At 39.1% G+C, this 124,894-nt stretch overlaps 1 protein-coding gene across 3 annotated transcripts; it reads left to right on the forward strand.

Moving 5' to 3' along the window:
• The first annotated feature begins 1,312 nt into the window (after positions 1 to 1,312).
• On the forward strand, positions 1,313 to 90,832 carry DYRK1A (dual specificity tyrosine phosphorylation regulated kinase 1A). Of its 3 annotated transcripts, XM_068418110.1 has the most exons (12): positions 1,313 to 1,539; positions 30,457 to 30,536; positions 61,770 to 61,975; positions 74,668 to 74,778; positions 75,656 to 75,844; positions 76,616 to 76,763; positions 82,162 to 82,448; positions 84,539 to 84,685; positions 85,069 to 85,209; positions 85,454 to 85,760; positions 86,079 to 86,203; positions 87,481 to 90,832. In XM_068418110.1, the coding sequence occupies exons 2-12, from the start codon at positions 30,527 to 30,529 to the stop codon at positions 88,102 to 88,104; spliced, it is 2,295 nt and encodes a 764-aa protein (XP_068274211.1). In that variant the 5' UTR covers positions 1,313 to 1,539; positions 30,457 to 30,526; the 3' UTR covers positions 88,105 to 90,832. The 3 variants fall into 3 exon arrangements, with proteins under 3 accessions (XP_068274211.1, XP_068274194.1, XP_068274202.1); XM_068418093.1 differs by lacking the exons at positions 1,313 to 1,539; positions 30,457 to 30,536 and adding an exon at positions 47,636 to 47,861; XM_068418101.1 differs by lacking the exons at positions 1,313 to 1,539; positions 30,457 to 30,536 and adding an exon at positions 47,637 to 47,861 and having other exon boundaries at positions 74,686 to 74,778.
• Positions 90,833 to 124,894: the final 34,062 nt, after the last annotated feature.

Genomic DNA, 124,894 nt, shown 5'->3' on the forward strand with positions numbered 1-124,894 from the left:
AACACCCCTGCCCACGGCCTCCCCGCGCCGCGGGAAGCCCGGCCTGTTCGGCCCCGCCTTGCCTCGGGCGGCCGCAGGGCCCCGCTCCCCCCGCCCGCCTCCAGCACCGCCCGGCCCGGCCCGGCCCGGCCCGGCCGCCGTGCCGGCGCCCCCTGGCGAGCGGGGAAAGGCGCCGCCGCAGCCCTGTGCGGCGGCGGTGAGGGCGGGGCGGGCCCGGCCGCCCCCTCCCGGGCGCCCGCCGTGCGGCAGCGGCAAGGGCAGCCGCTCCCATCTCCCCACTCCCCAGCGCCGTTACCGGCCTCGCACCCCGCCCCGGCGCCTCCCCCTCCCCCACGCCCGGGCGCGCCGGGGCCATCCCGGCCCGCAGCAGCGCGGCCGCACGGATACCGTCACACGCCGGCGGGCGGGGGGGCAGCTGTTCCCTAGGCGACCAGGGCCCGCCCTTCACCCGTCGCTCTCTTCCCCGCCCTCCCCACGTCAGCGCCGTCTCCCGCCCGGCCGGGGTGGGGCAGCCGGGCCGCGTGATTGACAGTTACCATAGAAACAGGCTCGCCCCGTCGCCATTTTGTCAGTTAGCTTTTTTTTTTTTTTAAAAAAAGCCTCTTCCCGCCCGAATCGCGGGGTTTATTTTTTTTCCCCTTCTCCTCCTTCCCTGTCCCCCCCGAAAACCGTTATCGCAGAAGGAGACGAAGGAACACCCTCAAAAAAACTGTCCCCCGAGGGTCCGGCAGGGACACGCGAGAAGTTCGTCCCGCGCGGGCGGGAGGGAGGGAGGGAGGGCGGGCGGACGAGGACAGGCTCGATTCGGCAGCAGCCGGAGCAGCGGTGCGGTGCGGTACGGGCGGGGAACGGGGCGGCGCAGCGCCCTGGCGAAGCCGGTTCGCGAGGGAGGGGGAAGGAGGAGCGGGCGGGGAGAGAGGGAGGGGGAGGAGGTAGAGGCTGGCAGGCGGGGGAGGGAGGGAGCGAGGAGTTCCCGGGGGCTCGGTACGGCGCTGCGCTTCCCCCCTACCCCCTCCTCCTCCTCCCCCCGCCCGCTCGCGCCCGCCCGCTCGCCGCTGTCCCCGCGCTGCCTGGCCGGGGCTCAGGCCGCCGCCGCCGCCGCGCCGAGCCGAGGTGAGGCCGGGCCCTGCCGTTGCCGCCGCCGGGCGCTGCGCAGGTTTGGAACGCGCGCCATTTTGTGAGCGATAGAAAATCCAGCCCGGCCAGGAAGCGCCGCGGATCCGCCCGCCGGGCCGGGCCGGGCCCCCCCCCCCCTCCTCTTCGCCGCCCAGAGAGGAAGGCGCGTAGCGGACAGACCCCGCGGCCGGTGCCCTCCGCCCCCCGAGCGGCACCGGCACCGCCGCCAGCCGTGCGGGCCCGAGCGCGGCGGGGCGGCCGGACTGCGGAGCGCACAAGAGGGAGGCGCTGCCGCGCCGGGGCCCCGGGCCGAGGCCGGGGGAAGCGCTCGCTCATCGCCTTGCCTGCGCCCGCCGCCCGAGGGAAGAGGCCTCAACCGGGAGAAGCAGGGCCGGAGCGCAGGGCCCGCCGCCCCCCACACGGGTAAGTGAGACGCCTCAGCCGGTGGCGGGGAGCTGCGCAGCGGGACGAGCTGGTGCCACCTCCCGGCCCGGCGCGGTCGAGGGGGGCGCAGCGCAGGGGGCAGCTCCGCTGCCATCTTAGAGAGTGGAGGTGGGGAGAGCGCAAGGGGCCCGCCGAGCCCCGGGCCGCAGCTGGCAGGGCCGAGCCGCGTACCGGGCTTTGGACCTGGCCTTCTTCCCCGCCCTCCCTACCGCCGGCCGCCCCCTTCTGGGGCAGACCGGGCATGGCCGGGGGGCAGCGGCGGCGGCCGCGGCCTCTGCGGCGGCCCTTTTCCCCTCGGCGTCCGGGAGAGGCTGTCGCTGCCGGGTTGGGAAGCAGAGCGGCGAGAAGGGCCGCGGGACCGGCAGTGGAGGAAGGGAGCTCGCCTGGATCCGCTGGCTCTTATGCGCAACGCCCTGCGGTGGGCGGGTGCGAGGTCTCGCCCCGGTCTGGGAGCAGGGAGAGGGAGGCGAGGAGGGCGTCGAACCGTCAGCTGAGCCGGCACCTGTTGTGGTGGAGGCTTGAGGTGCCCCTGCCTGCACCCATGTGAGGGACTTGTGTGGTTGGGAGGTGGGGAAGTTGGAGGCCGCTGTAGAAGGAGTACCTGTGTGAGATGACTGTCAATCTGGGCGGGGGGAAGGGGTGGGGAAGAGCAGGGAGAAGCCGTTGGGAATAGGCGCAGGGACACACAGGCACTTCTGTATTTTAATAGCTGGCTGCAGTCTTTTAGGAATTTAGCTTTGTGTTGCTGAAGAAATTTGAGACCTCATCTGATACATAGGGTGCTCCTTCTCTGGCGTTCCCTCCCGTCGCCACAAAATCAGAAAACGCAATTAAAAGTACTGTAATTTGAAATTTCGAAATTGGTGCATTTTTGAATCTCAGTCAGCTTTGAAGTTTCCAGTTTAGTCTGTCCAAAGACTATGTAGGGGTTCTTTGATCATGTGTCTAGATTGCTGCTGTTACTTAGTTCTCCTATTACTCCACAGTCATTGGGGGAAATAAACATTCATTGTTCTTTAAAATTAACAAAGACAGAATATCTGACTACAGAATAAATCAACAAGCATGTTTTTGACAAGCTACTGTTATAATCCAAATGAGAGTGTGCTGTTAACTTTTGCCAGTAGATATATATAGTCACACTTACATGGGGGGTCTAGGTAAGTAGAAGTTAATAACTTGTCTTATTACCGTGTTGGTATTTCATTCTTCTTTCCTTAAGAAAAGGTGTGTAAAGCTGAAGAATACATCGATGGTATCTGGTAATAAATAAGCAAACATTTTGTTTGTAGTAGTATTTAATTATCTGTCTGTAACCAAGCAGAATTTAACTTACCTTATTGGAATAGTCTGTAGCCCTAAAAAGTTTTGGTAAACTTGTTTCTCTTTTTCTCTACACCCCTCTCACCCCAACCTCTGTAGGTTGGATATTTTTGGAAAATTAATTATACTTTATAGAATTAAAATAATAACACTGAAAATAACTCTGAGTATGAGCTAGTATTTGTTAACCATTATCTGTATATATTTGGTGAACTTGGCGTGTGTGTGTGTATATAGATTACTTTTGTAGGCTCCGCTTCATGGTTTTGGCTTATATGAATTATTTAGAGCTAGAGTGTTTTTATTTCCAGTCTGAAGTAGAATATGTGTGTGGTGTGTTAAATTTACATTTTCTGCTGTGAATTAAAAATTCTGTCAAAGTTTATGAGTTTCATTCGTGGGTTTTGAATATTCTTTCAGTAAAGCAAGTGTATCTTGTTCAAAATTGAATAAAGAGCACGGTCTTCTTAAATCAAGCAAAGAGGGCAGTTCCTTCTGTTAAATTGTGTATGCATTTATATATGACAATAGTTCAATATTGTTTCCAGGCAAATAGGTAAGAATGTTTGTTACATGAGCAGCAATGTTACAGTTCCTGAATCAATACTTGGGTGGATTTAGAACTTGTCGTTGGAATCTCCTCCCCCAAGCTGGACAGTGGCGGAGAAGCCTCAACAAGGATAATTTTACCTAATAGCAGCCAAGAGTTCTCTATTTCAGTGTCAATTTATGGGTAGTATTCTCTTACTTGTGTAAAATAATGAGGTAGTCATCAGGAATTTATCAGTTTTTAAAGTATGTGGGTTTTGCATAGACTGGGAATTAACACGTAATGACCATAAATGACTTATAACAAACTGGTGGATAGTTTAAACAAAGTAGAAAAACGTGACTGGTATCTAGTAAAAACTGTGTGCATTTAATTTGGACATATTAGCTAACATGTATACCACATTTTAAAATCTTAATTCTGATAGGGCCTTGCAAAGAAACATGTGTCTGGGTTAACTGTATTATTAGACTTTGCCTTAATGGACTTAATGTGATATTTTTGTCATTTTAGTTCAAATCAGTCAACACCTTAACATAAAGTGAAAAAGTCCCTTTTAGTTTATGCTAAAATGTTTGAAGCTGTACCACCTGGTCATATGGTAGTATGCGAAAAGACTAGTTAAACGCATGAAAAACTGTACCTTTATTTGCTATGATAGCATTGTACAGTTTCATCTGAACTGAAATGGGTGATGATTTGAAGACTAAAATGTACTCTTCCCAAAGAAGCAATTTTGTTGCTATAATTAGATTCTCTTTTCAGCATTCCTCTTAAAACCTCTTTATTTCGGGTGTTTTTAACCCCGGCTATGGGACTGTAGGTTGAAAGTTGTTGTTACAGCCTATGTTTTTGAGTAAGAATCGAAGACTGGTGTATGTTTAGTCTTTCTATGGTAATTTTTAACGCCATTTGGAGAACTATTCTCCAAAGTGAAGTAAAAAACTTTCTGATACCTTTGTTTTATGGGAGCACAGGAGACTTGTGTAACTTCTGAAATCCTTTTGTAAATAGATCTGTTGTTGTAGAATAGGATTATTTACAGAGAACTGCTGCTTTTGTCTTTATAACTGAGTACAATAGATTATTTGTTAAGTTTACAGTTTCATCTCATTTTTTTAGTAAGAGTTTGGTAAGAAGCATCTTTTTTAAAAAAATTATGTAATAACTTTTTTGCTGATCAGACTTTAAGAAGTCTAAAAGACTTGATATATTTATGCAGTGAGACTTCTTTTTTGCTCTAAGACTGTTTGAAATAATACAAAAAACCTTTCTAAGCAAACATGCCTTTCTTCTAAGCTTATGAGTGGAGAAAAAAGTAAACAAGACATTCTGACAAGGGGAATACTCTCCTTTTCCTTCCTCACCTTCATGGGTCCTTCAAGAGGAGAATTATGGGAGCTGTAGTCTATTCATGGTTTAAAACCACTGGAGAAACTTTTGATAATTAGAAACAATTGTTACTTCCAGAAAGACATATTCTATATGTACAGTTACCTAGTACTCTCTCTTCGAGGTGGCACGGTATACCAATAGAATGGCAGTGACCTGATCATTAGGTGCGTGTAACAATTAATGTAACAGTTTGTAATTGATATCCATTGGTTATCTTTTTCCGTTATGGGGAAGGAAGGTAAAATTCTGCATTTGGTTCTGTTTTATCCAAGCATGACTGAAAAAATAACTGCTTTTGCTAGTACAAATGTATTTCATTATTTTAGGTCTCTTATTTCATATTTACCCCAACTTTATTTGCAGTTTAGCTCCATTTGCCCTAATACTCACATGTATGAGTCTGGTCCAGTATCTGTGGGTGCTTAATTATGGCTTACTTGCCTGAGAGCACGGATCAAAAAAGGAGCTCCTCTTTGACTAGGAGGCACATAGTGATGAGACAGGCTAAGCCCCATTGTCTTTTTTTCCCCCTCTCTCGCTCCCCCCTCCCCATTTTTTCCTTCCCCTCCTCAGTCTCTGAAGGATCGGTGAGTTTGCCATAGTTGAAAAGGTTGGAGATGGGGTGGCTCAGTATGAAAGGTACTGACGTTGTCATAGCCTCGTTCATTCCAAAATATCCTGTCCATACGATTTACAGGGAGAATACCCACTGAAGGGCTCGGGAAGTGTGGAAGGGAGTTCCCAGTCAGCTCTGTTTACTGCCATGTAGTGTGAATACTCTGGAGCCTCTGAAGTCTACATAGTAGCTGTTTCAGCTACCCTGTATGAAGACATAATCAGTTTAATTTCAGCTCTGAATACAGCATTTCTTGAAAGCAGTGAAAATGTTTCTGTAATTAAAATACCATAAGCTAGTACTTACGTGTAAACATACTCCTTGCAAAGTTTCCAGGGTCTTAGTAGCACTAGATACCTGAAAGTGAAACCAAGTAAATGAAAGTGAAATTAACTCCATTAAGTGTCAGTTTTGTTCCAGCTGTGAGAAACTTTCAATTTATGTGTTACGTAAAGTTCCAAAACCTTCTATTTTTTCTTCCCTCCTTTTTCTTTTCCCCCAGAGGCAAATAAAAATAAACTGTGTTTTGAGTCAGTTAGAGGAATAGTTAATAAATATTAATACATGTGTACCTATGTGTTGAAAAGTTTCCTCTTTCTTTTTAATAACTGTTTGGATGGTGACATAAGAGAGGAATGGAAATATACAAATTAATTTCTGATGGCGAAGTTATTCTTTCAAAATATAATTGAAAAAATTTAGAGTGAATTTTGATGAATTACTGAAAAAATCAAACTAGTAGAATGTCTAGTTGGCACAATCATAGTTAAATACATTTTAATGATTAAATCAAACTTGCCAGTGAAACTTTTAAATCCTAGTGTCCCAAAAACCTATTGTTCACTGTTTTTTGGCTTCCTGGCTTCAAACACAGGTAGCTAACATTTTTTGTTCATTCAAAATCTTGCTTATGTGCTCAAATCTTAATTTGTGTTCCTGTGAACTACGTAAATTGCTAATAACTTCTCATTTACTTTGCCAGTGGACCTGTCACCGAGGAGCCAATCGGAGCATAGCGCATCCACTTTCGTTGTAGAGGAAATAGTTTTGTGTCCATGCTATCAGTTTACTGTTTAAATTGAAGGAAGGGGTAAAAAGAGGGAAAAAATATTGTCAGGTAGGGAAGTTAATGTGTTAGTACTTACTCAGTTCTGTATTTTCCTGAACACTGTGAATTTCCTTACACTGATCTCTGTTTGGTCTGTCCAGTTGTAACTACAGCTTTTTTCCTAATTATGAATGTATAACCGTATATATTCTTGGTTTTTAAATACAGTTTTAACAGGACTTACACATGAAATACATATAGGGTATGTGTGTGATTCCAGACAAGTCAGTTTCTAATACACTCTTTCAAAATCTGATTGATACTGGAAGCTCAGTAACTTTCCTGGATCATGTCTGATTTTGGCTTCTTTGTTGTTATTCTTTCTAACTTGTGGATAAGTAGGCATTAATTTAACGGTACGCCAAAAATTGCAAGTTAGTGTTTGAAACATATTAATGTCTCTGTTAATGTTACAAGAAGTGATTGTTGCATGAAGATCTTGGCAGTTTCCCTTTCTGTTGGAGTTACTCATAAATGCTACAAATACTGGGTCATAGTTATGGAATAACACAGCTGAATGTACATTTTTCACCACGATCAGGTGTTCATAAGCTTAGAATTCTGTGTTCTTGTATTTAGGGTGACTTTGCCATCAATGTCATACTGTGCCTTCAGAAGCTGAGATTTTTATGGCAGGCCATGTGCAGGAAAATGGGCATTACTGCACATGCGGAATGTGTACATGATTGCACATATCTGTCTACGTCTTCCCACTGAAATCAGATTTTTACTGAAGTAAAGTTCTTCATATGCTAAGGCTACAAACTTACATTACACTTTCCCCCAAAATCAGAAGCACTAGTAGGTGCAGTTCTGGGGAGAGGCAGTTAACTATGCAGTTACTACAGCTTCATTTTGAATGACCCTTGTATCTCCTCAAACTTTTCCTGATGGTTTATTATTTTTAATACACACTGCATTTTAGAAGCTTAGTTTCTAAGAGAATTAATGTCTTCTGTTAACTGTGTCTACTAGAGACAGCATCATAAATGATTCATTTATGTTGAAGGCTGAGTGGAAAGAGTATATATGATACTGTGTTATAAACTATAGTTGAAGTTTGTATTATAAGGGCATAGTTAAAAATTGCTTGGTTTTGCATTGTTGTACTACTTTGAGACCTTAGCTGGGATTTGATTTCCATTTTGTTTTGTACTGTACAACATGAAGAAAGTACTATTTCTTTCTCCATTTAATCAGGATTTCATTACTTTGAAATGCATACCCATTCATTCTTCATGTTCTCCTACGTAGCATTTTTGTTATGCCATTGTGTAAATGCATACGTGTTTGTGGTTTGTTTTTTTCTTCTGGTAAAAAAAAAAAGTTGTGAGTTATTGTAATTTGATAGTATGTTGTACGAAAGTGTAATGATAGAAGGTCTAAAAAATAATAATCTGGAGGCGTGAATGGAAATCATTAGTGAGATATGATGTGGTCCTTAGAAGAGGGTTTAACTCCTGTCTTTGTAGGATTTGTTTGGGGATATTTTCACCTTTGGATTTTACACAGTGTGCAATCATGATTTTCAGTTCACAGTGTCCATATGAGTCTACTTTCAGTCCTTTTACCCATCAAAACATTCATTTACGTATCTCTATGGAGTTAAATTAGCCAGAGTCATGTTCACAGCATGGACATTTTAAAACTTTATGAGCTTAGTTTTGAAACCTTGAGAAATCCAGTTGCACATGTGGAAACATATTGTTGGAGTACAAGTACTTGGCTGCCTTACCTTAGTGGTTAATGGTAACACTGACAACTTCTGTTGTCATTCTTAAATCAAGATTGGCTTTGCTTTGCGTGATGGGGACTTGAAACTTGTATCATGCTTTTCTGATGTAAGGAACCGTTAGAACTGGAGACAGTTTTTAAAAGTGGATTTGAAGGTTAATACCTAGTGCCCCCTTACTTAATTTGCATACCGCCAGACAATTGCAGTAAGCCAAAATACAAGTTTTTTCTAAAATGTTTCTGTTTTAATTCCTTATAGAAGTTAATAAAGCAAGGAAAACATGTTGGCCAAGTTACGTGTGTTATCTTGAGCTCTCTGTTTTAAATATAGTTTAAAAAAAATTCATTTTTTTCCTCTTCTTACAATGCAAAGAAATAGTTGTATACCTGCATAAAGCAGGTGTATCATTCTGGTTTTCTGCTAGATATTCTTGACCATCATCCAGTTATTTCAAGAAATGAGAAAAAAAACTTCTACCTATAGTTTACAAGGTTCAAGTGTCGTGTTTTGAAATCATTCTCTCTTCTGCACAGTTTGTAAAAATGCTACTTCTCTAATTGAATGTAGATATTTTAGAATGTGTTTATTTCAGTTTAGCTACTGTTCTAATGGAAGAGAAATATAAAAGTGAATGTAGTGATACACAGGGATATCCAGCTCAGTGTTTTGTATGTGAAGGAAAGGAATGTACACAAGTGACAAACTGACATTTTTAAGAGGTCTTCTGAAGCTCTGCCAGTGTATGCGTGTGGTGCTTTGCATTTTGAAACATTAGAGATGATCAGCGACCTATGATCAGTCTGTATCCATGATTTGTGTGCATATAGACTATCAGTGTTTGTAGGCTGTGGAGCTTTTATTTAATAGCAGAAAAAAATGTCAATAAGCTTTCTAAATGCTTATTAAAAAAAGTCTTAAGATAAAGAAAACGCCAAATTGGAGTAGTTCATGTCATTAAATATTTTCCTAGTACTGAGAGGTTCATGGTAGACTTACATTCTGAGGCATAGGAGTGTGGGTTTTTTTACTTTTTTTTCCCCATTCTGTCCAATGTAATAATTTCTAGTTCTTATTTTTTTTTTTCTCATAAGGGACGTGTTCTGATTGAGATCAGTAAATAATTTTTTGTGTGTGGAAAAGATTTCCTTGGCCTTAGTTTACATTTGTTACACTTTAGTGTGTATTTTCAAAGTCTGTTATCAGAGAGCGGGGACTTAATTGACCTTCCTTATGTCATTCATAATTTTGTGTGCCTTTATCTCTAATTTTTATTTTTTTTTACTTCAGAAGTATTATCTTAGGCCTACATAGCTAAAACAATATTTTGCATACTATTGACCTCACTCTTTTTTTGTTAAGATTTTGTGTCTTGTAGTTCCTACCTAATTTTATTGAAATATGAGAACATGCAATTATTTCTATAGAAGAGTTTGAATATGGGATGAAGAGTTTAATTTTTTTAGACTTCCATCTTTGAAAATTTTTCCCTTGGTATTTTCTGATATGGGATTCTTTATACACTTTGCTTTCATTCTCTTTCTTTGGAGTACTGCTACTTTAAAAAAAAAGTCTTTGCTTTAACATACAAAGATTAAAATTAAGTTTTGTTTGCATAAAATGAAGCGATCCGAGATCTGTGGTTTGAAGTGAGGCAGAAGCTTAAGTTACATTTTTAGCAAGCATACCGTGGGCCCAGAATACAATTTCTGTTACGTATTAGTCATTATGTATATTCTGAAACCTGTGAGCTCCCCACTTGACAGTACCAGTTTATTTATGTATTTGAGGGAACAGGTATGCATTATATTTCATATGTTGTAAGCACAGTCTTTCTCCTTATATTTTAATCTTGAGTACCTCTGTAAAGTTGCGTTTTACTCTATTAGTTATTACCATAAAAATTCCCAAACTAAGTCAAGCACTCAAACACTGACAAAAATGGTAAAATTATCTCTTGCTTTTGCTGATCTTCCTATCTTTCATCATGCAGTAAATATAGGTTGTTGGTTTTTTTTTAGGTACAAGTTGTTAATAATTGCACACTGTCCAGACCTTGCACGTAGTCTCAGGTTTGTGACTTTCTCACAGGCTTGTGCACAGATGTAACATTTTAGTATCTGAATCTAGCAAATACTGACGGATTCTTTCAGCATCTTCTGGAAATGTTTTTCAATGATTAGGATCTAATGTACAGAAAAAACCCTCCACCAAACCTAGAGATGTTTATGTATCTTATTGGCAGCCTAACCTAAGGCACCGAGTTCCTGTTTTTTGGGGTGGGGAGAGGGTTTTCAGTGATTTTAGGCATTTTGTGTACCCCTTAACTTCATGTTGCTTTCCATACACACAGCAGTTTTTACTTTGCTAACAGGAGATAAATAGATGTTACTAAGCTGCTTTTTAGCAAGGGGAATGAAAGCAAAATAGGTAAAGTGACTTGCCCAAAGTTACACAGTGACGCAATGGGCGGAGCTGAGGTTAAGGGTTTAGGCGTCTTGGGTCTTAATAGCAGGATGCTGTGTATTTGCAGTTGTATTTGACCTGAGTTTATATTCTGAGTGTTTTGTAACTCGGAGAAGCAATCTCTTAAGGTTGGAGAGTGACTCAGCATATCCAGATAGAGGTCTGCGCAAGGAACTTAGGATTTGTTTGGAAATTTGGGGGAATTAGAGTTTGAACTAATTTTTCCTAGAGGGAGTTTGCTTGTCTTTAAAAAAAAAAAGTCATTTTTTACTTGCAGTCTCTTTCTCCATTTCATACGCATACCTCAATTTCAAAAAGAACTGATGGAGTATTTCAGTAAATAGTCTTATTTATGGTAGAGCTGGCATTTACTGTATAGTTTTGTTTTCTATGTGCTATCCTTCTGATGTACATGATAAGCATCTGTTCAAGGGATAAAATAACATTTGACTCTGTAAGTAAAGATTGTGTTGCAAAATATATGAGACAGAATTGTGTATCAGGCCTGTCTTAAACATTTCTTAACTTAGTCTGTGATTTTATGACATTTATAAGGCTTTTTTTCACATGGAAGGAGAAAGAGTCATATATGGTATTTGCCCAGTTTGTATAATTGAAACATCTCCATCTTACTAGTACAGAAGCTCCCACCTCTCCTACCTGATCTGGCAGAGCTGAGTTCTCAATCTTATGGGTCAACCACTTGAGAGTGAACAGTTTGGGGAACAGTGAGTTACCTGTGCAAGCATATACTGGGTGTGTAAACCACACTTTTGTATGCTTGGGTTTGGTTGGCTTTCATGAGGGAAAATTAGCTAAACGTCTTAAATGTGACTCTTCTACGGTAATAATCTGTGTTCTAGTTTCAGCTGATCAGACTTGTCACGGAGTCTTGAGACATTGGTTGGTAGTAGTGGTGGTGAAGGGAAGCAAACTTGACAGAAGCTGATGAGTAAAGATTGAAACTACTGGTCTTCTGCTATTATGCCTTCTTAAATTTGGGGGAAATTTGAGAAGACTTCATTATCTTTTTTTCATCCAGATCAATTCCATCTTCTTGCATGAGATAAGACCGTAGGCTGGTACATAATTTCAGCCTGGAGAGAATGCTTGAAGGGCAGCACAGCAAGGAGCAGAATATTCAGAGAAAAACACAAGGAACATTGATTTTCTTCCCCCTTTCCTTCTACCCTAAACCACTTTCTCCTTCCACCCACACAAATCTGTGTATGTGTTCCTGGGGCTAGGGAAAATTACCTTGCTCTCCCCAAAACTGTACCTATGCCAAGTTTGAAATAATTGAGAAAAAAGAAGCAAAAAGATGAAAAGCAACATGTGTTTTCGTATCTCATCTGCGAGGGGTGTGGGACATGCACAATATTTAATTTAATGACGTTATGTGTGTTTGTTTTACAGCGTAAGTATTAGCGAACTGATGTGAAGTTCATGCTGCAAGATGTAGAGGCACTGAAGCACTTTGAGGGAAATTGTTGAAAGAGTCGTTCTAAGGCAAAGTGTGCAACAAGGAGTTCTTTGAAGGCAATTACCACTTAAGCAGCTCCCCTTCTCTCCAGATTCTGGCTGCTTGTTCCCACCTGCTTTGTGTTGGCACAGCTGTTTGTAAGACCAACCAGTGAATCAGACTTGGAAACTGAGTTGGCTGAAATATATAATTTTATATATATAACATTTGTGTGTGTGTGGGGGTGGAGAATCAGGTTACCTTTCAGTCAGATCGGTTCTCAGACCCGGTACACTGTGCTGCTGCTCAGACATTTGACAAGATAATGGAATGGGTTGTGTGGGTGGACAGGAACAGGGTGCCTAGAAGAGGCAGGGGTTGGTTAACTGGCTCTGATAGCACTGTTCCTTAATGGAGAACAGCATTCTGAGGAATTTTTGCCACCCCTCCTGTAGTAAAACACTCTCCTGTCAGTATCTCTCTCTTGTGTCTCCCCCCCTCCCCAACTTTTGCTTGCAATCTCAAACTTCCATGCCTGTTCCCTCTCCAGTGTTCCCACTCTGATGCTGTCCTGCTTGTATGCACTCTTAACACACACTGCCACAGTCTTACTTGATAACAAGTTCTCTAACTCTCCTGCTTGCTGTCTAACTCTCCTACTTACTCCTGATGCATGTTTACTTGTGCTCTTCCTCTAGTTCTTCCTCACTCTTCCTTTCCCTTTTTTACAATTTTCTAGCTTCTGCTCATGCCCTTTTTCTCCCATGTACTTTCTAGTGCTTGGTCTCTCAAGCACCTCTTTTTTGTCACTTGCTGTCTCTTGCTTGCTCAGTGTTTTCTCCTGCTTGATCATTCTCACTTGTTCTTAACTTTCTCTTCCCCCCGTAAGAACAGTGCTTTTGAGGGGAAAAAACAATCCATGTTTTAAAGCGTAAAACCTCTTAAGAACCCCAAAGTTTTTAATTTTCTGGGTTTTTTTCCCCGAAACATTACCACCAAACAATACCATATATAGATTTCTTCTCAATCTCGTGCACTTCTGAAATTTTTACTTGAATTCTGTATTGCCTTAAGGTAGATATGCTCACACAAAATATGTATTGTTCCTGTTTGGACAAACTGAAAGCTGTATTGAAATTTTTAAAGTTAATGTTCTAATGAAAGGTATTTTTCAGCTGTCTTTATAAAATGTGAGCTTTTTGATACCAGAAGCTAAATTGCAGAGTAAAAATGCTTGGTTTTCTTGTTCCTGCTGTACAAAGGAGACATGAAAAAATGTTTCTCTTGATAGCCTAGTTTTAATATAACCACCAGCTGGACCGGTTATGTTAACAAACAAACAACTCTTTTGGAAATTCCATGCTTGCTTGTCCATATCCTGACATGAATGTCTTCCATCTCCTTGAACCCTTCAGGAGAGGGAGGAAGACTGCTCAGTGTTCTCAGGCAGTGTCTGTGGCAGATATAACCTGTACAGGTTAACATGTCTCTTGCTTTTTCCTAAACACAGAGGCACCATGAAGAACGTCTCCATGCTTTCTAGTAATTCCTGTAAATCCAGTATGAAGCTAACTTGAAATATTTTGAATAAAAATATCTCTGAGCAAAAAAGGGAGCGTAGGCCTTGGCTACTAGAGCCATGTGGGGATCCATCTTCCCTCAGATAGATTCAGTGCAGCACCACTGAACTCCACAGTGGTCTCTTAAGCTCTGAAGCTATTAAGTCTCCTTTATGTTCAGTTCAAGTAAAGTCTCAAATTAGCAGTGTGGAGTTCTGGCTTATTTCCAAAGGTGGTGCTTTCTTGTTTTTTTTTTAAAAAAAAAGTGTTGGGAAGAGGGAGATTCCAGTTTTGAAGCCATTAAATGTGGCTTTGCGTTTTCTAACTTACGTTGAAAAGGAAGATGTCAGTGTAGTGTATGGTGTTATGAATTGGGAGAGTTCTCTGTTGTGACCATCTTGATAACTACATTGTCATGTTCAGTGTTTCCTTTCTGCCTTGCACTGGAAGCTGGTCGTATGAAGGGCTATAGAGATGAGTCTGTTAGGCTGCGATCAGTCTGTTTGGTGCACCTGGTATGAGCTCTCAGTCTGTCTTTTCTTACCCCTTTTGCTATGCCCCTGCGGTTTCATACATTGCTCTGCTGTTTCAGAAGGGTCTAGAAAAATTGTATTCTTCCTAAGGATACCTCTGCTGGCATCATCCACAGAATGTGTCAGATCACGCTCATGACCTTCTTGTTGAGCTCTCTCACAAAATGGGAAAAAGAGTAGGTCTATATCAAAAGTTACCTTTTCACAACAATCTTTCTTAAAAAGCTCAACACACCATTACATGAAATACACCTGTTCAGCAACATTAGTAGAGAATTAAAGAAAAAATCTGTTGAAAAAGTGGCTTTGTTTTGGAGTCTTTCCATCTGGTGAGCCAGTCTTGGTAGTCTGCAAGGACTTCAGTGGGACACTAAAGATTTTCTTGCCTTTTTATTTCCTGGGTACCTCAGACGTGGTGATCTTGAGTACTGTTTGGAGGTCTGTAAGGTCAGGATTTAAAAGCCTTTTTTTTTTTTTTTTTTTAATTTGTCCTTATTTTCTTCCTGCAACCTGCCTTATTAAAATAATGTTAGGAATTTTTATCAGGAAAAAAAAAGCTACAGGAAACCAAATTCCTCTGGTCAGAACCCTAGCAACTTCTGATGCTGGCAGAGATACTATTAAATAATCAGAAAGTTGTATAATCTTAGCAAGTCCTAGAATTACTTAAATGGATGATAATTTTGTCAAAGTTTTAGTGCAGTGTCTGCTTCTTGAACAAATGACAAATAACTCGGAGCGTTAGATTGTTCAGTTTATATCCAGTATTCGGCTGCTGGAATTGGTGAAGTTCATCTAAACTGTGCCAAAGGTTCAACTTTTTCTATATGGCCTCTTAAAAGTCTAGCTAGACAAAATTAATCTGAAAGGCCTCTGTTAGAATTTTCCTGGGCTTTTATCTTGATGAGAGATGTCTTTTAGACTTTTGTTTTGTGACTGTCATCAGAGAATATTCAAAAATGAATTCCATACATCTCCATAGTGACTGTACTCAAAAATGGATTCAAAACAACATTATCCCAAGTTGACAGACTAAGCTTGAGCTACACATTCAGGACCATAATATAACACAGTTATTTAAAAAAAAAAAAAATGTCCCAAGTTCTTTAAAACCTTTAGTACATCAAAAAAATGACATATTTATTCAAATAATTTGTCATTGTCTGTCAGTAAGCAAACCTGAAGAAAGTTGGTTTTCTTTTGGGTCAATTAGTGCTACAGCAGTGAGGAATGGGAAAGGGAGGAATGTGTACAGAACAGGCCCCCCCACCCCTTTTTTTTTTGTAGCAGCAAATGATTAGATTGGCTTAGCAATCATGTGCTACTTCATCCTTAGCCTTAACCTTAACCTTCTTTTTCTGTTGTCCGAGTGAAAGCAGTGTCTCTCACATTTGTTGTGGGCTGAAGGGGGGGGTGTGTAGGTAGGTAGGTATGTATGTGGTCGGTTACCGAGGGTAAGCTGACAAAAGGTAACTTCTTGTAAACAGGATTGTGAATTTGAACTCCTAGCTGTCAAATTCGGATTGAGTTACTTTATGGCAGGGTATCTGTAACCTCTTCTTGGATTCATAAAACCTTTTCTACACCAGAAAATCCTTGTCTTCTGTATTGGTAAGCAGGAAATGACACCGTTTTAATGGTGATTGGCAGTGTATTCCACTTGATGAATGAGCGTCATGGTTTCTTGGTCTCTGAAGGCTTTTAAATGGTTAGATCTTTTTGTGGAGTATTCCATACGTTGATGAACGCTTGGTGAGGAATTACTGGATGAAATTCTAAAAAAGTTGTGTAGAAGATCATATTAGATTATGATGAGTACATTCTGGGCTTAATGGTGTGTTTTTTTTTGTCCAGGTTTGGTGTTTGTTTTTTTTTTTTTGGTTTGGTTGTTTTTTTTTTGTTGTTTGTTTTTTACTTATAGCAGAAAAGGCAATGATTTTATCTGGCAGAACAAGTGTTCTAGAATCTCCAATAAGCTACCTGTAACTATATTTTGTAAAGGTATAGAGCTTCCATGAATGTCTGATGAAATCTCTATTCAATGTGATAATGAATATACCCCGGTAAAGCTTTTGTTGGTTGATGTGTACCCACTGTCTATACTAGCTCTTCTCCCTGTGTATGCGTGCATCCACATGCATATATGACTTGAATAGGGTGTTTGAATTATTCTTAATGGATTATAATACCATTTAAAAGTCAGCAAAGTTTTGCAGCCTACTACCTCAGCAGTACTATCTTGGTATATCTTGGGATATAGCAAGATTTACTTTAACAGTATGCTTAATGGCAGGGATGGAGGCTAATAAGATAATAAAACAAGACCTCAGAGTTCTAAATCTGAAAAAGAAAGTATTTTGACTTCATCATTAGATCATATGAAAATTTACTGAAGTTCGTTAATTTATCTCCTTCTTCAATGAGAATTTTCTAGGTCAGTGGTTCCTTAACCGGGGAATAAGGCCATGGTAAATGAGCTACAGATGGAACTCAAAACCATGTTGAATTATGTTAAGTTAAAAAATATTGTGTTAGGATGATTCATGTTTTGTTAAAAATTTTTGGAGCTGTCCGTGATTTCTCTTCTGAGAAATATGAGGGCTGCAGTTCTGGAGTGAACGATGTGAGGAAAATGTGGAGTCTTTATTTATTCATGTATTTATTTACTACGTTGAAGGAACAAAGAAGGGGAAAGCGCACTTGTGCGTTTTTTGTTGATCTACTTTGGAGACTTTATCATAGTTTTGGAGTGTCTTGTGATGTTATGTGCATTGGAGATTACCTCATGAGCATGATACAAGAGTTACAGTAGTTTCCTCCTTCAAAGATGGTTTACGAGACAGAGAGGAATTAAGCTAGGGCTGCAGATGGACTTGTAGCCCTCATCATTGCAGCCCTTGCCTCTTTGGTGCCTGGGTGTTGCAGGGGAATATGACATGGCTGTTTGACAGCAGCCTGAATTGGGTCACAGGAGACTGTCTCTGTCCACTTTCTTCCTTGGTTAAGCATACTTGCAAGTTCTCTTCGTTGGCATTTTTGCTTTACTTTTCCAGGTTGGGCCAGTTTAAGAACCTAAGCACAAAAACCTAATGATGTAAGTAAAGGTAAAAACTTTACTGCCAGTTTAGCTACCTAAACTGTTTCATCATGAGGTGGAAGAGTGCCAGGAAGATGAGCCTCGTCTGTGACTTGCTCTTTTCTTGTAAGTAGTGGCCGTAAGTTTGGTTGGATTGTGAAGGCATACGCTTGGTGGGAAGTTATGTTACGTGGCATAAACTGAGCTAGCATCTTTTTTTTTTGGGCACAAAAAGGCCTGTTAGCCTTTCTTTTTCTTCTGGCTTTAAGTTTTTCTTACCATTTGCTGAGCCAGTCCAGTTTACTAAACTGGCAGGAAATAAACCTGATGAATCTGTGAACAGTTTTTGATTGGGTTGATTTGTTTTACCGTATATTCAGTGTGAACACTGAAGGTTTCCAAGAGAGGGGATACAACTGTGCATGTAAGAGTTAGGAAGGATGAAGAGGGACTCCTGCCCTTCGTGGCAGTTTAGTATGTTCCTCAGATGGAGAGAATCCGAACTCACATTGTTCAATTCCAGTGAGATCACGTGGCTTTTCAGATGTTCTTGGCAACTGTCCTTGAGTCACATGTAATCTGTACTATTGTACAAAAAAGAACCAAAGAATCATGGGACAGAGGGATAGAAAAGGAAACATGACTCTCCAGTCCAGTGATTAGTGTGCTTACCTTAAGGGAAGAGGAAGAAGAAACTTTCTGGCATTTAATGAGTGATTACGCATTTTACAGGAAATGGCTCCTGGATAATGTTTTATATTCTCAGTGGAAAGATATGATATGAATTATGGACATATAGTACAACCAAGAAGTTAGGAATGATACGCAAATAAAGTGGAGAGAGTGTGGGAGAGTATAGATTGAACATAGAATACTTTGTATCGGTGGGATTATATTCTACTCACTCTTCAGTTATTTGTTAAGGGGCTTTAACACTAATTTTTTGTAGTGAAATTAAGGTAATTTTCTGAAGGACTTAATCTGATAAATTGTGTGTCTGCATTTGTTAATTCACATGTTGAAAAACAAATACTTTGTGATATTTTTTGACATGTATTTGAGTATGTAGTAAGTGCGGTTCATAAGAAATAGATGATATTGTGCTTATGCTAGAGGTGTCTTGAATTTTGAAAGCAGCACATTTCCTTAACTCCTCTAAACTGGGATCTCCTAAGATAATAGAAATAATATTTCCTATGTGATTGCTGCAGTAATCCAAAACAGAATTATTTTTACTTTAGAATTCAGGTTTCTCTCCTACTGTTACATGGGTCAACCTGAGCCTGAATTAGTACCTAAAGCATATTGTGGAAGCCTCTATATATACTTAGGCTGGGACATTGAGAGCTGAATGGTAAGGACGCTGGATTTTGCTGTGGTGAAAAGTTTTTTTTTGTTCCCTTTGCTTTCCAACATCAGAGAAAGTTTGTAGTCGGCATGCCTGATTAAATTTATTTCTTCAGATTTATTTATGTAGACTATTATGACAGCCACAAACTATATATAGAAAAGCTTGTAAACATATCACTTGTGTTCTTGAAGTAGAGGTGGGGTCTATTACCATCGATATCAAACCAGACGTTAGCTGTGGTCTTCAAGGTGCTCTGTGGCAGTTTGGCAAGAACTATTTGACATACTTTAGCTAGGTTGCTCTTTACGCCTCTTGCACTGTATTCTTAGCCTGTACAGTAAACCTTATTATAGATAACTAAAGTTTGTGAGCTCTCTACTTTTGTCTTTCTGTGGACAAATGTGGTCTGTTTAGATAGTGAGCTTTTTGGGCGACAGTCACTGTTTTATTGTATGACACAATGGCTAATGCAATGAGGTTCTCCCTCCATGAGCAGAATGCCCTGTTTATTACCCCAGCACAGTCCTAGAGCATGGCTGCTTCACTTCCAGTGTCAGTAAGTATGTGGACTCCTGGCCCTGACCTAGGAACTGTAGGTTTCAAAGGTCCAGAACATCAAAGACTGCACAAAAATGCAAATAAAGTTCTCTGTGATTGAGTAGTATTATGCAGAATATAAATGTGTTAGCTGTCTGCATGCGCTAAAAAGAACAATTAGGTTCTTATTTACTGTGTAGATTTTTAGGCTGAAAGTCAGACTTGGGCTCTGGAGCTGTGCAGAGTCAGCAGAAAACTGATCAAAAAAGGTGAATATTTTACGTCATGCTAAATTGCAGAACTGACTCAGCGAGACTGGGGCAGGTGCCAGACATGGTGCAAGAGATGGGCCTGCACTGAGTGGTTAAGGGCAAAGAGGAGTGTGGGTGGGAACACAGCAGCCAAATCTAAATCATCTTTGGCTTTTGGGAAACTGCAGCCTGAGAGTTCTTATTTTAATGAAATAACTCAATTTATTCACCATCAATTTTGAATGCATCTGGTTGTCATGGAGCCTGAACTTGACCACTGTCAATTTTCAAAGCTATTGAACTTCATATGAACTGCTATTTGAAAGCGTGTTGAACAAGATTTTTAAACATGGTGTTTCTGTACTGACATGTCTGGCAAAAGCTGAAGTTTGGTTTTTGGTTTCCAAGTTAAAAAGAGCTGGAAGAGCAGGTGTGGTATACATAGTTTTTGAAATAAGGGGTTCCTCCTCCTTTTCTTTAAACAACTTTTAACTTCTGTTTCCCATCTGTGAGCTTAGGCTCCCAGTTACTTTGTCGGTATCCTAAAATCCTAGAAGTAATCCTAAAATTCCCTTCAAGCACCTTTTAACATTGATAGATCTAATTAAAAGGCAAATCTGAGTTCTGTATGCAAACTTGAGTTGTGGTTATGTCCCCATTTACTACACTTTCATGGCTATTCCATACTCCATTTTAGTATTATGCTTGGGAGATGTAGAAAAAGAGAAATAATGCTCTGGGATTTTGAGTTGTGCAAATAGAGAAGAAGGATATCCTTCCACTTTGAAGAGTGTATTTAGAGTTACTTTTAGGAATAGCCATTTGTGAGCCAAAACTGCTTTGGTTGCTGCTGTCAACCTGCTAAATCAGTCTCTTCCCCTCACGTTTCTGGAGAGTCAGTGTGTACCCTATTTCTGAAGTACTAAGTTTGACTGTTTTCATATAAATGTGAAGCCTGTGAACTTGTCCTTCATAAAAATCGGATAAGACAGACTGTGTCTTGTCCATTTCCCCGAGAGAAGAAAAAAAAGGAGAAAGATTAGAGCTGAGGCCATCCTCCATGGCAGGCTGCTTAAATGATTGCACTCTATATCTAGTAATTTTAATATTTTTTCCTAGTGTCTGGTGAGTTTACTCAGAATGATGTTGTGGCTGAAGTCTTGTTGGAAGGACTTATGATTTGGCTAGCTTGTTGATTAATTTTTAAGGGCTAGAGATTTTTGTTTTAGAGAAGGTTTACATTGAGTTCTGCAGGTTTTCTAAGATGATAAAAGTATGTATTTGTAACAGAAGAAATTTCTTCCTTTTTCTGCTCCTATTAGATGCAGTGGCTCAGAAACATCTCTGAACAAGTGTCCCCAGAAAACCCATCTGACTGGGTGAAGTCTGATAGATGCATTAAGGAAAATTCTGATGTTTGAGAACTAAATGTTTTCATTTTGTTTCTTTGGATACAAGGTTTAAGTGGACAAGCTTCAGTTTTTCAGCTGAAACTGAACCTTGGGCAGTTAAATCTAATTTATCATGTTAAAGTCAAAAGGGTATGGGCAGTACTTCTCCATTATCACTTTTCATGTTAGAAGTATACCTGATTTGGCAGAAGGTATGGGGATTTATGAGGTGAAGTCTGGTTTAAGACCCAGATTTAACCACAAACCTAGCTATATGTATGCCTATCCAGTCTTAAGTCTCCTGAATAATGAAAGGCAAAGGTAGATTGTGGCATTGCAGTTGTCAATGGGAGCTGTCATGTGGGAATCAATTAAAAAGCAGTTAGTCCATGGTGTGTTTGAAAAGGTTGAAAAGTATTTAAAGAGGCCCACAGACCAATGTGTGGCTGAAACAAGCCTCTCACCCAAAGTCTTATCAATAAACACTCTCTTTTTACAGAGCTGGCCAGCAGTTTACAGTTACGTGTTTGGCTGTTCTGTTTTGTTTTGGTTTTGGTTTATTTGGAAGAGTATAGATGCTCACATCTCCATGTATTAAAATATTTTGGAAGCCTTCAAGATTAAAGGTACTACTGTATCAGGGCAATGAATATCTAGGTTGTTATAAATGTACTTGAAATATGTAACTTCAGATCATCTTTGAAAGTAACATTGGAACTATGTGCTGCCAAAGTTGAAATGGAGAAGTAGTCTTATTTCATTTAGACATATGATAGCAGCTCTACAGATAATTTCCCAGGAATCTGTATAAGTGTATGAAGTATTTTTGTAATGGAGTTTGTCGTGGTCCGAGTAAGGTTTTATATTATCTCTGTTTTTGATCAATTCTGTTACAGTAATGTTTGCTGAAACATGATGGTTACCTATAAGTTTATGATTTCTGGTTCCTGTTACATGTACGTTGCAGCATGACATGGAATTTGTCATGCTTAGGGCAGAATTAAAAGGGGAAAAGAAAAAAGCAAACAGTTAAGGAAACAATAATGATGTCAAGACCCAGTGACATCTGAATTTGATAAGGATGGGTCACTTAGAAAGCTGAACTTTCTTGAATGTGTCATAATATTTTGTTTAAAACCCTGGTAGCTGTGAAAATACTATACCATTCAGATGCTCATTTTATTGTCTTCCATTTCTTGGAACTCCTCTTTTTATTTTTAATAATAGCTGTTCTGGGAAACTTTTGGACAGAAACTGTTGTCTTCTCCTGTTGAAAAATAAGATTTTATGTTTTCATCAATATAAAGGCATTGCAGGTAAAATAGTCTGTATTTGCAGGGAAGAACAACTGCCCTTACCTCCTATGTATATGTAGTGTGCATGTGTGTGTGTGTGTATACCGATGTGTAATGTGGGTCTGAGCTCTTGCAGTTTTTGAGAGGTAAAACCATTTCAGTACACATTGCTCGTCTGGAGAGCACTACAAGTGCTGTCCCGACTCTAGGATTAAAACGTTGAAGTAGCTGCATCTGAGTGCCCTCTCTTGCCAGGTCTCTGAGAAGTAGAGAGTCCGTTTTGTAAATAAAGGGTACAATAAAGAGTGGAAGTAGTAGTTAGAGACCGCTAAATTGGAAGAATAGTAAGCTGTAGTTAATATCACGATTGCAGTGAAGACCTGTAAATTGAGTGACGTTTGGCCACTTTCTGTGGAAATTTTAGGTGTCCCTTTAATTCTTTGTTTGCTTTATGGCTGAAAAAAATGAGAGAGAAGTAAGAAGGTTATGCTCTCTTGAGACCTTTTCGGTCTAAAGTTCTAAACTGGCGAATGCAAATATATAGTGGCATATATTTTGCTTTGCATTTTTAAAAAGTTCTTTTCCCAACCACAAGGAACAGAAACAGCTTTTGTAAATGAAATGATCAATCTTTTTGAGGACATCTATAGAAAAATCTCAGCTCTGAAAAGCATTTCACAACTGTGAGAGCAAATTACTCTGGATAAACTAGTTTACAGGCCTCATGGATATTCTGCTTTGAAATATGACTTTATTTGCATGCTACTGTTTAGTTCATGTTTAACATATTAACTAAAATGGCTCTATTTCTTAAAAAAAATTAAAATTAAATAGTTGTTTATCAGATGTCACCTTTTATGGAAGTCACAGGTAGGGTGTGTGTGTTCACATGAAAAAGAATTAGATTTTTACATACATCTGATTTTGTAAGATGACATAGAGATAATTAAAAAATACCTGGATTTTATAAATACCCTTCCCTTTCCTGGAATTCTGTTGCCTTTATGCTTATGTAAATTTGAGGTGGAATTATTTTCAAGGATCATGTAAATGGGACTCCTTAGGAGTCGCATTTATACGCAGTGAGGCCATTAAACAGTACAGAACGAGGTGCTTGGTTATAAGAGTTCAGTGTCATCCAAGAGTTGTGAATGTTTTACATGATATCACAGGAGATAGGCAACTCATGCTGTAGCATCTCTTTGCTTCTTTTGGATGAGGGAGGGGAATGTAAATACAGTGGTGTGACTTTGCTGTTTCAAAACAGTTAAAATGTAACCACATCTGTTTTGCTTGACACTATTAAGTGGGTGGAAAAAATAACCACTCCCCCCTCTAATTTGTGGTTCCTTATATGGTCAGTATACTGAAAAATATTTTAAGTTTGTGCTTCTAAAATGAATATTTTTAGTCACTGAGTAAGAAAAGAAGCATATACTAATTATCTAAAAAATCTGAAGTATTTGAACTTTTATATTAGCATAAGTGCAGGTTTTTCTTTTCCTCTTCCCCCCGCCCCTCAATTGTGTCAGTTTAATAATTCTTCATAAAACCATAGGCTTTATTCTGGGGTTCACATGAACAAATATTTAAAAAACAAATCTCAAGTTGTCTGGCTGTATGGGTCAGGTGTGTTTTACACTGTTCAGTACCTTCATATACAAGCAAAGCAGTGCATTTTTTAGAAGTCATGCATTTCTTTTCATAAAAAGGATAGGTTTAAAAATTATTATAAATCTGGTATTTCAGAGATTCAGACTGCAGTCTGAAGTCTTACTGAATAAATACTCGTATGACACCATTGTGGTTCCTTCTATGATAAAATTAGGTGCACTTTGATGTTTAGTATTTTGACACCAATACTGGCCTAAGAAGCCCCTTTTTGTCCCAGCTGTTTGTTTCTGCTACCAGGCTGCTGTGCATCTGTAGCGGATCAGATTAGAGAACTGATATGGGATAAAAAATAGCGGTCTTTTTTTCCTCCTCCTCCCCATTTTTCCACCTGGGTCCGTTCCCCTGTGCAGTGTGCTGAGTGACCCCGTAATAGTAGCACTGTCTCTGTGGTTGAAAGGTTACAGGCTACTTAAGCAGTACTGCTGCTGCAAAGAAATTCTTGCTTAACTGCAACTGTGGTTCTGCCTTAGCCAGGTTTGAATTTGGGTGAGAAACTTTGTGATTTCAGTAAAGCTGCTTGTACATGCTTTTACACTTAAAGGATGGGTACTTGGATCGCATGTTGCAAATCTAGCGTAAGAGTGAAACTAGTCATTCACAGTGTATTCTTTTTAGAGGAACTAGTGCTTTTTGGAAGACTGAAAATAATTTTCCAGTATACAAGAAAAATGATGATATATGTTTTGTTTCAGATTCAGTTGTTTCATAAGCATCTCACAAATACTGATCTAGAAACTAGCATAGTCTTATAGTTTAGCAGTGCACATTTAGAACTCATTGGGAGTACAAAGTATAATACAGGCTCTTAGGATGAATGGTGTATTGGTGAAGTCTACTATAAACTCCATTTTGATAGTTGTCTTTTCACACTAACTTGAAAACCAGTCATGTACAAAAATGCCCTCTTCCCAAAATTTTAACATTCCCTTTCTTAAGCATGGGGTAAACTAACCTAAGAAGGTGACTGTGCTCGTAGTTCTGTTGAATACGGAAACTAAACTGAAATACATTATTTTTTCTTATTCAATTATGAATTTTAAAACCTAAAGATAGTCTTAATGTAGTTGCTGACTATTTCAGTGAAAACATTCAGCTAATAGGTTTTCCATAATACCAAAGCACTTACACCTGGAGACAGGGATCTGTGACTTCTTTGGGAACGTGCTAAATGTGATGCTGATCACGAATTACTCGTATTTTGCTTAGTACTCAGTATATTGGCTATCAGGTATAGAAACATGCAGGTGTCCATAGAAGTGGAGGGATATATTGGGTTTTCATGCTGAAGCCATATCTGCTTTTGATTTTATGTATGTGATTTTGTGGGTGAACCTGAGATGTTGTACTGAGTTCTGCTTTGTACATTGGATATAAAAGTAGTCTGATTTCTTTTTTTCCTTGTTATTCTCGTGAATTATTTCTTATATATAACATCATATCTGTTGGTCCTAAGTAGAACAGAAGCAGTAAGTATGCGTGTGTGTGTTTGGTTTTCAGATGTATGTTATTTTGTACATCTAAACACACAGGATTTTACCTAGTAACAAAAGACACTGTATGTGCTAGGTGCTGTTAAGAACAGTCATTTTAAAGTTCCTTAGTTATGTCTCTCTGGGAACTAGTCCTGGAAGTTGACAATCGCTAGTACCTCATGAGATTGATTTATTTATTTAAAATTCCAGTAGTATTGGTTGTACTTCATACTTCCTTATGCAGTATTTTAACTAATACACCAAATCTGGTCGATTTGGTAAATCTTTTGCCCTGTATGCCTTATGTCAAGCAACATCGTTAGTTGTCCCTGTGTAGTTTCAAGAGTAGGCTGTTGGGATGCATAATGACAACAGCTTAAGAAATTGCTATTGTATACATTTATATATGTCTAGATCCATTATATTCCAGTATGTTAATAATCTCAATTTGATGGTGTATACATCTGGATCATTTTCCTAGTAAATAAATAAATATTTTCCCTTCTAAGTAAATATTTATGTTTTATGTTGCTAGCAACAGGCCTGCTTGCGTTTACTGAAGGTCAGTGACCTGAATTATGTTCATCTCTGACAACAGTGTGTATAGTCATGAGATATGCGGAGATTTCTCTGGTACTTCATGAGTATGACTTTAGAAATTACAAAATAACCTTTCAATAGCGGAAAAACTTCCAGAACTTTGTTATGATTAGTTTGCAAAATCTTTCAAATTTTCACTAAGGGTGCCATATTGAATCTTATAATACAGTGATACTGAAAAAGGAAAATAAATCCGTATACAAAGTGTTTTAATTATTAGAATGTAAAAGGTAAAACCCTCCCCAGCAGACTTTTTTTTTAATTCAAGCTCTTGTGTGTGCGACTGTTGATATTCTGAAAACTCTTATTTAAATTTGTCATGGAAAGAATTCTTCATATATGCTTAAAATTAAAGCAAAATTGTAGTGAAGATGTGGCCTTTCTTTGAAGGTGTTTATGGTGGTTGCCTTTAACAATTTGCAAACTTGCATTGGATAGAATTAGATAGAGTCTTTTTAACTCTAGATGCTTTAAATTAATATCTATTATATAAACTAAATATGCAATGTATTATATGACTTATATACATTCTTAAGTTTATGAAATAATAGGTTTTAAAAAAAATTAGTCTTACTGCTCTGCTGCATTTAGATTCATCTGAACTGGCTTTCTACTGTGCTCATATGTAATAAAATTGTCCCCATTTGCAAAAGCTCATGATCTGATTGATATTCAGGCAAACACAAAAAAGAGCAATGGGGGAGGATGATGAAACTTCTTCAGAGAGATGTTAGTAATGGTTTTTTCACTTCAACTTTTAGGTTTTTAGAAGTATGATTACTCTGAAACCAACTTTGATTTACAGTAAACCTATTGACATAAGTTGGGTATTGAGTGTCTTGAAGGAAGGAGTGGATGCTCTTAAGGAATACAGTGGAATAAAACATTAGTCCTCAAAGAGGCTAACAGGCAAACTAGGCTTATGAAGGAAAAGTCAGAGACACATGAAAGCTTTATGTTTTTCACAGTCACCATCTTTATAATATGGTGGAATATAACCAGGGTTAAAATGTGCTCAGCATCTTTGGCTTATTTAACTAAACATTTTGTAGTAAAGCTGAACACTACACTTTAAATTATTCATGAATGTGGAGTGGATAGGTAATCCCATTATCTGTATTTTGAGGAGATCAGAGGAGCATTGTGTGGGTAGGAAAGATGAAGAGTAGAAAGCAACAGTAATTAAAATAGGAAATAAAAGCATGAAGTAAAGTTTTAGCATGGTAGCTTCGTACACAGTTGATTTCTAAGAACTGTTCTTTTTGTTTAAATGAAAGACTTCAGTTTTATTCTTTTGTTTGCAGTGCCACTTCCAATAATTTGCTTTTCAACACTTTTCTTGTCGTCTCTTCCTCCCTCTACTCCTTTATTTCCAATTCACTTCTGTTCTATGCCAGTAAGTAGATCAAACTGGGTGCTTGAAGCCCAGTAAATGTTATTACTAAGGGGATTCTTCTAGTAATGATCTTACAGACTGTGATGAGAGAGATTTGTTCTTGCCTTCTCTTATCAATTTATTATCTAAACCAGGAAGCCCTTGTACAGGCTGTGTAAAAGGCCTTTTGGTTTTAAGAACTTGGCAATGCAGAGGCACAACAGAAGACACTCAGTTATTGAGTTTAATGTGTTGCCCCTGCAGCTATTATATGTGATTTCGTTGTATCTATTTAAAAAAAAAGTTTAAAATGTTACCCTTTTATGTTGTGTGTCTGTGATACTGTTACCATCACAGCAACTCATTGTCTTTGTTCTCTGCTAATTTTTAAAATTACTTTTTCCGTTGTGAATCCCTTCTTGGAATACTGTGCTATAATAGACACTTGCCTTACCACTCTGGGTCTTAATTCCACGCTAGCTGTCCAGTTCTTCAGAATGTGGCAATTGTTGAAGAGTTGTAAGGAGACTAAAGAAATTCATTCGTTTGTGGTGGATATGTTTTACTGGTTAGCTCTGAAGTGGGTGCATGTATCGATTCCCAGTTAATAAACTGCTAATGACTTTATAGTTACATCAGCAACTCTTCCTTACTGCTGGTAGATCTAACCTCATCTTCTAAGTTCTAAAATAAATCAGGTCTCTGTGTGTTACCTTTCCAGTTTGTTTTTTTCCTTCCTTATACCTTTCTGAATTCTTTGCAAGATAAACACTTCTTCAGAGTTAGTATTATAAGTGATCTTAAAATATTCGAGATTAATTTCCAATCAGCAAAAAGCATAGCTTCCCATATGTATGAAGTTGCTTTACTGCTTTTACAAAATCAACTGTGTGATTTCAAGTTTTGTAGCTATAACTTGATAGTCTCTGTTCATTGGATAGTATGTTCTTATCAACTGATTTCCTTTTCTTATGGTTAGAATGGAGTTGGCAGTCTCTCGCCCACGACCGTGCTGTATGTTGCTAGCATTGCAGTCAGTTTGATACAACATTAGGCTGTTGCAAAGCACCGGAGATGTGCTAATGTGCTGCTTTTGGAGCTTACCATTCCCATTGTAGAACTGGCAGAAGACAATGTATGAATGCTCTACAATCTGTTTTGGCTGAAAATCAGCTAGCTTTGCTCAAACTATGTTTGTTGATAGTTTGAACTAAGCTGGCTTAGTATTGAAACTGCCTTTGTACTGATGCAAATGAGAGATGATCATTGCTGTATTTGAGCTGCAAGGTGGTAAAGACGAAAGAGTGATGCCTTCAGTCCTTGCAACTACTGCTGGAAAAGACTTTCTATAATCTTAGTGTCCATAGATACTTTTTTTTTTTTTCTTTTTTATTATTTGTAGTATCTTGGCCAGAGAGAGCTTCCAAAAATGTGACTAGAGCTCTGCAGCTTTAAGATACCCATGTAGGCTGGACATATCTGGTGCTCCAGGTCTTCTATTGTTATTACAAATCCAGGGACTATTTAGTGTAAAGAAGAGAAGAGTTTGCTCTTCCTTCCTTTTTTCTTGTTCTTGAACACAAGTGACTGCCTCTGCTAAGTTTAGTGGGACTAAGCTCAGTGCAAGACACTGTGTCTGTCTGTGTGATAGGCACTAGAATACGTACCAGACTCAATCTTTTATCCAAATTGAAGTGATTTAGGCATGAGAGCACCTAGTTTGTAGGATGTTGTGTATCCTTAGGCAGTATTCATCAGCCTTGCCAAGTTCATGGCTACTGTGGATGTGGCAGTGATATTCTAGGCTGCTGTGGAACTTCAGTAATGAAAAACTAAGGCTGTTGATTTGTGATGTGGGATGGCCAGTTTTTGTTTGCCCCCTCCATCTTTTGGAGGTGTGACAGCAAGAATTCACCTGCTTGTAAAATAACAATAGAACTACTGCAACATATTCTCCTACATGTATCACAGAAGTAATTCTTCCTTGTCTTCGCACCACCCCCTTTTGTGTGTGTGATGTGTGTGCGTGCCTTATCTCCATGGCACAACGAAGAAGCCAGTGCGGTGGCAGAAAAGGTACCTGGCCTTAAGGTATATGCAGTGCTTAAACATCATTGTTGATGAAGAAATGGAGTGAACGGCAACGTTTTCTGCTCAGATTGCAGTATCTCAGTGCATTTTAGGCTAGACACACTTTCTTGGGAGTTACATATATCAGGAGGTGTTTAAATAATAATAATCTAGACTCTACAATTTGAACTGTTAGGTAATTTGCAGAGGTTCTCTAAAATTCTCAGTAATTTGTAAGTGGTTTTGATAGTTTCTTAGGTTGTAGAGTACCAATGATATTTTGTTGGAGAACAAGTGAAAACCAAATACTTGAAAAATACTTTGACCAGGGTTGTTGGGTGTTGTGTTTTGAGTGTGGTGGTTGTTTTTGGGGTTTTTTTTTTTTGGCATAATCCCACCATTCTTTTTAACTTTTGTTAGAGATTTCTTCCTAGAAACTCATGTCTTTATATCTCTTTGTCTTGTAGAAAGTTATAATTTTAATTTTCTGAGCATATTTTAATTTGGTGTAAGGTGAACTTAATTCAATTTCATGGGAGATATGAGGAAAAAATGGACTTGTACATTTATGAATTTATGTGCATTTACAGTTCTATAGCTTGTTGATTTGATAAAATCCCACAGAAGTTCAGTCATGTTTTATAAATATTGTCCTGAGCTTCTGTAAAAATCCACATGTTTAAGGGCTTTGCAAAGATGGGTAACTATCAATAATTTCACTTTGGCAGGTCTGGGAAGAGCTTTTTTTGGATGACCGTGATTTTCAGAACTGTTCGATGATCAGTTGAAATTTAAGTTAATCCCTGAAATTTCGACACTTAGATATTTTTTTTCTAACAGTAGATGTCAGTGGAAGATAGTCATTGTAACGTCTGTCTCTACTTTTACTGTTGGAAACCTTTATTTTCTGTTGGAACTTCCTTGGTTTAGCTCTGTGGTTATACCTGAGAGCTAGGGTTGAACTAAGCACTATGTGGATCTAGTAGAATGGAGGTTGACATTTTTTTGGTAGCTTACTAATTTGTATTTACATTTACTTCTTTTTTTCTTCATTTTTCAGTGGTGTTTGCTGCTGGACTCCCCCTGTCCCCCACACCCCCGCAGGATGATATGAGACTTGAAAGAAGACGATGCATACAGGTGATCTTATTTTCAAGGGCTTTTAGAAGGGAAAATCTTTGATGTTCTTTATCTACTTTTTGTTTCTGTTCTGTGTACCCCCAAAATTATGTTGTTCCAACCTTAGTAGAATATTTAAGAACCTGTGGAATTTTGAAATCTTTCTTTGCCCTTTGAAACTCTTTTGCAACTGCCCAGGAAGAAAATGGTTTCCCTGAATGGAAATATTGTTTCCAAACTTTTATGCAGACAAAGGGTTTGCTTTTAAAGATGCTAACTAAATGCACTGCTTTTAGTCTTGTCTTGTTTGTTATTACCCCCTTTTAATGCCCCCCACTTGCCAACAAATGTGTGTCACCTGTTTAGTGACACACTATTTCAATCATTCATTAAGTTTCTTTTAAAGAAATGTTATGGATCCATCTGAAAAAGAGCATAACAAATTAATAGCTAAGAGTTCATTGTGCCTTATCACATGCTTATGTCCAGTTACTGTAAGATTTCTCAAGAACTGAGGATAGGATCTTTGAACATCTTTGAAAGTCACTAGCCATTCTTAAAATTGATGTTTTAGGAAGTTCTTCCATTTTTTGCTAATCAAAATACTGTAAGTGCCAAGTGTATTTGCAGATTAAATAGCTTATTTTTAGTGATACTGTTTTGCTGGAAATATGGTTAATATTTTGACATGAAAAATCATGATCAGCAGAAGTAGAATAAAATTTAGGTTGTACAGGAGGATTGACATAGTTCTTTATGCCCAAATGCCCTTATTTAGGCAATGAATAGTTCCGTGACCTATGTTTTGAGGCCTATAACAGTGAAGTACACATAAGACACACCTTTCGTTTGCTTCTTCAGCTTTAAAACCCATGAATCCTTGGGGCTGGGTAAAAAGCTGGATAGATTTATGTACGCATGCAGATCATCTCCTGATTGACAGTTTTCAGTTGCATCAGCTGTTCATGCATAAACAGCTTTAGAGGGTATATTTACACAGAGTATGTTGGATTAAGGCCAAGATGCTGTAAGTGGATATTTCATTCTGTGAAAACTAAACATTCGTTCGTTTCAGTTGAATGTTTGTAAGTTGTGTGTTGATAGCTCAAATAAAACTGGGTCTAAAGAATTCTAAAATTATGTGGGACAAAGAGGAGGAGAAAGGAAAAAACATTCTGAAGGGATATTTCATTTATTTCAAATATATAAATCTAGAGGAATAGCATTTAAAGTCTCAAAATTGAATCTTTCAATGTGCCATCAAATTTGTGGAGCTCTGTCTAGAAGGCAGTCGTTGCAGTTGATAACATTGTAGGTCATTTGCTTGTTGTGGTATAGGTTAAAATATAGCCCAATTTAAATATTGAGAACATGGTTTGAAAGCTTTAAAAGTATTCATCCTACAACTGAAAGGAGAGATATTATGAAATAGTACCTTATATATCTCACAGTGTTTGAGAGAATTAAGTTTCATATTGTAATACATTAATCTGATTTTAAACTTAGGCACTTTCAGTTTTGGTCAGGATTTCTGATGATGGTGAGCTTGTAGAATTACAAGCTTAAAGAATAGAAATGTATACAACATTTTGAATTTTAAGTGGCAATTCTATCTTCTAAAGCCCAATTTCTTTATTTAGAAGTCCCATGATAAATACAGAGTGAAAGACAGTGGTACCTTGACAAAGACTTTCAGGCTTCTGACATGTCATATAAGTTGGAAGTTAGACAAGTAAGATTTATTTGCAGTTTTGTGCTTATTAGGATAGCCAATATTAGCATGCTGAGGTTCTGAGAATAAACACTATTTGCATGCCTTAAAATGAAAAAATGTACTGTAATTATTTTGTAATGCAGTAACAGCAAGAGTCATATGATGACTCTGCTGATATCTTTCTCAAGTTCAAAGTAACTGGTGAGAGCTCAGGCCAGAAACTGAAAGGTTTTGTGGTTATTGAGGATGGTTCTTTTGCATTTTCAACAAGGCTTGGCTTCTGAGGGTGACTGATCTGGGTGACTGATCAGAGATGCCTGGTAGTGTCTAAGCTACCTTTGGCTAAATGATGAAAGCTTCTGTGAAGTTCTTTGTTATAATGGGCATCACTTCATTTGACTGGAAAATGACCTACTCTAAAACCCTAAAATTAACCACAGCATAACTGAAGGAAACTGAAGGAAACTGAAGGAAACAATCCACTTTCTCTGTCTTGGAATAGTTGAATTTTAGATTACTGCTTAAGCTGAAAACACAGAAATGTATTGAGGTCCACTGCTTTAAAAAAAAAGTGAAAATATGAATACATGAATACATGTCAGTAGTAAAAAACCAAACCAAAGCAAAAAAACCCACTGTTATTCTGTAGTGAGAAAAAACTGTGTCCAATATTGCTGCTCTGTATTTTGAAGTTCATCTGCATTATGTTATACCAGACCTGCTGATATGCCTTTGAACTAGTTTGTTGAGAGCTACTTTTAAGTTTTACCAGGGAATTCCACAAACTTACTGAGGTATCACCTTTCTGTCACTTACCTGTATCTTCTTGTGGAAGTGATGACTGTACTGCCTATGGTTCCACTTAAGTAATTGCATACCTGGAATGTCTTTTGTGAAATGTATGTTGTTGGCATAAAACCAGAACTGGGGCGTAAAGGAGCAAACGTTTGGCCCATGTGCTAATTCCATACTGAAGCACGGTGTGGGCTGACTCTGGTTTTGTTTCTGGTTGGTGACTTTCATTCCAATTAGACTGATTCTGTCCATCAGTAACTTGTTCACATATTTGACTCTGTCGTTACAGGCAGTTTTTGTTGGATATTCAGGTCTTGGCTGGGCAGATAAACAGAAGTTTAACATAAACAGAAGATACCAATAAAATATTGTAAGAGATGGAGTTGCTCATTAGTAGTGGAAGTTCTAAATACAGATAGCTAATGAGCACTTCGCATGAATAAGAATGCTTTTAGGGTTAACCAGTGTTTTTACATAGATAACTCCCTTTGCAGGAGTTGTTCGTGCTTTCTTTCTAGCTGTTGTTTTTTTGTCAGCTGTTGTGAGAAAGCAACCAGGAACATGTTGAACACAGTTGCTTACTGAAGGGCAACAGTTATCATATTGAAAGTGGAAGTTCTGCTTTTCAGAGATGGAGTCATTGACCTCAATGAATGATAACCTTGAAGTCAAGAGACTAGATTAATGCTCTACTTTCTGTATTTGAGATCAGAAATGTGAAAACCTGGACAGCTAAAGTTAGATTCATGCATCCATATTTAAAAAGAAGTTGCCTATTTAAAAGCAAAGGGATTTTTTTTTTCCACTCCTCCAGAATTGCTTGGTACCCGTGATATTGAAGATTTAAGGCCTCAGTCCTCATCTAAGAGGAAATAAATGACAAAAATCCTGTTCCAGGGTTTTGGCATGGAAGAATGGAATGAAGAAAGCTACTTTCCTTATTCAGGAACAGACTGAAGCATCTAAACCAGAAAATCTTGAGGCCTCTGTTTTTATTTAATTTGCTTCCTCTTAAGAGAGAGCAACTCTCTTCCTCTTAAGAGAGAGAGGTGTGAGTTCCTGTAGAAAGCCCTGTTAGTAGTTGTCTAGGTTTGTTACATGTCTGGAAGTTTCATTAGTGTTGTGCAGTGAAAGTAATTGAAATATTCTTTTTTAGATTGTTCATAAGAGTGCTCAGTGGGGCTCACAGGGGCATTGGGTGGCAGTAGTCAACAGCAGCTTGTTTCTTCAGGAGGGCAGGGAGAGGAGGGGGATGCAGAGCTCCAGCCGCTGCAGCCAGCCTCCCTCTCCTGTGTTGGCAGAGTTGAGATGTTGTCAGCTTAGGGGACCATCGAGATAGGAGATTCAGAGGAGCTTTGCGCTTTCCAAAAGCATTATGTTGCTGTGTAATGCTTGAAATAAATGTATCTTAAAGATACACACCTATAGTCTTAATATTTTGGAAAATAATTTCTATTCATTTTGTTTCCAGATTTATGTAGTCCTCTTTTAAAAAAACTTTTTTTGAGGTAACTTTCAACAAAGCATTAAGTGATGAGGACATTTCTTTTTAATGAACAGTAGAGCTCCAGAAGCTATGTTGCGACGCCGAAATTTATTTGTTACCCATTTCTAAGAGCGAAGACTCACTTAGAGTAGAGAATAATTTGATTTTGAAGAAAAAATTAAAATTCAGATTAAAAATTACAATCTTAACTATTACAAAAAATATTATACATTTACAGAACTATTGGTCAGTCCATTGAGAACACCCAAGGTCTACAATGAACATAACACTAAAAATATAAAGTCTTTCTTATAGCCCTTAAAGTCATCAAATGAGCAGCTGTAATGAAGAAGCCCCTGTGGTGTCAGGGTGTTCAGTCTGTGAATGAAAAGTAAAGGTTCTCTTGGGTAACAAAGTAACAGGATGGCTAAACTGCATTTAGAGCTGCTAATATAGTCTCGGCATTGTGCTATATCATGTTGACTTACTGGCTCAGGTGTTTGCTAGTGTGAGCATTCTTGTCTTATGCATCATATTGTATAGCAGATAGCTTTTTTTTGTCCTGTTCCATGTGCTTTTAGTAGCAAACTGCGTTCACAGAGTGATACTGTTTGCCTGGCTTGGGAGGTTTTTGAGTGAAGCTAGGAGTGGGGATGGGCTTTGAAGTGAATCATAGCCCTGTGCTTCTTGGGGGAAGGCCATTGGTTTGCGTCTAGAGGAAGCTTCTTCCCTTGAACTCTGCAACGGGCAACACTAGTTCAGGAGCTTGCCCTTTACAGCTTTCTGAGAATCACATCTGAAGTCTTGTATTCCTGAAGTACATCCTAGGGTGCAAATCTTTCATTGCACACAGCAATAGCTTTATTTGGATCTGCTATCTGTAGAGACGGAATGCCCTAATTTCATCAGTTTTGACTAGACCTAGCACTAAACAAGCTTAATAGTGGCTTAACTTAAACATGCACCACTTCAGTTCCTTAGTATATCCTATGTAGAATCCGTAAGCAGGGGAATAAATGTTTGTAGGAGGCATCCTATTATATAAATCATGCAGTCAGGTGTAAATGATCTCTCCCTCCATCCTTGAACAGTTATATTCTTTTGGGGTTAGGTTTTAAGATACAGAGAGAGGCCATAGGATGTCTCTCTTAACAGCCAGTCCTGAGTACATGATAGTTCTCGGTAGGAATTCTATTGATACTACTTCTTCAGGTAGGTGGGGTGCAAGAACTATGCAAATATTGTTCATAAATCTTGCTGAAATTGGACAGTATGATTTCTTAAAAACTGGTATTTCTCTGTGTCTAGTGAGCCTACTCTTTCCTGTTCAGTTCAATTCATCCCTTGATATGTGGTTTTTAATATGTTTGTATTAAATGCTATTCCAGACACTGGCGACCACATATTCTGTTAGCTTGATGCCTAACTGCTATGCCAAGACGGTATATTACCAGCTTGTCAAAGCAATATACGATACACTAAGACTTGATGACGGAGTTTTTTGACTAGTTATCCTGGCAACAGTGGGCAATACGCAGCACAACGTATATTCTGATCAACCAAAGTGATAGTCTGAAGCCTTGTTTCTGATGCCCAGCACTTCATTGATACTTATATCTAACTCCTGTTGACATTTTGTTAAGTACCTAAAAATCCTGGAAGATCTAGATTTTAGTATGTTGCAGATAGAGAGAGATGTTGAACATATTTGCTATAAGGGTGGAACAGGTGGCAGTAGTTTTGCTCCAGACGTAGAGAGAGATTTGTTCTTGATTTCTTCCTCCCCCATGGAAATCTATTGGTGCCTGTGTTTTCCTAACAAATTGGTTATTGAGGATCCTTTAAAAAACTGAGGATACAAGCATAGTATTAAGTTCTACTTGTACTGGTTAATTCTGGTTCTTCTAACTGGTTCCTTTTTTGCGTACTCCTGACTTCTGTTTCATTGTCTTATTGAATCCACTTTCTGTGTGAACAGAGAATCCAACCTAAAGTTTGGTACAGCACCCAACACTGTTGCCTTGTCTCACAGTGTCTTTACTGACATCACAGACAATTTTCGTATTCATGCATCTTGCCTATTTGAGGTCAGTATCTTGGAGTGAACTTACCACTTGTTTGCGCTACCTCTGAAATGTAGTGTAGAAGGATCGATAGATGTGCTCTGCCAGGAAATGAAGTAGAAGGATCATGTTCGCAAAGGTGGGTGAAGTTGTTTTCATTCTTACTGGGCTCGTGGACACAAGCAATGTTTTACCTGGTTGTGCAGGCAGTAAGGCATTTGAATAGAGAACCAGCATTGTAATACTGTGATTATAGTCCACGGTTCCTCACCATTCCAGAAGAATAAATAAGCGTTTCTGGCAATACATGAAGATCGCTGTACAGACAGCAGTGATTGTAGAAGCCCAAGTGGGATGAATACAACCATATTTTGATGGATTCTTTTTTAAATGCTAGCTTATCTGTAGTAGGACTTTCATCCATCTTCACGCTCCTCCAAGGTCACTGAATATGCCTAGATGGCTTGAACTGAGGCTGCCAGTTTTTATATATTAGTAAAAATATGTATGATTTCACCTGTCATATTAGTATGAGTTGTGACCTGCTAATAATGTCTCTCAGAAGTAGATCAGATCCATCTCTTGTGAGTTGGGTTGAATATAAAACCTGGTAAGTGATATTTTCATGTAGGTATGGAATATTGGTTTACATGTATTATACCAGCTTATTAAAAATATATAAAAAAAAGTACCTTCCAGTAATACAGAGGCTTTGTGCTAGCTTGGAATGAAAGGGTGAGTTTGACCTTTGAAATATTTCGTTTACTAAAAATCTATCAAAATATCTGTGAAAGGCAATGGATGTCCATCATACTTTCATTTACAACTTTGTTTTAGGTAGTGTTCTGTATTTTTATGTTAAGATGATGCTTTAAGTGGGCTACGTGTTAACTCCTTAAAGATAGTAAAAAAGCAGTAATCTATTAGTTTATTTACTCTTGTTTTTTAGTATTAAGTTATACATTTCTAAAACTTTCTGCTGTAAAATTAAGTAATCATTTTACAGTGCTGAGTAATTCTTGGAGACTTACATGAGTAAAATGATGTATCCATAGCATATAGTTTAAGTGTATTTCTGGTGCTTAGTCACAGAAGGTAGTGTACAAAAGCTAGTGTTTCTTTTAAGCTAAATGTTCAGGTCACTGGAGTTTTCTCCAAAATTCAGTTTTTCAAAATTGGCATGTTGAGGTGGTGAAGGAAAACTTTGATTCTAGCATTAAGATGATTCTGATAAATAAATAACTGAAAAAATACAAAGTAGTCTTGTGTACTTCAATTTAGACTGGGTTGTGAAGATCTTTGCATGTATATGTTTTGTACTTGGTGATCCTCAATATCAGCTAATTGTTCCTGTCCTTTGCTCTCACTGTGCAGTTGTCTGATTAGAGCACTAGCTTCTTTTAAACCAAGCACCTTGCGAAGAAACAGATTCACTGGGCCAAGATCTTCAAGCAAGCAGTGCAGTTCTTAGACAATAGCTTTTGACATGTCTTCCTTCCTCTTTCTTTGCACCCCAGTATTTTCCAAAAAATGTGTTCACAATTGAACCTTTTCTGTTTTGCCATTTCCACTATTTGGAAGGAGATTTTCTCAAGATAGGTAGAAGACACTGTTTGTAAAGTACGCCAAAAGAGAGCTGCAAGAGCAGATGTAGTCAGAAGAGATATAAGAATAAAATTTCACAGACAAAAAGGCCCAGTTCTCTGTTAGTAAATTGAATGTTCCCAGCCACTGAAGCCGATCACATGGAACGGCACACATCTGTGCTAGTTAACTGTCCTAGCCTGTGAAACTGGGTGGCTGCCTGAAAGCTGCCTATTGGGAAGGATTCCTGGAACATGCTGACTGCCACACATTCCCAGGAGTTACTGGGGAAGAGTGCTAGTTGGAACGGATGCTATGAATGCTCTAACATTTTACGAACACAGCGGATCATAGTTCTGTGTTTAGGAACCTTCCTCTGCCCAGCTGAATCTGTTGGTATAGATGTACACAGCTGCTAGTTCGGTGTTTACTGAACTATTAAGTGTGCTGTTGTCTACTAGTCCTTAAAGGAGGACTGATAGAATTCTTTTTCCTTTCCCTTTGGTCTTACTGTTGTTTTGGAAGAAGATTGCTTTTTTGTTTCCTGGTCAAAACAAAAACACTGTTGTTTTACCTTTTGTTATGTATACATTATGTATAAAAATATATATGTGTGTATATAACTTCTTTTACCTGACCTGGAGCTGCAGGAATATTCCTTTGCTTCCTTCTCACTTACAAAGCCCGAGAGAATTTTGTGTTGCTTTCCTGTAGGATTTCTTCGAAAGTTCTCTTTTCTTCCATCTTCTGGCAAATTGTATCTGTAAAGTGGTCCTTGTCCTCTAGCTTAGGCTGAGTTTATGGACTTTATGGGTCTTCATGACTTCTGAAGAAAAGATATTTTCCTCAGAAAAAGAGGCTGTTTCACACCCAAATCAATTGGTCAATTTTCAAGTGAGGATTCTGCAACTTCGATTTAGAATGCTCTATTCATTTGTATCTTTGTATTCCTACAAAGATACTGGTAGCGAAAGGCCCCAGGCAAGAACTGTTTGAATCTTGAGAAGGGCAGAAAGTAGTTGTTGTGTTTTTTTGTTTATTTGGTGTTTTCTTCTATGTCTGGAGGCATGTGGAGCTCCAGGGGAAGGCAAGAAGTGAAACTTCATTTTTTTTTTTTCTTGGGAGAAATCCAGACTCTATAGGCTGCCATCCAAATGCAAAAATTCTGACACTCTCTGTTCAGAAAAAGTGTCACCAAAACGTAGCTCACTGAATACTCCACTTTTTCAATAGAAGGCAGTTTCCTTAAATAGAATTTGGGAACTAACTTCGTCTAGAGCAATGATTTGGGTTAAAAACACTGCCAGATCTATAGTGACGTCTTGTTACTTGATGTCTTTCACTCTGGCTACAGGTGTTCAACTCAGATGCATGTAAACACTAAATGTATATTAAGACAGCTCAGGAATAATTTGTGTCCTGTAACTTTGTCATCTATAACCTATATAATATGAATGAAAAAATCTACTTCATCGTTTTTTTTGAGGAGGGGAAGGGGTTGGTAGAGACACGAAAGGAATTCTTGCTTTGCACAAATACACTTGCTCATGATTTACAGCTTGGTTATAGATTAAGAGTATTTTAATGCAGTATTTTATTGTTTTACTTTGTATCACACTTTTTTCAAAGATCTGAGTTTATTAGCAGTACCTCTTTGCCATCAAAAATCCACATTATCCTCGATAACAGATTAGCAGTATAGCTTCATTTTTGCAAGAAGCTGCAGTAAACCATTAGGAAGATGGTTAATCTCCCTCTTATCTAAGCCTTTTGATCAATTTAAAGAAAAGTGAATTGGTGTCTTATGAGCAAGTCTATGCAGCAGGCTACTTAAACAGAGTGATTTGGTCTCCTTTCAGGATTAGCTTCACGGTTATTTATCTAATGAATCAGCTGAATTTCATCAAAGACGGGGTAATTAGACAGGTACTGCACCTTTTGGCTTAATGGGACCTCTGACAGAGGTCTGTCTTTCCTTATTCAAAGACAGGAATTATCTACAAGAGCTGATCAGTTAAGAAATGCCTTAGTTATTGGAAGCATCTGTATAAGATGCTTCATGGAGAAGCATCAATATGCTCATTTTTGAAGAGTTGGCGAGTCTCTTTCTCCAGCTCATTCTGGGGTCCTCAGTACAGTTACAGAGGAAAGTACAAGCATGTTATGTGTAAGTATGAATCTGTATGCCTAACATGCATCTGGCCTTCAGTGATTGAATCCTGTCTGTCTAGTTTCTCATATGAGTAGACAGAATGACTAGTATCTAATCTACTTGATTACAGACAGGGTTGTATGCATGGTTCCACTGACACATTGATCTTTCTTGAAGTTATATTCCTTGATTCTCAACCTTATTCTTTGAGACTCTATGATCATTCCTTCAGAATTCAGAAATAAAGTAGTAGGCATGTGTGTGCATGCATGCGTACACACACACATACACACACACGTTTCTTCCAGGCAAATTGCCCCTTCTGCTGATGAACATGGAGAAGATAGTTTGGATGAATTGTTCCCAGTGGATGAGCTGAACTCAGATATCCGCCATTTTGGATACACGTAAACTGAAGAAGGATGGAAAGTCTTCTAGTGTTTCTCATAAAACTTTTCCTTATTTGTTTGAACAGAGTAGAGCAGAGTGGAGTATGAAGCAGCACCATTAAGAAATATTAGCTTCTTTTATCAGAGTTGTCAAAAACTAGCTGAATTTTGCTGGAGAAACTCAAGCTAACATATAAAATGAGAGAAGGTGGGAAGGCGTCTGTGTTTTCCCCAGTTTTGGAATTGAGTCTAGTTTTAAGAGTAGCTCTGCAAACTTTGTAGATTATATACATAGATAGCTATTAAAAATATTTGATAGTAGTAAATAGATTAACTCTTGGCAGCAAATTCAGTCACACCAAAGGCAAGTAGAAACAGATTGGGACATACATGCATAAATTTGTATTCTTATTTAAGAGCTTTTCAAAAGCTTTGTGTGCACAGTTATGCGTCTGTGATAACCAAATTATGAAGCTCCATGTTATCTCAGTAGGAATTTTTGTCAGTGTTGAGAACTAAAAATTCTGTTCCGTATGCAGAAACGTGTATGGATGGTTTCTTTAAAAATTATGATAGCTGTATTGTCCTTGATAAAGAAAGACAGGAGAATGTCCAGTGAGAGGTAAAAGTGCAAAAGGAAAAGTAGAAGTGTAACCATTTCTTTTCATTTGTGGGACTTTAGTTAGTCTATGATTTTTTGGGGTTCTTTTGGTTTTTTTTTGGTGTGTGGTTTTTTTTTTCTATTTCCTCATAATGGTATTTAATACAAAGTTTACATTCTTACTTGGCACACATTAGCCTAGACATATTCACTTACTTTGTTATTTTTTTAACATGTCAAGGTTAGATAGTTGAACATTTTTCCTTTGTCATCACTAAGCCAGTATACTGAAATTTTTTGATCGTGCATTTCTGTAAATAAAAGAATTGTAGCTTCCCACATCAGAGTTCTTTCTTATTCCCTCTTCAAACAGGATATTGGAAACTTTGAAGAGAAAATGTGAAGAGGAATGCTTCAACATAGACTAAACAAGGCTGTAGGAACCTATCAGGTCACATTCTTGCGTGGAAGGGTTCTCCTCATGACAGGAAGATACACTGTCTCTTTTTGGATGAGCACACTCTAGCTCAGTCTTCTATTTATTGGAGCTTTAAACTCTAGGCAAGACAGGAGCACCAGCAGGTTTCAAGATTCTCTCTACAGATAACTTGTTTCAGCCTCAGAAACAAGCAGACAGATAAGTGTCTTGAATCCTGTGCCTTTGGAGAAGGGGCAGTAGGCTCCTGATCGTTAGTCTGCAGTGTGCCCAGGTGCAGACCTCTGATTTGCTTTGTGGTCAGAAGACTAACCTCCCTTTCACCTGTGAGGTGTCTCCTGAGTTTTTCAGGCCTACTGAGAATTCAAGAGATGTTCACCATAATGTCATACTCATGAGTATGGTAGAGACAGACCGTTTAGAAAAGTTTCAAGAAAAACAGAGCATATGCAACCAAAAGCACAGTCTCTGGGCCAACCTTATGACAGTTTCCGTGTCTGTAGAAAAAGCAGTGCTATGGCCAAATATGAATGTGCTTAGTGGTTCACTACTGAGGACTTCACTTTCCTTGAAAATCTGTGGAGGTTAAAGTGCAGCCAATTGGGGACTTAATTGCTACTACAAACTTGTTTCTCATGCCCAAGAAGATGGTTTGGTTTGCTTTCTCTGTATGATACCATGAGCATTTTAGAGAAATCCCTCCATGGCCTTTGAGACATGCTTATGCAGGAAGACAGATCAGGTTACGTTATTCTCCATCTTCTCTACAGTTGTGGAAGCCACAATGAAATAATTATCAGCACATGAAGAAGGCTATCTCTGCCTTGAGTCCTTTTAATACTGTTTGTTCATCATTAGTCTCTGTGCAGCTCTACCTTTTCATATCATTCCCATTTTGTAGCATAAAGTTTAATCGTTGCTAAAGGTGGCCAGTACCACGGGACTCTCAAGAGTCTCCCATGCTTCCTTCTTGCAAATAATGGCAAAGGCAATTTTTCCATTTCTGTCCACTCCCTTTTGTTTCTAGAGATGTTAGGAAGTCTCTCCCCTTACCCTTTTGTGGGGCAGAGGAAGAGAAAAAGAGGGGAAGTCCTCTATGGCGCCTTCTGTTTGTACGTGATATGGCTCTCTGAAGTTGCTAAGAATTGTGGCATTTCTGCAAATTCCTATAGAAGTCTTGAAGAGCCTGCCTGAGATTGACTGACATTTTGAAACAGTTTTGTGCTAGCTTGTACAGCAGTGCCAGTGAACAACACCGTATTGCTTTCAACCCAGATGCTTTGGCAAATAGCAGCTTCATGTGTTGCCACTGCTTGGCATAATGACTGATACTACAAAGCAGTAGCAGGTGGTTTGGATTTTTTCTGCTCATTCTGCATCAAGTCCCTATTTTTTGCAGTGGCTTTGGAGCATGATAAACAATATTGCTCTTTTCTTTCTGGTAAGGATTTTAAATTCTTAGATGCACTTGATAAAAAGTTGGGCTCAATGGCAGTCTACTGGATGAGGATACTAAGTTACCCAGCTCTAGTTTTCTTTTACAAACACCTTACAGGTGGCAGATACTATGCTTGTTTTATACTTTCCTGACAAAATTCATCACTGTAGTAACAGAAAGTCCTATAACTTTGAAGATTGTTTTATAACCACTCTAGTTTATGTCCTGCTGTCAGTAACACTCCTTCTGTACACCTTTTCAAGCATCTTTTCCCACAATGGCTTAACATAGCCTTCGGTCTAATAAGTCTGCTTTTTCAGTCGTGGGGAGGAGGCCACTTCAAACTTTTTCTCTCTTATCTTAGCATTTACTTGCTAGAGAAGAGTCATGCTGTTAAAATGCACATCTTCAAGTGTATGTTTGCCAGAGTCCTCACTGTGGTAGCTGCCTGCCATGAGGCCCGGTGTTTCATAAGCATTGGCTATATATGCCCATTCATTCCATAGAGCTGAAGAGATAACGTGCCTTATTACAATAATTCTTGGATTAGAAAGTTTCCTGTTCTGGATATTGTGTTTGTTTTAAAAAATGTAATGAGAGATTTTGTTGTTTCTGAATCAGGTAAAATTATGTTTCATTCTCTTACTTCACTGAGGACACACTTTTAAAATTTACCATAATGCTGATGCTTTGAAATGCATTGGTACCTAGCCTTTTAAGATAATGAGATCATGTGTTGATTGTTTCACTTTTCCTGACTTGCAATGCCTAGACTCTTGGTAACGTGACATGTTAGGAGATTGTGGTTCTTCTGCATTACAGTACAGTTGTGTGTGGTGCCTATAAATGTAACATTCAGTATGTGCTTATGAACTGGAAGTATACTCTGACAAGACCACTGGCACAGTTGTGTTTGAAACTCTGTAAGAATTAAAAGCCTGCAGGGGTTAGAACTTCGTTAGCATTTATGCTATGAACTGAACTTGTGATGATCTTTTCACAGAACAGAGTTAGCTGAACCTTGAAGAATTGCTTGTCTGTTTAGTGTTCGGATCCCATTAATATTTTTACATAATCCCCTTTCCTTAAAAACAATCAAGTCTCTTTCCTTAGGTGGAATGTTGTTCTCCCTCTGCACCTCTGTGGAGGCAAGAAACCCAAACCAAACCCAAAACCATGTCTAACCATCTGGTCAGAATTTCCTTGGTGTAGTTTATATATCCTTCAGGGAATAGTGGAATGATTTCTTCCCTCCCTGCCCCATTTCTGCACCCCCTTTGAAGTAACCTGTCTTTTCTGGTGGCCAGAGTGTACCTCGCTATCTCTGCGTTGTTCCCCGTATGGATGCTGCGGATGCATGTGACAGGCAGCTCTCTCAGTAGCTTGCTCTGAGAATTGGCCTGTAAAACTGGAGACTGATGGAAAGAGATGCTTAAATGTTACAGTTGAAGCATGGCAATTGGAACACGTTGTCTTTGGCTTATGCATCTTCCATAATTTCCCTAGAAGAGAGGGGGCACTTTTTGGAAAGGAGGAGCCCAGTCATGGCAAATGTGAACTCTAGTCTCTGCTTACAGAGTTTTTGTAACCTGGAAATAAGATTTATAGATGCATGAGGCTGAAGTTGTAGACAAAATTTACAGGTTTTAAATTTGCACAGCTTTGGTACTTGAATGGTGTTGCTCTGATCATTATTATTGGTATGAAAAAAAAAAACCCCAATTTTAATAGTTAGCTATAATTTTTTAATACATATTGCTTAGTTTGTACTAGAAATAGTAAAGCCTTTGAAGGAAATGTATGAGTTACACTTCAAAAATAATTTTCTTAGATCATAGTAGTATCCTAAAGGAATAGCAACACATTTTTTTTTTTGTTTTGTGGGTGTTTTTTGTTATTTTGCCTTTTAAATTTTTTTTCTGATTTAAAATTTGTGCTGCTTGAGAGAAGTGAATGCAATTTACAGTGAGCCCTGCTTTGGGGTCGTATTGTTGTTTGGATTAATGAAACGTGGCATCACTGTCTTTTGGTGGTTGCTAGTTGCAAGTATGTATTCAAGTATACTTAAGTTTTTTCTCATTGAAAGCTAGTACTTCAAAATGAGGAAAATCAAAAGAAGAAATTAATTAAACGTAAAAGTGTGTATACTAAATACAGAAATTATTACAAAGGCAGGAAATTGGTCTTCCAAATGCATGCTTTGGAATTGCGAGGTTTCACTGTACTTGTGAAAGCTTGGTTTTATTTCTGATTCTAGTTGGAGTTCCCTGTGATTAGCAGTAGCTAGATACTGAAATGTTGTTAACTTTTTATTGGGGAATGATTTGGTGTTTAATTACTTGAATTAGTCTGAATGTAGTTGTCAGGAAGTAAGGACTGGCTTGAAACAGCTATTGTAAAATGCTGCTGTCAGAATATCAGTTATCAAATCGTTGAGAACACAGCAGAAAAATTATTTGGTTACAATTTACAACTTGTGTATATTTTATAGAAGAAAATAGTTCTGGTGCTTCCAGTCAACTTTGGAGTTAGGAAAAAACCTTTTTGAATGTTATTATTTTTATGAACTATAATATAGGTTTATATGGACAGCATTCATAGGAGTTTCTAAGTATTCTGTTTTTAGAAACTATCAGAATATCTGTTTTTAGTACAGAGTATTAAAACAGTGTACTGTCTCCAAATGCAACATAACTGCTCTGTTAGTTGCCAAAACTGAGTATGTACTATAAACTTCTGTTTGAGTGAAATTAACTGTTGTAAGATCATATATGAAATCAGCCATTGAAGCCATTCCTTGGAATCATTACACCAGCAGATTTCCTCATGATCGAGGTGTAATTTTTAATGGTAGATTTTTTTGTTGTTCAATTTGTCACTTAAAAAGCCTTCTGTGTATCTATGTCTAGAAAAGACTTCTGTTCAACATGAATTAAGTGTATGATATATTAATTTTTTGCCAGCATAGCAATCTCAAATAAAGTGTTCTATAGCCAGTTTGAAATTAGTAAAGCAAAAGGACTTGCAATATCAATAGGTCTATGCATAATCCAAATCCTGCAAGTGGAAGGGAGGGGACATAGCATAAATTCTGAAAATGCTTGCCTGTGTACCAAGTAGTTTAATTTTTGCAGTTGGTTTTATTTTAAAATTTTCAGCAGCATCTCAGATGAAATCTACCTTTATGATGAAAATCAGAATACAAGTTGGATTGACATAACATAGTGAAATAGTTTGAAAATACATGTGATTCTTTAACCGTGGTATAGAGTTAGAAAGATTCGGCATCATTTCATAATACTGTATTTATTCAAACTACAAAAGTACTTTCAGATCCTCCCCCTCTCTCCTGAAAGCTGTTTTCTTTGGTCAGGTATTGAATAATTTATATCATGTGAGACTATTGCACATGATGTATTCATCCTTGTTTAGCTCTTACATTAATGGTTTGGCATGCTAGCTGTACATTGATATGGTAGATGCTTTCCATTTTTTCTGTACCAACTGTTTAAATATATCTTGTGCCTCAGTAACTGCAAATGGGAAATGACTTGAATTATTCTATTTCCCTTGATGGTTTTTATGCGTAGGAAAAGATTCCTTTTTAATATATATGTATTTAGTACAATAGATTAAAGGAGAGCTTTAAAAATGATTCAGATATTTATGCTAAATGATCAGCTGAAAATGCACGTGCAATCTGAAAAGTGAAGTTTAGACATTAGGCTAGCTGTTAGCCACGGGTATTGATTAGGTACAAAATATTTGGTGTTTTTCACTTCTTGAGTGGATAGTATGGTTTGATATGTTGCCACGTAGCAGGTAATTTGTATTCAGTCTTTATTTTGCACTGTAAACTGGAAATTGTAAGTATTGTTATTTATATCCTCTTTGGAGGTGGGGAAAAGAGAAGACACTGCAGCAATACAAGAAACTCTTACTTAACTGCTGATAAAAGTATTACTTTGAAAGGACAGTTGAGCAGACTAGAAGGATTAGTGCTGCAAAGTACTGGCCCAGGCTGGATCGCTTGGAAAATCTTGTAAGCGTATAGTCAGATAACACTCTGCTGCTGCTTACTGCTGTTGCTGGTGTGCTCTTACAGGGTTTGCTAGATGAGCATAAATCAAAAAGCAGTAGTTTAGTTTAAAAAGCTAACATGAGGTAAAGAATGGATGGAATTGATTTTTGTATGTGTCAGAGAGGTTGGTGCAAATACTAGGATAACTGTATGTATTTTAGGACATATAAGGAAATATTTTAGTAGTTTTACTATTGATAAAATTTCCAAAATTAAGTTGTTAAATCTTCTAAATAAAGGAGCCAGTAAAACTTTAATTTCTCTTAGCATCAGGCTGTGGGCGCTTTTAAAAAGCAGATTCTGTGATTCAGATCTGAAAAGTTTTGAGCTTCATAGAGATTGATAAAGAAACACAGAGACTCTCTGCCTCCTCTTTAGCAATGACCCAGGTTAGTGGCTGACAGAAAGTCATAGCCCTCCTTTAGCTGAGCGGTGGTCAGAATAGTGTCACGATCCTTTGAGGGTTTGAGACACAGAGGCTGCTGCTGCTGCCGCCCAAGCTTTATATCCTGTACCTGGTATGTATCTGGACAGATGTTGGTTGCCGACGTTAGGCACCTTCCACAAGCACTGGGGAATGAGAAGCACACAAACCCCGATCTCCCAGGTGAGTGAATTGCAGTAGCACTTTCACATCACTGTCGGGCTGTGGAAAGTGAAGTAAAACATGCACAGGATCACTTGCATCCGCCGCGGTGTAGAGGGAAGCTGCGCAGCTGCGTTCTGCTTTTGAAGAGAGAGGCAGTTGCTTCCAGAGTAAGTCTGTCAGTCTTTGCATTTAGAGACTTCATTTGAAGGGGGCTGAGCGATGCCGGTTTTCAAAACGCGCATCTGTGTGTGTGGGAAGGGAACCTCCTGGGGAGCGTGATGGTCAGTAGCTGCTGTACTCCCCCATGTATTCACACTGTCATATGCAGAGACACTTAATGGCAAATATTTTCTTTTGGATAAGCTTAATTTTTGAAAAAAAAAATATTTTTGAAAAAAATTTGCTTATTTCTTGTGGGATACTGCAGTTTCTTATGTTCAGTCTCTTGGTGGTTCAGTTCGGTTAAATGAACTGCAGCTCATTTACTTAAAATCTGTCAGTGGGGTAAATAACGAAGGAGGCTCTTTCTTTAGTCTTTTTCCTTTTCCTTAAAAACAAACACATATAGTGCCTGTGAAAAAGGGGTGATACAAGTAGCACGTACGATCTGATACAGTATAGCAGCCTATATAATTGTATAAGGTGATCGAACTAAGGCAGTGAAAGGGCGCTTCCCTGCTCTTAACTGTTGTGCAAAAGCCCTCTGAAGAATTTTAGCCGAGAGACAGCAGACCTGAGAATGCGTACGGTCTTCTCGGGCTGCTTTACCCTCCGGGCCCTTCGGGGCGCGTTCCGCGGGCCGTCCCGCGGCGGGGCTGCTGTGCGGGAGGGGAAGTTCAAACCCTCACGCACCGCTGAGCTGTAATCCCCGCGTATCGTTACCGCATCACCCTGCCCTTGCTGTGGGGGTGAAATGTAGAACATGAGTCTAATCCTCGGTAGATGGAGCTAATTTTGCTTTAAACTGGAAAGTGTTAACACCAACTTGAAAATGTGACAAAGCTCAATTGCATTTCTTGTTTATTGCTTTGCTTTCCGATTGGACAATGGGCGGCAGCTCTGCCCTGGCAACTGCGGGCTGCGATTTGCATAGCCCCCTTTGATTGGCCGCTTGGCTGACGAGCTCGCCCAATCCGGCGGCGGGGTTTCGGTGGTAGGCTATGCTAATTACCCGCTGTTGCTGGGGTTCGGGGTGGTTTCCGCGCGCCGTGCTGCTGCATTGTGTTGCCCGGTGAGCGGCGTTGATAAATGAGCAGTTAATGATCTGCAGCAGCGCCCGCGTACTGCGGGCGGGCACGGCGCTCCGAACGGTAGCGAAGGGGGGATTTAATGGCTCTCCAGGCTCGCCCTCTCGCTGTACTGGCCGTGTGAATATATTTGTGTGCATGGACCTGTGTGTCTAGATGCATATTAAAAAATGTGTGTGCATGTATACACCACAAAAAAAAAATCTTCACTGGAATAGCTTGAAACCAGGGGAGAGTGCTGCCTGGATGGAAGAGGACTGTTCTCGCTCTTTCCCCACTTAATTGTCCTATTTTCTCTTAATCGAGGTGCCTTGTACTGAGGTAACCAGATTTATGCAGAAAGCACGGCTGTGAAACGTTAATAAAGTCAGCTTTAATATCAGTACTTCCTAAAATGCAATAACCCCTGTATCCGAGATAAGTATCTGTAGCTGGTGCGAATATAGAATAATCTATTTCTAGAACACACACTTGCCTTTTAAAAATGGTGTATTCACATGTCTTCCCTCCCCCTCCCCCCAAAAAAACACACCAAAAACCAAACCCCACCTCAGCTGTAACAGTTGAGTCTGGATTTTTTTCTGTCCTGCATGTCATTCCTGCCTAAGAATATTGGGAAATCTGATCTTAAAATATTTTTGTTGCTTAAATCTGCGTCTGTTTGGGTTGTGTTTTTTTTTTTTCTTTTTCCCTGCTTTCCAAACCTGCTTTTTCTCTTCTTCAATCGTGGATTAGTTTACCTTCTTCAGTCCTCTCCCCCAGTCCCTCCCTCTGTCTTCCTTAGCTGTCCAAATTGTGGGCTTTCTTTGCATAACTACTCACATCCTTTCTGTCCAACTCAGTAAAACTGACTGTAAGGTTAATGAATTATTTAACTGAGTAAATCCATCTATATAGGTTTCGTGTTCTTCCCCCCCCTTCACCTTAGCATAGGTATCAATATATGTCTGAGGTTTGATACCACCTAGCATTTACTAGTAATGGTGGAAATTACTTTCGCTGGCATATTTTTGGTTAGGTGTAACCCTGGTGTCAGCAGATTTGGAATCCATCGAGTTCAGTTGGAATTGGAATTTTGGTAAAAGTGGTTCCATTTGACAGCTATTTTTTGTGAAATATTTTTTGAGAAACATCTATGCAGAAAATAATTTTTAAATTTTTACAGATTTGGATTAATTGGTATTTTAATACCAAGAGAACAGACAGCATTTTCATTATTTAATGCTTATACCTAGGACTAAACAAGTTCTGTTTTTTAAACTAAACACTGGAGAGCATTAGTTCAGATGACTGATAGTCTGCAGCCATTTACAAGTTGCACTCATCATGAAGACCAAAGCTTACTGTTAAAAAGCAGCCTATGATTAAATCTGATTTTTATTTTGCTGAAATTTTAATTTTTCAACTTTTCTAAACCCTTCAGAAAACTTGACAGCAGATGTAAATCTGATTGCTCTTGAATAAAGCAAATGTTTCCTTTTAATAGGGAAACTTGGTGATTTCTAGTGCCTTTTAGAAGCTAAAAACTAAGATAAAATATAGTTTGTGTGTACTTGCAGTGGAGTTTGCTTGAAGCCTTCTGAAATGTGAGTATAGAGATTCTTTTAAAGCATGTTTAATGGAACGACTTTCATAAAATCATGTCAATTTAAACTTTATGTCACAAGTTCTGTTGTCTATTACGAGATTACCATTACTTATAAAATACTTTTCTCCTTTACGCTTTTTTACGTACTGAATTTGACAGAACTTTCTGTATAAAGTGTTTTCTATTTGCATTTGTGTTTTTCACAGGTTGCACTGGGAACTGAAGGACAGGTGTGGGCTATTCACCTAGATTAAATATGCTTACATAGTTGGAATTAAATAGTTGTTTTAAAACCTTTGTTTGGAATAATATTCACACTTCGTTCTTTGTTTCTATTTTAAGAGCTGTTATGAACTTTCACCACGATCTTAAAAAAAGTAGGTCTTAATTTTCCATTTCTCTTTATATTCCCTCTTTTTAAATGGCAGGCTTTCCATTAAATTAGAAAACTTATAAACTGCATAACCTTAGAATAATTGCATGAAATCATAAAATAAACATAAATTTGTAGGGGGAGAGAAAAAAGAAGTATCAGAACCCTCGCCTTGGCACATTTCCACCAGCACTGGTGTCCTCTGAAAAAATAAGTGTTTTATTCTTTTGAATATTTTAATAAAATTTTAATCTTTTTCAGTTTTAAAGCAAATGTTAGTCCTCTTCTTTAAATATAGTTTATTAAATATTCAATAATTAAGTGTTGATTGCTCAGCTGTTCGGTTTGACTTACTCATTTGCATAATATAAATACCATGTTGGGCTGAATCATCAGCCGAACCACTTCAATTTGACCAGTGTTTCTCAAGCAACAGGTTTATGAAGAGTTATGATGAAGAGTTGGACAGAGATACAATGTGGTAGGAAAACTTCTGAAGAATATTAAATGCGTATTAGAAAAAGATAAAACCTTCAGTAATAAATATCTTGGCGTGTATACAGTTGCGCAGTTGAGAATGCTGCTGCTTCTTGAAATACTAAAGTATCCTCTCTTGGAGTATCACATGAAGGCAGTGTGTCAGAAGGAAGCTTAAAAAAGAAATAAACCAATCCTCAACACTAGAATAAACAAAGTTGCTGATGTGTAGCCTCTCATTCATTTCTTCATGTCACTATCATTGCCTCTTTGCAGGAGGGCAGCCTTAATTTTTGTTACTATTCAGTAGAGGCCATCAGATGAAAAAGGCAAGTTCACAACAAACAAAAGGAGGTGGTGCTGAATGCTGCCTGTGAGTAAGCTGGGGAGTCTTTTGCCATGCAATCTTCTGGATGCTAAAAGCTGAAATGCAAAAAGTGGTTCAGAAAGTCCATGGAAGAAAAGGATGCATGATATATGTGTATATATACACGTTAATCACAAAGACTCTGCTTCATGTAATTCCTGGACTGGAGGCTAGATGAATATGCCAGGCACCTACTGCTGTATGCTTGCCCTGTTCTCCTTCAAGATGACTGCTGTTGGCCACTTTCAGAGACAGGACACTGATTTGAATGCTTCTTTGGTTTGATATATGAGTAATTCCTATGTTAGTGCCTCGTTGTTTGAAAGAACTATGTTACTTTTCAGTCCTTAGTCCAGCATGAATCAAGTACCCCTTTTTGTTTGGTTTTGTTTGCAAGCACAAATGGACATCCATTTCAGACCTCTCTCATTTGGTTTACTTTTCCCAAATTCTTGAAACCTAAACTGTAAAGCTGCTCCTCTGTGAGGCTCCATAAAACAGATTTACCTACTAATATGTGTTTCTTGTCTTTGTAAAGTCTTTCAAATTCTATATATACAAAATCAGAAATTTAAAATCATGGAATCCTTTTGTGTTTAACCTGTGTCTCCCTGTTTTTCTGCAGAACAGGATAAAATCCAGTTTCATAAGAATATTGCAGAAGGAAATCGTTGTTTGTGAATTACATGGATGCAAAAACAATGACTACTGTATAGAATATATTTGCAGACAGTAATAATTTCATTTGGAGCACAGTCTGAGGAGTGTCAAGGGATATCATGTTAAATACAATGAAAATAAAAGGATCTATTGTGTGGCAACCTATTCAGTGAGCACTACTTCCATTCTGTCCCTTAAAATAAATCAAGTATTCATGTAATTAAATAGTATCATAACTTATTTACATTTAGAGGCACTAAATTAAAACTGTGGAAGTATTGTGGTGTTTCTGAACTTCTGTGCACAGTACTCTTCAATTTTCATGTTCTTTCAGTCCAGTGTATACTTAGGTGGAGGCTTCTTGTATATGCGAAGGCCTGTACATAGGTTCGATTCTCACTGTTTACTTATGGGATTGTAGGTTGTTTTCAGACATGCCCTTAGGCAGTCTGCTTCTCAAGGATAGAAATGTGAAAGCAGAGTTCTCATAGAGCTTAAAATTTTGACTTTGAAAGTTAGAGTACTTGTGTTTCCTGTAGGTTACAGCTGAGAATTTTGGCAATCTTGGGCTTCATTTATAAAAGAAGTAGTTTCATGTCACAAAATTTTCTTAGTTCTAAGATTCTCCAGAGTATACTCAAAGTAATATTTATATGTTAATGAAATATAGATTTATATAGTGTTGCCAGTGGATTAAATCTTAAGTTGCTCATGAGTTTTAGAAATTTCCTTCTTTTGTGGGAGGATTATAGTGAGCAGTGGCATTTAGTCTTTCTGGTACCAGATTTTTGAAGTGGCTAGGGAGAGATACATACCACAATCTCTCCCTGTCACAGGTCTTAGTCACCGTATTTCTACAGTAGAGGAAACTAGTGTCCCCTGAGTGCAGGCCTTACTGCACAAAAGCAATAAAGCACATGCATGCAAGTCCTGTCCAAAGTCCACCTGAGCTGCAGCTCATCCAGGGAAGAGGATAGCCAAGACAGGCACAACAGTGTCAGAAAAGTTAACGAAGCCTCCTCTTGGCCTGTCTTTTCTCCAGGTTTCTTGCTCTGTCTCTGCCATATGACCAGACACATGACAGGCAAGTCATGTCAAAGGTCTGCAAACTATTGGGAAAGATGGCAACCAGAAGTAATTTTATGTCAACTACTAAGCACTTTGTCTTCTCTACAGCTCCGTCCGTTAGGAAGGAGCACAAGCAGAAGGATTCTGTGGGCTGGGTGGTGTTGGCCTAGTGCACAGGACTTGAGAGGGTGGTTGTTTCTAAGTTTAGGACTTAATTTTGCTTTGAGAGAAAGTAGCGTTTGGCATTTCTGTACAGGGAAGTTCACTGAATAGTTATTGTAGAATAGCTCCTGAAGTAGCCATTCTTAATAATATAATCCCCCCACAATAATATAGTTCCTCCAGAGGAGGGAACTAGTGTGGGATATTTATAACTGAGTTGTTTGTTCAGCAGTAGCTGATGCAGGTAATTTCCCTTTGTTCCCTGGGTTCATTCTCTCAGTTTTCCTCATTCCCGAGCAAACTGAGTGAAGTCCGTGTACCTTCACATTCTCATGCAGTCGTTTTAAATGCAATGCATGAGGACAATAGGCAAAGCAGTGTTTCAGTAGAGCAGTAGTTCACTTAGAGTTCAGGTTGGCGTATGCTTATTGCTTAAAAGGTGATTGTTCTAAACTCTAAAATCCCAAGTGCTTGACATTTATTATGCTTAGGCAGAACTCGGGTAGGTCTAACTTGTCTTAAACATGGGTTTATTTGAGCAGAGAGTTCTCAAGATACAAGTGTTTGTTGCTAATTGCTCACTGTCTGTTTTAGGATGTGCTAATACAGCGCAGAGGTGGTTGGGTATTAAAGCAATGCAGAGATCAGTCTTCTCGCTTTTCCAGGCTCGTTTCTTAGAGGTATACTCAACGTAATAGCTGAGGTATCATAATGCTCGTTGGTACTGAGAACTTTTCCAAGCATGGATTTTGAAAAACAAGGTTGACCAGAACTCTGCAAAACGATTAACTTTGCAAGAAAATGTGGATTGTGTGTGAAGGAAGAGGGCTGTACAGTTCCTCAACTAACAGAGGATTTTCTCTGAGGAGACATTTGTCTGTTTTCACATTCAGCTATTTGAATACAGAAAAAAAATTAACAAGAAGGTAGATACCTTCATCTGTGGTGGTATAGCAGGGATTGTCTGAAGCAGTCATATGCAGTACTAAGAACGACCATACTTGGTCTGTGGTGTAGGCCCACAAGCTCTTGAACTCTGAGTGTGGAAATGAGAATACCCATTGTGGTGAATGATACAGTTCACACTTCTATTCTCTGGTTGTGTTTTCTGGCAGGTTCTCATTCAGCTGTGAACGTATTACTGAGATGGATCACCTCTGCATGTTGCTGAATGACCCAAACTGTAGGTAGCAGAGATAGAATAGGGAAAGGGAGGATGGGACCAGGAGGGAGAGGAGGTGAAGGGAAGCTCAAAACATTTAGGGTCAAAGCAATGATCTTTGTAGGGAAAATGTTGAAGAGCAGGAAGAAAAGTACTAGCAATGCCAAGAGAATGAAAGAAGATGAGTTGTGCAGAGCAGAAAGTTTCATACTTCAAAATGAGATGACCCCACAGTCCAGGATAAACCCCCACCCCCAAGGAATATTGCCACTGATTCCAATTTAGTTCTGCATTATTTCTGCCAGTTAAATGCTATTGTGCCATACTTTACTGATCTTTAATTTATGGATCCAATAAGAAATTCTGCCTCTTCTTTGAGCTGAGTTGAAGAAAGAGGTGGGAAAATGGGGACAGTGACATTATTAGGAAAGAGCCAAAGTAGTGATCACTGCCTGGAAGCCAGATGCAGAGGAATTAGGTGCAGAAGAAGCTACAAAGTTGTTGCAACTTTAAAAGAAATCAGTTACCCAGACAGCAGGTTAGTGTAAGTTCTCAAACATGGGGAGTGACTACATTTAAACTTTTAGAAGTATGAAACAGAATGCTGGTGTGACTTTCACTGCTTTTACCTGCTTCATCTTGCACAACAGTCAATAGACAGTGAAGTATTTTTAAGGCTGTTGCAAAGGTTATGTTATCAAGTAGAGAAAACTCTTATCTCCTGGTGTCATGAAATCAAGATCAGCTGCTGCACTGAAAGATGCTTTTGACAGTCTTGAAGGCAAGCTTGTGTAACTCACAGGGTCAGAAGTGTTACAATGGTCTTTTTTTGGTTTTAATTTTTGATCGTGAGGTAAGTAGGTATGAAGAGATATTAAGGAAATGTCACTTCTTTTAATGTTCTAATGATTTTAATGTCTGAGTTTGTCTCCTTTTTTATCCTTCACTATGAGTATACCTAAACAGAATACTCTGGTAGAACTGTGACAGAGGGACAAAGAGAGTCACATACGTACATTGCGAAGCAGAGTATATATTTAATGAGTTGGGTGACAGAAATGCAAAGAAACTATCTAATTGCTATGGGGATTTTCAATATGCAGTCCCACATGACAGAGGAGCTGATCTAACAACTCCTTGATTCAAAGAGAGAAATCCTGTCACGTACTTTGTGCTGACATTGGTGGCACAGAATCACAGAACCGTTGAGGCTAGAAGGGACCTCTGGAGGTCACCTGGTCCAGCCTTCCCCTGCTCGTACCCGGCCACCTAGAACTGGTTGCCCAGGACTGTGTGCAGTTGGGTTTTGAGTATCTCCCAGGATGTGTTATCCGCAGCTTCTCTGGGCAAGCTGTGCCAGTGCCCAGTCAGTGACTGGGGGAAAGGCTGTAGCATGCCTTCCAGTTTTATTAGACATCAATCAGTCTTGTCCAGAGAACAGACTTTACAATGGCCCAGTTGTAGGGAAAACATCGGTTGAAGTTTTCATATTCTTAGATACCAAATTGAAATTACCACAATACACAATTTTTTTCAGAAACAGTGATCCAGTCTTTGGGGGGGCACACTGTCACCTGCAACTCTTTACAGTCGATCAGTGAATATTTGTGCATTGCCCTATGTTGAAAGGAGAAGGCCAGCAATGCCTTCTTGGTTACCTTATGGTACTTTTTTGGGGAGGAGGTAATGTTTAAATGAGTTATGTAGACTGATGTCAAAATAAGAACAACAGGATCTAAAATGGTGAGGTAGGAAATGGAATTGTGAAACTGCATTGTTTTTAAAAATCTATGCAAAGTTGTTCCAAAAATTTCCCTAAATTAAATCAACTGTATTTCATTTATAGACTGTTCAATAACTACCATCTCAAGTATTTTTCTACTTTGAGTTACTAATTTCTTTGATACTTGGAAAAGTCATTTAAAACAAACCTATTTGGAATGAGGGAAATATTTCCCATCCTCAACAAATAAAGAGATCTATTCTTGAACTCGTGCTTTTCCACTGTGTTAAGTTGATGCTTTAAAGAAATAAAGCCTGCCTTCTTCTGCATGATAGGGCAATCCATTTTTGCAGTATCTTTATTTTCAGATATTTCTGAGTTATGAACATCTTTTGAGATTATAATTTAAGTTTTCTCATCACATTTATACTATTGGTCCCCCTTTAAACATTTTCTTCCAGTTATAGTTACAATGGTTTGCTCGTACGATAGCGTAGTATTTTATTAATGCTCATTTCTTCCTCACTTGTTACTTTCCAGAGACAGTAAATTTACAAAAGTCAAGAAGTTAGTATTTTCATCATTTATATTTTGCTTATATTACGGTGTATGGGATGTCACTAATGAAATAGAGTGTTCTGAAGAGCTTCACTTCAAAAGAGCTGTTACATTCATGACTGTGGGAGAAAAGGGACATATCCTCTCAAGGCTGAAATAAGGGATACCTTCTGTAGCTGGACCTTCTTTATGACAAATTCTGATTTAATCTCATCACAGGCAAATAAATGTTTGTTGTAAACATACATAAAAATGTAAATTTTTATGCCCATAAGATAATTCTACCTACTCCCAATCTGTAATCTCTTCCCTTAATGTACTTCATGTATAGAGATTTTGGCATACTTTTTGTTTTCTGTCACTTTGTTTACTTCCCAAGGTACTTCACAACATGTAATCATTTGAACTTACAGGGGTTAGAAAGGAAAATTGATGATTGACTAGACCTTGTTCCTTAGATATTTCTATCGTGTCAAAGTTATGGATGTGGAGTGGTAACGAGCTCCTGTGGATTTTAGTACTCCCGTGGTGGTCAGTAGATCACTTACTTTTTTGAATGTCTGGAGCTCTCCAAATGAACTTCAGCTACCAAGGGTTTTGTGAACCTCAATTAACGGATGTACACAAACATTCCTATTTCTATAGCTGACTGACTCCTCGGCCTAAAACTAAAGGAGGTCAAGATTGCTGTTCTAGCCAATTCTTCTTTCTCCCCTCATTTCTTCCTTATGTGCCTTAATGGCACATCTTCCTTATGTGCCATTTCTTCTTGGCTCATAATAGTCAGTTATGAGTGTTCTCTTGGGATTAGTTGTACCGGGGTAGGACTGCAGGTATCATGGAACAAAGTCTGAAATGTGGCAAGGGCAGCTATTTCATCAGGGACCATATCCTTAGTGTTACTTGGTTTTGTTGATAGCTGAGACTGCTTTCAGCAAGAGAAGGCTGTGAACTCATGTGTCTCTGTTTCAGTGGCATTAGGAAATCGTAAAGATGAACATTACTTTGCTACTGATCTTTTGACCCAGGTAGTTCTTGCTTGTTGCTAACATAGTTAAGGGCAGATACCACCATCTTCACAGAGACTATTAAAATGACTTTCTATTTGGTATAAGAACATGCTGTGTGAGCTAGCCAATTTCAGTCCATCTGCTTGTAATAGACTTCAGGTCATGAGACTCTAGTCAGGCCCTTGTATTTAATTGTGTCCCTTTCTCTGAGATTCAGTGCTGCTTGGTGAAGTTGGTTTACATTTCTAACAAAGAACAATAGTTTATAAAAAGTTTCTTGTTGGATACAATTTTTATTCACGTATGTTGACATCACAGGTTGTGCATGACTGACTTCCAAGCAAACAGGTAAATGCTTGTTAATCACAAACATTGAATCTTCAAAGAAAATTTAAATGGAATGAATAAAATAAGTTATTTGTCAAACTGCGATTCTTAGAGAAACTTTATTTGTGATTCTGCAGTCCAGTCACCTTGTTATAAATCATGAAGCTCTCTTTTCTGGGGAGTTGCTGTTGACTTAACTGAGTTGGTCCAACTGACCGTCATCAGTTTGCAAGACCAGGAAAGCTACAGCCTTATTGTCCTGCTAGTGGACTCGGGAGAGAAAGGGTGTGCAAGCATCAAAAGTTTAAATCTGAATGCTTTAAAGTTTAAAGCTGAATGCTGAAGAGTTTAAAGCTCCATGCTGCCAGGATTGTTGTGTGTATACATGTGAGCTTTCTGCTTTTTTAGGGACACATGCAAGTGCAGGATTTTTTAAAATAAAATTTGTTTTTATTAAGTTATCTAATTTGCCAGATACCTAGTATGCTCTTGGGAAACTGTGGCCTGGGGTAAAAAAGTACAAGAAATAAAACTTTTAAAGTAATTGGCTCTACAGTTTAGAATTAATGGTATTTTTTGACTATCTGATTTAAATATTGTTTTGACTTTTAATTCAGTCACCATGATGTTGCTGAGTGAGGTTATTGTTTTTTCAGGTTAAGCATAAAATCAGCAGAAATTAAAAGAGCAGAAAGTAGACATACCAAGTAATGTCTTGCATGTGTTCACCCATTCTTACAGGAGTGTTCAGTATATCTTGAAATGTAAATGTACACTAAATTTACTGAATTGTGTAGATGGAAGATTAACTCTGATTCTTTAGTAAAAATGGAGTCTAGATATTAAAATATAGTAGTGAGAAAAAATATTTATATACATTTTTTACGTGATCTGACAGATGCATTAATATTTAAAGGAACAATGATATCTTTGAGAGAGGTCAGCTGATGCTTTAGAATCTTTGCACATATTTCCCCCTGTATTTAAATGTGAACTTGTGAAGTTCATAATACATAATATATTTAAAAAAGAAGTCAACCATCTGTTGCCCACTTCATAGGTGAACATAAGATGTTACTTGGAATGAAAACCGAAAAAGATGCAAGTATTTAAAAAAGTTTACACTCAGATATTTAACTAATGTTTTCACTGTATCTTTAGATGTTGGAGGACAGTTTCAGAGATTGTTAGGATCCGTATTTGTGTTAAAAATCACAAAGTAGTTTTTAATGCACCTTTTACAGAAGAGTTAGAGTGATTTTCTGTGCAATGTTAAGTTGACTTAGCTTATAATGGTTTTAGGTCAGGAATTTCTTTATTTTATTTCCATTTGTAAGATCATCTTGATACTTTATCATGTTACCAGAGGCACCACCATGCACACGAAAAAAAAGGAGTTTTCATATACCATAGTTATTTCGTGATAGTGATTTTTTTGGCGGGGGGAGTGGTGGTGTGGGGTTTTTTTTTTGTTGTTTTTTAAGTAAAATGTTTGAAGATTTAATGAAACATTGTGAAAGTATGCGGGTGTTTATGTGCAACTAGTTCATTTTCTGGAGCAGTTTGTTTGGTTAGTCTTTTTAGTACTACTCAATTGTAGCACTGGAGAAAAATACCAGTGGTCTGTCAGTGAGTATTTCACTGTACAATTTTACGTCACCCCTTTTAAAGTAATAGTGATTATACTATGTATAGGCTTTCTTATTTATAGCTGTTTGAATATTATTTTGTCTTTTTTATTGAATATATTTTTCTAAAATAATCTTAATGTAAAATGATGTTTGATTTCATCCCATGCAGTTCTACTACCCTAATAGGTGCAGAGTCAATGATGCAGTATAATTTTCAGTATTTTATTTTCTCTTAACTTAGAATAGGTGGCAAATTGAGCAGTCAGTTACTTTTAAGAAAGTCAGATCGATGGGTGATGTTCATGTACTGTTTTCTACTGATTTTATTTTCCTTACAAGGTTTTGATTGTAAAGGAAATGGGGATTTCCCTTGCTGGTTAAGGTGCTTTATTATTTCACATCTTGCTTCTAAATTTAATCTTTACCAATACTTGTGCTTCCAGATTTCAGCTTGCACACGTATTCCTTCAGTGGCAATATTGGCTTCAGTGTGCCTGGCTGCTTGTCCCATCCTGCTCTGTCTCTTATGTTGTGCCAACATGGCATCAATTTAGAGAATTTCCCCCTTCTGGCGTAGTCAGCAAAAAACAAAAGGATGGATGTTAAATGTGGAACATGCTAAACCTTCATTAGCAAACAAAGAAAACGAAATTGTACTTTAATCTGTCCTCCACTGTTAGAGGACAGTGGAGATACAAGTAGACTATGCATCAATTAAGTGCCATCTAATGGATGTCTGAAGCAAGAGCTGAGAGGTTGTGGGATCTGTCTTGGTTAGAAGCAGATTCTGTGCCTGTGGAATTGGGCATTTTTCAGAATGTTACAGAATCTAATACTTTGGCCGTAGGGTTTGCCGTTCTCCTGCAACTTGACACCAAGTGTTTTGTTTGTCTCTTGCTTAGCAGTTGCTTTGCAGTTGCATCTTGCAGTCTGATTTCACCTTCCCAAAATCAAATTAATTCCAGTTACAGTGCTTGCTACCTATAGCTTGATGAAGCTCAACAGTAGGAGTCAGGAAGCTGAGTTGAAGTACAGTGTGCGTTGGAAGTGGGGTGGAAGTTAAAAAAGTATGCTAGTGAGCTAGGTAGTTTGTAAGAAGGCATAAACATTGATGCCAGGGAATATGAGCTTCTGAGGCTGGGCACTAGCTTTGCTTTTCTTTTGCTACAGTCATTCCCAAAGTTGCTGTAAGCAACCCTGAGAGACAGAACTTATGTGTTTTTCTGGCTTTCATGGAATCCATAGACAAAATTCGTCTCTTTGAAAACAATCCCAGTCAAATTCCAATTGAGTTATGACACATAGGTGAAGATGTTAGAAAAAGGATGTTAAGGATAAATAGGAATAAACGATTAACGAATAATTTGTCACAATGAAATGCGAAGAAGCGCTTCAGCTAGGTAATCTTTACATGAGGATGATTTCTGGGTTCATTGTGTATGAAAACTCTTGTCTGTGTTAAAATGGTGAAATTGTTAGTATTTATAAGCTCTCTAAGCTAAGAGATGGAGATTAACTGAGGTGAATTTTTTCAAGCCATTAACTGCATTAAAAACTCACGTTGTCTTTGCAGGAGGAGAGACTTCAGCATGCAAACCTTCATCTGTTCGGCTTGCACCATCGTTTTCATTCCATGCTGCTGGCCTTCAGATGGCTGGACAGATGTCCCATTCGCATCAGCAGTACAGTGATCGTCGGCAGCAGAACATAAATGACCAACAGGTTTCTGCCTTATCATATGCTGACCAGATTCAGCAACCTCTAACATTAACAAACCAGGTAAGTGATTAAAAAAAAGTCATTTTAGATGTAATAATTCTTTCTCTAAATATGGAATCATAGAATGGTTTGGGTTGGAAGGGACCTTAAAAGACCATCTAGTTCCAGCCCCCCCTGCCGTGGGCAGGGACACCTTCCACTAGACCACGTTGCTCAAAGCCCCATCCAATCTGGCCCTGAACACTGCCAGGGAGGGGGCATCCACAACTTCTCTGGGCAACCTGTTCCAGTGTCTCACCACCCTCACAGGAAAGAATTTCTTCTTAAGATCTAATCTAAATCTACCCTCTTTCAGTTTAATACGATTACTCCATGCCTATCACTAGGTGCCCTTGTCAAAAGTCCCTCTCCAGTTTTCCTGTAGGCCTCCTTCAGGTACTCGAAGGCTGCTAGAAGGTTTCCCTGGAGCCTTCTCAGCCCCAATTCTTTGTCTGTCTTCATAGGAGAGATGCTCCAGCCCTCTGAGCATCTTTTGTGGCCCTCCTCTGGACTTGCTCCAACAGCTCCATGTCCTTCTTATGTTGGAGCCCCTAGAGCTGGACGCAGTACTCCAGGTGGGATCTTGTGAGAGTGGAGTAGAGGGGCAGAATCACCTCCCTCAGCCTGCTGGCCACACTGCTTTTGATGCAGCCCAGGATACAGTTGGCTTTCTGGGCTGCAAGTGCACATTGCCGGCTCATGTTGAGCTTCTGATCAACCATCACCCCCAAGTCCTTCTCCTCAGGGCTGCTCTCAATCCATCCTCCGATCAGCCTGTATTTGTGCTTGGGATTGCCCCGACCCATGTGCAGGACCTTGCACTTGGCCTTGTTGAACTTCATGCAGTTTGCATGGGCCCACTTCTCAAGCCTGTCAAGTTCCCTCTGGATGGCAGCCCTTCCCTCCAGCACGTCGACCGCACCACACAGCTGGTGTCATTGGCAAACTTGCTGAGGGCGCACTGAATCCCACTGTCCAGGTAGATGACGCTCTTCCTTTATCCATCAGCACTGTAACCCTGTCGTAGAAGGCCACCAAGTTTGTCAGGCACGGTTTGCCCTCGGTGAAGCCATGTTGGCTGTCACCAATCACCTCACTGTTTTCCATGTGCCTTAGCATAGTTTCCAGGAGGATCTGCTCCATGATCTTGGCGGGCACAGAGGTGAGACTGACTGGCCTGGAGTTCCCTGGGACTTCCTTTTTTCCCTTTTTGAAAATGGGGTTATGTTTCCCCTTTTCCAGTCCATGGGAACTTCACCAGACTGCCACGACTTCTCAAAAATAATGGATAGTGGCTTAGCAACTTCATCCACCAGTTCCCTTAGGACCCACAGATGCACCTCATCAGGTGCCATGGACTTGTGCACCTTCAGGTTCCTTAGATGGTCTCGAACCTGATCTTCTCCTACAGTGGGCGGTTCTTCATTCTCCCAGTCCCTGCCTTTGCCTTCTGCAACGTGGGCAGTGTGGCTTGAGCACTTGCTGGTGAAGACTGAGGCAAAAGAAGTCATTGCGTACCTCAGCCTTCTCCGTATCCTGGGTAACCAGGTCTTCTGTTTCCGTCCGGAGAGGGCCTACATTTTCCCTAGTCTTCCTTTTATCACTGATGTACCTGTAGAAGCTTTTCTTGTTGCCCTTGACTTCCCTGGCCAGATTTAACTCTATCAGGGCTTCAGCTTTCCTAACCTGATCGCTGGGTGCTTGGACAATTTCCCTGTATTCCTCCCAGGCTACCTGCCCTTGCTTCCACCCTCTGTAGGCTTCCTTTTTGTGTCTGAGTTTATCCAGGAGCTCCTTGTTCATCCATGCAGGCCTCCTGGCGTTTTTGCCTGCCTTCCTCTTTGTCGGGATGCATTGCTCCTGAGCCTGGAGGAGGTGGTCCTTGAATATTAACCAGCTTTCTTGGGCCCCTCTTCCCTCCAGGGCTTTATCCCAAGGGACCCTCCCAAGCAGGTCCCTGAAGAGGCCAGAGTCTGCTGTCCTGAAGTCCAGGGTAGTGAGCTGGCTGTGCACCCTCCTCGCTGCCCTAAGGATCTTGAACTCCACCATTTTATGGTCATTGCAGCCAAGGCTGCCCTTGAGCTTCACATTCCCCACCAGCCCCTCCTTGTTGGTGAGAACAAGGTCCAGCATAGCACATCTCTCTGTCACTTGGAGAAGGAAGTTATCATCCATGCATTCCAGGAACCTCCTGGATTGCTTATGCCCTGCTGGGTTGTCTTTCCAACAGATATCGGGGTGGTTGAAGTCCCCCATGAGGACCAGCGCTTGTGAACGTGAGGCTACATCTATTTGTCTGTAGAGGGCCTCATCCGCTCAGTCTTCCTGATCAGGTGGCCTGTAGCAGATGTCCACTATCATGTCACCTGTCCCTGCCCTCCCTTTAATCCTGACCCATTAGCTCTTGGTCAGCTCCTCCTTCATCCCCAGGCAGAGCTCCATGCACTCCAGCTGGTCATTGGCATATAAGGCAACTCCCCCTCCTCGTTTCCCCTGCCTGTCCGTCCTAAAGAGCCTCTATCCTTCCATTCCAACACTCCAGTCAAAGGAGCTGTCCCACCACGTCTCCATCATGGCAATAAGATCACAGCCCTGCAGGTGTGCGCACATCTCTAACTCCTCTTGTTTATTCCCTGTGCTCCATGCGTTTGCATAGAGGCATTTAAGTTGGGCCCCGAATGAAGCTGACTTACTGGCTGGAATTCCTTTGTGCTGCTCTTCAGGTGCTCTCCTGCTGACCTGCAATCCTTCTCCAGGCTCTGGGCATCTATTGCTGGTCCTGGCATCAAACTGGCAGGAGTGGGATGGACTGAGGTTCCCCTTCCCTGGCAACTTTAGTTTAAAGCCCTCTTCACCAGCTTGGCAAGCCTATGACCAAAGATGCTCTTCCCCTTCGCTGTCAGATGGACCCCATTGGCCCCCAGTAGACCAGGTTTCTCAAAGCAAGTCCCATGGTCTAAGTAGCCGAACCCCTGGCTGTGGCACCAGTCCTGTAACCATTTGTTGATTTGCCTGATTCGACTGGCCCTTTCAAACCCTTTCCCTTTGACTGGAAGGATATATTGTACTCCCAGGAATTACAAGATCAGGTCATATGTTTTTGTGTGTTGTGTTTTTTTTGTTTGTTTTGGTTTTTTTTTTTTTGTTTGTTGGTCTTTTTTAAGTAATTAACTCCTGACTATTCAAGGATGGGTGGACAAATAAGTTTCTGGAAGTTGTTTTTAAACATCTGGTACATATTTATTGTGATTGTTCTACTTATAACATTTTTTAGATGAGAAGAGAGAAAGATTGTCCAAGTGGAGAGTTGGAAAGCGAGTTTAATAATAGCTTTTTTTTTAGGGCTGTTTGATGTTAGGATGTGATTGCTTTATTACTTGTTCTAAGGGATGGTCTTTTCATGCAGAGTCACTGGTTAGTGTATTTGGAATGGAGGGGTTTGCACAAAAGACACTTTTTATTAAGGAAGATATACTTTTTTTTTAAAAAAAGCAAAATCTAAAGCTATACTATCATTAGGCTTTTACTGCTACTAATTTACTACTTACTATTGCAAGGAGGTATAATGAACACAGGGATTATGCTGATTATGGACACTTTTGAGCTGTCAAGATCAGTGTTTCTTCCTTACTGCTTTTGAGTTGCTGGAACTGCTGAAGTAGCTTCCTAACTAATAGTGCTAGTTTGCTAGCCGCAAGAGCTAGCATTGCCCTGCGTGTGAGAATTCTGTTGCTTTCTTCAAAATGGCACAGCCCAGTTGTGGCAACGTGAACGCAGATAGTTTTCAAAGCTTAAAATCCGGAAGTCTGTAAGTCAGCTTCAGAATGGGATGGAGGCTGATGAGGCATGTTCCACTTAAAGAGGATTGAGAGTGAAGTCTTTTGCTGCTGCCAGATTCAGCTCTGTTCTTGTGTTCAAGATGGCTTCAGTAGAAGAATCTACAGTACCATCAAGAGATGCTCTGTTGGTATTGCTCTGTAGGAAGGCACTTCGCAGAAAGAGGGAAGAATTAGAGAGGATGAACATGGTGAAACTAAGTGCCAGGATATTTGATACTAGGATTTTGAGGTCTATAATGACTAGGGCTCTGTGAAGAATGGCAAAGTGAATGGAGCTGGCAAAGAATGTTTCTGCTTTCATGAGAGCCACTCAGTAGGAAGAGTAAATCTGCTCATATATAGTAGTATTTAGCGTGAGAAATCTACAAAGGTATTTTATGTGACTTTTTTAGATTAAAGGTCCCCCAAAACCTCCACAATGAGGTTAGTGAATCAGGCTGCCAATTAAGAAAAGTTGCTGTGTTCCTTAAACCTTTCAAGGTATTTATTTAAGCGTTACAATCTGGCATCACATTTGTGGGCTTTAGTGTACATTAGTGCTTAGTTTTTCATGTTTTCAAACCAAAGAGCAAAATCAAGGACCTTCAGGATGTATCACCACCCAGTGCTGTTTGTGGTCACAATGGCTTTAAAATGGTAGCTGAATAATGGAAAGCTGAAGAGTAGTTTTCAGAGAATAGCCAAGAATTGTTGACCAAAGAATGCAGCCCACTGAGATGAGAATGAAAATGTAGGGAAAAAGCTGTGGTTGGCTCTGGGAAGTTATACATGCGAAGAAATGATCATCTGGCCACCTTGATAATGGTAATCAAGCTGTCTTTACACCACTAACACTGTTCTGTAGAATCAGTGTTTTTATTTTTCCCGTTCCATCTTGTTTTTTCTGCATTGTAGCTTCTGTCTTCCTATTTTACTGTAATTGCCTTGTTGAAGTCTTTCTAGTCCTCTGCCTAAGCAGCTCAGAATTGTTACTTCTTTATCCTTTCTGAGCTGCTTTCAGCACCCTTGACTTTGATGGTGGGCAACTTTTTGAAGTCTTCTGACTACTTGCCTTTCGTGACTCTTTTCTCCTTTGAGTTCTTGTGCTTCTCCCATCAACAAGTCCCATAAAGAGTTCTCCTCACCAGATTGCAGTTTGGTATGGAGGTTCTGTATGAGACTCCATTGGGGAGTCTCAATGGTTTTTTCCCTTTGCACTGCACTTCTGGTTAATCTTATCTGCAAAGCCAAATCCAGCTGACATCTTTATGCTAGTGAGTCAGATCATCTGCTCTAGACCTTGTCTCTGTGCAAAAAAATTTTGTCCTTTCTTTTTCAATACCCCTTTTGTCAGCTCTAGTTCGTCTCGATTAAAACATAACTCTTACTCTTTTTTTTTTTTCTTCTTACAAAAGCCATGACCCTCTGTTGTTGAAGGCTTTGTGCTGTCTTACATTTCTCCATTGCTGTGAACTACCATCTTGCCTTCTGCTCCAGATGTAATCTGCTCATCTAGGTTTTCATGTCTAAATGATACGTACATCTTACAGATTCTTTTTTTATGACATTTCTACAGGAATCCTTTTTATTCAAGGTATTACCTTGAATATGCTGCAACTTGTTTCTCTCTGTCCTTGATAAAAGCAGTTCTGTCCTGTATATGTCAATTCTGAAAAACTCTTGCAGAGATCATTTTCTGAACCATCCTTGAGTGGTTGTTTCATTCCTCTGTTGGAATCCCCCCACTAGTTCTTTCTGGTTTTATGTGCTTGTCTGTTATTAAAGCTTGTAACACCAGACTAACCTTTTGGTAACAGCAAACTCTCTTCAGTCACATTAGGTGACAAACTTCCATGTTTTCAAGTACACATGGTTAAGAAGATAGTGCTTTTAACTTGGGCAGCAAAAAGGAGGATAGGCTGAACGTCTGTTGTAGAAGGCTTGACAGTTTGATCTAATAGCCATAAAAACAGGAAGAAGAAAAAGGTGACTTTTGGCAGGTGACAGGAAGTGTAATTCTTAAAGGGTAGATCCTTTTAATGCGATGTCTTACATCCAGTCAAACAGATGAGCAGTTCGGTCTCTGAGCTTCGATTTCCCAGAATTTCCTGATGCAACGGTAGCCGTCAGCAGCCTGGACCATAGGGCCAGCTTTGGTGCTACTGGTTTCAGTAGCCTCAAAGTAGTCCATCTGGGTGCAAGCGGCCAACAGTTGATTAACAGCGAGTTGCCAGCCCCTTTGCTCCCCAGAGCGCTCCGTTACCTTGTTGATCCGGTAGCCAGAGGGGTCAGTGACGGCGGGAGTGACCCGGGGCCGGCGGTGGTGCCGGGCCGGCGGGCAGCGTTGTTTCCCGAGCTCCAGCCCCCCTCTGCTGTCCGGGCTGCCGCACTGCAGCGCCGGCCCTGCTGCAGGGCCCTGCTCTGCCCGGGCGAGCGGCCTTTCCCCAGGAACGTCTGCCCTCTCCAATATTCCATCGTTCCAATAAACTCGCTTCTGTGAAATAATTTGCGGAGCAGCTCAGTGTATCTTTGAGTGAATCTTTCGTTGAAGGAATGGAGAATACAGATGGTACAAAGGTTACTTTCTTGCTTGCTACATTTGCTGAACTTTGTAAACAGTATTTTGGCCAAATCCAGGCAGAATTGACTGGCTTGAAAACAAAACCCGGGATGAAGTCTCAGCTTTTGGGATGCTGAAGTTTTATAGAAATACTAGATAGCAAGTATTCCCTCTCTGAAAGTAAATTTCTTCAGGCTGCAGCAAGGTACGTAAGGATACTGCTTGTCAGTTGCCAAGAGTAGCTGTTAAGTTTTAGCATGTAGAACAGCAGCGTTTTCTGTAAACGATGTTGTTTTGATAAATAGAAAGATGATCTGCCTTATTATGTTTTTTCAGGTTATTTTTATGTCTTTCTTTTTACTGAGGACTGACTCCTTTTTTGGAGGAGTATTGTCTTGTTCAAGTTCCTGTAATGATTTTCATTCATAATCAAATAATGGGGAAGCTAGGCCTTGAATGTTAATTTATTGTTTTTATTCCCGCTCTGTCCTGCTTGTTTTTTGATTTGTAATGGCTTGCAGACCATATTCTGGTATTTTATGAATCATTTGCCATTGCGGATTAAAGATTAGGAAACAGTAATGACAATTTATATTAAAGTTATATAAATTATGTGCATTTATATTATACGTTACCCTTAAAATATTATTTACATAATCTTCTCTTGCACCTATGGCCTTACGCCTATGGTGGCCAAAACTTACTCATCTCATCATTGGCAAGGAACACATAACAGGAAGATACTTCAAAGCCAACCAGATTGCTTTGTTTTTCACTTATTTATGAGGTTTTAAATTACAGTTAAAAACTTCCAGCTCTGTTCTTTTTAATTTTTTTTTCTTCAGTAGTTAGGCTTAAGGCTTTTGTTTCCCGAAAACTGCTGGATCATAAGGGTTTACTTTAAATCTGTGATTCACCAAGTCCCAGGCCTGCTGGCAGGATGAGGTTCTACTCTTGGTTATGTGATCTTACCTCTCTGACTAGTGCCAGAGCCAGCTTCAGGAAAGCAGTGAGAGCATGTGGCCTAGAGTGAATAGCAAAGATGAGATCTGTGGGACTTTTCTCCTGTAGCAGTAACAAACAGTAGTATTTCTTTGTCCAGTTTCAACTGGTTGCATCTTGAGAGTTCAACATAGCCTGATGTGAATAGAAGAGCTTAAAAGTTCTCACAACTTCAAATAAGCATTTCTTTTGTGCTATGCTAATGTTTATCTTCATCATGGATACTCAGATTCAGTTAAGTACCAAAGATTAGAAAATTGATTTACCTGATAAGGAAGTTGAGGTGAGATTCCTGGGCAGATTTTGGTAAGAAATTCCAACAGTTTAGTTTTCACGAAGCACCTGGAATTCAAAGGTCAGGCTGACTGCTAAACATCTTCATGTATCTAACATCACTCATCACCTGCAAAATTCTAGGTTTTGCTGACCTGATGCTGGCCAGAGATTTTATTGATTACAACTAGCTCATTGCAAAGTTAATGTGTTCTACTAGGCAGTAGCAAATCCTTAGTTCAGTTACTTCAGCTACCTAATCAGCAACATTGTTACTAGTGATGGTCAGACTTCACCAGACTCTGTCATGAATGTGAGCATGCAATTCATTTCAGTAAAAGCGTTGCTCTCGCTTTGCATCTATCTCGGACATTTTTTAGAAAATTATGTTTATGCTCTGGCAACAAGAATTTCAGAGTGGGGTTTTTCATTCCCTTTCTCTTATTCCCCCTGCTCCCCACTGCTTTTTTTTTTTTTTTTTTTTTTCCAAATGGTTGGACTGAATCAGGCAGGATAAAATCTTGACAGATGACCTGTCTTTCCTTGCTTACCTGTTTCTTACTATTACTTTTATTCAGCAACCTTATTTATTTGGGGAAGGAAGTTAGGATAGGAGGGCAATACTCACAGAACAGAAATCAATGATTAAAGTAATTGGACTGAAATTCTGTCCCTACCTGCATTCAGTTCTGGCTCTGACTACAGTCAGTTTGAAGAACAGCCTTGGATTTCTCTTGTTTTGTTCTCTGGCACATACGCTTTTTTCTCTTTGATCATTTTTCTAAAAATCTCAAGTTTGCTATATTTTATGGGGAAGTGTTACTGTGGCTTGTGGTTATAGCAATTAAACATCTGGTTTGTTGACCCTCTGGAGACACCATCTATTGTGTGTCTGCCCACCACAATATGGGATTAGTGTTGACTTCCTCTCCTGTATTACTGTGATGCAAGAAGGGTTTTGAATAGCAGGTGGCATAGGAGGTGAAACTGGTCCATTCAGTTCTTTAATATGGGAGTCTATTAAATAGGTCATTACAATTGGAATTCTTGGTAAAAGTTAACCTTATAAAGTCTTTATTATTTATTCTGTAAAATGGAACATATATGCAAGCAGAATTTATCTTTTTTTTTTTTCTTAGTGAATGTGGATGGTGATGGAGCTTTCTTTTTTTAAAAAAATATGAATTAAAGCATTCCATTAACAGAATATATCTGTTCAGAATTTCCCATAATCAAAATAAAATGCATTTAGTAAGGAACAGTGCCATCTGTTTTATACATAACAAATCATATGTCCAAAGAGAGAGAAATGTGGTTTCTGTTCCTTCATTTGTTAAACCTCAAAGACTATGCTAGTTAAAATAACATACCTGAGTTAAAAGCCTATAGTTTCCTTAAAACATGGTTTGTCTCAAATGTGTTGAGTACACATAAGTGCGGCTCTTGGTTGCCTTTTTTGTGTTTATTTGATTCTTCTTTGTTCAGACTAGTGACAGGTTGCTTCTCAGCACTATTTCATGTGTTTGGCTAATAGGTAAGAAAATAAAATTTCAGTTCCTTACTTGTAATGTAATTTTCATCATGGTACCATCCCAGGTAGCTGTGCTGTTTTCATTGAGGTGTAAGTATGGACCAGTTGGAGCGTGATGGATATTTACTGACATATATAATTGTAATTAAACTAGTTTCTTGTCTCTCAGTCTTGAAATACAAGCATATATTTTGATTTGTGTTCTATCTTTAGGAAGATCTGAGGTTGCAGTGTTGCTGTCTGGCCACCAGATAGAGACTGAAGCTTGTGCAATAGGATTTTTCTTTTCCTTACTTACCCTTTTTTTTTTTTTTTGGTGTGTTTTTTTTTTTTTTTTTTCTTCGTTTTGTGGTTAAGCATTCTTTGAAGCCAAGAGGGAAATCAGTATTACCCCAGTGATAAAGAATTTGAGAGTGTTATTGTGTAAAATGGATAATGACTACTTTGTTCCATAGTCTCCCATCATCAGGAAGAAGGGAGCAAGAGTCTCTAAAAGGATCTTGGAAAAAGAGAATGTTAAAATTTTGCAGTATAACAGGGGGAGGAAGAAAAAGTCAATTCTTTCTCCTCTCCCTCCCAAAATTTTATGAACCCAGGATAGCAAAACAGTGCCTGTTAAAAAGTTCATACAGGTTAAAGTGCGTCCTCAGAAATGTGTGGCTGTCTAAATACACAATTAAAAGCACAATTTTCAAATAAGGTACTGGCTGCAAGTAACATAGGGGTAGCCTGCAGAATTTTAATTATTTATGATTAGGGAACAGCAACAAATTAGATCCTTTTTTCACCAGGCTGCTTATTTCAGAGTTGAAATTAAAAGATTTTTTTTTTTTAAGCAAGTGACCAAATTTGACTTATAAATTAGAAAAAAAAACATGAATGCTTGTCCTACAAATTCCCTTTCCAAATTAGAGCAACTTTATGTCTGAATAGTTGATCTGAACTATGGAGTTCTTCCGCACCGAGACTCTTTCCTCAAAACTCTAAACCTGTGTAACGGAGACCCTGTGCTGGTCATGTCAGCCTAGGACAGAGACCGGTCCCTGCCAGTATTCATGCACCACAGCATAATTTCTTTTACCAGCAAAATCTACAAGTGTTCCCATGTTCCAATAATCTCTTTAAGACAGAATAAGAAATTTAAAGGAAATACTTGCATTTGAAAAGCCTGTAACAGTGACAGCTGGGATTAGGACTAGATGCTATTTAGTTGTTTAATACTGCAGCGGGAGAGAACCAAAAGAGATCATATTTAGGTGTGATTTGTTTAATGGTTCACATTTGTTTGACAGATGAAGAAACAAAAATGTTTTGTAAATGTCAAATAGTTTGTTTAGGAAACTTTAAAACAAACTTTCCTGATGTTTACAAAACGGCCATGCATGTAATAAGAAAGAATTAAGGAACTAATTTGGTAAACCTGCTTAAGGGAAATTGATGGTAGTCGGCATATCCAAAACTGAATTGACTGGAACAAACACCTAGGGCATGACTTGAGTTAAAATTCCTTGAGGGAAGCTTAACTGTATTGCATCGTCTCTGAGAAACTTTCCCTAATCTAAAAGGCCACAAGTCAGCAGTCTTGCAGGGGTGTAAAAATGTTGAGTGGGTGTATTTGGAGTGGTGCACATCAAGGCTTTGAATTGCCGCTTCTCGGGAGCCTTGAGCTCCACTGAGTTTTGTACCTGTTGGGAGTCCCAGCCTCGCGCAGATGCAGTAAGATTACTGGAAGAGTCTTGACTCTCCCCCTTTTCTTCAACTTGTTCATGCTCTGTCTTGCTCTCTCGCTCTTGCTCACGCTCTCTTTTTTCCCCCACATGCGGTCTGCGCATCCGCTGGAGGAGAGCGTGAGCATGAGCATGGCTTTCTAGCGTGGTTGCTTGGGTGCCTGAGTTCGGGTCCAATTTCAGAAGCACAGACTCTCTTTATCGCTTCTGTTTGTGAGAACTTTTTTGGGTCACTTAAACGTGATTTTTTAAAATTTGTTCATCAAGCAAAAAAAATGAGCTGTTTGTGCAGCCACCATTACAAGTATTGAGTAATACCATAAAAGATAGAGGAGCAGTTACGCTTTTCCAGGTTGTTTATTAGTTCAGCAATACTGATATAAAAATCAGTTTCATTATTTTGTTGACGGCTTATGCTCTTTCCTCAGCTCTGCAGGAGGCTGCATATCAGTTTAGCTGTAATAGGAGGCAGCAGATGAGATTAAGCACTTGGAAGAGAAGAGAGTTATGAGCGTGAGCATATTTGATGGCATGAGATGAGATAATGGGAGATGAGAGTTGTGAGGATGAGTGTGGTGGTGCTTGGTCACCTAACCCTCTTAATAATGAGTAAGGAAGTAGAAGAAGCTTTAACATACCTGAAACAAGCTCTCCTCCAATGGAATTGCTTAAACTTGCCCTGTGATTTTCTGTCACTGGGAAGAGAGGGAATAGAGGCAGGCTAAGGGACCAGTCACACTAACCTCACCACTCTCTCTCCTAGCTCCCCATCTGACACTCTTACTGAGTGAGACAGAGAAGTTGCCAGAGCTTGTCTGGTGGTACAGTTGTGCTGTGAAGTGTCTGCTGAGCAGGTAGTCAGCTTTAGCCAAATTAAATGGTTTGGGACTTAGTTTTTTCTGCTTTCTCTTTACTGAGGGCACTACTCACCTCCAGCTTGCCACTTGGAACTTTATCTTTTCAGGAACTTTATCTTCTGAGATTTCAAACAAATCTGAAGGTGGAGTAGAATTTGATTGGTAGATCCAGAATTTACGTGGCGTACTTGTGCAAAGAAGAAAAAAGACACACTAATAATTTTATCACATATAAGTCTTGTTTCTTCAGGAAACCAATTTAAAAAATGGCCAGCTGTTGAAGATGGTTTTGCTCTAAATGTAGTCAGTTTTAGGAAACACAAATGAGGAACATAACTACCTTTTCAGGGACGTTGTTTTAAAATTTTGAAAGTAGGTATGGTGTTCATGTGCATGCTTTATATTTCTTCAGATTTTCTTTAGGATTTAGATTTAGGCCTCAATATTGCAAAGCATGATAGACCAGAGATTTTCTTATTTGGAATTTAATGCAGTTTAAATATGGCAAATTGCCACAGTTCTTCAGTAGTTATTACTGTTAGCTTCCGTTTGGGGTTTCAATGCAGCTATACATTAAATACAATTACAGTTCATTTATCAGTCATGAGGGAGAGGAATAATGTCAGCAAGAATCTCTGTTGTCAAAGAAGCTGTATTTTTAACTGAGGGAAAAACTGTTTATTGGGATTAAGCCTGTTAGGCATAATGGGAGGAGAGGTAGGAATCTTAGGATTTGTGTTGGGGGGGCAGGTCTTGATTAATTAAATATATTAAAAAGTAACTTAACTAAACTTTATTTCTTTTGATTCTTATATTTGTTTTTCTTTTTTAAATGTCTGCTTAAAGGAAAAAAATGTTGCAATGAAATAACTCATTTCTGTGAGGAATATCACAATTTGGTGTAGTGATTATATCATTAAAGTCCTAGCTTTTTTTCTAACTTAGGATATGGTCATATTACAGAGGCGGATGCCCCAAACTTTCCGTGATCCAGCCACTGCTCCATTGAGGAAACTCTCCGTAGATTTGATCAAAACATACAAGCATATTAATGAGGTAATGACTCCAGCTTTCTTTGTATTATGTATTGATGTGAAGTTTTTCTTTACAATACATTATTAAGTTTATTTTCTATGAATAATCTCATGAAGAGATAAGAAAAATCAAGCTTTCTCTCTGTGGTTCACACCTCGTTTGAGATCATTGATGACATGGTCTTGCTTTCTGTCCAGCACATAGGAAATTTTTTATCCTGGAATTTATTTTCTGTTGTTTTATAAACAAATGTTGACCTTTTCTGTTGCATGATAAGGAGATATGAGTGGCATAAACACTCTTCTAGCTCATGCTATAAACCTTTATGAATGTGTCTAAGGATTTTTAAGGAAAACAGTAAAGTGCTTTCCCTAAATTATTTAATTAAATATTAATTTTTATATTTTATATTTGCCAGTATGTGGTTAGTAGAGGAAGGCATCAGTTAGTTTCTAACTCCTTGGCAATTGTAGGGAATGTGAAGGGATTTCTGCAGTGATTACTGACTTCCTTGGAATTCTTCTTTTCCAGTCTTGTGGAAAGAGCAACTGATAACTCTTTGTTTCCAGACTAGTTACCATTCTAATTTTGCTGTGTGTATAGTGTACTGTGATGTATTTTTTCTTTTTGCACCTGTGAACTCTAGGGATCAGCATTATTGGTACATTTATTTAGATCTGCTTTCTCACTTTTTAAATTCTTCATCAAGACTTTGCTTTGGTATAATGACTTGACTTCAAATAGAGTGATAGCAGGAGAGGATTGTTTGTTTTTCCAGTAGTAGAAGTTGCATTTTAAAATCACAGGATTAGGTATGATGATTATAAAAGCTGATTCTATTCTTTATTCAAATGATGTTCTAAAAAGTGCTCTTAAGTAATACACTTTTCATGTTTAGGTTTACTATGCAAAAAAAAAACGGCGGCATCAGCAGGGCCAAGGAGATGATTCCAGTCACAAAAAGGAGAGAAAAGTTTACAATGATGGCTATGATGATGACAACTATGACTATATTGTAAAAAATGGGGAGAAGTGGATGGATCGTTATGAAATTGACTCTTTAATAGGCAAAGGATCCTTTGGACAGGTAATGTGTATCAGCTGAGCAATCTGTAATTCATGGGATTCATAATATGCATTTCATTTGAAGTGGTATTCCTGTTGCATTTTGAAATTAAAAGTCTTTTTTCTTAATATTATTATACTGAGTGCCCACTCAAAACACTCATATTCTGTGCTGTTTCTTGTTACTACAAGTAACATCTGAATGTACTTCAGTATGTAGATCTGGTAAAGCAGTTTACAACGAACAAACACTCAGCTTTTTGTTATCAGTTCACATTTTTAGCTGTTTGGCTTGAGTTTTTAAATTAAGACAGTAGTCTGGTGCTAGGGCTTACCTACTACAAATGTTACTTAGTAACATTTGTTTTGACTGTTCATAGCTGTAGCCAAGGCTTGAGAAGAAGGCTAGAAGGAGGACGGAGCTTTGCTTTTGTTTTTTTTTGTTAGTTTTTCTCAGATTTTGCCAGGTTTTACAGTATTGTTTTTGATGATTTGATAATTACATTTGGACATAATGCTTGCCTTAGTGAAGCCACAGTGAAGCTCAGAGCTTAGTGAAGCCTCCGTTCTATTTTGTGACATCACTGCAATAAATGTCACATGATCAGTTGTGGCTTGATTGTAGTATGAAGTAAGAGAAGAAATTTAAGAAAAGAAATGTAACTGAAAAGAACAAAAGTTCTAAAAAAAGTTTTCTCTGAATTCAGAAAGTGAAGAAATTTTAGAAAGTGAGTTTTGTTGTATTTTGAAAACTTGAGAGATTTTACTGATGTATTTGAATTTTCTCTTTCAGGTTGTAAAGGCTTATGATCGAGTGGAACAGGAGTGGGTGGCTATCAAAATAATAAAAAATAAGAAGGCTTTCTTAAACCAAGCCCAGATTGAAGTGCGACTGCTTGAGCTTATGAACAAACATGACACTGAGATGAAGTACTATATAGGTATTTGAATAGTTATTCTTCATTTTTATTTAATCAAGTTATGAATATCTTAGATCTTGCATATAGTGTAGGATGCTTCTGGTGCTAAAGAAATTAAAAGAATAGTACAACTTTTAAAATTATTATTTAGTGCAGATTTTCCAGTTTGCTTTGCAACAGGACCAGATCCAGAAGAAGAATATATAAAATTATTTGGGATAATAGACTTGTTACTTTGTAGCGTTAAGATCTTTTGTAGCATTTTCTTTTTCCAGTTAATGATATGGACACCTGAAGAAGTTGCCACGGACTGGCTTTTCCACAGAAGCTGTGATCTGTGGTAGTTTGCATCTCTTTCACTACTTTGAATGTATCTTAAATTATCTCAGAACTGTCATGGATAAGAGCATGTGTATTTAATATAAACCAGCATCATACAGTAGTTTTATGGCTAGCTTAATCATTATTTTTTGATCGTGTGTGTTTAAAAAGCTCAAAATTTTGTATAACAAAACTGAGATAAGACTTGCATAAGTGTTAAGATTTGCCCATTTATAGCTCAGAAAATATTTTAAAGCTTGTAATTTTGACAGTTTCTGTAGATTGGAATGCTGTTCCCTTGACATTATTATAATGCTACTTGTACTTTATAGTAATGATGAAATTAAGTCAGCTTGTGTAAAAAGTTTATTAAATCCTGTCTATCCTCTGGAGAATTGGGCAAAAAGATGATGGAAGGAAAGCAACAGCATGTTGTAAAGAGAGATGGAGAAGTATGAAAAGGAGTGATTTACACGTTACGTTTTAACTTGTTTTTAAAGTGATTTAAAGTTACATTTTCACTTATTTTGTAGAATATTATCTTTAGAGTACATTTTTTTGTATTCGGTGTAGAAGTTTTTAAGATATGTTTGACTTAAATTTGTTAATAACATGTTTACATAAAACAAAAAGTAAACTTGACAACATACTACATCAAAAAGATGTTTAAGGACTGTTAAAGACATGACTAGTTTCAGATTAACATGCAGCAAATAAAGACACTATGGGCATCCTCAAATACTTGGAATTTTAAATTTTTAGAGTCTGCTTGTAACATCAGGGAATCTGAAATGGACCAAAACATCATATAATCTCTCTCTGTGAGTTAAGGCAGGATGGCTTTATATAGAGAGCAGTGCTGAAACAAAAAAAAAGGAGAAAAAAGTTTTCATAATTTTGAACAGTGGAGAAATAATATATACTGCCTTTGCTTAGGCAGGTGATTTTAGGCTTGTTTTAGGCTTGTTTCAAGCTGATTTCCAAATGTATTATGGTATATTTGAATATTTCCCCTTTTATTTAACACATTAGGTAATGAACAGACAGCATCAGTAGAGATGAAAAAATCCAAATAGATAATGTTTTGAGTGAATACCTTGCATTGCATGCTATGCAAAAACTGACCATGGAAAACTGAGATCTCTGGGCACTTCACTGGAAAATATTTATATCACAGAATCACAGAATCACAGAATGTTAGGGATTGGAAGGGACCTCGAAAGATCATCTAGTCCAATCCCCCTGCCGGGGCAGGATTGCCTAGACCATATCACACAGGAACGCGTCCAGGCGGGTTTTGAATGTCTCCAGAGAAGGAGACTCCACAACCTCTCTGGGCAGCCTGTTCCAGTGTTCAGTCACCCTTACAGTAAAGAAGTTTTTCCTCAAATTTAAGTGGAACCTCCTGTGCTCCAGCTTGCACCCATTGCCCCTTGTCCTGTCAAGGGATGTCACTGAGAAGAGCCTGGCTCCATCCTCTTGACACTTGCCCTTTACATATTTATAAACATTAATGAGGTCACCCCTCAGTCTCCTCTTCTCTAAGCTAAAGAGACCCAGCTCCCTCAGCCTCTCCTCATAAGGGAGATGTTCCACTCCCTTAATCATCTTCGTGGCTCTGCGCTGGACTCTCTCTAGCAGTTCCCTGTCCTTCTTGAACTGAGGGGCCCAGAACTGGACACAATACTCCAGATGCGGCCTCACCAGGGCAGAGTAGAGGGGTAGGAGAACCTCTCTCGACCTGCTGACCACACCCCTTCTAATACACCCCAGGATGCCATTGGCCTTCTTGGCCACAAGGGCACACTGCTGGCTCATGGTCATCCTGTTGTCCACTAGGACCCCCAGGTCCCTTTCCCCTACGCTGGTCTCCAACAGCTCTGTCCCCAACTTGTACTGGTACATGGGGTTGTTCTTGCCCAGATGCAGGACTCTACACTTGCCCTTGTTATATTTCATTAAATTTCTCCCCGCCCAACTCTCCAGCCTGTCCAGGTCTCTCTGAATGGCTGCGCAGCCTTCCGGTGTGTCAGCCACTCCTCCCAGTTTTGTGTCATCAGCGAACTTGCTGACAGCGCACTCTAATCCCTCATCCAAGTCATTAATGAATATATTGAATAGAACTGGTCCCAGAACCGACCCTTGCGGAACTCCGCTAGACACAGACCTCCAACTGGACTCTGTCCCGCTGACCACTACTCTCTGGCTTCTTTCCTTCAGCCAGTTCACAATCCACCTCACTACCCGATCATCCAGACCACACTTCCCCAGTTTAGCTGCGAGGATGCTGTGGGAGACCGTGTCAAACGCTTTACTGAAATCGAGATAGACCACATCCACAGCTTTACCATCATCTATCCACCGGGTAACATCCTCATAAAAGGCTATCAAGTTGGTTGAGCAAGACTTCCCGTTGGTGAAGCCATGCTGAGTGCCCCTAATGATCCTCCTATCCTTGATGTGCCTAGAGACAGCACCAAGAACAAGTTGCTCCATCACCTTTCCAGGGATGGAGGTGAGGCTGACCGGTCTATAGTTACCCGGGTCCTCCTTCCTGCCCTTTTTGAAGACTGGAGTGACATTCGCTTTCCTCCAGTCCTCAGGCACCTCTCCTGTTGCCCATGACTTAGCAAAGATGATGGAGAGTGGCCTAGCAATGACTTCCGCCAGCTCCCTCAGCACTCGCGGGTGCATCCCATCAGGGCCCATGGATTTATGGACATCCAGGTTGCTTAATTGGTCCCTGACCCAGCCCTCATCAACCAAGACAGATTCCTCCTCTATCCTGACTTCTTCTGAGGCCGCAGGGGTCCAGGGCTCCTCAGGACAGCCTCCAACAGTATAGACAGAGGCAAAGAAGGCATTCAGTAACTCCGCCTTCTTTTTATCCTCTGTCTCCAGGGCCCCCACCTCATTCATCAGTGGGCCTACATTGCCTCTAGTGTTGGCTTTACCTGCAATGTATTTGAAGAAGCCCTTTCTGTTGTCCTTGACCTCTCTTGCAAGGTTTAATTCCAAGGAGGCCTTAGCTTTCCTAGTTGCCTCCCTACATCCTCTGACAACAGACTTATATTCCTCCCAAGTGGCCAGCCCCTCCTTCCACGATCTGTACACCTTCTTCTTCCACTTGAGTTTGCCCAGCAGTTCCCTGTTCAACCATGCAGGTCTCCTGGTACCTTTCCTTGACTTCCTACCTGTTGGGATGCTCTGATCTTGAGCTCGGAATGTATAGGAACAGTGTATAGGAATACACTGTTCCTATACACTGTATAGGAATATGTATAGGAACAGTGGCTTATGAACATACTTTTTCAACAAAACTTAATTGAAGCATTCAGTATATTAATGTAAAAAATAAATTGTCTGTAGGACATGCAGACAGTGCACCCTCACATAGGTTTTCGGATACATGATGCTGAGAATAGCTGAATAAGGCTGAAAGCATTGCAAGTGTTACAGTATGCTGTGTGACGTAAAAATGTAGACTGCAGGAGAACATGGTTAAATACATTGTAGCCTGATTTTTAAGGACACGAAGTTTAACTGCTTACACTTCTGTCAGATCTTGTGTAGTACCTTCAGACCTTCTAACTGGTCTCCTTCAGATCTAACACAAGTATAAGAATGCATTAAGGTCTTCAAGTTTTGTGAAGATTGGTGGCAGAGTGGAGGATAAAGGTTCAAATGTCATGTCTTCACTGAAGGAAAGATGTGGCAAGTTCAGCTATTATCCAAACCATTTGAGGTGTGTGGCAGTTGCAAGTGGTACTAGGTGGCCAGTAGCATGCTGGTAGTTACAAATCAGGTGGAGTAAGTGGTGCTTCTTCCCAAGCTGGCAGGTCCAGCAAGCTTAGGTGGTGTGGGGAGGAATTGGAATCAAGTGTAGGAAGACCACAATGACATGAAAAGGTGCTGATGCTTTCATGGTGGGAGGACAGTGGAAATATGGCAAAGATGAGAAAATCCAAGAGGTCTAGATAATGATGTATTGCAGGAACTGGCATCAGGGGGAAGCAAATGGTATTGTTACAGGTAAGTTGTAAGGGACATACGAAGAACTGGCTTATGATAATAGAGAAAAAAAAAATCCATAGGCATAGGACACCAAGTAATGACCTTAATTGAAAGTGTGAATTCTCATTGTGCTAATACTGGTTCAAGATTTTATTATGACAAAAAGGGGAGTGTGTTGGTTTTCATCTAAGGCCTGAAGTACTTTTCCTATTTCAATTTTCATTTACTTGTGGCAACCAACCTGAATGATTGACAGATTGGTAAACCCTGCTTGCCTCTGAGCAGATTAATGTGCTGAATTTTTTACCTATTTCATGAAGAAATTTAATTGGATTTGGACTGGATTGGTTGCTTTCATAAATTGAAATGATGCATGATTGAAATGAATATAATGTCTTTGGGATATTGATCAGTTTCATTAATTGAAGTAATCAATTGAAGTCATGGCTTGTAAATTGCAGTAATGTCTTAGTATATTTTAGATGAATCTGACAGTCAAATATTTTCTCTGTAAATGTAAGGGAAATTCCTAATAAAGAATTCAGTCTGAAGTGTGATACCTGCTTTACTGTTGAGAATGCCGCTGTATGTGCCCTTTTTCCCAATCTGCTTGGACTTGAATACAGTTTTAGCTTTAGGAGCGTGGCGAAATGAACTCTCCCCTGAAAAAGATCAAAAGTGTTGTGATGAAGCTTGCATTACGCACAGTTTGTGTTTCTTGTCTTTTTTTGCTGATATTTTTATTTACCCACAAATGTGTTTGCCTTTGCTTATAGGGGAGTGATAGCTTATTTTGAAAAAAATCTCTTCTATCTTTTAAATAGTTTTTTTGTTAATACGGCTTTACTGAGGTACACCTGAGGACACTTCAGATGTGTAAAATGTCCACCCGTACTGTAGGCATGGCAGCAATATTCCGTAAATAACCACAGATTTAGAAAAAAAAAAAAGTAACACTGTATTATCTTACTCACAAGTCAGCTTCCTTACATAGTGATTAAAATATTTAAGCATTGTGTTGTAATTAGTATTTAATACTTACCACACAGGATATATGTTAATTATTTTCTTCCCCTTTTTAAAGTGCATTTGAAACGCCACTTCATGTTCCGAAACCATCTCTGCTTAGTCTTTGAAATGCTGTCCTACAATCTGTATGATCTGTTGCGGAACACCAACTTCAGAGGTGTCTCATTGAACCTGACACGAAAATTTGCACAGCAAATGTGCACTGCACTGCTTTTTCTGGCGACTCCTGAACTTAGTATCATTCACTGTGACCTAAAACCTGAGAATATCTTGCTCTGTAACCCCAAACGAAGCGCTATCAAGATTGTTGATTTTGGCAGTTCATGTCAACTGGGACAGAGGGTGAGTGTTAGTAAAAGTTCTAATTGTGCTACTGTTGTATGCATATGAAAATTTAAATATTTTAAAGTCCTAATACCTAGATAGCTAATTTAAACTTAATTAATGATGGCTTAAATGGCATAGTAACTAATTTTTACATAGGGTGTTAGAGATAAACAGTCTGTAGGAGCTTTGAATATGAATTCTAGTGCCACAGTAAATAAACTTCCACCATAGCGATAAACTTTCCATCTTTCTTTTCTCCTTGGTTATGCTTTTATGCTATGTTAATGCAGAATGCATCAGCACTTGATTGTAGAAGTCTGCAGTGCTATTCAATAAAATACTCTTTTATTATTTTCGTATTCCATATGTATTACTCCTCCTGCTTTAGCATGCCCTCTATTTAGTGTACCTTGGAGATAAGAAGATATTTGAGGGTCGAGACAGTGCAGTAGCTGGCTCTTAAAGATACTGTTTATAACTAACCCATTTTTAGAAACACTTCAGCAGCTGTGGAAAGACTGAATTGAGTTTAGTGGTGGTATTACTATGAGTAATGATGCATGTGTGCAAAGCATTTCCAGGACAAAGGGCCAGATTGCTTTCTGTCAATAGTTCTTCAGATAGGATAGATCTGTACTATTAAATAGTTGTCCAAAAATTTGTGATTGTGTCCTGTTGTTCACGTACCTTGAAGATGAGTGCGTTTTTTATTTGAGCTGTTAGAATCTGTTGAGCATAGTCTATCCAGCATAGCCAATTAGCTCTATATTTGCTTTAAGAAATGTTAAAATACGTACAATAACTATTAATATATTAAGATCATAAATAATTCTGCTTGGATGCCAAAGCCTGTTTTCTTTAGGAAGAGCTTTGAATCATATTCCTCAAGTGTTTGATTTGTACTGACAATTTCCTCACTGAAAAGTTTATCAGGATGTACTGTTCGCTTGCACCTTATAGTTCAGTACAAATAGACTCGTTCCTGGTTGAAAGAATTATATTTGGCTGAGCAAGTGACCACGTCCATTCAGAGTACCTTTGCTTTAGTTGTTTGCACTGAAAAAAAATTGTTAACTAGAGAGGTAAGGAAGACTTCTATAGATAGAAGTTAGACTTCAGCTTCTTTGAAAAAAGGATTTTGAGCCTTCCCAGGTCAGTTGCATACCTCTAGCAGTTTTACTATAAATTTGTGAATGATATCTTTTTGCTTTGAGAAAGCTGGGTGTTAAAACCAAACAAGGCAACCAAAAAAACTACCAAAAATATGGGATGGGATCATTATATGAGAAGAATTAAGAAACTTCATGGACTAACTTTAACAGAAGTCCCCCAATTCTCTTTTGAGGAGTTCGGACTGGCCAGTAGCACCCTGTTGCTTTTTCCTGTAATTACTTTGGGAAGAGCAGGTCAGAATATTGAATGTTGTAATGAAAGCAGTGGTGAGATATATTTAGATTAATAAAAGGACTCTGCTATAAACTAGAAACTTTTCAGCCCAGGGTGAAGGAAGACACCAGGAGGTGAAACGAAATCTCAATTCTTTAGGTCAATAAGATGATTTTGAGATACTAAGAAGCACAAATACAAAAACTAACTGTAATTCCTCATTAAAGTTAACTTAAATAGCGGTCAGGAAATATCAGTACCTTTGTGGAAAGTGCTAGATAAAATTGTATGTTACTTAGAATATAAAGTATGGTTCCATTTTGTGTATTTTGTAGATTTTCTCTGAAGTGTTACGTGATCCTGATGTGGCTTGTGGAATAGTTTTTCTTTGGGTGATACCAGACTAAAATTTTGTTGTATGAACCTGTAATTCCATGAGATTACACTCATCAACCCTAAAGTGTAAAATACTGTCATCATGAGTGAATCTGCACTTTTTTCTTTTCTTTTTCTGTGAGAAAGTGTGAATGCTGATGTTCTCCTAAGAATTAACATTTACATATTTTTATAAAAGTAATGTGCAGATACTTTTTAGTATCACTGATACCTTGGCTTTCCCTACACTAAAAATGTATTTCATGGTAGTTCTGTTTTGTAATATGGAATCATAATAGTGCTCTTTGGATGCTGTGTATTACCTTTAGATGCTTTTATTTCAGATATACCAATATATCCAGAGTCGTTTTTATCGATCACCAGAGGTGCTACTGGGAATGCCTTATGATCTTGCAATTGATATGTGGTCCCTTGGGTGTATTCTAGTTGAGATGCACACTGGAGAGCCTCTTTTTAGTGGGGCAAATGAGGTATGCAACTATATTACAGTACAAGTAATTTGATTATTTTTTGTTGTTGTTGATCATTCTCATCGTGACTTTCATCTGCTTAATTGTAATGCATAAATTAGGTAAGTCTAGTAATTCTAAAATGAATAAACATCAATGACAGCAATGTCTTTTGTCAGAACTCTAAATTGCCTGTTAATAATTTTCTCTTTCTGGGTTCCCCCCCTATTCCTTATTCACTAGTTTGTTTTGTACATACTTTATTTTTCTTAAAACTCACAATTAATGTAGAAGTTGTCTGGGTAGTTAACATTTGCTTTCCATGTGACTATACAATATCACTCTGTCATACTGCTCAGCTGTCTGTCATATGTTCTTCACAAATAATTCTTTGTTTGGAACAGGTGGATCAAATGAATAAAATAGTGGAAGTTTTGGGAATACCACCTACCCACATCCTTGACCAAGCACCAAAAGCAAGAAAGTTCTTTGAGAAGTTGCCAGACGGCACTTGGAACTTGAAGAAGACCAAAGATGGAAAAAGGGTAGGTTACATAACTAGGATGAGAATATGGACTGTCTCTTTAAAAAAAAAAAAAAAAAAAGTAGCTTTATTGTTGTTTATTATTGTTGCATGTTATAAGACAGGTTGATTAAATAACACTTTCCGTAGTGCTGAATAGTTTCTTACTTTTATTTGACTTAGTTTCTTTTATGGCCTGTTTAAACTATGCACATCCAAGGCTTAATATATAACTTGGTTTCAAGCAATTTCTAACTTCCCAACAGGAATACAAACCACCCGGAACTCGTAAACTTCACAATATACTAGGAGTTGAAACAGGAGGACCAGGTGGACGTCGTGCTGGAGAATCGGGTCATACTGTAGCTGACTACTTGAAGTTCAAAGACCTCATCTTAAGGATGCTTGATTATGACCCTAAGACACGAATTCAACCTTATTATGCCCTACAGCATAGTTTCTTTAAGAAAACAGCAGACGAAGGTACAAACACAAGTAACAGTGTGTCTACGAGTCCTGCCATGGAGCAGTCACAGTCTTCAGGAACCACCTCTAGTACATCTTCAAGCTCAGGTAAGTTTTTCTCATTAACAGATAACAAAATTATATTTCCTAATCACACCAAAGGAATCTTTCCCAGATAAATGTAATCTTATTTTTTTTGTTAAACAAGTATGTCAGTCATACTCATCAAAACAATTATTTTAATCATCTGGAACAGGTAACTGCTCCAACAAAAAATTAAAAGTAGATGATCAAAAATGTGTGTGATTATCGTAGGTCTTGTGGTTTTACCTTGAAGCAGTTTAAATATCTTCCTGCTGTCATTGTTTTACAGCTTACTGCAAATTTTGTGTCTCTTTAGTTATTGTGCATGTTGCGATTTTGTAGGTGGATCTTCTGGAACAAGCAACAGTGGAAGGGCACGGTCAGACCCCACACACCAGCATCGACATAGTGGTGGACACTTCACTGCTGCCGTTCAGGCTATGGACTGTGAAACACACAGCCCACAGGTACGCTTAAGTAGAGTTTTGGTCTGTCTGACTTACACAAATTTGCTGAGAATATTAAATCCCTAAAACTAATTAACACTTTCATTTCAGGATTGAAGTTGTTTAGACATAGAACTAGCCATTAGATTTTGTTTATTTTTTACCCCTAGCTCTTGTGTAGTCCTGTGTATGTTAGGTCAGTCACTTAGGCAAAAGTACTGCAGGTAGCTGTAAAAATTTCCGTAGATTCTGCAGAGGTGAATGTTTTGAATCAGTAGCAATGAGTCACATGGAGCTGTCAGTGCTTCATCTTACACAGGGCATAAGGGTACATGGAACTATGCATCTTCCAACCCAGTGAAGAACTAGCTTGTAACTTCAGTGGACTCCTGCTGGAGTTCTTACTTCCATTTTATGGTGTTCAGGTACTTCACCAACATTATCATTGGCTGAATTAGCATTTATTCAGTACTTCTTCTTGGAAAGAAGCAACAACTAATTTATTAACTACAAATAATTCAGTAGTACTTTCATTTCAGTACAGAACAGATAAAAATATAAATTAGTGTATGTTAGCTTGTTTTATTCCTGGAAGAAATAAAACTGAAATGTGATAGCAGTTTATCATTTCTGTTCATCACTTTTACAGATGTAGAATCACTTTTACAGGTGTAAAGCAATAGCCTTCAACCGTTACACTTACAAGAAAAGATCATACGTGCTTCTTTGCAGTTGACAGAAAACAAACTTTATCTCCCAAGTAGACAATTTAGTTTATGCAACAAATTGGTGTTTAGCTAGATATTGCTATTTTAATAATCTTGAATCGGCTGTGTTCTTCCAGAGGAGTGGGTAGCACTCCTCTAATGCTGTTGACACTGTCCAAGATACGAACTACAATGTATTAGTTTAGCTTAGTATGCTAATTGTGTCCAGAGGCCTGAGTCAGAGATCAGGGCCTTACTGTTCTAGTTGTACAAATATTATGTTGTGTATTACTACTGTTATGTAAAGATGCTTCTATAACTTTGACAGTAAGGTTACATGTTGGACTTCCTTAAACTGTTTGAAAAAAACGTCCAGAATGTGAACTCATTTTTCTTAAGGTATATTTAGAAAAGCATATTAGAAATGCTTTGTAACTACATGCTTACATTTCTAGAATAATTTTGCAACTGCAAGATTTGGTTAACTTTTAAAAAAGTTAGCATAGACCTTAATAACTTAATCTCTCTCATATATGGCAAACGGACAGATTTGATTAAGCATTTTAATTTTTAATTTGCTTATTAACATAGGTTCGACAACAGTTTCCTCCTCCAATTGGTTGGACAGCCACTGAAGCTCCTACACAGGTCACTGTTGAAAACCATCCAGTTCAAGAAACCACCTTCCATGTAACCCCTCAACAACAGAATGCATTACATCATCATCACGGAAATAGCTCTCACCACCACCACCATCACCACCACCACCACCACCATCATGGACAGCAAGCCTTGGGTAGCCGGACCAGGCCGAGGGTCTACAATTCTCCAACAAACAGCTCCTCCACCCAGGATTCTATGGAGGTGGGCCACAGTCACCACTCCATGACGTCCCTGTCTTCCTCAACTACTTCTTCCTCTACATCTTCCTCCTCTACTGGTAACCAAGGCAATCAGGCCTATCAGAACCGCCCAGTGGCTGCTAATACCTTGGACTTTGGACAAAATGGAGCTATGGACATGAATTTAACAGTCTACTCTAATCCGCGCCAAGAAACTGGCATAGCTGGACATCCAACGTACCAGTTTTCTGCTAATACAGGTCCTGCTCATTACATGACTGAAGGACACCTTGCGATGAGGCAAGGGATTGATAGAGAAGAGTCTCCCATGACAGGAGTTTGTGTTCAGCAAAGTCCTGTGGCTAGCTCGTGACTAAACTGAAACTAAGTTTGTTTCTTGTGTGTTTTTATAGAAGTGGTGTTTTTCCAAAAACAAAGTGCAAAGCTGCTTGAATCAGAAGGAGATAAACTCACTGAACCGCTACAGGAGGGCAAAGCTGACTATTTTTTTAAACTTGAAAAGATTGCAAAGGGACAATGAAGTTTTTTTTGTTGTTTTTTTTGGGGTTTTTTTTTTGGTTGATATTTTTTTAAGAGCCATGTCCGGACCCACCTTTACGGATAGCTTAGTGGTGTTCACCTTTTGCTTCCCCCCATTTTAACTTGCCACAACCTAGTCATAGCTTGTTTTTTTGGGGGAGGGTTTTTTTTTGGTCTCATTCAACAGGGGTTATTGTTCAAATGTTAGTTGTAGTTGCAAACTAGTTTCTTTTTAAAGGCATTGCACATGATTTATAAAAAGGCCCTTTGAAGTTTTTGGGTGGGAGGGGAGTGAGTAATATATATATATATATATATATATATATATATATATATATATTTTTTAGTTCCCCAAACAAACATGGGCACAGAAATGCAGTACTGTAAGAAAGAGGGACCTTCAGATTACACAAATATATATTCTTCAGCTGTAAAAAGGGACAGTTGTAATGGAGTTTGTAAGGCACATTAAGCATGCTAAGTGGCGGTGATCAGAACTCTCCTTTTCTGAATCTACTGAGGATCAAAGCAGCAATTGTAATGGGATTCTGTGGGTCTCATATTTTGGAGACCACGGTCAGTTAGTATTGAAATATGACTGGTTTCATAACTGAGGTGCACTGAGAAGCAATCAACGGGTCGGTCCTGGCCAGTCCTGGGGAGGTCTAAGTGGTGGTCTTTGGGATAACCTTTGGCCTTATGGATTTGGACTCTTAAGTTAGAAGAGCCTACCATTTCAGATGCAATCACTTTTGGACATGCTTTTGCAGACAGTCCTTAATGCTGAAAACACAGAGAATGGGTAATTCAAGAGGCCTTTCTTTTAAAATAGACTTTTGTGACCCACTTATTGTAAGGTATTGCAAGGTCACTTTGCGTGTGTCATAAAGTTGACTTCCTTATTGGTTGAAGGTCACAGAAGTAGTGGTTTGCGTTTGATGGAAATAGCTACAACTGTGTCCCTTCCTGCTTTTTACTTTTTTCTTTTGCTTTTTCTCGGCACGTGGTTTCTCCACCATTACTTCTGCACAAAGACGTCTTCTGTTCATCCTGAACATTTTTAAAAATGCAGAATTTTATGTGACTGCTTTTTTGCCTCACAATTATGCTGTGAATTTTACAAAAATTTATTTTCTTTTTTGATAATTTATTGTACCAAAGCTGTTTTTATAGCACATAGATGTCTGTAACCAATAATGTAGCAGTTCTGCACTTTGACACAAGGTGTAACTAGACCATTTTTAAATGTCAGTTGAAAATTATGGCTGTACTATTGCTTAAACAAAACTGGAACTGTTGTTGAATTCATAGCCAATACATTGACAGCACTCTGTGTACTGAACATAATAGATTGACATCTACTTCAAGACTATAACATCTGTTACATTATAAATGTGTTCAGGCTTCTGAAGGTAAAAGGGACACTAGATCCAGAAGCTGTGAAACCAGCAGTTGATTCTTGTATTCCTTATTAACATAATTGTAAACTTGAAGGCAAGACCTTGATTGCATGAACAGGTCCAAAATAATAGTCTGAGTAAAGCAAAACACTCACATGAGACCTGAGGTTAGCAGGCTGTATTTAACAGGTGCCTAATTTTTGGGTAATGCTGCCTTAATATAACACAGTCAGCTTGGCAGTTGCAAAATTTACAGGCCCGTTCAGAGATTTATTTATACAAAAAGTAAAAGCTCCATGAAAAACATTTGAAAGAAGGAGGGTAATTCATTGATTGCCCATCCCAGATTAACCTTGTTTGCCCATTATATATTACAGAAGCAGTGATCTACCTCTGCCAGTAAGCCCTTTTAAAAGTTAATTTAGCAGCAAATTCAGAGTTCATACTGGTCAATTCCGTGTGGCTAAGTCATTTTTTCAGACTAAAAGGTGGAATTTTTTATACTTAAAGTGGCAATGCAGCAGCAGACTACCGTGTAAATGGGAATGAATACTTGGGATTACAATTTTTTTTTAAATAATTTTTTTTTTTTTTTTTTAAATCAAACAATCCATATTTCTTTTGTATTGACATGTCAACCCTGTGGATGAAAGTGGGGTTTTTTTGGTTTGTTTGGTTTGGTTTGGTTTTTTTTTTTTAAACAGTAATTCAGAGAAGTTTACAGGATTTGGAAGGCTGTCACCTTAGAAACAGGATGCTGAGTTTAGCAATATAAAAAGGAATCCAGTACTTACTGCTGTCTAGGAATATAAGGGTAATATGAAATCTGGGTAATTTTTGTGTGTGCGGGTTGCCACACCTTAGCGAGCGCCAAAAAATAAAGCAGTTAAAAATATCTACATAAAGAAGAAATCATAAAATCCAGTGCTTCTGCATACTGTGTTATGTTACAGTCCAGTTTTGTGTGCTTTACTACACAGTTTGGTTACAGGACTTCTGTGCATTGTAAACATAAACAGCATGGAAAAGGTTAAATACCTGTGTTCAGATTGTAAGATCTAGTCCGGACTTGCTGTGTATATTGTAACGTTAAATGAAAAGACAAGCCCTTTGTATTATAGTCATGCAGTCTTATGTATGATAAACAGTTGAATAATTTGTCCTCAGACTCTTTACTGTGCTTTTTAAGAAAAGAGTAATTTAAGAAAAAAATGTAAACATAGTAAATCTTCCTATGCAATTAACCTACTCCAAGCCATGGTATGGTAGGTATAATTATACTATAATATGTAAATATCAGATACATTGAAACAGACTTAAAAATATGAAAGTAAAAGTTGGAGGCATAACAGATAATTTTGAGTTTTTAATTGAAACAGCAAGGTATACAAATCGTTGATGTATGAACACAGCTCTGCTTGATTCTGATGGACTGTACTTGTAGTTTGAGTTCTTTATATTATCATCTGTTAGTTTGAATGTTCTTATGTGCACTGCAGCTTTCTACCTATTACAGACTAGATGATTTTAAGGCCAGAAGTGACCATGGTAATGAAATAATCTGACTGGCATGCCATTATCCCTAGAATTCAATCTAGTTATTTCTGCATCATGAAGTCCGTATCTTTTGGGTGCAGTAGAACATACTTTTGAAAAAGATAGATGATTTTCGTATAGATTCTTCAAGTGTGAGGATTTTTCTGTGTCTCTTGAGTGGTTCAGCTAGTTTATTTTCTATACTGTTAGTCCTCCTTCAGTTCTAGGACTGTTTAGTTACAGCTGCTGGCCATCAGATAGCTAGCTGCCTGTTAGGATAACAAATAACTACTCTAGTTTTAAACTATTTCACTTTATTCACATAAAAATATGTTAACTTTAATAACCTATATAGATGGAGTTCCTTAAATCTCTTAACTGTAAAGCTTTTGCGGCTCTTCTGAGGCTTCAGATGTTTTAAAGTCCATACTAAAGCGTGGACATAAGAACTGCATACAGCATCTGGTAGTAATTTCAGTGTCGCTGTGTGCGTCTAGTATGTGCAGGTACATTCTTGAACCTTTCAGTTTATATCTTCTCTTGTTTGTTTATACCTCCAAGGACTGCATTTTTAAATCTTTCGGTCTCAGTTATTTGCATTAAAAGATTGTAAATTTAGATGATTATCCATCATGATTCCTAAGTCCTTTTCAGAACTGCTGCTCTTCCAGGATGTAGTCTTCCATCCTGTAAGTATAATGATGTCTGAATGGGACTGGTTTACAGAAGGGTTGGATTCACCTATAGATGTGACTTGTCTTCATTGTTTATCACTCTACTATCGTATTTTCATTAAACCATCAATGTGCTTATATTTTATTGTTGATAACTGAAAAATCTTAAATACCTTTGACGATAATTCCTGTTGAAACCCATCAGAAACATCCTTTTTTAATGAGGAAGTAATCTAAAACTTTAACCTTCTGACACAGAGTGGTGAATATGTTGTGTTGATTTATAGAACAAATATATATCAATAAGATCATTATATGGAACTTCTGAATAGTATGGAAGTATCTTTCTAGTCAAAATTACCCAAGTAACTGACTACAAAGTAGAGTTATTGCTGAGTGGTGATCTCATGAGGATACTTTGTATGTGATCCAGCATGACTTTGGCAAGTGATGTATTTTACTTAGAAGGATGGATATTAGAACTGCACAATATCTTGCATCTGTCAAGCAAAGAAGGTCCCTCGCCAAATTGTAGTTTTCTGTTATCTGTCCCTGGTTTTGTGGGGTTTTACAGAAGCAACCTCATGTTGAAAAGTTTGCAACTGGTATTTATTTCTCCACCTCATAATGATAGTTGAACTATTTTTTCCTTATTAATTAAGATGCCTTGTTTTTATTTCAAGTTATCCATACTAGCCCTGTCAAATATATATGATCTGCCTAGACCTGAGAGGATTTGCAGTTTCTGTTTATTATGTTTTGTGCCAGATGTTACAGAGCATCATAGAGTTCAATGACAAGACAGTCACTGTGACTGTCCTTGAGGACTTGAGTGATACGAGAATGTGATACACTTCATAAGCCAGACAAAGGTGGTAGTTAAAATTTTAAACTTCAGTCTCCTCTGCTGAATGGCAGAGAGAAAATTTAATTCACTCTAGGCAGTGTTCATAGCTTCTAGAGGGAAAGTGAGAATAGAAGACTGAGATGAGAGGAGGTTAAGGGTTGGAATTGAAAGTTCTGTGTGGGAGGGAGGCTAACCAATGTGAATAATAGCATAGGTCTGGGAGAGAAATGCCCTTAGCTGGAGTGGAATTGTGCAGACCTTAACTGAAAGTGAGACTGAGAAGTTTTTTTATGTGGTCTTGGTCCTAGGAAAGCATGTGAGGGAAGGCAAATGAAGAACTTCATGGTCATGTTGAATGAGGCTTAACAGATGTGTTTGGAGTGGAAAATATGTTTTTCACAGAAGGTTGGATTCCAGTAATTAACAGGAGAGATCTCTAGAATGTAACTGTGTGTTTTGTTTCAAGGTGGACTTGAATCCAGGCTGTTTATTGAATGGCAAGACTTGGGTCAAATTTGGAAGTTTGCAAGAGAGGAGACGAAAGTCGGGATGATTTTATTGCAATTTAGTAGGGCTAAATTGAAGAAGAAGGATTTGAGTTCTGACAGCAGAACAAATGAGGATGTGCTGGAGAGATTTTCAAGAAGGGAAGAAAGGAAGATCTGGGGAACTCCAGGCCAGTCAGTCTCACCTCTGTGCCCGCCAAGATCATGGAGCAGATCCTCCTGGAAAATACACTGAGGCACATGGAAATCAAGGAGGTGATTGGTGACAGCCAACATGGCTTCAACCAAGGGCAAATCATGCCTGACAAATTTGGTGGCCGCCTACGTCAGGGTTACAGCACTGGTGGATAGGGGAAGAGCGACTGATGTCATCTACCTGTACTTGTGCAAAGCATTTGACACAGTCCCTCACAACATCCTTGTCTCTAAATTGGAGAGACATGGACTTGACGGATGGAACACTCGGTGGATAAGGAATTGGCTGGATGGTCACATTCAAAGAGTTGTGGTCAGCGGCTCGATGTCCAAGTGGACACCAGTGACGAGTGGCATTCCTCAGGGGTTGGTATTGGGACCGGTCCTGTTTAACGTCTTTGTCAGTGACATGGACATTGGGATTGAGTGCACCCTCAGCAAGTTTGCCGACGACACCAAGCTGTGTGGTGCTGTCAACACACTGGAGGGAAGGGCTGCCATCCAGAGGGAACTTGACAGGCTTGAGAGCTGGGCCTGTGCGAACCGCATGAAGTTCAACAAGGCCAAGTGCAAGGTCCTGCATGTGGGTCAGGGCAATCCCAAGCACAAATACAGGCTGGGTGGAGAATGTATTGAGAGCAGCCCTGAGGAGAAGGACTTGGGGGTGATGGTTGACCAGAAGCTCAACATGAGCTGGCAGTGTGCGCTTGCAGCCCAGAAGGCCAACTGTATCCTGTGCTGCATCAAAAGCACTGTGGCCAGCGGGTTGAGGGAGGTGATTCTGCCCCTCTACTCTGCTCTCGTGAGACCCCACCTGGAGTACTGCGTCCAGCTCTGGGGCCCGCAACATAAGAAGGACATGGAGCTGTTGGAACGAGTCCAGAGGAGGGCCACGAAGATGCTCAGAGGGCTGGAGCACCTCTCCAATGAAGACAGGCTGAGAGACTTGGGGCTGTTCAACCTGGAGAAGGCTCCAGGGAATCCTTCTAGCAGCCTTCCAGTACCTGAAGGGGGCCTACAGGAAAGCTGGAGAGGGGCTATTTACAAGGGCATGTAGTGATAGAACGAGGGGTAACGGTTTTAAACTGAAAGAGGGTAGATTTAGATGAGATCTTAGGAAGAAATTCTTTCCTGTGAGGGTGGTGAGACACTGGAACAGGTTGCCCAGAGAAGCTATAGATGCCCCCTCCCTGGCAGTGTTCAGGGCCAGGCTGGTTGGGGCTTTGAGCAGCGTGGTCTAGTGGAAGGGTGTCCCTGCCATGGCAGGGCGGTGGGAACTAGATGATCTTTAAGGTCCCTTCCAACCCAAACCATTCTATGATTCTATGAGATCAGACTGGCAGAAGCAGCAGCAATGGATAGACTGGATTGTCAGCATGTAGGCAACTGCAGGGATTTTAATTTATTTACCAACTAGGGCTGAGATGTATAGGTTAAAATGGGCTGAAAGCAGTGCCTAGCGAGATGTCAAAAGAGACAAACCACAGCAGATGTTATAAATGGAGATTTAGAACTGTAGGAATAAAAACCCAAAACCCCCAAGTATTGTATGTTTTTGAGTGAGTGATTATCTATTAAACTTTGTGCATGTGTTTAGTAGGACGAGAATGGAAGTGAGACCGTCCAAAGACATCCTTAAAAAATATTGTTGCCATGGAGTAGAAAGGGCACAGGATCTGAGCAGCCTAAAAGATGTTTTATTGTGGATCCCACCTTAGGTCCTCATTCCTAAGGCAGGATCTCTTCTATTTCAAAACAAGCAGTTTTTCCTCAGTGAGCAACCGTGAAAAGTATCCCAGCTAAATAATGATAAACAGTGTCGTGAAAAGCTGCAAACCTCAATTAGAAAACTAGCACGTAAGGAAAACAGCCCCAGTATTTTCAGTCTAAGTAAGAAAAAGCATCAGCTATTTTTTGAAAATTAAGGCTAATAACATCCTTATTGGTAAGACAGAACTACCATTAATGTAAAAATGTCATAAATCCTTTCAGGAGGAGTGTATGGACCAGATCTGGCTTTCTAAACCAAATTCTAACAATCCTAAAGAGCAGCCCATCCTGGGCTGGGGCAAGTTGGTCTGAATTTCAGTAGAGCCAGTACTGAGAAACCCACACGTAGATCATGCTTTTTGGACAATAGAATGTAGTGTGGCTTTAGCTAAACAAGGCAGTGCAATTATTGTATAGTACACTGGAATTTTCTTCTATTTCTCTTTCCTGTACATCTTTGCAAGAGGCATTTCTCATGTCTGGTAAGTCATGCAGTCCAGCTGCCAGTCTTCGAGTACTCCGTAGGAACGGCTTCAACAGGGATTTCTGCTTCCTGCTGCTACAAACTCCAGTGTTGTGGAATACAATTGTCATGGTGTCTTGGCATATGTTTTGGTTGTTTTGGTTATAAGGGCATTATATTTTCTACAACACTGCATCTTACATGTCAAATTTAGTTTAAAGCTGTTCAGTTAACTGTACAAAAATGTTTTGACATTTTGCTTCCATCGTTTCGCATGCAGACGGGCAAATCTCATGGAATTGTTGCGTACCGCAGGGCAGTGTTGCAGAGTCTCCTAGAAACATGTTGGTCTCCAGGATGAACGCTTTTATAATATATGCAATGTTCTCTTGAATACATTAGCCATTTGGATTCTTTGTTGTTGCAGCCTCCTGGTAGAGTCTATGATGAAAACTTTCTGGGAAGACATTGTTTTGCCAGTGGAGTAACAGATAAGCAGTTTTATTCCTTCTAGAAAAAACAATTTGAGCCTAAAGGATTGCTTAATTTTTTTAAATCATGTATGCATTGTTGTTTACGATTTATTCCAATAGCAACATTTTAATTCAAAGCATTTACTCGTTAAAGGGTGTTGAAAGTTGGTATGTTTGACTGTAGGACACACGTGTTGTCTTAACATGTTTGCATTGCATTTTTCCGTTTATTTTTTTCTGCATAGCGTCAGCCAGTTCTCACGGCTTAAAGCAATGGTGTGGCAGTAGCTTATCATTCTGAAGATCTGGCTTGGTAGCTTTCTTTTGGGTTTTTCAAAAAGAATTCTGGCTTTCCTGCTGCTCTGCTGACTGACTGCAGTGTGTTTATAAAGAAATTTGACTTAATTTTCAAGGCAATCCACAGATTGGTCCCTTAAATAAATAATTACAAGGTGAAGAAAGGGTTATAAAAACATTGCTTCTCAAATCCAGTTTTGTGTGATCATCACAGAGATGAGTCCTGCTGAGATTTTAAGTATTTCTTGAAACTTCAGATCTTATGGGTATTCCATATGGTTTTGAGTAATAAAAAGAACAGTGGCATAGATAGGACAATAGAAATTAATAACCAAATCCACCTCCTGTTAGGTCTCTTCATGAGAAGTGGGAGGAAAGGAGATTAATGTGGCACATGTTGACTGTCAAAGGACAATTAGTTGGTTAGTTATCGGAAAATGATACATGAAAAAATAAAAGCTGAGCTTGTTTGTTCTGAAGAAACTAATTCAAGATGTCAAGCAGAAGAGCTCTATGCCCAGACTGCCACCTTCAGGATCTCTCTTCCCCCTCACCAGTAGGAGAGGTCTCTCACATGCCACTTGCTGCGGTCTTCCAAAGCCTCGCTCTTCCTTCAGTTTTCCCTGCCAACTTGTAGCTCATTCAGGACTCCCTTCACAACTCCTTCCCAGCATAAAATGTCAACAGTTGGTAGATCAAGTTAATCATTTTGAGACTGTGAGGATGATGATAAAGAGGAGTTCTCCTCTTAGATCAGGCAGAAAGGCTAGTCCTGAACGGAGCACATTCTGAGCTATTCTGCATTTTCAGGGCCACAAACCCTTTCATATTTGCACTCAAAAGAAACTCCATTCAGAGACCTTGGAGTCAAGAATAAGCTGTGGGAATTTAGTTTTCAAAGCTTCAATCTCACTTGTCTTCTTTCGCAATGCAGGGCTAGCGCAGTTCAGTACCAGTGGGATTCCTCCTCTTTGCTGCAATGTGCCAGAGCACTCCTGCATTTTTATTTTCATCTGAATTGGTCTCCTGCCAATGTTTGCCTGCTGTATGAGGAAATTTTATCACTTTTTTTGTACACTAACTAAGTTAGCATTTCTTCCAACAAAAATGCTGTACATAAGTTTATACTGGAATAACCCACTTTGTTGTTATACTTTTCTCTATGTATGCTATCTCACATCATTATGGTGACTTCAGTACACAGAGCTAATACTATTCTATGGGTTTGTGAAGGGGCATTTGCTCTGTAAACAAAACACACTACAAGTAGAAACATTACGGTGGCACTGCCTTGAAATCAGGTGTGTCCATAGAGGTCACTTTGATACAGTGACAGTATGAAGGTTCGTGTCCTGTCATAACCTCAGTGACCTGGGAAGACAAATCCAGGAATCTCGGGTGCCAGCGCTTTGAAAGTGAGAAATGTCATACTCAAGAGTTCTTTCATGGGGACAATGAGAGCTTTTTGTCTCAAGAAAAAGTCAAACAGTAACTTTGGCTAAAATAATTTTAATACTCTTTTCTTTTCAGTAGAAGCTGTAGTTCTTTTCCATCTTCAGAAACAGTAACGTTGCATGACCCTTTCTCCCCCTAGAAGTTCCCGTCCTTTCTCACTGCTTCTGACTCCCATCACCTCGCTGCTTTCCACCCTGACCCTTTTCCCCACTTTGCTATACTTTTCAGTTTCTGCTTTTCTCTCCTTTTCCCATCTTTCAGCCTTCCCCCCCGCTTTTCTTTTGTCTCCCTGCTTTTTCTGTTTCCATCTTTTCCCTGCTGTTCCCACTCCTTTTCTCTGCTTTCCTCTGTTGCTTTTCCAGTCTTTCTGCTTTTTCTTTTCAGTATTTATTTCTGTTTCCTGCTTGTTCTCTTCCTGTCTTTTCACAGCTTTTCCTGTCTTGTCCATGCTTGTCTTCCCTGCTTTTGTTTTGCTGCCTGTTCTTCCTGCCATGCTTTCCCTGTTTGCCTTGCTCCACCCGCCTCCTTCTTTTCAGTACCTTTCAGGTCGTTCACCCACCTCCCCTGATTTTCCCTTCATCTCCCTGCCTGTTGCTCTCTTGGCTTTCTCTTCACTGAAAGAACTTTTTCAATGCCTTTCCCTGCCTTTTTTTTTTTTTTTTTTTTTTTTATTCTCCCAGTGCTTTTGGCCTCCTGTCTGCTGATTTTCAGATGCTTTCCCTCTTTTTCCCTGCTTTTCATTAGCTTGACTTTTTTCCTCTGCTTTTGCCTCATTGGCTTCTCCTTGCTTTACTATCCTCATCTTTTACGTCCTTTTCATGCATTTATTTCCACCCTCTCCCTGCTTTTTAGTACTTACACACTTATCTCTGATTTTCAGTTCTCTTGCTTGATTTTCCCTTCTTTTTTACTTACTTTTCCCTTCCTTCCCCACTGCCCCTGCTTGTCACTGCTTTGACTTCCTTATCACTGATTTTTGGGTCTTTTCTTTCTTTTCCCCCTCCTCTTCTCCCTGGTAATTGCTTCTCAGTCTTTCCCTGCTTTTCTTGCTTTTACTTCTTTTCCCCCTCTCTTCTTCTCAATGCTAGTCACTGTTTCGACTTATTTTCACTACTTTACAGGTCTCTTCCTCCCCCTCCCCAACCCGATCTTCTTTTTCCTACTTTTCACTGCTTTGACTTTTTCCCTGCTTTTCAGGTCTATTCTTTGTCTCTCCCCCCACCCCCTTCCCTGTTTTTCCCTTCTCTTTGGTTGTCTGACTATTTTTCACTACTTTTTACTGCTTTGACTATTTTTCACTGCCTTTCAGATCTTTTAACTTCTTTTCCCTTCCTTTCCGTGGTAGTCACTGCTTAGATTTCTATTCCCTGCTCTTCTGGTCTTTCCTCCCCTCCCTGCTCCTTCTTTTCCCTGCTTTTCAATGCTTTGAGACTCTTCCCAGCTTTTTCTTTCTCTTCCCTGCTTTTCACTGGCTTGACTTCTTTTCCCTGCTTTTGCATGTTTTGACTTATTTTCCCTGTTTTATTTTTTCCCCTTCTCTCACCTTAATGCTGCTTTGACTTATCTGCTTTCTAGGTCTTTTCCCTTCTTTCCCTGCTTGTCGGTGCTTTGACACTTTTTCACTGCTTTTCAGTGCTTTGACTTCTTGTGACTGCTTTTCAGGTCTTTTCCTGCTTCCCGCCCTGCCACACCCTGGCTTTTGCCTTCCTGTTCCCCGCTGTTCACTGCTTTGAGTTTTTTCCTTGCTAGTAACTGCTTTCATTTCTTTTAATTGCTTTTCAAGTCCTCCCCCCACCTCTTTTCCCTGTTTATCACTGCTTTGACTTCCTTTCACTGCTTTTCTGGTCTCCCCCCTGCTTTTTTCCTTCTTTTCCCTGCTTTCCACTGCTTTTTAGTTTGTGGTTTGTTTTTTTTTGGTGTTTTCTTTTGTTTGGTTGGTTATTTTCCCCCCCCTTCCTTTCCCCTGCTTTCCCTCCTCTTCTTTCCCCTGCTTTTCAGCCTCTCCACTGCTTTGACTTTTTTCAACTGCTTGTCTGGGCTTTTCCTTTCTTTTCATTACTTGTGACTGCTTTGCCTTCTTTCCACTGCTTTTCAGGCCGTTTCCTCCCCCCCCCCCCCCCCCGCCTTGACCTTTTCGCTGCTTTTTAGATCTTTTCCCCCTCCTCCTCCTTTGCTTCCTTTCCCTGCTTGCCCTTTCCCCGTTTTGCACTGCTTTTCCCTGCTTTCGGCTGCCTGTGACTCCTTTTTCCTGCTTTCACTTCATGTGTGTCTTTTTGCTGCTTTTCGAGTGTTTTTTGTTTTCTTTCCCCCATCCCTTCTCTGCTTTTCCCTTTCCTGCTTTTCACTGCTTTAACTTCTTAAGGCTGCTTTTCTGGTCTCTGGTTTTCCCTGCTTGTAACTGCTTTCACTGCTTGTCCTTGCTTTTCTTGTCTTGTGAGGTTTTTTTCCCCCACCTCACTTTTTTCCTGTTTTTCCCTGCTTTGACTGCTTTTTCTTCTTACATGCTTTACACTATTTTGAATGCTTTTTGCTGCTTTTCACTGCTTTTTTTCAGGTCTTCCCCTTCTTCCTTCCTTTTCCTACCATTCTTTTCCCTTCCCTTGCTCCCTTTTTCCCTGCTTTGGCTTCTTATCACTGCTTTTCAGGTCTTTTATCTGCCTCCCTGCCCCCCTTTTTTTTCTTTCCCTCTTCTCCTGTTCCCCTCCCCCTTTCCTCTTAGACTTTCTCTATCTCCCTCTTCTCCTTCTGCTTTCCCTTTCCCTTTCCCTTCCTGATTTTCACTACTTTTCCCTGCTTCAACTTCATGTTGCCAATTCTCACATCTTGTCTTTTCCCCCCTGGTTTTCCCTTCCATGCTTCTTCCTGCTCTCCCCTGCTTTTCATGGCTTTTTCTTTTCACTGCTCCTTGACTTCTTTCACCCCTTCTTTTCCTTTCCTGCTTTTCCCTTCCCTTCTGCTCCCAACTCCTCCTTCTTGCTTTGCTTCTTTCAATTTCTGTTTCTCTTTTTTATCTCTTCAGTGTTCTGTTTTTTCATTTCTTTCATCTTTTTTCGCTTTTCCTTTGGCAGTTCTTTCTTCTTTCACTCCTTATAACTTCTTTTTCTTTTCATGTCTTTTCTTTGTTTTCACGTTTCTTTTCAATGTTTGCATCTTTCAGTTTTTTTCATTCTCTGCTTTCATGCCTCTTCTCTCACTTTGACTATTGTATCTTCTTTCACTTCTTTCACACTTCTTTCTTTTCACCACTTTTCACTATTTTTAATGTCTGTAACTTCACATCTTTCACTACTTTTCTTTCTTTTCACATCTCTTCCTTTCTTTTCACTTCCTTCCCTCTCTTTCCCCTTAACAACTCCCCTCCTTCCTTTTGTCCCTTCTTCTTTCCCCCTTTTCACATCTCTCCTGTCCTCATCAGCATTCCAGTCAACCTCTCTTGTTGGCTGCAGTACATGGAAAAGGAAATAAAATACATGCATAAAATACATAGGCAAAAATAAAGTGCTGATAATCGTGAAAACTTCTAATCTTACTTTGTCACTTTGATACGTCAAAGCTATTGCCATGTTTTTCTCTTCAGTTAAATCCATTCTAATCACTTGACTGTAGAATAGAGTTGATCCTTTCAGGAGTCAGAATGCGTTCTGTAGTTTGCTGATACAATATGATGGTAATGTTTTTAGTTACAGACTTGCAGACAGGCACATGGGGAGAAAAGGTCTGGTGTAAGGACTGAACATGTCATCCTTGAGTAAAGCAATCGGATGAGATTTGAGAGATATGGGATTCTAATCTTGCCTGTCCATCGGGGTTCAAAGAGATACTCGTATACCACCACAGGGGTATCACTTCTTTCATGTGATTTCAGAATAGAAGAGCAGATGAAAGAAAGGGAAGAAGAGGCACTGTGCACCCCACCTCTGAAAATTACCTTGTTGAGCTCTAAGGGTTCAAGATTCATTCGGAATCACAGAATCGTTTTGGTTGGAAAGGACCTTTAAGATCATTGAGTCCAACCATTAACCTAACCACAAGTCCACCACTAAACCATGTCCCTAAGCACCACATCTACTTGTCTTTTAAATACCTCCAGGGATGGTGACTCAACCACTTCCCTGGGCAGCCTGTTCTACTGCTTAATAACCCTTTCGGTGAAGAAATTTCTCCTGATATCCAATCTAAACCTCCCCTGGTGCAACCTGAGGCCGTTACCTCTCATCCTATCACTTGTTACCTGGGAGAAGAGACTTAACACGCACCTCGCTACAACCTCCTGTCAGGTAGTTGTAGAGAGCAGTAAGGTGTCCCCTGAGCCTACTTTTCTCCAGGCTAAACAACCCCAGTTCCTTCAGCTGCTCCTCATAAGACTTGTTCTCCAAGGCAGAGAATCCAAAAGAAGTGCGTAGCCTTGTGGGTTTGAAGCATTTCCTAGAAAAGGAGAGGGATTAGGATTAAGACCATTTGTACAAGAGAGTGATGTGAAATGGGTGTCAAATACATTCTATTAAGCTGAAAACAATAGAAGGGTAGCACAAGGGCAAGGAAGACAAAGAGATAAAAACTCAAGTGGGGAGTTAACGCAGGGGTCTAGGTCATTGTGAAGGGAGGGAAAATGTCCAGGTATTCTCTATAGTAGCACTTCATGCTTTCAAATCTAGGTTACAGGCAAAATGGTGCAGATGGCTGGAGGCAGCTCTGCAGAGTTTACGTGCATCACTCAGATTGCTCTCCGTGGGGACTACGGACACATACTGGTTTCACATTGGTGGGGTTTGTTTCATGAAGTCTTACCAGCAACTTTAATTTTCACTGCTCTTTCTATGAATGCAGTAGGCATGCAAGTTATTAGTTAAAGAATAAAATAATACAATGGTAATAAAAAAAACACCTTTCAGGCATGCTGAAAAATTAATCTCAAGCTATTTGGCTATTATCATATTATCATCATGAACTATCTGGTTGCTAGCTTTTTGTAGGGACCATGTTATGACAGCGTTTGAGCATCACACAATATTTACAATACACCTAATGTCATGTTCGCAAATCTATAATTTCTTCGGGGGAAAGGGAGGAGAAAGACATTAACCCAAGGCTTCTAGGTATATTTTATAACCAATTGCAAAAACTAGCAGCAATGAAACAGACAGAAAATACATTTGCTTCTATATTTTTTAAAATTTGTTTTTGTTAGGAATCAAAGGATCAATATACGCATGATATAGGCCTTAAATGATATTAGTTACAGTTTGAAAGCAAACACTTGAATATAAACCATATAGTTAAAGGAAGAAGAATGGGAGAGATGGAATAAAGAAAACTAAAGGTAGTACAAAGAAGCAACATGAAATTAATAAAAATTATAGCACAATTTTGTTTTTTAAAAATAGAAAACACTATTGGGGAAGGAATAAGTCACACAGCACCATAACAAAGTGAAAATTTGAAACAGGATGGAGCAGAGAAGCAGCAAAGACTTTCAAAGGAGAGTAATTATACATAAAGGTACATTAATGGTAAAGTACAAGGGAGGAGGACTCTGAGAGAACCTGTTTCCACCTTAATTCCTGAAGGTTTATTGATTTTTTTTTTTCTTATTTATTAATTTAGCCTTTAAAAAAAGGGGCAAAGAATAAAAGGAAAATGGCAGAAATATTTTGACTTTATTTAACCTTCTACCATTTTTTCATTGTCTTTTTTGTCACCTAAAGAAAGGCAAAAGGAGTGAGAGAGGCTTGTCAATAAGGCTGATGTGTTTAAAGCAGAAGATTTTAAACCCGTGGATGCCTGGAAACAGAACTACTTTGTGAATTTTGTGAAAAGTTTGTAAAGTTAACCATGGGAAGCAAATCTGTTGTCGGTAGGTTGAAACTTGCTTTTTCTGGGCTGCAGAAAGTACCGGCAACTGGAGCAAAGCATGATAGGAGATAGTACCAACAAAAACCTAAATTTAGGACCTGGTCACAGAGATTTTTAGAATGTGAGATGGCAACAGGAGATGAATTTCAGAACTTCAACTTTAATTCTTGAAACAAAATCATTTGTTGATTAAGTTTTATTATATTGGGTTTAATTGGAAGTGAGCACTGATAAGTGGTGGTTGAATTATTACACTAGCTTTCTGCCCTTGAAGTTCAGATTTATAACCTGAATTACCAACAAATTATGCTGGAGGACCCTGTCATATTTCCAGTCAACATTTATCTATATTACAACACTATTCTGCATTTTTTTTCCCCTGTATCTACCAACGAAGTGTAAAGACCATGAGAAAATCCATTATTTAGGTAGATTATTTTACAGGTAGTTTTTGTGTATATATTATGATTTGACAGTGGAAGACAGTATTTTTTCAAATTGTGGTTATGGTATGCATCTGATTAGTACTCTCTGCCTTCCAGCATCTTCCCTTGGTACCAGTCTTTCAATGACAAGTGCAGCTCCTAGTAAAACATACAGCACATATAAGGGAGATACAGAGATCATGTAGAATTTTATGGCCCTTAACCAGTGTAGAGAAGTCACTACAACTTACCTAACCTTGGAGACCTGAGGCAACCTATGAATTAATGAGACTTAAAGCAGTGTCAGTTCTTCCCCTGCCCATGCCTTTCTTTTCTACCCCTGCAATGCAGCACAGAATTTCAGTTTTTGTCTCTACCTGAAGTGCTTGAAGACTTCAGTTCTGCCTCTGCAACAATATCTCATCCCTGAGGAGAATGAGATATTTTCCATGAAAAGATGAGTATTCACACAAATTGTGCAAATAATTTAGTGTATGTCCATAAAACTTGCTTTCCAGGAGCACATTTGAAATGAAGTTTGATTGCTTGGGTGTTCAAGAAGAGGAGACATGAGCTCATCTGAAACAAATTTTCTGCTTTGACCTAACAAGTCATTGTTGAAAAGGCTCTTTGGCATTTACACAGTTCTAATTATTCTGATGTTTTGTATGTGATGTATCTCTCATCAAGGGCTTTTGGCATCTATGGTAAATCCATTTTGTTTTATCTTTCTCTCATCTTTCTGTGCCCTCAGGTGAACATATCTAGCCTTTGTCTTTCTGAAAACGAATCTGCCTGTTCACTATTTCTTCCTGTTTATGTTTTTAATAATAAAAAGTTTTAGTAGTTTCCCTTTGTAATGCTGAAAGGCTTGTCATGCCAAGGTTTGTTCTTTAGCCACTTTATACCATGTGGAAGCCAGCTGTAAAACCAAAGTATCCAGTAATGAAATCATCCAGTTTTGGAGATCAACCTCTGGAAGACATATTACTCTCATCCAAGTACCAGTTGCATGGGCCATGGCTGTAGTGAGTTTGACATTGTCCCCCTCTTTCCAGGCAGATTTTGCTTGTGGTTTTGACCTATAGAACGTAAAGAAGCCTTCAGTTTGCTCAAGTCTCTGCCAGTTTGACATGAGTTTCCCTTGATAAGAGAACTGATGTAGTTATTTTTATGCCTTGCTCTTCATTCCCTCTTTCACAAGGTACACCATGGGCAATTTAATTTCAGTAAGGGCTTTTCCTGGTTCAAATGTCAAAATGTTCAGAAGTTTTTTGGCTCTAGATTTTTTGGCTGTGTGGGTGTTTTAAAAATGATGGAAAGCTTATGCTTAAAGAAAATGTTTTTCTCATAGTGGAAAACATTGGGATTTTAGTCATTCTAAGTGGAAATGATTTGAGTGGTTTAGTTGCTAAATGTAGTAGCTATCGATAATTTGAATAAATGACTGAAAATAGGAACTCAGGTTAGAGGTAATTTATGTAGGCTTGTCTATAATTATCCATCTTGCCATAAAATGAAATAATCTTTATGGTGTCTTATTTTCTGTTTTGTTTAGTCACTTTTTCTCTGATCAAATATTACAATCAAATTACAGAACCATTTTTGTATCTTTCTGAAACAGAAATCATTGACTTGGAAGAACTTGACCAAGAATGATGTGAATTTTAGCACATATTGATAATACAACTGCAACTTCTAACTGTGTGTTCACAATATACCTCTCAACACTTGAAGAGATTTTTACTTAAACAAACTTGCTTTTCTTTTCTGATAGCTGTTCTAATAGTCTCATATGTGCCATCTAGAGGTTGCTTTGGTGGAACAGTCTAGAATACCTTGAGGAGATAATGTAATAATTTCCATGAGCAGAAGTAGTAATTTGATTTTTATCTTCTTTGAGCTGTACAATGAAAAATGTCGTTGAGAAACAAGAAAATACATACATTTTTTGCTTTAACTGTGATGCAAAGCTTATGCCCTCATGTAGCTGCTTATAATCACTGATGCTTCTCATGGATTAAGAATGGTAACAGAGAAGAAACACTGAGAAGAAAAGGTAATTAACTGCATCATGATCACCCTCAGAAAAACTATGCTCTACTTGGATCATACTTCTGCATTCATATCTTCTTCCTCATTACTATAACCTTAGAAGTCTTTCTGCACTGTCTGCCCACTGCTTTGCTCCCTTTCCATCAAGGGTTCCTCTTAAGATTTTCTAGTTCTGGCAGAAGACAAGAAGTGAGGGCACACAATGAAGCTACTTACTGGAGTGGTCCACTTTTGTTTTCAAGGAGGAGTCATCACAGAACCCGAGTTCTGAGGAGCTAAAGAGGAAAGGAGGAAGAAACCAAGTAGTTATTCATTAATTACATTGAAGTTTATCCATCTGCCTGCTTAGTGCGATACTGAGGTTTTGTCACACCATCTGTGTCCAAGATTATGAACTCATTGCGGCAGAAATTGTGAAGAGACTGATGCACCTGCAGATGATCATTACAGAAGGGGAAAGGCTAGGTCAGGTAGATATTAGTCATCCTTAGGGTAATTTAGGGAGCCCTCCAAGGCAGCCAACACCTCTGAGAATCTCTGCAGTCCCCTGGCCTGTAACTCTACCTGTTCTATTGCCAAGATGGCCCTCCTCACACCATTTATCTTGTGAAAGTTTTTCAGAAAACTTTTGCATGGCTCCTGTCTGGATGGTCTGCTTTTGGGAAACCCTTCTCCACTGAAACAGAGCACTTGGCAACTTTCAGTCTGGTGTGAAAGGGCCATCTCGAGCTAAGGGTCTTTTGAGACTCCCTGTTGCATTTCTCACAGCACTAAGCACTCCTTTGGCAGATTAGTAAACAGATTTCTTCAGCCTGTGGAAATAAATGTTGTGGTGTATGAATAAGCGAGTATGTGAAAACCTCAGAGCTCTATGAAAGTCCGCTAGTGAGTCTTGTAGCAGTTGTTATACCATCTTTAGATGGTACCTCCACAGGATATGCCAGATGTTGGTCGCTCCCGGATCAGAACTGGGCAAAGCGGAGATTTCTTCCACAGCAAAGCATGGACCTGTGCTCACACTGCTAATGCAGTTGTGTTTAAATAAAGATGCTGGGCAGTAAACCGTGACAGAGGTGTAGGCACAAATTCCCTTCTGCCATGACTGCTTTGGCAGCATTATGACAGACAGCTGCAACAAAGGTGCTTAGTTGCTGGTGTGAGATTCTCCAGAGATTATCCATCAAAGCTAATAGGTCTATATGGGAGCAGCATTTCCAGAGGAGCTTTATAGTATATTTTGCGGGTTTTTTTCACCAAATTTTTAGTGAGCTATTTAGAAATATGTTAGGAATGACTGTAAATGGAGAAACAGCTTTTAAGCTAGTATTTCTGGCTTTACAACTGTGAAGTCCAGAACAGCTCACTGTGTTGCTGTCTGTGATCGTACTTAGAAGGGGATCTCAAGTAAGGAGTAATAAAATAGTTTCTCTCCTGCTGTACGATACATGTGACAGTTGGAACCATTCAATATCTTTGTAAAGCCATTTATCTTGAAGATAAAATTCCTCTTCAAGTTATAAAATCTTTGTTGCCAGCAAGAAATTAATGTACAATTCTTAAAGTGGTCTTATGGATGACACCAAAAACAACTTTGCTTTTTGACAAGATCATTGCCAGCAACTATAATAAAATAAGAATTCTGGGATAAATGTTGAATCTTACAAATGGTACAAAATACTTCCAACCAATCAGTCTTTAGAAAAATCTGGTTATTGAGTAAAACAAATGGTTCCTTTTAGAACTTATTCATAATTTCCAAGCATAAGTACAATCACTGAACTGTCTTTTAAGACTTTTAAAAAGAGGGGGAGAGGGCAGCATGAGAAATAGGAGAACAAAAGGGACAAGTATATCATTCATCACTGTTTAAAGCTGGAAAAATAGACAAGAATGTAATCCAAAATGTCATATATTACCACTCCTGTTAAGGTAACATCTTATCTTGCTAAGTAAAGAAAAATTCATAGTGGCAATTGTCCTATGAGGTACATAATTTACTTTTTTGTTATGATAGTCACAGGTAGATGTGGCTAGTACACAGGGGAGTCTGGCTGGGAAGTCTCCTTGCTCAGCTTATGTTTTGCTGGTTGTTTCTTTTCTGAATGTTTCTTCTGAATGTTTCTGAAAAAGAAACTCAAGACTCCAGGCTGGAGTTTGGATGAAGGTGTGTATGAAAACTGTATGCCTTGTGATTTGGTGCAAAGAGTTGCCCAAGTAGCCTGTAAAGAGTCAGTGAATCAGGTTACAACACGTCTTCAGCCTGTTGCACACGTGCACATCAGATTTGCTGCAGTTGTACAGGCCGATTTGCTTTCATGTGTTGTGCTGTTATTTCTGCGCGCACAGTGAAGCTGGGGCCATTCAGAATGCCTCAGACTGACAAAGAGTGACTTAAGCAGAGACTGACTGTATTGCATGCAGTGTGTTGTTGCAGTTGTGCACTGGCTTCCCTGTGCATGCACTACTCATTGTATGTGTGTGCCTTTTCTGTAAGGCTTCTAGAAACTCTGTAGATTACTATTGAAAGTGGTTGCCTGTCACTCAAAGCTGTAGACTTAGAAAATAAGCAAAGGCACAAGTAATTTCTGGAAGGTAATGTCTGGATTGATAACCATCACCCCATTTCATCATAGTCAGAAATAAAAATAATTATTAATAGCTTATGTACTAATTTTTATCATGAAACTGTGAAGATTACTATACTAAAAATCTTATTTCGAAGGAAATTGCAATGAGAAAACAAGTTTTGACATCTATCCAAAACCTGTTTCCTTCGTTCTCACTTCTGAGGAAGGACAGAACATCCTCTTTTGTGTGGGTGAGTGAGTGCTTATGCTGCTCTGAGGTCATCCCTCTTCTTGGCCCTGTATGAACAAGTAGCTCATGACCTCTGCAGCTGGCTGTAATTTAAACAAGGACAACTAATGGAGTAAGTATTGAAAGACCAAAAGGACCCAGTTTCCTTCCCCTGAGGGAGAAATGAATGGTCAAACAATCAGGCAGCATCCTAAAGTCTAAGGCATTGGGCTTATGTTACAACAAACTTTCCACACCTTTGTTTCCCCTGTGAAGTGGAGGTAGTTGCACTTTCCTGTCTGACAGGGTGTTATATGAAAGCAGATCTGGTAAAGACGTCTTAGCTGGAGAAGAACCTAATTCTACTGCTGGGTGATTGGGAGTGGTGAGACTCTGGTCCTCCATGTGTTGTCAATTTTGCCAAAGCAGGCATATTTCAGGTCCATTTCTGAGCACTGTAAATGCTTCATTAATACTTTTTAGTTCTCTCAAATATTTCCCCTTTTTCTGTTCAGTTTTGTCTTTATAGCATTTTGTTTTATGGGTCTGAAAAAGGCTGAGAGAACTTTGTTCCCAGGGAACTGATACAGAACTTCCCTGAGCAAAAGGCCAGTGTTGCCCAGGGTAAAAGTTTGGAGACACAATCCATTGTGGTCCAGAGTAGAGCTGTCTGTAATTATCTGACCTAGGAAGTGCTGAAGTCCATAATTTTCTCATTTTTCTATGACTCTTCTCAGTTGAAAATTGTTTATGTCCAAGGCAAAAAGAATATGGTATGTCCTTAGTGTTGATGACTGGTCTTGTGATTACTGACTTGAACCCAACATATTTCCATTGTGAGCTGACCAATTTTCATCCATGGTGTAAGTAGGTTTTGAGCCTCTCACTCAAAAACATTCTCTGTTCCTGCCTTCAGGTAATAAGTGGTACCGTCTCTGTGACACGATGCAAATGCTTGTTGAAGATTAAGCTAAGCCCATTTAAACTCATTTTGTATGTGGCCCAATCAGTGTGTACCACGGAAAAGGAAAGGAAGTTTAATGCCATAAATCATTTTACCAGACATTTGCTTCATTGCTGTGTAAATTCAGACCAAAAACCCTGAACCTTTGTTTGTTTCGGTCAGCTTGATTCAAGAGCTATCAAAAGCTTGACATGTCCTCTCAACTTGCTTAGTAAAGATGCAGTTGGTTGGGGAAAGAAACCAGAGTGTGGTACAAGAGAAAAAAAACAACACCCAAAGTGATGGTGAGGAGATAAATGGCAAATCAAATTTAGTGTCTGATAATAGAACAAATAATAATAAAAGTGCTCTGAACTTCTCTAACTAATAGAAAGTTGAGCTGTAACCACCATATTTTTTTATTTAAATGAAAAGCAAGCAAACACTATTCTTGGCAGAGAAGCGTAGGTCTTTTACTCTCCTCCATCATTTGGAAAACAAAGGGAACAGGATGGTTCCTGCCCTGTCTGCATAGCTCTGACTCTGTACAGAAGGCTCAAAGCCACCCGCATAAATGGTTTCTGCTCTTGAGAATGCGCTTCATGGGAGCTGGGGGCAGGGAGGGACTGCAGGACTCTCTTTTAGAGGGTAGAAGTTACCACAATGCAAATGAAAGCAATAACAATATTTGAAGTGATAAGCAAAAGGTCCTTGATTAGGACCTGTATCCTTACTAGACATTTGGAAAGAGAGTGAAGAACACAATGGCAAATCCTGTAAATGACATGGGGTGGTAAACTTGGGCAAAGTTCATGAAAGCTGTGAGAAACTTGAGAGGCACCCCACCAAGCTGGGGAATTCACTGAACAGCACGCTGCCTGCAGCTCAGTGAAAAGGTCCAGGGGGAAGGACTTGGAAAGAAGTGAGGAGAAAGGATGAAGGTAATGGAAAAGCTCTCATGAAGGGAGACTGAAAAGGCTCAGGCTGTTTATTTAAGAAGAAGGGACAAAATGTACGTAGAGGAACTTAAAAATATACCCTGGTATAGCGTAGTGAAACCTTCTACTCCCTTTTTATTCATGAGGTGAAATATTGTGAAATTGTTTTCCTTGAAAAATTGCAATTGAATTGAAGTTGGAAGTGACAGTCAAAGTCAAGACAGTCAGTCAAAGACAAAGTCAAAGCTTTGCTTTGCTCTGCTAAGCCCATGTAACTCATTCCTGTAACTCTCATTGGAACCAAGGACTGAAAAGAAAGCATTGGAGAGTGTATGTATAATGCTTAATCAAAATGAGTAAGAGATACTGAACAGAACAAGCACCCTCAATCTTAGGGACATTAATCAGTTCTAATTATTGAAAGTTAGGAGAAAACTTCCTTGCTACTTCTTGGTACAAAAAGCTGCCCGTGCTGCTTTCTACTGTAGCTACTCTCTTTGAAACTTGCGTACTTGCTGTAGTTGGGGAGAAGACACTGAAGATCTTTTCTATGACCATGTAAGGGCTTTATCAAAGCGTGCCTGTCCTGCAACCTTGTCCTTCATCACCGAATCCACGTTCAGCTTCAGCTGTATTACATAAAAAGCTCCTTGTCCCTTTTTTTTGAGTGTTGGCCAAACTCACACAGCTGTGAGTTCAAGAAGGAATGTTTTAAAATACAAACTAGAGAGAGAAGGATTTAGGAGGGGTAATAGGACAACCAGGAAAAAGTAGATCTAAGCCCGCACATTTCTACCGACTTGTTTTTCCTCTAGTTTGGAAAGAAAACCCTGACAAGGTAACTCTTCATCATTATCTGAAATAGATTTCAGTCCAGCTCAGTAGAAGGGTGTATTTGAAAAACCTTAAGAAATATTTGACTTAAAGTGGGTTCTTAACACATCTGACATGGTTTGTTCATGTCTAATTATAGCTACTGCTCAAACTGTGCGTGTTTCATTTCTGCAGCGTGTGGCTGGAGTAGCTGTTTCGCTTGGCAGCGTGTGTGCTGGCCTGCCACCCCGCTCTTCATTCACTGAATTCTGACACTATGTTTAGAAGCACCAGCCATCCAAATTATAATGGGCCTCATACTTTGCGTTCAGACTGCAGACCAGAAGTTAAAGCCAATTAAAACAAGTGCCTTGGCATTTGATTATTTTTCTTTCTTTTTAACTTCATTTTAAGATGTTCTCTTAAGGGAAATTTTTAATGAAAACTATTTTGGTATGATACACTGAAGATGCACTTATTAAATGAGCCTATTTTTTTTTTTAATCCAGCACACTTCTCATGTATTTGATGCGATTTCCTCTCAAGTATTAATTTAGAAGAAGGAGAGAGTATTTCTTAAACATATGTTTGAAGAGGAGCAAAGTAAATGCCTTCAGACACGTATCCTCTTCATTGTCCCAGTAACAGCAGCTGGAGCAGTACCTGCCTCAGGGCCTGAGAGGGGAGAGTAAATTCGTGTGTGTGCAGCCCCCTTCCCATCTGCACTGAAGCGATGTTGACCCCTGGTTGTTCTTTGTGTGTGGGATGAGGGCTAAGGCACTAAGCTGATTCTTGAAAATTAAGCTCTATACCCAGCTCTGTGCCATGGTCTCAGTGTGGTTTTAGACAAGCTGCTTTACTTCTTCTATCTCTGAGTTACACAGCCTGCAAAAATCTGTAATAATGGAGCTTTTTACAAAAGATTGTTTCAGCCTTGCATCTTTTTGGTTATGATTTCTTTATGAAGTTTGAATAGTGTCTCTTATGGGCACAAACTGACGTAGCAAATAAGGCAAAATATACTTCTGAATGGGTATCTCTGTTCATTCACTCTGAAAACAAAGGAAAAGCGCTGTGTACTTTGTGACTAGTCTGAAGTAAAGAGACAAAGAAAAAATTATTGTACACTGCTGAAGAGAAATCAGTGAAAGTACACTTGAGTCCAGCAGTTCTGGACTTTTTCTAGATATACCCTGAGCAGAAAAACCTCACAAAGCTCAATTCCTCAACTTGGGAAAACTAAAAGGATATTTTGACATTCATTAGGAAATTTAAAAAAACATTTGCTACAAAGTAGTGAAGGTGGAATTTGTGCTGTATTTCTAGGAGCAGAAAGACAAAAGTGCTAACTCAGTCTATGATGCTTCAGGAGAACTAATTCAAGACAGGGAAGACATACGTGGTAGATTAGATAAAGCGCAGAGGCTGCAACTGTCAATACAGAAATAACTGAAAGTGAATTTGAGGTAAGAGATATGAAGGATTAACAGCTATTAATAATAATGAGACATTGAAAAAATCCCACAGCCGTCGATGGAAGAAATCTGAGAACGTAATGCTATTAGAAGGATTTGTAAAAATAGTAAGATATGTTTGCAGGGGATGTTTCTCAGTCATGGCAGTGGAGTAATGGAATATAAAATGCAAGTTTCTAGAGCTGGCGCATCGGAGGTCCATAAGCAAGTTAGATTTCTGGAGCTAACCAAAATCCATGCCAGAGGAAAACCTTACAGAAATAGCTGAACTGCTGTATCGGATGACCGCAGCGAGACTACATTTGATATGGCACGGAAACCAGAAACACTTGTACACATCAATCAAGAGTGGAACGTGACAAGAAGAAAGCGGAGTGGATAAAGCTCAAAGAAAGTAAAGAATTTAAGATAGCCAAATCTTACCCCCCCCAAAAAAAAGAAAATAAAGAGAAAGAAATAAAAAACTCTATGAAATCCATCTACTCTTCTGATGCAATTGTAATTTTCAATGGGCAGGAACCATTTTTTTCTGGTCATTGAGTCTGGACAAGAATATAGAGGGAAAAAAAAATAGTGCAAACTCAGTGGAAAAGGTACTGTGCTGGCTGGCTTGAGTGATAACAGGGTTTTTTTTCATGAAGTACAACTGAAGGAAGAGCTGTCTGGCTGATAGCTCCCTCTTTTCTTCACAGTGAAAGTTAAATAAATCTATTTGCATGAATTTGAGCAGCTCTGAACTGATTTGCAGTTTATAGGAGAAACATTTACCAAAAAAAAAATCATCTCCTTTTCAGTATTAATATAAAAATACAGGATGTTATTATGGTAAATTGTTGACCAGCAATAGGATGACCATTTGGCACAGAGTACCAAATGGCATAGAGGCCTTCCTGCATGTCCCTTCGACCTTCAGTTTCCAAGTAACCTGAGTCTTAAGAAATTTAACGGAAAGCATCAATTTTCATGAATCACAACACAACAAAGGCAAAATAAAAAATCCCCCTATGAAATGGATTATTTCACACAAATACTCCTTGTATTTGCTTCTGTTCACTGAGAACCAGGAGAGCCTTACTAAACCAGCAAGATTTTTTTTTTATCGGTTCCTGATAGAGCAAATTTACCTAGAAAAATTTCAGCGAGCTCTGCTGATGGCTGCTGGTCATTGCGTAAGAGCATCCCTCCCTTGGAGGGAGATGTGGCTCCCCTCGCTGATCTCTTGGGTAGCAAACAGCTGCACGCAGGCAGCAGGTTGAGTGTGACTCTGGAATTAGACTGGTAACTTGCTCATCCTGGTTATTATTGTTCAATGAGGAGTAAATATAACAGCTTTGCGGCCTGCCGTGTTAAATGGAATTCAACGTGTCATTTGCGAAACCAAATGGTTTTAAGATGATCCTGCAATGTGCTGAGTAGCTCTTATAACGTTCATAGACTCTAATTTGGGAAAGGTATTTGTGCACACTCATGACCTTAAGCGCACAGCTCTGTTCCTGTGCTTAAAGACAAAATTTCCTAAATTGGTGTCACAATGCCTTCAATTCTATTTGAAAAATTAGTGGAAGTAAAATGAAAATGTTGATGAAAATGTGACTGTCTTGCTCTTCTTCCAGGACATTTTAGCGAAACACAAACAGCGTTATTGCTGCATGTTATGCTAATAAAATATGCATGTTTTTTGGAGGGTGTAGGCTCGCGATTGGTTTGTAGAACAGCAACTGTTTTCTTGGGTTTGCGCAACATAATTTTTCTCTGAAGAGTTAGCTAATTTTTTCGCTATCCTTGGTCCTTTTACAGAAGTTATCTAACGTGATGTAAAATTTGGCATGAAGGGAGTAATAATCTGTCAACGTCTTACAAAACTATGTCTGAGTATACTCAGTTTTTTAATACCAGCAGGAAACTGAATCATGGTTACTGGTGTTTCTCCGCTTCTTTGTTTCCATAACAACACAAAATCATAGAAACTGATTTTTGGTTATTTACCAATTTAAGAAAAAAATGTGTATTAGAAGTCAGGTGAGGGAGTTGGCATGTATTTTAATGATTTATATTCCCAGGATTGGTGGGTTGGTTTTTTTTTGCTTCTTCATTCATTTTGGTACACTGAATTTGCTTAAATTCTAACCTACTTTTCATTATTTTTATAAAAAATAGTTTGAATACAATCATTCAATCTGAATATTCAGTTTAGAGGGATTATGAAGCTATCAAGTAGTTTGAAGTCCACTCCCCTGTCATATGGAAAGCAAATGTGAACCAAATATTTGCAAAAAGGTGAAAACCAGCTGGAACTTTGGGGAACAGAAGAAACAGCTGATAGGAACACAGAAAGACCTTTGCTTTTGTTCTCTTCCTTCCCTTGCCCCCGAAAGTGCTCCTGTCTCTGCTCAGACACATTTTTATTCCATCTTCCCATTTTTCTTCCTAACTCCCTTTTTTTTTTGACATTTCATCACAGCACAAGTGCTCTTGCCCATCGTCCTCCTTCTGTTCATCTCCTGACTCGCTGAGTGAGCTGTTTGTAGTCACTGGCGTCTTTCTCTTTCCCTGCTGTCCCTCGTCCCACTCTTGCCCTCGGGCAGAAGCACCCTCGCAGGGATCTGGGGAGGTTGTTCTGCAAGCAAATCTCAGAACAGTGCTCCATCTGGCACCCTTGGCCATGTTGTGGCCTTTGAAACACCAAACTGCCATTGCCTTGAATTCTTCCTTCCACTGGCTTTCTTCTGTGAGGTCTCCTAGAGATCAGATCGGACGAGTTGCTTCATCAGCATTTCTACAGAGGTATACCTCAATCCCTCCAGAACTTGCTGTGGGCATTTAGCAGGTCTCTGTCCTTGGACTCCTTCTCTTCTTCCCTCTCCATTTCTGTCCCATCCTGTCCTTTCACAAAAAAGAAATTCAGCAGCCATCTGTGTGGAAAACTCTGTAATCTACCTCTCTGCTCCAGTCCTGCCTTGTGAGTCCCTAGGGTCAACTTCGCTAAAATTCAGATTTATGGCCCAAAAATTTAAATTAAATTTATCTTTAAATGCAAATTTCTATATTAGAAATGTAAGGGTAATTTATCAAAAGTCTTCTCATCTTCCTTGTGTTTATCTTTTGCATTTGAGAATAACTCTCCATAAATAGTAACACGACAGTTTTATGTATAGCTTTAATTTTCCTCCTTGTAGTTTCTTTTTTTTTTTTTTTGTGACAATTACAAAAACCTTAATACTGGTTGATCCACATATTCACTGATATTGAAGCCCCACACAATTTAACAATGATACTGCATCCCTTCCTTTTCTCTTCATATTTATCCATCTGTTGTCTCTAGTTTTATAGCTGAGACTTGTCTACCGAGGAAGTTAATCTAAATTAGGTAATAGTATAATCTGAAGTGGATTAGTTTGATTGCGCTGAATCAGTTTATAGCACTTACTCAAAATTTAAATTGATTTAATTTAATTCAGTTTATTCCACTCTCCAAATAATGATCAAATAAGGTTGTGTTAGAGTTAATTCATATGGGCTTTTCAGAAAAAACAAATTATAAAGAAGCTGAGCAATGAGAAGCAGAGATTTGCCTTGGGATATGTCCAATGGGTGGCCAGAATTTTGTATGGCAAAATGACTGATGAGGCAAAGGACAGGGTACAGAATAGAAAGCCGAGTTGTTACTGAGAAAACTGAATTCTGGTAAATTAAAATTTGCTTAACCATAAAGCACATTTAAAGAAATATCTCTTGATTTGAAATCTGATTATAGTATGTTACGTGATAATCTAGTGTTGCAACATTTAGAGAAAGTATAAAGAAAAATATACTTTGATATAATGTGAGAAAGTGCCACACAAAACTGAAACTGTTGAAAACTGTTGAAAAGCGTTTTCAAAATGTCTCAGAGACACAGACAATTACCCACCAAACCCCATTATTTAAAAATCTGTACTTGCAATGTATTAGCTGTCTTTTCCCACATAAATCAAAGCAGAACTCTGCAAACATATGGGCTGTAGAAAATATCTTCATTCTATTGTCCTATAATCCAATGAAACATCATTGTTAAATTTCAAGTATCCTAGTAGCAATAATGAAACTTTTACTAGGACAGTGCTCGGAAGCTGACCTTTCATAGCCAGTTTAGGAGTGTAATACCTATTGAGAAGTATCTTACCATTTTCAATATTATACCTGTTAAGATAATCTTGTAACTTTTTACCTTTTTGAACACTGGAGTTCATAATGCTGGATAATTGAAAAAGCACCTTTCAGAGGTTGTATTTCATCTGCTAGAAGGTTACTTAAGTGTTAGAGGGAGAGTGACACTTTGTTTTTCCTCCCTTGCTGCTTTTCTTTCAGCAAATTATCAATGTTTATGTGAAATGGTACGACCCCCCAATGGCTAACGATGAAGAACTGCATTTATAGAAGAGATGTGATCTGGAAGCTCAACACACAAACCTCATCAGTTTTGACTGTAGATTCCTGACAGATAATTTCTGTGACTGAGTATCTTCCTTTTTCAGGCTAATGTTGGTGCATATTTCTGTAGTGCCATAAAAGCAGTGACTGATGTAAGCCTATATGTGTTGCACCAGCTTTGAACTGTCTAGTTCATGTCCCAGAAAGGTACCCACAGGAACAGACCTTTGGAGACCTCTGGAGCCGTGCAGCCCGTGTTTAAGCCATGCACACCGCTAGCATTTTTAGACCAGATGAAAGTGAGCGAGTTTGCAGGCAAACTGGACATGTTTACTCAGACAGCATTTAGGTAATTTTCCCATAAAATGATTGCCGAAACAACCAGGAGCGAAATGCGACATACTGACGAGGAATACAGCTTGCCTTTGGCTGAGGTGGGTAGAACATGAGTCAATGAAAGCGTCTGGATGTGGCCCACCTCCAGACCTGAGGCTGCACCGAGGTTCTCGTTCACCCACACCTGCTGCAACATCCATCATTTCTCAAAATGCGGAGCCCTGTAGGGACACCACCTGCAGATGAACGCAGGAAAACCAAAGATGCAAAAAAGGGAGCCTGAACTCTAGGCTAAGGAAAGCAGATCTTCATTCTCAGCTATCGCCTACAGCCGTTCCTTCTGTTAATAGCATACTGGTATTTCAGTGAATTAAACAAAAGCAAATTAAATCAAGACAGTGCCTGAAGCTGGTTTTTATTCCAGAGGAAAGAATTTATTTATTTATTAGTATCCCTTTTTTTAATTAAGTAAACAATTTTCCTAGGACAGTAGTTTCACATATATTTTATTAAAAAGATTAATTAGTTGTCTAAATACATTTTTTTCTTGTGCTTTTTTAATAAATATGCTTTTATCATTACCCATCCACAGATGTATTAAAATTGTTTCTAGGGAAAGACAAAAGCATGCGAAGTAGGTTAATAGCCAAACTATTACTTTTGCATGCCTACCTCATATCTTCACTTATCTGACAGAATAGTGATATGGACACTGCTATGACACCAAGTAACTGCGCCTTCCACTGAAGTTTTTTTCTGATTCTTCCTTATTTACTGACTAAGATGATATATGCATGTGCAGTTTTACTAATTTGTTCATAAATGTCTATGTAAGTATTTTAGGGTAGATACAATTTCCTAATTTGCTAAACTAATTGTGTTAACATTTAACTTTTGAGATTTATGCAGAAATGCAGACAAAATGTATTTGGTGTTTGAATAAAAAGAAAGGGGACTGTGCCTTGAAGTGGTTTAGAAGAAGGTCTTTACCTGCATGTTTTGCTTATCAGTAAAAAGTTTCTAAAGGTTACAAACATGTCTCAAAATGGAAAGGTTAGGGAAAGGTTTTAGTTTTAATTGAATACAATTTCCACCACCGCCATAAAACTGAAGTTCTGGTTACATTATTATTTCTTACTCTACTGGGAATGATATAGCAGACTTCAGGCTTTGGAAAATTTGGAATTTGTGACTACGGATAAAGTGGTTTCTAAACTAAAGTAAAAATCTTCATTCATGTTAATCTTAAGTAGTTGCTTTAATTTCTGTTTGTCCATTTGCTGGATTAAATGGAAGAAAAGATGGTAGTAATTGCCTTTCAGGCTCTGACTCTAGCCATTGGTGATATTAAAATGCAAACTTACTTACAGGAAACTTTAAAATACTATTGCAGACCTCTAAAATACTGTCATTTGGTGGTTCGATCAGCAGTTGAATTACTTACCAATATGATATTAAAAATTAACTTTCATAGTTAATTTTCATAAAATGACCATACGAAACAACAGAAAAGTGATTTTCGGTGGTTTTGTGTGTCAGGCAGACACTGTTTATCCATACCATGAAGATTTTTGGGCACATCATTTTGAAGATGTTTGCCTTTGTCCTTATTGAAAGACCAGCAAGCCAAGAGGAAAATGCTCCCCCTTTTGAGGGCTCTACCCAGGACTTCCAGGAAAAGTGTCAATTATTTGCTACTACTTACTTGAATTGTCAAGAAAAAAGCTTAATAACAAGTTTTAATTTATTATTGCTGAAGGTACTCTAAGGCCACAGTGTTCATCATCAGACAGGTGCTTGTTCCTTAGGAAAAGCAGGCTTCTATTCTCACAGCGTTTGTCAAGAGCAACATCAAGAACACAGTTATCAGGCTGAGGTGGTAAAAAAAAAACAAAACCAAACACCCTCCTGCCCCCAACAAACAAAACCCAAAGTATACAAGTTAGTGACCTGTTCATAGCATTGTTTGGAGAAGTGGGAGCAAGCCCTTTTTTCCTTTTTTTCCCCTTTTTTATTCCTTTTTTCCCCTTTTTTTCCTTTTAAATATTTTTCATTTCCCCCCCTTCCCCCCCCTTCCCCCCCCTTCCCCCCCCTTTCCCCCCCTTTCCCCCCCTTTCCCCCCCTTTCCCCCCCTTTCCCCCCTTTCCCCCCTTTCCCCCCCTTTCCCCCCCTTTCCCCCCTTTCCCCCCTTTCCCCCCTTTCCCTCTCTTTCCCTCTCTTTCCCCCCCTTTCCCTCTCTTTCCCCCCCTTTCCCCCTCTTCCACCCCTTTCACTCCCTTTCCCCCCCTTTCCCCCCCTTCCCCCTCTTTTACTTCCTTTCTCCCCCTTTCTCCCCCCTTCTCCCCCCTTCTCCCCCCTTCTCCCCCCTTCTCCCCCCTTCTCCCCCCTTCTCCCCCCTTCTCCCCCTTTCTCCTCCTTTCTCCCCTCTTCTCCTCCCTTCTCCCCCCTTCTCCCCCCTTCTCCCCCCTTCTCCCCCCTTCTCCCCCCTTCTCCCCCCTTCTCCCCCTTTCTCCCCCTTTCCCCCCCTTTTTTCTCCTTTTCTCCCCTTTTTCTCCTTCTAAAAAATGTTTATTCTTTTTTTCTCCCTCCCGCCCGCCCTTTCTCCTTTTTTCCTTTTTTTCCTTTTTTTTCCCTTTTTTGTCCCACAATGGAATTTTTCCATCATGGGTCATAACACAGAAAAAAAGCAGTCAGCGCCTCCTCGGTGTTTCGGATGCAACTTGGAGGGACCATTGCTGGAACATGTTGGCATTTCCATCCCTGTACTCATGTAACCCTTCCCCTTTCTCTTGCTGCTCACAGACTGTCAGCTATGATAGTTTTTTAATCATTCATTTCTTAGACGGCTATCCACTCATTCCAGGTAGACCAGGATAGAGTATTGCCTTTCAGCCTTTAGAGGCACAGCTCCAGTTTCAGCCAGTGACTAGAGAAAGTCTTTGTATCTCACCATGAATTTTATGGTAGATCTGCTCAGAATTTTTCAGCTTAGCCCCATTTTTATTTTCTTTTTTTCTGGATAGCTCTTCAGAGCTTGGAACAGACTGACTGATAATTTGTAACCTGATGGGTAGAAACTTCCAGGAGAGGAAGGAGATCTGGCTTGAGCTTCTGCAACTCTGTGTTTAAGATGATCTAAGATTAAAAATTTCTGTCTGAGTCAGTTACAGCAGGAAGTTGAGCCTACACTTCCCAAATCCCAAGTGGGTCCTTGACATTTTGGTCCAAACCCTTCACAAGTCCATTTTTGTGAAAATGTACAGAATGTCGTATTGGGAACAGTTTAATTTTAGCTGTAATCAGAGTCATGGCAATGACTGACTCATATTGTAAGGGTGAGGTTGGTGGCAGATTTCTTTGCTGCTAGATACCTCCAGCAGTGTATTTTATTAAAAAAAATATTAATACCTATTCATTTTTACACTAGGTACACTGACATTAGTTCGATGGTGTGATTTGTTCATTATCTGCAAAGATGAGCAGAAATGGATTTTTCAACCTATTTCAAGGAAGTCTCCAGCTGAACAAAACATTTTGTTCTAATATCAAAATGCTTCATTACTTTATTTTGGAAATGTGGGGGGAAAAAACTGTAAATGCAATATTCCCTTCTGATTTGTAAAGTGATGTATTTTAATTTTTGCGAATTTTTGTCTGAAGCAGTTCACTATATTGATCTTGTTCTAGTTATCACTACTGGTCCACAGATTACTCAATAATTAATAATTAAAGACACAAATTATTTCTTTACAAAATTAGAATTACTTTTGAAAGGTCATATTTTGATGGTCATACAGATTTTTAGCAAATCAATCAGAGTGTTGACACGAGGAGAGAACAAACACTATCATTAAAGAAGAAAAAGGAAATTGTTATCTAAATTTATGAAATAAAGCCACATTTTTCTCTGCCATTTTTCAGGAAATTTTCTATGTAGTTTTCTTTTTCTGTTTCTGTTCTGCTGTTTCTTCTCTGGGAAATGAGGCTAAGCAGAAGGTTAACTCCTTTTACATATGTTAGTTAACATATTAGGTGATCTTGCTGTGATTTTTCTTCAAGTTTATTTTGAATTTGTGCCTCTCAATGGATAAAAGCTTTTCTACCATCAGTACTGTAGGTACTAACTAGCATGCAACTAATTTTTAACTTGTCATGTAGATGGTGGCAAAAGATGGGGTCTTGAAGAGGCATGATGGTTTTTGTGCATGGAACATTTTCCCCCTTTCTTTTTAATTCAGTAAGTTTAAAACAATGCCATCCCTTGTTAGTATTACTTTAATGAATTTCACAGGGGGGAAAAAAGTGCTGAATGGGGTTTAAGTAAGCAATGAATTATCTCCCTTGTCTCTTCTCATTATACAGATTTCATTTTGATGATTTGGCTAGCCAACTTTTTTAAGCAATAGTTTTGGTCATGCTTTACTTTATTTATTAATAGTAATTTTGTGCATGTCAAAGAAATGATACTTGATTATAAAAAGTAAAAAATGGCCAGTAGCATGGCTTAGCTTTGAACTCTTGATGCCAGTGGCCCTGCCTTTTCACCAAGACTTTTGTTGGGTTTCATCTGTAGACTTTGCACTTACTTGTATTCCTTCCTTTCCCTTACCAGGGATCTTTTGGATTTTCTGTGAACCATTTTCCTTTTGATTAGAAACTGTGTTATCTTGTTTTCCCGTGTTTTAAGTATTGAGCTTATTAGAAATGAGGGTTGCTGGTTTCTCTGCTTAGTGATGGCTTCCATTTTTTCCTGTAGAAGGTACAGCACAAGTGCAAGCTGTGCAGCTTCCTCTTCTTGCCCCACTGCCATGCCTTAACCTAATTTCAATAAAATGCCTTTAAGAGAGTCAAGTAATTCTTCGCTCTTGTTTGGTAGCGTCTTTAGCACATTTGGCGGTGCCTTTAGTGATCCCTAGGGTGCCTAAAAATGTGTGCCTAAAACTTACTGCAACCTGTGTGGCTTCTTTTGGACTTTGGCATGTATTTGATGCAGATGGCATTTCAGTGAGGTGGAGACCTCTATTGACTCCACCATCTCCCAGGGAGCCTAACAGCAGGAGCAAAAGGCAGCACCAAGTTCTTATGTCGTCATCTGAGCAGATGGTCTCTTTTCACAGGAATGCTGCCTAATTCCTACTGATCTTGGTAAGAGCTGGTAAACGTTCAGCATTTCTGAAAATCACAAGCAGAGATTTAGGAGGTTACCTCTGGCATCCTATCCACCTAAACCAAAAATGTTGTCTTGAAAAGGAAATAACTTCTATCACCGTCTGAACAAGATTCATTATAGTGACTTCAAAGTGTAACAGTTTGGGTTCCCCACCCCCAGTCTAACTGATATTTTCAGATTAGAGATTTCTCATTAAGACATCATAATCTTTTTTAGAAAAGGTCCTTTTTTCTTTGAGTTTAATTAGATTAGAGTTACATTCTTGGGAATATTTCTTAGGCTTTTGAAGAGCTCTGCTAGAGGTGCTGTGCTCCAGCTCCATTTCCTCAGCTCAGCAGAAGGACGTGCTGTGTACAACGTGCTGTGCACGTGAAGTGGGTTGAACACTGTGCGTTACATTGCCATCTGTTCTGAACTAGAACGGTGCCACCTCAAGCACCACATCACACTTCCTTTAGTACAGATATTTCAGTGAGGAGTTTGGGTTTTCCTGGTAACGATGATGGGGAAGCGACCAGGGAGGGTGGCTGCAAGGATTTGTGCTTATGTGCCAGGCATCCTCCTTTCCTGAGCTGGAGGAAGTCCAGAGGGCTCCAGTCCAACAGACTGTGAAAAGCATGTGGAGGAAAGTGTAGTGGGGTAACAGTTCTCCAACAGTTCTTCCAGTTTAAACCTTCCAGAAAAGTTAATGAAAGTGGCTGCCTATAATAATATGAGGGAAAACAGCTATATGGCTTGGAAGAGTGGCTGATACAGACTTCAAAGCAAGCTGGTAGAAGGATGGTGCCCATAGCTTCCAGAGGACGGCCCATGAGCAGCAGCTGTGAGTTTGGAGTTGCTGCCTTTGATTTAAAAAAAAAAAACCACAAAAACAAAAAGAGAGAGGAGGGTTCTCCCCAGTTCTACCCTTTGAGGAAAAAACCTCAAGCAGCTGCTTTTATTTGAAAGTCCTAAGTTTTTATTCTGTGTGGATGACATACAAGTTAGGGAGGATGAGGGAAGAATTGTGGTTTATACTTGTGAATTTGCTTAGAATAGAAAACAGATTTCACACTTGAGATGAAACAGCAAGATATTTAAGTCTCTTTAGAATACTATCTTTGGATACGATGCCTGTGTGCTATCTGTGTGAAACTATGTTAGAGCATCAGTATACACACAATAAATGGGAGAACGGCAAGTGGTAAAATAAGTATGCCATTACACTGAAGTTGCCACTAGATTATAATTTCTGGAAATCCAGAGGATCTGAAAAAATGGAAATCAGTAAAAGTAAGATTGAACTAAATGCACAAAATCAAGTGTGACCTGGAATGTCGAACACCACCCCTCCTTTCCAAAAAGCCAAATCCTAGAAGTTTAAAATTAACTCAGGAAGCATAAAAGAGCATAATTTAATATGAATAATAAATAACAGCTTTCAGGTCTTTTAAAGAATTATTTACAACACAAAGCCCAAATTTGTCCCTGCTTTCCAAGTGCGTTTCCAAACAGCATGTTTATGAGCTGAAGGAACAAGAGTGGAAGAGAAGTCAGCTTTTGTTCTTGTTTTATTAGGTCTGATTTATAACCTAAAAAGTGTTTGAGTGAGGTAATGTGGCTGTTAAGGAGGCTGATATTCTGAAAAGAAAGACATTTTGATGGACAGAGAGTACCATAATAGTAAAATGTTTATGTTTCACAGTCAGAAGCTCTGATGGTAGTTGCTAAGAAATGTCCTACCCAAGATGCCCGACCCTCCCATTGCCATATAGACAAATTATGTTTTCAGCATTGAGCTTCTAATTCATCCA

This window comes from Nyctibius grandis, chromosome 2 (genome assembly GCF_013368605.1).
Source record: "Nyctibius grandis isolate bNycGra1 chromosome 2, bNycGra1.pri, whole genome shotgun sequence".
Classification (NCBI taxonomy): Eukaryota; Metazoa; Chordata; class Aves; order Nyctibiiformes; family Nyctibiidae; genus Nyctibius; species Nyctibius grandis.

Excerpts from the sequence above, each read along its gene's own strand:
- DYRK1A (XM_068418093.1), top strand. The coding sequence starts at position 47,789 with ATGTTGGTTGCCGACGTTAGGCACCTTCCACAAGCACTGGGGAATGAG. Across the intron at positions 74,779-75,655 it reads CATACAAGCATATTAATGAG|GTTTACTATGCAAAAAAAAA; the intron begins GTAATGACTCCA and ends TTTCATGTTTAG. Across the intron at positions 85,761-86,078 it reads TAGTACATCTTCAAGCTCAG|GTGGATCTTCTGGAACAAGC; the intron begins GTAAGTTTTTCT and ends GCGATTTTGTAG.